We start from the raw sequence: 110,775 nt of genomic DNA, 5'->3' as shown, positions 1-110,775 counted from the left end.
ACACACACACAGAGAGAGAGAGAGAGAGAGAGAGAATAATTATTTTACTTAGGAAAAATCTGGAATTACAGCCCTGTGATAGAATATTTGCTTAGGAGCTGGGCGTGGTAGTGCACGCCTTTAATCCCAGCACTTGGGAGGCAGAGGCAGGCAGATTTCTGAGTTCGAGGCCAGCCTGGTCTACAAAGTGAGTTCCAGGACAGTCCCAGGACTATACAGAGAAACCCTGTCTTGAAAAAACAAACAAACAAACAAAAAAAAAGAATACTTGCTTAGTACTGAGTCCCAGCCCCAGTACTACAATGAGAGAAGAAAATTTCAAAAGGAAGGAGAGGGGAAGGAGGGAGAGAAAGACAGAAGGAGGAAGAGAGGAAGAACATCAATCTACTTGGTGCTACTAGTGGTCTGGGCTTGGTATTTTCAAGTTCTTGGTCTCTTATTCCAAGAGTTGGAAATAAGGACTCACACAGATTTGCAAAAGAAGCAAGGTCACTTTCTATTCCCAGCAAGTGGTACTACAGATTGGAGAGAGAGAGATACACTGTCAAGACTGACAGTGGGCCACATGAGCAATAATAGTATTCAAGGGTCCAAATTACTGCTCTGGACTGCCTTTTATGAAATGTTAGGGAAGGACTTTGGTTACCAAGAAGTGCAACAAGGACAGTTCTCTATTTTGGTTGATAGAGTATGCAATATACTTATTATTCCCACAATACAACTGATTTCCCCTTTCTCATTTTGGTATTGGGAATGGAAGCTAGGGCTGTATGCATGCCATACAAATGGTCTACCAGTAAGTTTCACCCTGAGATGCAGTTTATTATTATTATTATTATTTATTATTATTATTTGTTTTTTCAAAACAGGGATTCTTTTTGTAGCTAAAGACCAATTTTTTGAGACAGAGATTCTCGAGATTCTCTGTGTAGCCCTGGCTGTTCTGAAACTCACTCTGTAAACCAGACTGGCCTTCAACTCAGAGATCTGCTTATTTCTGCCTCCTGAGTGATGGGATTAAAGGCACGCAACACCAATGCTAGGCTAAGATGCAGAATTTTAAAAGTTTTTAAATGAGAAAAGTGAGGTGAGGGTCTTATTATTGTTGCCCAGGCTTGTTTTGAACTTGTAAACTCCCGTCACACCTGACATAAAATTATATATATATATATATATTTAAATCTAAAAAAGCGATTCTTTTTCAACCTGCTAGCAAGTGGACTTTGCATGCATTGTATACTTCTTGCTTCCCATGAAAGGACATGCTTCTTTTTCTTTTCTTTTCTTTCCTTTTTATTTACTTGTTTGTTTGCTTATTTATTTATTTATTTATTTATTTATTTATTTATTTTGAGGCAAGGTCTCTTCAGGTAACCCTAGCTGTCTTGAATCTCACTATGTGGATTAAGCTAGCCTTGAACTTACAGAGTTCCACTGGCCACTGTCTCCCAAGTGTTCCAATTAAAGGCATGGGATACCATAAACATTTCTTTCTTTCTTTCTTTCTTTCTTTCTCTCTCTCTCTTTCGCCCTTTCTTTTATTTTTGGCTTTTTTTTTTTTTTTTTTTTTTTTTTTTTTTTTTTTTTTTTTTGGTTTTTGGTCTTTGGTTTTGGTTTTGGTTTTGGTTTTTTCGAGACAGGGTTTCTCTCTATAGCCCTGGCTGTCCTGGAGCTCACTTTGTAGACCAGGCTGGCCTCGAACTCAGAAATCCGCCTGCCTCTGCCTCCCAAGTGCTGGGATTAAAGGCGTGCGCCACCACGCCCGGCTTCTTTTGTCCTTTCTTTTCATTTCTCATTTCTTTTCTTTTTTTACATTTTTATTAGTTAATTTATTTTTTTACACTCCATATTTTATTCCCCCTTGCCCCATCCCCCCTCCGACTGTTCCACATTCCATACCTCCTCCCCACCCACCCGTCTCCACAAGGATATCCCCAACCCCCACCCCACCTGACCTCTAAACTCCCTGGGGCCTCCAGTGTCTTGAGGGTTAGGTGCATCAGCTCTGAATGAATCCAGATCCGGCAGTCCTCTGCTGTATGTGTGTTGGGGGCCTCAGATCAGCTGGTGTGTGCTACCTGGATGGTGGTCTGGTGTCTGAGAGATCTTGGGGGTCCAAGTTAAGTGGGACTGCTGGTCCTCCTACAGGATCACCCTTCTCCTCAGCTTCTTTCAGCCTTACCTAATTCAACAACAGGGGGCAGCTGCTTCTGCTCATTGGTTGGGAGCAAATAACTGCATCTGACTCTTTCTGCTGCTTGTTGGCTCTTTCAGAGGGCAGTCATGCTAGGTCCCTTTTTGTGAGCTCGCCATAGCCTCAATAATAGTGTCAGGCCTTGGGACCTCCCCTTGAGCTGGATTCCACTTTGGGCCTGTTGCTGGACCTTCTTTTCCTCAGGCTTCTCTCCATTTCCATCCCTGTAATTCTTTCAGGCACGAACAATTATGGGTCAGAGTTGAGACTGTAGGATGACAACCCCATCCCTCACTTGATGTCCTAGGCAGGCTCTATAAGTTCCCTCTCCCTACTGTCTGGCATTTCATCTAAGGTCCCTCCCTTTGAGTCCTAAGAGTCTCTCAACTCCAAGTTTTCTGGTGCATTCTGGAGGGTCCCCCAAACCTCCTACTTCCTTGTTGCCTGTTTCCATTCTTTCTGCAGGGCTTTAGTCTTTTTCCCTCACCCAATACCAGATCAGGTTCCCCTCTCACCCCAACTCCCTCCTCCACTCCCCAACTCCTCCCCCCCATCCACTTTCCCTCCCTCCTGACTTGTGATTGCTTTCTTCTCTCTCCCAAGTGGGACTGAGGCATCCTCACTTGAGCACTTCAGCTTGTTGACCAAAGTAGGATCCAGCTCAAGGGGAGGTCCCAAGGCCTGACACTATTATTGAGGTTATGGAGAGCTCACAAAAAGCGACCTAGCATGACTGCCCTCTGAAAGAGCCAATAAGCAGCTGAAAAAGTCAGATGCAGATATTTGCACACAACCAATGGACAGAAGCAGCTGCCCCCTGTTGTTGAATTAGGGAAGGCTGAAAGAAGCTGAGGAGAAGGGTGATCCTGTAGAAAGACCAGCAGTTTCAATTAACCTGGACCCCCGATATCTCAAACACTGGAACACCATCCAGGTAGCATACACCAACTGATATGAAGCCCCCCCCAACACACATACATCAGAGGACTGCCGGGTTTGGATTCATTCAGAGCTGATGCACCTAACCCTCAAGAGACTGGAGGTCCCGGGGAGTTTAGAAGTCTGCTTGGTTGGGGGTTTGGGGGGTGGAGACATCCTTGTGGAGACAGGTGGGTGGGGAGGAGGTATGGTATATGGAACAGTTGGAGGATGGACAGGGGCGGGGATAAAATATGCCATGTAAAACTTAATTAATCTAACAATAAGAAAAAAAGAAAAAAGAAAAAAAGAAAAGGAAGCCAGGCCTGGTGGTGCACACTTTTAATCCCAGCACTTCCCAGAAGCAGGAAGATCTCTGTGAGTTTAAGACCAGCGTGATCTACCTAGCGATTTCTAGGCCATCCAGGGCTGAATGGTGAGACCCTGACTCACCAAAAATAATAAAATAAAATAAGTAGAAGTAAAAACCATGAAACCTCTCCCACACGAACACAGCCCCACTCAGGTATCTTAGAGAAAGTCCATTGCCTGAAGGGTTAAGATGCCCCCTTTCCCTAGGCCCACACTAAAGCTCCTAGCATGGGAATAGAAAGCAAGATGGAATTGAAGTCTTACTGGCTTCAGCACCTACTAGCCCTCTAGCCAGAAGTTCTTAATTAGTGTGCAAATTCCAGAACTATCTACAGTTTTGATCAAAGGCAGGTGTCCCTTGCAGCAGCAGGGTATCAGCAGACTAGGGGAAAGGTAAACCTGGAAGGGTAAAGGTGAAGAAATCTTTTGCACTGGGAAGCAAGAAGGCTGAAATATGTATTAAGTCTTGTCTAATGCCCACCAAATATATGAACTCCAACTCATTCCAACCCTAAACAACTACTAAGGAGAGAGGTTGGGCACATTACTCTGGAAATCAGAGGATGAGGTCCCTCTCCTCACAGAGAGAAGCCAAGCCAGGACCCTTGACTCCCAAGAAGGATGACAGCTAATGAGCTGCCCTCCCAAGGGATTACAGGAACCGCTGTGACTCTGTGTGAATTGTGAAACATGAAGATCTCAAGAGTGGGCCTAGCACTTAGTGGACCCTCAGCAGACCTCCACTCTAACCATAGTTCTTCCATGTGTTCACTGAAGGATCTTAGATGGGTCACTTGCCCTTTGTGAGATTGTTCGTGTATCCAAAGTAACATTTTCTATAAATAGGGATGGATGAGTCCCTCTTGGGTCAAGCATTTGCCTAGTGTGGGCAAACAAACAAACATTATCCATCAATCCATCATCTGCCTGTCTGCCTGTCTATCTGCCTGCCTGCCTGCCTGTCTGCCTGCTTACCTGCCTGCCTGCCTGCCTGCCTGCCTGCCTGCCTGCCTGCCTGCCTACTTACCTGCCTGCCTGCCTTCTTACCTGCCTGCCTGCCTGCCTGCCTGCCTACTTACCTGCCTGCCTGCCTGCCTGCCTGCCTGCCTACTTACCTGCCTGCCTGCCTGCCTGCCTGCCTACTTACCTGCCTGCCTGCCTGCCTGTGGTGACTCGTGCCTGTAATCCTAGCCCTTGGGATGCCAAAGCAGGACATTTGCCATACATTTGAGTCTGTGTTAGCTACCTAATGAGTTATAGGTTAGTGTGGACCACAGAGTGAGACCCTGCAAAGAGCAGGAGGTGGTTTCCTTCATAGCCTTGGGTGTGAAGGAACCCCTGAGAAAGCTAGTCAGCAAATTGCTTGTCTTGCAAGCATGAGAACCTGAATTGGATTTCTAGAATTAATTTTTGTTAAAGCTAAATGTGGTGGCATGTGCTTTAATCTCAATACTGGGAAGGCAAACCAGGCAGATCTCTGAGGCTCCTTGGCCAGCCAATCCAGCCTACTTGATAAACTCAAGGCTTATATATATATACACACACACACAAAGAATGCTTATTTATATATATATATATACAAAGAAACCCACACAAAATATAAACAATAATAAAAAACAAGGATATGGGCACTAGAAATATGGTTCAGAGGTTAAGGGCACTGGTTCTCCTTCCAGAGAACCCTGGTTTGATTCCCAGCACCCACATGGTGGCTCACAATCATTTGTAACTCTAGGGGATATGACACAATCTTCTGGCCTCCAAAGGCACCAGGCACACACATGGGACTCAGACATACAGACAGACAGAACATTCAGACACATAAAACAAAATAAACAAATGTTTAAATAAAACCCAGGCATAGTAGCACTCAGGCTGAGAGGAGAATCATAGTTTAAGGCTGGCCTGGCCTACATTGTGGGCTCCAGGCTAGCCTAAGCTGCAAATTGAAGCCCTATCTCATATAAAAGGAACATGACAGTACATTAGGACTATGGGGGTTTTGGGGGGTTGATTTTTTTGGGTTTTTGTTGTTGTTTTTGTTTTTGTTTGGTTTTTCGAGACAGGGTTTCTCTGTATAACCCTGGCTGTCCTGGAACTCACTTTGTAGACCAGGCTGGCCTCGAACTCAGAAATCCGTCTGCCTCTGCCTCCCAAGTGCTGGGATTAAAGGCATGTGCCACCACTGCCTGGCAGGACTATGTTTTTATGGCTAGCTTCTGGGGATAGCACAGCAGTCTTGTAATTCCAGAATTCAAGATGTGGAGACAGGAGAATGGAAAGTCATCATAGGTCGGGGAACACTGTCTCAAAAAGTTTGGTTGAGTGGTACTTAGATCAGTTTTCTTCAGAAGTTTAGAGGAGATGGTTCCTCCAATTTTCTGATCCCTCTACTTTTCTTTGTTCTTTCCTGATTTTCTAGGGATTTTCTCTAAGTCTTCTTTTTCTCCTTCTTGGCCTTCCTGTGTTGCCTCCTTTGTAGTTTTTGATAATTTGGATTTCTGATTTCCTGGTTTTCTCTCTACTTTTCTTTGCTTCAGTCATTGGTCTTTGAGTGTATCTACCTGTCTTAGCCAGTGTTCTGTTGCCATGAAGAAATACTATGAGTTCTCATCCATTATCATTGTAATGGGAAGCATGGCAGGAAGCATGGCTACACTCAGGTAGTTATGATGCTGAAGAAGTAGCTGAGGGTTCTACATCTGGATCCAATGCCAGCAGGAAGGGAGAGACTATGGGCTTGGAACTGACTTTTTGAAACCTTAAAAGCCAAGCCAAATGACAGCTTCCTCCAACAAAGCAAAACCTCCTAAGTCCTTTCAAGTGGTGCTTCTCCCTAATGACCATGTATTCAAAACTATGAGCCTATCGGGGACATTCTCATTTAAACCACCACACTACCTCTCTATCTCAAACTCTCTAGTGTTGTATCCTTTCACACAGACATGTAGTGGATACTGAGACCTCACACCTCTAGACCTAAAAGAAGGCCAACTTGGCCCTCAAGCTGGGCTAAGAGGTAACACTACAGTCTTTGTTGTTAGTGAATAGTCCTTGTATAACATGATGGCTTTCATTATGACAGTTTCATAAACATGTAGGTGAACTTTAAGCTTACCTACCCTCCTCTTTACTTTCTTCAGCCTTTGCTGCTGTTTCCACTATCTCCCTTCCTCTTCCCAAGTGCTTCTCTTTCTGCTTTAAAGTATTATTTATTATTATTTTTTTGAGACAGAGTCTCACTCTGTAGCCCAGGCTACTCTTAAACTTATAGCAATCTTCATGCCTCTTCTTCTCAAATGGTGGGATTACGTCTTATTTTTTTTTGTTACATTGTGGGAGGAGAAAGAGAAGGTGGAAAAGCAGGGAGACAGGGGAGGAATGAGGAGGAGCATGTATAAGTCATGGCAAGTGAGTGGAATTCAGAGGGTAGCTTGTGGGATTGGTTCTCTCCTTCTACCAGGTTCGTTCCTGGGAATAGAACTCAGATCATCAGGCTTGGCAACAGGCACATTTAAACACTGAGCTGTGTCACTGGCTCCAGACATGCTCTTTTCCCTTGCTCCACAAGCTATTAATGGTCATCTGAGAGCTTGGTTTGCCTCTCTAGGAAATGAAACTGTTCTAAGAAACCACATCATTTAAGCACTTGGTTTGCCTTGAACCAAGTATCTGATAAGAAAATGAAAACAGAAAAGGCTTTTAAAACCAATCTACCCCACATACAAATGTACTTCTAATGAATAATCAATATACTACTGGATTGTTTTCCCTATGACTCCTTGGAGAAGCTTAAAAAGACTTTCAATCAGTGGAATGGGTAGACTAAGAAGTTCTTTCAGAAATAAATCAAACTGATTTAGAGATGAAAGAAAGTAAATAAAAATTCTAAGTAGCACTTGATCTTCACAAATATTCAGTGATGTCTCTCTGGTGTCTGCTATTAAAAAAAACACTAATGGAATAAGACCAATATACAATGGGGAGCAGGCCTAATGCCTACAGATTCATCATGGCTAGGAAGCAACTCTGAAGGTAGAACAGTGCCAAGGGACTAACTAGTGTGTTCAGCCTTGAAAGACAGGACAGAACCTGGGGAGTGTGACAACATTTCCTGTTAGTTTTTGCTTCTCCAGACTTATTTCTGCCCTACCCATACCCTGGTTGCTTTTGGGAAAATTTTTCTGGCCATACTGTAGCAGCCTTTGTCAGCTCCCCCCCCCCACCCTTTTTACTATAAGGCTGGGGCTTTTGGTTCTCAGGGCTGACTCACCCCTTATGTACCTAAGAACTAAGTCTTAATTGGTTCAAGCCAGTTAGGTCTCTGTGTGTATTCTAGAAATCCCAAACACTATGGATACATAAGATCAATGTCTCTTTAGCCTGTTATTTGTCTTCTTCACTCTTTCATCCTTTAAGAAATATATATATACGTGGGCGCAAGGGATGGATCAACAGTTAAGAGCACTACATGTTCTTCAAAGGAACGGAATTTGATTCTCAGCACCCACATGGCAGCTCATAACCCTCTGTAACTTCATCTCCAGGAGATCTGACACTTTCTTCTGGTCTCTGTGAGTATACACATGGTACACATAAACACAGGCAGGCAAACATTTATATACATAATATAATGAAATAAATTTTAAAAATTTAAATATATAGAAATGGACTGCAGAGATGTCTTGGTAGTTAAACTGGTTGCTTTATAAACAAGAAGACTGAAATTTTAGCTCTCCAGAAACCCACATAAATATGTGCGGGCTTGGTGCCCCACCTGTGATGCCAACCTTGGAAGATGGAGACAGGGAACTCCCAAAGCAAGCTTGCCAGAGACTAGACATTTTAGTGAGCTCTGAGTTTGACTGGGAGACTCAGTAAATGGTTAAGGTGGGAAGATGTTGAAGGATGAGTCTTGACATTGACCTTGGGCCTCTACATGCACTCTCACATGTGCAACATACATACATACATACACACACACACACACACACACACATTTTATCTGATTTTTCCCAAGACTTTTCTCTCCTTTGTTCAAATTAAGTTTTTAGTTGGTGTGATGGTTTGTATATGTTTGGCTCAGGGAGTGGCACTATTAGGAGATGTGGCCTTGGAGTAGGTGTGCCACTGTGGGAATGGGCTTAAAACCCTTACTCTAGCTGCCTGGAAGTCAGTCTTCCACTAGTAGCCTTCAGATGAAGATGTAAAACTCTCAGCTCTGCCTAGATGCTACCATGCTCCCACCTTGATAATGGACTGAACCTCTGACCCTGTAAGCCAGCCCCAATTAAACATTGTCCTTATAAGAGTTGCTTTGGTCATGGTGTCTGTTCACAGCAGTAAAACCCTAACTAAGACAGTTGGCATACAATAATGGGCTTCATTATGGCGTCCTCACACATATATCTCAGCACATGTTGCTCATACCCACTCCCATTACCTTCCCCTATCCTCCCTCCCTGCCTCTCACTGCTCTCCAAAAAGTCCTGCTACTGCCTTTGTGTCATATACATGAACACGTGTATATACACTTAAATCTAGATCCTTCATCTGTAAGGAAATGGGATGCTTTTCTTTCTTCCCTCCATTACGCTCTTACCCTTCCCTTTAGAGCCCTTTTACCCTCTCATTATTCCTTTTCTATTTTCACATCATGTATATATACACGTATGTACATATGAATCCAGACTCTGCATAGGAGAGAAATAAGTGATATTTGTCTTTCTGGGCCTGTCTTATTTAGCTTACACAATGACTTCCAATACCACCCATTTCTCGCTAATATCGTAATCTCATTCTTCTCTGTGGATAGCTAAAACTTACATCTAGATAAATAGAGAGAGCACTCATTTTTTTATTAGATATTTTCTTTATATACATTTCAAATGCTATCCCGAAAGTTCCCTATACCCCTCCCCCTGCCCTGCTCCCCTACCCACCCACTCCTGCTTCTTGGCCCTGGCATTCCCCTGTACTGAGGCATATAAAGTTTGCAATACCAAGGGGCCTCTCTTCCCAGTGACAGCCGACTAGAGCACTCATTTTTTAAATTGTTGTTTTCCTCGTGAGCTTGTGTATGCACTCAAACACGTGCCCACAGCACAGATGTATAGGTCAGAGGACACCTTGGGGGAGTTCGTCCTCTTTTTGTACCCTGTGGCTCCAGGTGCACTATCTCAGGTCATTAATCTTGATGGCAGGGCTTCTACCTGCTGGGGCAGCTCCTGGCCCTCATTTCCTTTATCTGTTTGAGAGGCATCTGTTTCCGTACATTGGCTGTTGAGAAAGCATGGGAGTGTGAGTATCTCCATGGCCTGCTGACGCAGATTTTTCCTGGGTATAATCAGTAATTGTGTAGCTGCGTCATAAGATAGCTCTATTTGCAACTTTTTGATGAGTTCCCAAACTGAGATCCATGGTGGCTGTATCAGTTTACATTTCTACCAACAATCCATACATGTTTCTCTTGCTCCATAACCTTGCCAGCATTCATTGTTTTCTTGATGGTGGCTATCCTGACTAGAGTAAAGTGGAATCTCAATGTAGTCTTAACTTGCATTTCTTTGACAGCTAATGATGTTGAACTTTTTTTTCTTTTTTGAGAAGTTAAAAGAAAAAAAAAACACTTCTGTATCTCAAAACATGCCTTTCCCCCTTTCTGTTCTTTCCTTCTCCCTTTTTTTTAATTTTAATTTTATTGGTTATTTTATTTATTTACATTTCAAATGTTATCACCCTTTCTGGTTCCCCCTCTCGAAACCTCCTATCCCATTCCCCTCCCCTGCTTCTATGAGGGTGTTCCCCCACCCACTCCTGCCTCCCTGCCCTCAAATTCCCCTACACTGGGGCATCGAGCCTTCACAGGACCAAAGGGCCTCTCCTCCCATTGATGACTGACAAGGCCATCCTCTGCTACATATGCAGCTGGAGCCATAAGTCCTTCCATGTGTATTCTTTGGTTAGTGGTTTAGTCCCTGGGAGCTCTGGGGGTACTGGTTGGTTCATATTGTTGTTCCTCCTATGGGGCTGCAACCCATTCAGATCCTTCAGTCCTTTCTCCAACTCCTCCATTGGGGCCTCTGTGCTCAGTCCATTGGATGGCTGAGAGCATCCACTTCTGTATTTGTCAGGCTCTGGCACAGCCTCTCAGGGGACAGCTATTTTATTTGTATGAATCTTTGCCTGCACATGCCCACTATGTCCACTCCTGGGCCTACAGAGATCAAAAGATGACTTCCAATCCTCTAGATGATTGTGAGCCATACTCTGGTGCTGCACACTGAACCCAAGTCCTCTGAAAAACAAAACAAACAACTAAAAAAATGCTCTTAAGTGCAGCCATCTCTCCAGCCTCACTTTCCTTTCCTTTTTTTGTTTGTTTGGGTGGTTGGTTTTGGGGTTTTTGAGGCAAGGTTTCTTTGTGTAACCCTAGCTGTCTGTCTTGGAACTCACTCTGTTGACACGAGGCTGGCCTTGAATTTACAGAGATCTGCCTGCTTCTCCCTCCAGAATGCTAGGATTAAAATCCTGTGTCACCACCCCTTTTTTTGTATGGGTGGTGGTGGTGGATGGCTGAGTTTTGTTTGTTTGTTTTTCTCTAAATGTATCCCACAAATTAAAAGTGTAAAACACCATACCGGTATGGATTTCTGTTTTCTTTTTCTTTCATTTATCTATCTATCTTCTATCTATCTATCTATCTATCTACCTAGAATCTTGTCTTTTAGCCCATTCCTCAGCCTCCCAAGTAATAGGTGTGAGACAAGATACTACCTGTTTTCTCTCTGGTGTGCTAAGAGGAACCAGTTTATGATCTGAAGGTATCCTTGAATCAGGAGCAAAGAATACAAAAACAGGGCCAGGCATGGTGGCCAACACCTTTAATCCCAACACTCTGAAAGCAGAGATAGCAGATCTCTGTGAAATTGAGACCAACCTGGTCTACACATATCTAGCACCAGGTCAGGCAAGGTTACATAGTGAGATCCTGTCTCAAAAACCAAACAAGCCAACAAAGAGAATACAAGCCCAGAGGAGAGACGTTTAAGTCAACCACTCTGCCCCCACCTTTCTCTTACTTCCTCTGCAGGACCTCACACATGGCTGCTACAAGCACTTGCTAGCACTTCAATGACCACCTAGCCAGAGTGGGTTTCTGCTGTTTGGAAGTAAGAACATTGACAGATGCAGGGGCAGAGTCAGGAATATTCAGATTACTAAGACGTGTTCTCCACTATCAGCAGCCTGGGCTCTGTGGTTAGTCTTTCTGAAAAAAAAAAGAAAGAAAGAAAAGAGGAGGAGGGAGAAGAGAGAAAAAGAGAGAGGGAGAAAAATCCCATGGTTTATTTTATCATCAAAAATCACTTAAATGTTCCATCAATCTTGGCTGTTTCTCTAATCAACCACATAGCCACTCTAAATTAATTGAACAGCACTTCTTGGTTTGCTGGCATATTTGAGTTTACAGTTTGCTTATCACCTAGCTCTGAGGTAGATCATCTCTGTGCATTATTATTTTGTTTAAATTTGAGACAATCAGCATGCATCTCAGTCTGACTTTCAATTTGCAATCCTGCCCCAGCCCCGGGAGTACTAGGATTATAAGTGTGTACCACCATGATTTCAAAGTCAGGTTTCCAGGCTGAGACTAATAGATCGTAGCTGTGAGAACACTTTTCACTCCAGAGCTGGAGATGGAACCCAAAGCTTTGCTCATACTAGATAAACACTCCATTAACTAAGCTACAGGATCAGCCCCGGAATCTGAAACTCTTGAGTCAGCAAAGCAGATCACCCATTCAGACAATGAGCAAATATTTATTATCTAACTGCTTTAGGATAAGGCCGCAGTAGTAAACAGAGCAGAGGATCTCTGTCTTTGTACAGCTGACATTCTAAGAGATAGGAGCAGTAATCGATTCCACAAGTATTTAACTGGGACAAACAATGGAAAGAAAAAGTGCAAGGTAAGCTTGAGAATGGACAATTGGTTCCAAACTGCTCTTTAGTGTCAGGAAGGTTGGCCCTGTGAAAGGTACATTGAACATTAGACAAACGGTGGGAAGAACATTCCAGGCAGAAAAAAACACTATCTTATCAAGCTCCAGGGGTGATATGCTAGGAAAACAGAAAAAGAGAGAGAGAAGAGCAAATGAGGTCCCATATGGCAGGCACCATTAGCAGCTCTGTAGACCAGCCCTGCTTTTAAACACATTTTTCATTGTGACAAGATACACATAACATAAAATTTGCCTGGTTTGTGGCACTGGGGATTAAACCCAGGACCTTAAGTCTGCTGACCTAAGGCTTTACTGCTGAGCTCACCTCCTGCACTTTAAAGAATCCAGAGGAGCCAAGCGTAGTGGATCACGCCTGACATCCCCGGCATTCAGGAGACTGAGGCAGATGAACTGCCAGAGTTAGAGCTCACACATAGTGAGCCCCATACCAATGTGAAACCTTGTTTAAAGGCTCTCAAGCAATCATTTCTAGATTACTAATACAATATAAATGCTGTATTGCTAAGCTGTTTTTACTTTCTACCTTAAAAAATAAGTATGTTTTTATTATAGAAAATTTGAAAATTACGAGCATATAAGAGAGGAAAAGGAGTGTGATGCACTACTACAAAACAACCCAGGTTCAAGTTTGGTGTCTAGCGTTCCAGTCTGCCTTCTACACATATGGACACATTTTCATATAATTTTATGTATTCTATTTTTAAATAAAAAGTTTGCTTTAGATGATTTTTGCAAACTTTTCCATGCAATTCACAACTTACAAGTTTTAAATGTTGTCTTAGTAGCCCATTTTACATACAAAATAATTAATTTTATTTTTAAAAATTGTATGTGTCAATTATTCATCTTATTTCCTACTTAAAAACGTTTCATACAGTGCATTTTGGTCCAATTCCCCATGCCCCTCCGCCCCGCCCCTCCCCCCCCCCCCCCCCCCCCGTCAACTTCTCACAGATCTCTCCGTACCCAACCACTTCATATTCATTCTCTCTTTTTCACTCTCTTTTTTATTTTTTCTCTTTAAAATGTAAAATCGGGTTGGAAAGATGGCTCAGCAGTTAAAAGCACTGTCTGTTTTCCCAGAGGTCTGGAGATCAATTCCCAATAACTACGCGGTGACTCACAACCATCTATACTGGGATCTGATGCCCTCTTCTGGCGTGTAAGTGTACATGCAGATAGAGCACTCATCTACCAAAATTAAGTCTAAAAAAAATAAATAAATAAAACCAAAGAAAATAAAAAGTAAAAGCACACACACACCAAAATAAAACAAACAAAACCGTCGGGCGTGGTGGCGCATGCCTTTAATCCCAGCACTTGGAAAGCAAAGGCAGGCGAATTTCTGAGTTCGAGGCCAGCCTGGTCTACAGAGTGAGTTCCAGGACAGCCAGGGCTATACAGAGAAACCCTGTCTCAGAAAAACCAACCAACCAACCAAACAAACAAACAAAACCAACAAAAATAACACACAAGTAAAACGCCATGGAGTGTGGTTTGTGTTGACTATTCCTTGCATGTAACCTGCTTTGGAGTGTGGTTGAAGTATCCCGTGTCAACTCTCAAAAAAAGAAAAAAGAAAGAAAGAAAGAAAAGAAAAGAAAAAAGAAAAAAAAGAAAAACTGATTTTATTTTCTCCTTTACATCAGCTATCAATTGCAAATGGCTTCTTAGCAAGGATGAGGCTTTGTATCCATTTCTACTTCTCTATGCTAGGATTTTTTTTTCAAGTTTGAACTTGTCAGGTCAACATATTTATACATACTGCCACAATTTCTGTAAGTTCATAGGTGCATATGTGTTTTGATAAAGACATCCCATTTAGGACTGGGTGATAAAACGGTCTCACTCTCTATGTTATACAGTTGTGGGTCTTTGTGTTAATTGCTATCTACTGCAAGAAGTATTTTCCTTGATGGGAGCTGAGTGATGTACTAATCTATAGTTATAGCAATATGTCATTAGAAGTATTCCTATGTTCATTCAGAAGAACAAAGTAAGTTTTTCCCCAAAGCCAATGGCCTATCTAGTCTCAGGTTCTTGTTCTCATTGACAGTGTCAAGTATGGTTCCATTTTATGAAGTGATCCATCTCTTAAAAATATTTTATAAGGGGCTGGAGAGATGGCTCAGCAGTTAAGAGCACTGACTGCTCTTCCAGAGATCCTGAGTTCAATTCCCAGCAACCACATGGTGGCTCACAACCATCTGTAATGAGATCTGATGCCCTCTTCTGGTGTGTCTGAAGACAGCTACAGTGTACTCACATACATAAAATAAATAAAATTTTAAAAAAATATTTTATAAACACTTTATATATTATATAATTATATAGGACAAAACTACAGCTTACTGACTGGGAAAAGATCTTCACTAACCCTTGATCCAACAGAGGGCTAATATCCAAAATATATAAAGAACCCAAGAAGTTAGACTTCAAAAAACCAAATAATCCAATCAAAAATGGGGTACAGAACTAAACAGAGAATTCTCAACAGAGGAATCTCTAATAGCCGAGAAACACTTAAAGAAACATTCAACATACTTTGTCACCAGGGAAATGCAAATCAAAACGACCCTGAGATTCCACCTTACACCAATCAGAATGGCTAAGATCAAAAACTCAGGTGACAGCATGTGTTGTTGAGGATGTGGAGAAAGGGAAACTCTCCTCCCTTGCTGGTGGGATTGCAAGCTGGTACAACCACTCTGGAAATCAATTTGGGGTTTTCTTAGAAAATTGGAAATAGTTCTATCTGAAGACCCAGCTATACCACTCCTGGGCATACACCCAGAAGATGCTCCACCATACCACAAGGACATGTTCATAGCAGCCTTATTTATAATAGCCAGAAACTGGTATCCCTCAACCAAAGAATGGAAACAGAAAATATGGTATATTTACACAATGGAATACTATTCATCTATTAAACACAAGGACATCATAAATTTCTCAGGGAAATGGATGAACTAGAAAATATCATTCTGAGGTAACCTAGGCCCAAAAGGATATGCATGGTATGTACTTACTGATATATGGATATTAGCCAGAATATTCAGAATAACCATGATACAACTCACAGACACAAAGAAGTTAAACAGAAGGAAGGCCCAAGTGAAAATGTTTGAATCCCCCTTAGAAGGGAGAACAAAATAATCATGAGAGATAGAGGGAGGGAAGGAGCTGGGTGGGAGAGGGGAGGGCAAGGGGAATAGAGGGAGCAGAATCAGGCATGGGGAGGGGCCCAGAGTGCCAAGAAAATGAATGAAAATTTTCAGCTGCCGGGGAGGGGGTGGGGAATGGGGTGAGGGTATTCTCTAGGAAGTTCCAGAGCCTGGGGTGAAGTAGGCTCCCAGGAGTCAATGGAGATGATTTTAGCTGAAATGCCCAACAGTAGAAATATGGAACCAATAGCCACACAGGACCCCTAGTGGAGGGATAAGGAAAACCACCCACTCACAAAACTTTCAACCCCAAATTGGTTCTGTCTAAAAGAAGTGCAGGGACAAAGATGGAGCAGAGACGGAAGGAATGGCGGACCAGTGACTGGCCCAACTTGGGGTCCATTCTATAGGTGGACACCAATCCCTTGACACTATTACTGATGCCATGTTGTGCTTGCAGACAGGACTCTAGCATGGCTGTCCTCTGAGAGGCTCTACCAGCAGCTGACTGAGACAGATGCAGATACTTATAGCCAAACATTGGACTGAGCTAGGGGATTCCTATGGAAGAGTTAGGGGAAGGATTGAAGGGGCTGAAGAGGATTGCAACCCCATAGGAAGACCAACAGTGTCAACTAACCTGCACCCATGGGAGCTCCCAGAGGTTAGGCCAGCAAGCAAAGAGCATACAGGGGCTAATCAGAGGCCGTGGCACATATGTAGCAGAGGGCTGCCTTGTCTGGCCTCAGTGGGAGAGGATGCATCTAACCCTTGATGCACCAAGACTGGGGGATACCAGAGGTGGGGGCTACCCACTCAGAGGCAAAGGGGAGGGGAGGGGCAGCATTTGTGATATAAATAAATAAATAATTTTAATAAATATTTCACATATTATGTAATTGAATATTACATACATAAAATCTACTTTATATTTTATATGTGATTATATACATAATTGTGCATAATTGTATATAATTATGTGATTACATATAATTTATATATGTAATTGTATATAATATAACATATCATATAGAAAATATATCTATATTAAGATAAAGCACACTTATTACATCAGAGTTGGACAAAACAAACTAACAGAGGGAAAAGAGAAAAAGAGAAGACACAAGAATCAAGATATCCACTAATTTACACACTCAGGAATCCCATAAAAATACTAAACTGGGGGCTCCCAGAAACTGAGCTACGACCAAAAGAGCATACATGGGCTACTCTAGGCTGAAAAGCTTAATATATACTCAGAGGTGTCTTGTGTGTGTTGCTTCAGTCTCTGTGAGCTTTGTTCATATTCACTTTCTCCCGCTGATTCAGATGGCCTTGTCTTCCTTGCATCCTCCATTCCCTCTGGCTCTTATACTCTTTCCACGTTCTTTTCCACAGGTTTCCCTGAGCCCTGAGGAAGGGATTTGATGGAGACATCCATTTAGGACTGAATGTTCCAAGGTCTTTATTTCTGTGTAATGTCTGGCTGTGGGTCTCTGTATTTGTTCTCATTTGTGCAGGAGGAAGCTTCTCTAATGATGGCTGAATAAGGCACTGATCTAAGAATATTGCAGAATGTCACTAAAAGTCATTTTATTACTACTTTTTTGTTGCGCGCGCTCAACTGGCCAGGAAGAACGATGCTGCAACAGGATCCTTCTGCACACGTTTATTCAGTCCTGTTTCTTCTTGTTTATATCTCTCTTGTTTATATCTCTCTTGTTTTTATATCTCCCCTGAACCCTGGGCCTCTCACTCTTTTATACTCTCAGTTCCCATCCACGCACAGCAGGCCACGCCACCTCACCAGGCACGCAGCTTCAGCTAATCAGGGCAGCAGGGGCATATCTCCATCAAAATGGATTCACCAGTATCCTGGTACACCTGCGCAGCACTCAAGATGTTTGTGTCTTATATGAGGAAGTCAGGTGCAAGTCATATGACTTAGCTACAGTCTCTGGCGCCTTTAGGACTGCCGCCACACCTGCTCCTAACACTTTTTTTTCCAGAAAAATGTTATTTGGTTTTATGCTAGGTCCCTGGGATATCTAGTCTTTGGATCTTGGTCACTCGAGCAGTGATATTGGTTGGTTACTCTCACAAACTTTGTGCCACCATTGGTCTAGCATATCTTGCATGCATACCACTATTGCAGATGATGAAAGGGGCTATGGCTGGCTTGGTGTTTACTCTTTTGGTTGCATGCTGAGTACCTTCCTATACAAAAATTCTAGAATGTAGAGATGATGGCTCTACATAGGCACCAGTGAATCATCTCCATGCTCAATGGGGTGTGTAGGTGTTGTGTTGCCTTCAGCAATAGGGCCTTGCTGTCAGTTTGTGTTTTTGTCAGAAGTATGGGTTGTTTAGGGATTCTCATGGAACCCTTTTGGCCAACAAAACAGATATAACTCAATCCTGGTACTGGAAGCTTCATTTGGTGATAAGAGACGGCCAGCTGAAGCTCTGTCTTCCCCCCATTTTTGGTGATTTAATTTAGATCAGCCTCATATATGTATATATTTTAGGTGGTTTCTACTGTATTATGTTTCTGTACTACTCCTCAAATGATGCATAATTTTAGCTGTCTCTCCCTATATTCCCTCACTTGTCCCCTTCTTCCTTTCCCACCTCTCCCCACATGATCCTCCCCATTGCTGCTCCCCTACCCATCCATAACTACCTATTCTATTTTCCCCTTTTGTAACAGGATCTATCTGTACTCCCAATCCCTTATTCTATACTTTCTCCTTGTGGTTCTATGGATTGCACAGTTATCATTTATGTAAAAGCTAATATCCACACATAAGTAAATATATACTATATCTGTCTTTCTTGGTCTCAGATACCTCACTCAGTATGATTTTATTTTCTAGTTACATCCACATACCTATGAATTTCATGATGCCATTTTTTTTTTTTTTTTTTTTTTGGTTTTTCGAGACAGAGTTTCTCTGTATAGCCTTGGCTGTCCTGGAATTCACTTTGTAGACCAGGCTGGCCTCGAACTCAGAAATCCACCTGCCTCTGCCTCCTGAGTGCTGGGATTAAAGGCGTGTGCCACCACTCCTGACTGCCATTTTTTTTTTTTAAAAAAAAGCTGAGTAACACTTCATTGTGTAAATGTACCACATTTTCTTTATCTATTCTCCTGTTGAAGGACATTTAGGCTGTCTTCAATTCTTGGTTATTATGAAGAGAACACCAATGAACATGATTGAGCAAGTGTCCTTGAGATAAGATGAAGTGATCTTTGGGCATAGTCCAAGAATTCAATAGCTGGGACTTGAAGTAGATCAATTCCTATCTTCCCGAGGAACCACCACAATGACTTCCCAGTGACTGTACAAGTTTGCGCTCACATCAGCAGTGGAGAAGTGTTCTTTCTCTGCATCCTCACCAGCATGAGCGGTCACTTTTGATTTTGACTTTAGCCATTCTGTTTGGTGTAAGATGGAATCACAGAGTCGATTTGATTTACACTTCTGTTTTAGTGTTTTACTGCTATAACCAGGCACCACAACCAAGGCAACTCTTTTTTTTTTTTTAAAGATTTATTTATTTATTATATGCAAGTACACTGTAGCTGTCTTCAGACACACCAGAAGAGGGAGTCAGATCTTGTTACGGATGGTTGTGAGCCACCATGTGGTTGCTGGGATTTGAACTCTGGACCTTTGGAAGAGCAGTCGGGCGCTCCTACCCACTGAGCCATCGCACCAGCCCCCCAAGGCAACTCTTATAAGGACAACATTTAATTGGGGCTGTCTTAAATGTTCAGAGGTTTAGTCCATTATCATCAAGGAGGAAACATGGCAGCATCCAGGCAAGCACAGTGCAGATAGAGCTGAAAGTTCTACATCTTCATCTGAAGGCTGTTAGCAGAATACTGGCTTCCAGCAGCTAGGAGTAGGATTTTAAAGCCCACACCCACAATTACACACCTACTCTAACAAGACCACACCTACTCCAACAGGGCCACACCTTCTAATAGTGCCATTCCCAAGGCCTAGCATATACAAACCATAACATTACACTCCCTGGACCCCAAAGGCTTGTCCAAGCATATGAGTCTATGGGGGCCATACCTAAACATAACATAATACAAAATACATTCACTCCAACTTCAAAGGCCCCCATAGTTTATAGTAGTCTCAACAATGTTAAAAGTCCAAACTTCAAAGTCTCTTCTGACATTCATCCAATCACTTAACTGTAATCCCCAAAGCAAGTCATGAAACCAGCTGGGAAAACTCCAAACTCTGCATCTCCATGGCTGATGTCAAGGAGGTCTTCAGATCTCCAATTCCCTTTTCATCTTTGTTGACTGCAACAAACTTCTTTCTCCTGGGTTTTTTCACTTCCTGTTAGCAGCTTTCCTCAGCAGATAGCCCACAGCTCTGGCATCTTTAATATCTTGGGGCCTTCAATGCAACTTCAATATTACAGCTTTTTGTTCCAATGTCTGGGATCCACACGTGATCATCTGGGCTTCTCCAAAGGGCTGGGGTCACTTCTCCTGCTCTACCCTCTGTAGCACTCTAAGCTCAGATATATCCACTTCACTGCTGCTGCTGTCTTTGGTGAGCATACCATGGTACTGGCATCTCCAACACTCTGGAGTCTTCCACTGCAACGAGGCTTCATCAAGAGCCTCTCAGGCTCTCTTCATGCTGACAAGCCTCAACTCCTTTGCATGACCCCTTCAGTCCTGGGCCATCAACTGCAACTGAGGCTGCACCTTCACCACCGGCCTTCCATAGCCTTTCACAGTGCCAAGCCTCAGTTGTTCTTCATGACCCCTTCATGCCTTCAAAACCAGTACCACCTGGGTGACTCTTACACACTACCAAGTACAGCTGCAGCACAAGGTACAACTTTAGCTATCTCTGGAACATATCTTCTTTGTGCTCTCAGAAAACACTTCACAGGAGCTTTTACTTCAGTGATTCTGGTCTCTTTTTAATCACCACTAATTTTTTAGCTCCAGCTAACCAGCATCAATTGTCCCAGTAGTCCCTTCTATTTTTTACTCTAAAGCCAGAAACACATGGCCAAAGCTGCCCTGTTCTGCTACTTTTGTGGGGTTGGAACATGCCTCCCTTATTCTATTACCAGCTTTCTGTTTTCCAACTCCCTCTCTCCCTAAGCTTGGCTATTTTGTGTCTGCATGGCTCTATCTCCTGGATTCTGATTAAAGGTGTGTACCACCATCCCTAGATCTAAATGTAGCTGGGTAAGATCTTGCCCCAAAGTCCCACCCCCTTAATCTGTTGTCTCCTAGAACACAGGATTCGGTTCCATTTCATTTCCTAGTGCCCCTCTAATATTGAAACCATATATTTTATATTTCTCCTTTCAAAGCTTGCTACACTTGTACAAAATAAGAGACTTAACCAGAGAACAAAGTCTCTGCTGGGCCTTTTTGAGACTTTGTCAATGCAATTAATCTGAGTCTCTTCACCTTAGCCTCAGGCATACTCTTCAGACATGGGCAAAAAATAGCCACATTCTCCACCAAAATACCACAAAAACAGTCTCTAGGCCACATATTGAAATTCTTCTCCTCTGAAAACTGTAGGGCCAGGTCTGCACAGTTCAAATCACTCTCAGTAACAAAGTCTTCCGTATTCCTACTAGGATGACCCATTAAGCCCTACTTAAAGCATCCCATGGCTTTTCAAGTCCAAAGTCCCAAAATCTACATTCTTCCAAACAAAAGTATAGTCAGGCCTATCACAACAATACCTCAGTCCCTGGTACCAACTTCTGTCTTAGTTAGGTTTTTGTTTGTTTGTTTTGTTTTATTTTGTTTTTGAGACAGGGTTTCTCTGTATAGCCCTGGCTGTCCTGGAACTCACTCTGTAGACCAGGCTGGCCTTGAACTCAGAAATCCACCTGCCTATGCCTCCCAAGTGCTGGGATTAAAGGCATGGGCCACCACTGCCTGGCTTAGTTAGGGTTTTCTGCTGTGAACAGACACAATGACCAAAGCAACTCTTATAAGGACAACATTTAATTGGGGCTGGCTTACAGGTTCAGAGGTTTAGTCCATTATCATCAAGGTGGGAGCATGGCATCATCCAGGCAAGCATAGTGCAGATAGAGCTGAAGGCTCTACATCTTCATCTGAAGGCCGTTAGCAGGTTACTAGCTTCCAGCAGCTAGGAGTAGGGTTTTAAAGCCTGAACCCATAGTGGCACACCTACTCCAATGAGGCCACACTTATTACAACAGGGCCACAACTTCTAATAGTGCCACTCCTTGGGCCAAGCATATACAAACCATAACAATTTCCCTGATGGCTAAGAAAATTGAATGTTTCTTTAAGTATTTCTTTTTTGTTTAAGTGGAAAGATCCACTTTGGCTTTTTGATACAGGGTTTTTCTGTGTAGCCCTGACTGTCCTGGAACTCACTCTGTAGACTAGGCTGGCCTTGAAATCAGAAATCCGCCTGTCTCTGCCTCCCAAGTGCTGGAATTAAAGACATGTGCTACCACTGCCCCGCTCTTTAAGTATTTCTTAAACCATTTGAGTTTCCTCTATTAAGAATTTTCTGTTTAGGTCTTATTTCATTTTTTAATTGGTTTATTTGTTTTGGTGATATCTAGTTTCTTGAGTTCTTTATTTATTTTGAACTTTAGTCTTGTGGAGAGACTTTCTGAGTGCCACTTGACAAGAATCTGACATTGGCCAAGGACAAGGAAATGGACCAATTGACAGGAATCTGACTTTGGCCAATGATGAGGAAATAGACTGCTTCACAGGAATCTGACATTGGCCAAGGACAAGGAAATGGACCACTTGTCAAGAATCTGACATTAGGCCAGACAAAGAAGTAAATCCTGGCAGGAATCTGACATTAGCATGACAAAGAAGTAAATCGAGGAGCGACCTTGACTTTAACCAAGGACAAGGAAGTGAGAATCTGATTTTAGAGTAGAACAAAAGAAGTAGGCTTCAGGCAAGATTTTGGGCTAGGTCATGGAAGTGGGCTCAGGTATTTTGGTTATTCTGACAACCTCTTGGAAACATCTGTCACAGGACTTTGCTTACTGCCTTGCTAGTTCCTTATTGTACTGCTAACCCTTAATATTTGCATGTAATTAAAATGGTATAAAACATTAAAACTGCCTTCAGTTTCAGAATTGACTGGGGTCATGCTACAATGTTGTCTAATTGTCATTTTCTTTTTAATCCTCACTCCTGCGAGGGAGAACCTGTCGCCTGACTGAACAGCCTTGGTCATAGCCCTCTATTGGGTGTGTAGTTCGTAAAATTCTTCTCCCATTCTGTAGGCTGCTGTTTTGTCCAAATATCTGCGATTTTTTTTTTTTTTTTTTTTGGTTTCATGAGGTTCCCTTTACTGATGGTTGATGTTAGTGCCTATGCCAATGGTGTTCTGCACAGAGTCTCCTGTGCCAATGAGTTCAAGGTCATTCACCACTTTCTCTTCTATTAGGTTCAGTGTATCTGCTTTGCAGGGCAGTAAGCATGGGTCTATTTGCATTCTTCTACATGCAGACATCCAGTTTGACCAGCACCATTTACTGAAGAAGCTGCCTGTTTTCCAATGTGTGTTTCTGCTCCTTTATCAGGAATCATGTGTCCATAGATGTGTGGATTTATGTCTGAATCTTTAGTTTGATCATATTGTTTTATGACAATACCATGCTGTTTTTATTTCTATAGCTTTGTAGCAAAACTTAAATTGGGGATAGTGGAACCTCCAGCAGTTCTTTTATTATTCAGGATTGTTTTTGATATCCTGTTTTTTGTTTATTTGTTTTTGCTTTGTATTGGTGTGTGTGTGTGTGTGTGTGTGTGTGTGTGTGCGCGCGCGCGCGCGCGCGCGCGCTTAAGAGTGTGTGTGCATGTTTCCATGTGAAGCTTGAGATTATCATTTCAAGATCTGTGAAGAACTGAATTGGAATTTTGATGGGAATTACATTTAATCTGTAGATTGCTTTGGTAGGATGGCCATTTTACTTTATTAATCCTGCCACTCTATGAGCATAGGAGATCTTTCCATTTCCTGATATATTTTTCAATTTCTTTCTTAATTGTCTTAACATTTTTAGTTTTTTGTTTTGTTTTGTTTTGTTTTCAAGACAGGGTTTCTCTGTGTAGCCCTGGCTGTCCTGGAATTCACTTTGTAAACCAGGCTGGCTTTGAACTCAGAAATCCACCTGCCTCTGCCTCCCAAGTGCTGAGATTAAAGGTGTGTGCCACCACCACCCTGCTTAGTCAGGGTTTCTATTCTTGCACAAACATCATGACCAAGAAACAAATTGGGGAGGAAAGGGTTTATTCAGCTTACATTTTCCTCACGGCTGTTCTTCACCAAAGGAAGTCAGGACTGGAGCTCAAGCAGATCAGGAAGCAGGAGCTGATGCAGAGGCCATGGAGGGATGTATTACTGGCTTGCTTCCTGGGGCTTGCTCAGCTTGCTTTCTTATAGAACCCAAGACTACCAGCCAAGAATGGCACACTGTTTTTGTCTTTCTGCTCCTTGTTCAGTACATTGTCATCTTGGACTATCTTGATGACTCAAGACAGATTTACATCTTTTTATGTCTAAACCTAGCCACTGTAATACAGACAATATTTATAAATATTGTCCAAGATTGTGTAAATTTGACATTTGTTTTTACTGTTTCCTTTGCTGTTTTGATTTTTGTTCTTTTTCTTTTTTTTTTGAGACAGGGTTTCTCTGTATAGCCCTGGCTGTCCTGGAACTCACTCTGTAGACTAGGGTGGCCTCGAACTCAGAAATTTGCCTGTCTCTGCCTCCCAAGTGCTGGAATTAAAGGCATGAACCACCACTGCCTGGCTGTTTTGATCTTTTTATTTGATGGAGTCCCACTTATTTTTTTCTATTATTGCTGACAACTGTTTTAATTAAATGTTATTAAGACCCAAAAAAGTATGTCCTTATGATTCTATGGATTTTTTTGTCTCCCCCTTTTTTGTTTCTGATTTTGTTAATTTGGATATTCTCTCTGCCTTTTGTTCATGTGGTTAAAGATTGCCAATCTTACTGATTCTCTTAAAGAACCAACTCTTTATTATATTAAATCTTTGTATTTTGTTTGTTTTTTGTTCATATTTTATTGATTTTTAGTCCTGAGTTTGAGTATTTCTTGCCATCTACTCCTTATGAGTGTAATTTTTTTCTTTTTGTTCTAGAGCTTTCAGGTGTCCTGTTAAGTTACTAGTATGAGATTTCTCGAATTATTTTATGTAGGTACTTAGTACTATGAACTTGCCCCTTAGACCTGCCTTCATTGTGTCTCCCTATAAGATTGTGTATATTGTCTATTCATTTTCATTCAATTCTAGAAAGTCCTTAATTTTTTTTCTTAATTTCTGTCTTGACCCATTTTTTTTAATCCAGTGGAGAGTTGTTCAGGTTCCATGACTTTGTAAGCCCTCTGTTGTTGATATTCAGCTTTAATGCATGGTAGTCAGATAGGATACAGCGAGTTACCTCAATTTCTTTTACCTGTTCATGCTTGCTTTGTGTATAAGCATATGGTCAATTTTTGAGAAAGTTCTGTGAGGTTCTGAGAAGAAAGTATATTCTTTTGCATTTGGGTGAAATGTTCTATACATATCTTTTAGGTTCCTTGGTTTATAATTTTAGTTAATGCCAGGCTGCATCCTGCCTGCTGCTGGGGTGCCTGGAATGATGCTAGAATACCATTCAGGGGAGGCAAAATTCAGTCCATAATGGTGGTCTTCAGTCCCTGTTTCCTGAAGTGGGAAAAAGCAGAATTTGGAGTATGGGACGATTGCTGTGGTTCCCAGCACTGCAGGCAAACTGCTGGAAGTTGTGAACCAAGCAGGATCCCTGGTCCATGCTTACCCTAAGGGCATCCACACACCTGGCAAGAAGGGGAAGACAGAGCCCAGGATGGAAGTGGAACTTGGTTTCCTTCCTAGTGAGTGCTGAGAGTTCAGAGGGGCTGCAAGAGAGAAGGCCCTCTCCTGGAGATTTAGACGTGGCTCTTAACCTTTGATGAAGAGATAGATGGCCCTTACTTGTTCAAACTGCTGTATTTGAAGGTGGATGTGAATATACACCTCATTCAGGATGAACCAAGGATTAAATACCTTTTTTGAGAAGGAATGCCTAGGAAGGGAAGCTCATTGGCTGAATACTCCGGGCTTCAGTCTTGTTACCCCCCACCCAATACCTGATCATGTTACCCTCTTCACATACCCCATCCCCTTTTCCTTCCGGGTTCCTCCCTCCCTTCCCCCAACCCCTGCTTCTCCCTCCCAAGTGGGACTGAGGCATCCTCACTTGGGCACTTCAGCTTGTTGAACTATGTTGAGTTCTGTGGACTGTATCTTGGGTATTCTGTACCTTTTTTTTTTTTTTTTTGACTAATATCCATGTATTAGTGAGTACATATCATACATGTCCTTTTGGGTCTAAGTTACCTTACTCAGGATGATATTTTCTAGTTCCTCCTATTTGCCTGCAAAACTCAGGATATCCTCGTTCTTAATAGCTAAGTAGTATCCCATTGTGTAAAAAACAAAAAAACAAAACAAAACAAAACAAAAAACCAAAACATTTTCTGTATCCATTCTTCTGTTTCAGAACATCTGGGTTGTTTTCAGCTTCTGGCTATCACAGATAAGGCCACTATGAACACAGTAGAACTTGTGCTCCTGTGGCATGGTGGGGCATCTTTTGTGTATATTTCCAAGAGTGCTATAGCTGGGTCTTCAGGTAGATCTATTTCCAATTTTCTGAGGAATCTACAGATTGATTTCCAGAGTGGTTGTACCAGTTTGCAATCCCACAAGAATTGAGGAGTGCTCCTCTTTCTCCACATCCTCTCCAACATGTGTTGTCACCTGTGGTTTTGATCTTAGCCATTCTGATTGGTGTAAGGTGGAATCTCAGGGTCGTTTTGATTTGCTTTTCTCTGATTACTAAGGACTTTGAACATTTCTTTAGGTGCTTCTCAGCCACTAGAGATTCCTCTGTTGGGAAATCTTGGTTTAGTTCTATACCCCATTTTTTGATTGAGTTGTTTGGGTTTTTGGTGGTTAGCTTCTTGAGTTCTTTATATATTTTGGATATCAGACCTCTCTATCAGATGTGGTAACCCCACATCTGATTTTTTTTCTGAATCTGTAGGTTGCTGATTTGTCTTATTAACTATATTCTTTGCGTTACAGAAGCGTTCCACTTTCATGTGGTCCCATTTATCAATTTTTGATCTTAGAGTGTGAGTCACTGTAGCTCTATTTAGTAATTTCTCCCTGTGCCAATGAGTTCAAGGCTCTTTCCCACTTTCTCTTCTATTAGATTCAGTGTATCTGGTTTTATGTTGACGTCCTTGATCCATTTGGACTTGAGCTTTGTGCAAGGTGACAAATATGGTTCTATTTTCATTTTTCTACATATAGACAGCCAGTTAGACCAGCACCATTTATTGAAGATGCTTTCTTTTTTTCCACTGTATATTTTTGGCTTTTTTTGTCAAATATCAATGTGTGTAAGTGTGTGGTTTTATTTCTGTGTCTTCAATTCTATTCCACTGATCAACGTGTCTGTCCCTGTCCCAATACCATGCAGTTTTTATCACTATTACTCTGTAGTATAGTTTGAGGTCAGGGATGGTGATCCCCCCCCCCCGCCTTTCTTTTATTGTTAAGAATTGTTTTCGCTATTCTGGGTTTTTTCCCTTTCCAGATGAATTTGAGAAGTGCTCTTTCCATGTCTTTGAAGAATTGTGCTGGAATTTTGATTGGGATTGCATTGAATCTATAAATTGCCTTTAGTAGGATGGCCATTTTTACTATGTTAATTCTTCCAATCCATGAGCATGGGAGATCTCTCCATTTTCTGAGATCTTCTTCAATTTTTTTCTTGAGAGACTTGAAGTTATTGTCATACAGAACTTTCACTTGTTTGGCTAGAGTTACTCAAGATATTTTATACTATTTGTGGCTATTGTGAAGGGAGTTGTTTCTCTAATATCTTTCTCAGCCTGTTTATCCTTTGTATAAAGGAAGGCTACTGTTTTATTTGAGTTAATTTTATTTATTTATTTTTGGGGGGAGGGGTCGAGACAGGATTTCTCTGTGTAGCCCTGGCTGTCCTGGAACTCACTCTTTAGACTAGGCTGGCCTTAAACTCAGAAACCCACCTGCCTCTGCCTCCCAAGTGCTGGGATTGAGTTAATTTTATATCCAATCACTTTGCTGAAGTTGTTTATCAGCTGGAGAAGTTCTCTGGTAGAATTTTTGGGGTTGCTAATGTATACTATCATATCATCTGCAAATAGTGATACCTTTCTTTTTTTGCCAATTTGTATCCCCTTGACTCTTTTCATTGTCTTATTGTTCTAGCTAGCACTTCGAGTACTATATTGAATAGAAGAAGCTCAGATCAAAGGCCCAGAAAATGTTTTCAACAAAATCATAGGAGAAAAGTTCTCCAACCTAAAGAAGAAAATGCCTATCAACATATAAGAAGCATATAGAACACCAAATAGACTGGACCAAAAAAGAAAGTCCCCTTGGTACATAATAATCAAAATACCAAAAATACAGAACAAAGAAATAATATTGAAAGTTGCAAGGGAAATAGACTAAGTAGCATATAAAGGCAGGCCTATTAGAATTATACCCAACTTCTCAATAAAGACTCAATAAAGCCAAAGGGTCTGGACAGATGTGCTGTAGACTCTAAAAGACTAAGATGCCAGGCTAGACATAGTACTATACCCAGCAAAACTCCAAATTAATATAGGTGGAAAAAACAGATATTCCATGATAAAACCAAATTTAAGCAATATCTATCTATAAATTCAGCCCTAGAGCAGAAGATGCTAGAGGGAAAACTTGAACCTAAAGAGTGAATAATCCAGGCTCAGTCCTTTCTGCTGGGACAGACTGCTAGCTAGTCTGCTCTCCTGAAGACACCATATCCTGAGGCATCCCAGAAGGTGGTACATGTCTTTAATCCTAGCATTAGGGAGGCCAGCCTGGTCTACAGAGTGAGTTCCAGGACAGCCAGGGCTATACAGAGAAACCCTGTCTCAAAAAACCAAAATAAATAAATTAATTAATTAAGAGGAAAATAGCGGTCACTTTTGGAGGGACTTCCCTTTGCAGAAAGATTTAAGGAATACTGGATCTGATAAGGAATTGTTAGGAATGGCGATGGTGGCATTACAGGAAGTGAGGGGTTTAGGAAAATGGTATTACAGAAAAGTAGAAAATGGTATTGGATGGAGGAGAGGATCACTGAAAAAGAGCAAAAGCTGGGAGACAGCCCTGGCCACTGTTGGTGGCAGCTCAGGGAAGCCCCCAGTGGAAAAGGACTGTTACTGCAGTAAAGAAGGGCTACTTTTGGATTTGTTCAATTATGGAGGCTTACATCTTTGAATATTGAAGTCCCTATCACATTAATTTCACACACATTTGTTTTAATTGGTGGTGGCTCGTGCCTATAATCTCAGCAGGAAGATTGCCACCAGTTCCAGGCCAATCTGGGCTTCATGCAGGCAAAACATCTGTCCATACACATAAAATGAAACTGCAAATTTAAAAAGCAAGCAAAATCAAAGCATTTATTGACCGTCTACCACGCATTATGTTCTGGGACGGCAGGCAGAAGTAAGATGAACTGAGTCCCTGTCCTCTCTGTTTATTCTGGTTAGGAAAAGACAACTAACAATAGCATGGATATGTGGTTATATGAACAAACTTCAACTTTAGAAGTTGAAGTATTCATGATTTTGTATTTCTCCAATTAAATGAAAACCACTGTAGGTTTGGACTTTTATTCACCAACAAGTTGTCCATTACCGTGCTCTTGGATGTTTGCTTCCTCTAGCTTATCCAGGAATTGATACACACAGCAAAGGAGGCTGCTCAGATACAAAGGGGTGGGGACTGAAGGATGTTCTACTGCCATGACTGTCAGTGTATGTCATTGCCACAACGTGTCGCTATTGACCACTAGTCAGCTTCCATCTGCCGCTGCGGGCCTATCTGGCCACTTTTCCTACTATATACTTAAATACTCCTCAAAGACAGTACTTGCTCTGTGGCCCTGGGTTCAGACTGAGGCGGGGTTTGTCTGTCATAAACTCCCATTCTCCCCTTTCCCCACGATTTCCCCAGGCATTCTCTTTCAAATTCTGAAATTCCTCTTCTTGCGGAAAAGAATTTGGTTCCCCCTAAGGACATTTCTATAGCAGATTTCTGTTATTGCTGGTGTTTTTGATTCTTCATTCAAAAAAAAAAAAATCTTCCAAACCTAATTTCCCCAAAGAAGATCCAGGCTCTAGTGGACATTTATGTTGTACTTGGTCTCTCAGGATTCATTAACTATTCTTTTGATAACAGAAATCATGTTGTGGGCAGTTTAGTTTAGGGTTTTGTTTTTGTTTTGTTTTCTTTTTGTTTTGTTTTTTTTTAAAGACAGGATTCTACTGTCTCCCACAGGCTGACCCAGAACCAGAGGTCCTCCTACCCCTACCCCCTTGAATTCTGGAATTGTGTGTGCAAACCCCTATCTCTGTTGGAAGATGGTTTTACTCCCTGGTCCTGAGGATGGACCCCAGGGCTTTGTGCACGATAGGCAGGTGCTCTACCATTGATTTACACCCAGACCTTATAGGGTTATACAAATGACAATATCTTCCCATTGGATATGATTTGGGGCTGTCAACTGTGGTATCCTGCCCTCTAGTAAAATTAAATTAAATTAAATTAAATTAAATTAAATTAAATTAAAAAATGTACACAGGCCCCAAGTCAGCTCAATTTAGATTAAGGTAGTGCATTTCCCAAATTCTAATGCCCATACAAATCACATTGGGGTCTTATTATAACCTAGTTCCAAGTCAGTAGGGCTTGAGAGCCTTTGGGCCTACAAAGCTCCCAGGTGATACTGGTCTGTAGATTATCCTTTGAATAAAACAGAAGTGAACAATAGCTAGTATACCTTCATCCAACTACAGCAACCTGGAAACCACATTCTTCAGTATTCCCTTTCATTCTCCATTCTGGAAGAAAAGGGAAGGGGTGATTTCCGTTCAAAACATACACACAGAGACACACACACACACAAATGCCATGCTGGGCATTGCTCCTCCCATTTCTCCTACACTCTTTCTCTTATGGCATAGCTTCATGACAAAGTACTTGCCTATTGTAACTGAGGTTCTGGGTTCAATGCCCAGCATGGTGTGTGTGTATGTGTGTTTGTGGTTGTGTGCCTATGTGTACATGTGTGTGTGTTTAGTGCACACATTTGGCTGTCTATCTGTCCCCAAACAGCAAATAGCCATGTTTAGTGGCTTACACTTGTGATCCAACTTCATGAGAGATGGTGGCAGGATTTCTGGGAGTTCAAGGCCTACCTGGTCTAATAATCAGCTTCAGACCAACCTGGGCTACAGAGTGAGACCCTGTCTTGGGAGGTGGAAACCATGTCTTGAAAAACAAACAAAACAAAATAACAACAACAACAACAAAAACCCCACTTGATAACTTGATAGCACATGTCTCCCAATAATTGACAAGGAGAGGCAGGAAGATTAGGAACTCAAGGTTATCTTTGGCTACATAGCAAATGGGCTACATAAGACCCTGCCTTAAAAATGAACAGAGTGCACAAGAGATTATTCCTACATAGCAGATTTGAGGCCAGACTGGAATGTGTGAGTTTGTTTAATAAAATGGGTTTTCAAACATAATACTGTCATATATTGAAGATAACAGAAAAAATGGACAAACAACAGTATTCCCATTTACTGTTTAAGTTATTGAAAGTATGTGTTCAAAACATTTAACATTAAAAATACAATAGTTTACTGAAGGCTTGAAAGAGATATATTTAAAAGGTGATTAGAGTTTTTGTCTCAACTTCTTACCAGAAAGTAGATCTTCTAACTTCAAAATATCAGGCTGTAGCAGATTGTTACCATTGATATGATTCTTTCAGAAAGTTCTTATTTCAATAAATAGAAATGAAACACACTTTTCTCTATAAATATTAATCTTTGATTAAAACCCTCATCTGAAATTCATAGTTCATGGATACCATTATAGGTAAGACCCAACAGTTAGAAATTCCAGGAACTTTTAAGCTTTGGCTTCTCCTAGGCAAGAGCTATTGTTCTTTTGGGGTTTCCATCTAGGTCAGTTTCTAGAGGGGAGGAAGCAACACCTCTCCATTGTTCATAGAGTGGCAAACATTTTATTTACATGGCTTTTTCTCGAAGGCTTCATATATTTCTTGATATCAAATATAATGAAAAAAATATGTTCCCTCAAATGTTAGTTTACAATAGGCTTATTATTCCATATCCTGTCACAATTTAATAGGGCCCACCTATACATTTAAAAAGGGGGGTTGAGCCGGGCGTGGTGGCACACGCCTTTAATCCCAGCACTTGGGATGCAGAGGCAGGCGAATTTCTGAGTTTGAGGCCAGCCTGGTCTACAGAGTGAGTTCCAGGACAGCCAGGACTACACAGAGAAACCCTGTATCAAAAAAAAATTAAAAATTAAAAAATAAAAAGGGGTTGAATTGCTAATACATCATTCATTGGAATTTTAAATATTAATCTGAGAAAGTGTCCCCTCAAAATCACTCTGTGAAAATTGACAGAAGTTTAGCCCAGCCTCAATACCATACTTATAACTTTTTATTTTAATTAGAATTTCTTGGTTAATCCTCACAGCAGCCCTGTAATATTTGTGTGAATGTGCCCTGATTATCCATTGAAAAAGCTGGGGCTCATAGAAAGGGAGATATTGGTCCCTAGAAATTATTTATCTGGGAGTCGGCAGAGATTTACCTCATAGTGTTCATTTATACAATGTATGCTGTCATGGATGTTGTGTCTGGCCGTATGGTTTATGCATAACATAAGGGTGTCCAAACCAGAGGATGTGTGTGCTCTAGGCAGAACCTAGGTTAAACAGAAGAAAAGTGCCCTGCTTTTTGAGATAGTGTCTCACTAAATAGCACAGTCTGCTCTCAAGGTAAAGTGTGATGGGATCCCTAGGCTCATGAATTTTTATAGGGAAAAGAACTCTGGGGCTGGAAAGATGGCTCAGTGGTTAAGAGCACTGACTGCTCTACCAAAGGTCCTGAGTTCAATTCCCAGCAACCACATGATGACTCAGAACCATCTGTAATAGGATCTGATGCCCTCTTCTTGTGTGTCTTAATATAGCGACTGTGTACTCTCCTACATAAACTAAAAATAAAAATCAAACAAAAAACAGAACTCTGATGGGGCGGGGGGGGGGGGGCACCTAGCCTTTCCCTGGCAGTTCACTTGGGCTTGTGTGCACTTTCTTCTAAGTTCAGTTTGGGTCTCGGTCTGTGGAGCTGGAGCTGTAGCTCAGGATCTGTGTGAGGGCTCCAGTTGAGAGTTTACAGGACTCTTCTGGATGTTTAAGCCTTAGGTATAGATGTCTCATACACCATCCTGCACTCTTAGACTCACCTTCCTCATATGTAAACTTACCTTCTGGCTAACTCAGCCTCTCACTGCTGCGGTGAGTTCTGACCTCTCATTCTCAGTAAAATGGACCAAGTCTTCAAATTTCAAGTCCAAGTATACCACTCTAATCATTTCCTACTCTTCTAGTTGACTTACCTGTCCTATGGGAAAAAATGTTCTTGTTTAAGTCACATTTCCTCCTGGAGAGGGTGATATTAAGGTCAGCTTACAGGTCAGACAGTGGGGGGTGCACAGGTTTAATCCCAGCACTCGGGGGGGGGGGGGCAGAGGCAGGTGAATCTCTGAGCTCAAGGCCAGCCTGGTCTACAGAGCGAGTTCCAGGATACCCAGAGTGACACAGAGAGACCCTGTCTTGGAAAAAGAAAAGAAAAGAGAGAAAAGAAAGACAGCTCCAAGGATTTGAGGGTGTTGTCTCTACAACCACAAAGCACCAACCCCTATTAACAATTATGTGAGCTTGACAGAAGACCCACAAGCCACATAAGATTGTATCCTGGGCCATATATAAAATTGTGATAAGATCCTGCACAGAGGACCTAGCTAACATGTGTTTGAACTTTGTCATGGTGCTGCTCAGGTGGAATCTCATTGCATAGACCAAACTGGCCTATAACTCAGGATTCTCCTAAGCACTTGAGTTGATTAACTTCATCACTTATTTATTGGTGCTAGATATTCGTGATCATTAACAGAGTTATCAACTCCATGTAGAATCTCCTAGGAGAACACCCTCTTGGCTTGTCTGAATGAGTTTCTGGCTTTGGGTTACTTGAAGTGGGAAGACCCTATTCCATGGACTGGGGTCCCAGCTTTCATCTGTGTTCTTCCTGAGTGTGGATGCAATGTGACCAGACACCTCCCACTCTTGCCGCCATGACTTCCCTGCCAAGATAGATTGTACCTTCAAAATGTGAGCACAACCCCCCCCCCAAAAAACTTTCCTTCTTGAAGTTGCTTTTATCAAGTATTTTGTCATAGTGATTGTACTGGCTAGTTTTGTGTCAACTTGACACAGCTGGAGTTATTACAGAGGCATTTTCTCAACTGAAGCTCCTTTCTCTGTGATAACTCCAGCTGTGTCAACTTGACACAAAACTAGCCAGTACAATACTATTCTGGTCTTGGAAAGTTCGGTTTGAAAAGTGCAACTGAATGGCAAGAGTAATTTTGTAATTTCCTGTTGTCTTAGTTATGGAATAGAAACCCTGACTAAGACAAATTGGTACCAGCAGAGTGGGGTATTCCTGTGACAACCTGACCATGTTTTGGGGAGGACTGTGGAAGGACTTTGGAACTTTGGGCTTGAAGATCCATCCGTTGTTAAGAGCTCTGTCGGATGTTGTGTAGGAGCTTGGAAGATAATGTTGAGAACACTGCAGAAGATGGAGGTCTGGTTTGTGAAACTTCAGAGGGAAAATTAAAGACTCTTTTCAGGGCCATTGCTGTTTTGATTGTGAAGATTCTGTAGTTCTGGTTAGCTGAGGCTGAAGAATCAGCTGTGATTAACAAGATACCAGAACTACCAAAGCAACAACTTTGCATTACTGGGACTATTGATGCTGGTTAGCTGGAGCTAAGAAATTAGCAGTGATTAAGAAGAGACCAGCATCATTGAGGTGACATCTTCTGGGAAGTGTTTTCTGAAAGCACAAAGAGGCTGTGTTCCAGAGATGGCCAAGGTTGTACTCCTGCTGCAGCAGGACTTGGTAATATGTAAGGGTCACCCAGGTGGTACTGGTTTTGAAGGCATGAAGGGGTCACGCAAAGCAGCTGAGGCTTGGCACTGTGAGAGGCCATGGAAGGCCATTGGTGAAGGTGCAGCCTCAGTTGCAATTGAAGGCCCAGGACTGAAGGGGTCATGCAGTGTTTTGGAGATGCCAGTACCATGAGATGACCACCAAGAGCAGCAGCAGCAGTGGAGTACAGGCATCTGGAGCCTAGAGGATGACACGTGTCCTACAAAGGGCATGGCTAGAGAAGTGACCCAAGCCCTTGGAGAAGCCCAGAAGATCGTGAGTTGGATCCCAGACATTGGATGGTTGGAGGTTGATTTTTGCTTTTGATTGTGACTGTGCCCTGATAGTTTCCCTCTTGAAGGAAGAAACTGTTTTAGTGGAGCCCACAGTTAAGAGACTTTTAATTGTAAAAAGACTTTGGATTTTAAAAGAGATGGATATTTTAAAGAGATTGAAATTTTAAGACTATGTAAAGACTGTGGGACTTTTAAAGTTATTTAGATCTTGGGAATAATAAGATTGTAAGGGTTGAGGCTTGCTAGTGATGTTTTTGTGTGTCAAGTTGACAAGGGGTCAATTGTACTGGCTAGTTTTGTGTCAACTTGACACAGCTGGAGTTATCACAGAGAAAGGAGTTTCAGTTGAGGAAATGCCTCCATGAGGTCCAACTGTAAGGCATCTTCTCAATTAGTGATCAAGGGGGAAAGGCCCCTTGTGGGTGGGACCATCTCTGGGCTGGTAGTCTTGGGTTCTATAAGAGAGCAGGCTGAGCAAGCCAGGTGAGGCAAGCCAGTAAAGAGCATCCCTCCGTGGCCTCTGCAACAGCTCCTGCTTCCTGACCTGCTTGAGTTCCAGTCCTGACTTCTTTGGTGATGAACAGCAGTATGGAAGTGTAAGCCAAATAAACCCTTTCCTCCCCAACTTGCTTCTTGGTCATGATGTTTGTGCAGGAATAGAAACCCTGACTAAGACAGTGATTAAAAAAAAAAAAAGTAACTAATATAGAAAACTGGTACCAAGATGGGAAGGGCATTGCTGTGAGAAACCTGACTGGACTTATGAAGTTGTTGTCAACTTAAAACAAACTCAAGTCAGCTGGGTAGAGAGGTCCTCAGTTGAGAAAATTCCTCCATCAGGTTGTCCTGTAGGCAATTTAAAAAATAAATATTCCTTCAGCCACCAAATTCAGGCACTATTGCATATGCCAGCAAGATTTTGCTGAAAGGACCCTGATATAGCTGTCTCTTGTGAGGCTATGCAGTGGCTGGCAAATACAGAAGTGGATGCTCACAGTCATCTATTGGATGGAACACAGGGACCCCCAATGGAGGAGCTAGAGAAAGTACCCAAGGAGCTGAAGGGGTCTGCAACTCTATAGGTGGAACAACAATATGAACTAACCAGTATCCCCAGAGCTCGTGTCTCTAGCTGCATATGTAACAGAAGATGGCCTATTTGGCCATCATTGGGAGGAGAGGCCCCTTGGTATTGCAAACTTTATATGTCCCAGTACAGAGGAACGCCAGGGCCAAGAAGTGGGAGTGGATGGGTAGGGGATCAGGGCGGGGGGAGGGTGTAGGGGAATTTCAGGATAGCATTTGAAATGTAAATGAAGAAAATATCTAATAAAAACTGAAAAAAATATTCTTGACTAATCATTGATTTGGGAGGATCCATCCAGCCCACTGTGGGCAATGCCACACCTTTGCTAATGGTCCTGGATGCTATAAGAAATGAGCCTGAGCAACCACATAAAGGAATTGAGTACAGCGCTGGTCCTCTATGGCAGCAGTTCTCAACCTGTGAGTTTGTGACCCCTTTGTGGATCAAAGGACTCCTTGACAGGGATCATGCCTAAGACCACTTGCATATCAGATATTTATATTATGATTCATAACTAGAAAAATAACAGTTATGAAGCAGCAACAAAAATAATTTTATGGTTGGAATTCATCACAACATGAGAAACTGTATTAAGGGGTCACAGCATTAGGAAGGTTAAGGGCCATTGTTCTATGGCTTCTGCTTCGGGTTATGCCTTCAGGTTCTTGCCTTGAGTTCCTGTCCTGTCTTCAAGATGGTCTGTGACATGGAACTGTAAACCAAATAAATCCTTTCTTTCCTAAGTTGCTTTTGGTCGTGGCCTTCATCACAACAATAGAAAAACAAATGTGGACTCGGTGACTTTATAGTTTTGAGATCTTTGGAACTGGTTTGTGAATGAACTATGAAAGACTTGGGGTTGGGGTCTAGAAAAGCCAGAAAGCACTATAAAAGCAGGGTCAATGGGACATTCTTGGGGACGTTTGAAAACAGGAGTGCTAAGAAAAAGACAGTACAGGCCCAGCTCACGATGTTTCAAAAGGAAATAAAAACCCTACCACGGACCAAGGTAGAGAGCATTTGAGTTGTATTTGAGCAAAGAATCTGGTTTCCTACTCCATGCATCCCAAGAAGTGGAGTTAAGTTGAGTTCAAAAGTAATAGAGTAATTTGTCTAGTGGAAGAGACCTAGATAGGAGTGTTTGAGCTGTGACATTGTCACTGCTTAGCCAACACTTCAGTCAGAGCGACGGGTGGAGCAAAAAGATAGGAAAATGTGATGCTTGGTGAAAAGAGAACATTTAAAGCTGCAGACAAGATGGGTCCTGAGAAAGTACCTTGTAACTGCTAAAGAGGTTAGCAAATGGTCAGCCCTGAAAATATACAAGTAACATTATATGGACTGAATAGGTTTTTTAAATGTATATTACATACACACACACAAAAATCTATGTATGCAATAATAATTAGTGAAAAAAGAGGCCATGAATTTGAAGAGTAGGGAGGGTCATATGGGAGAATTTGGCAGGAGGAAAGAGAAAGAATAAACGTTGTAACTATACTAAAATCTCAAAAAAAAAATTTAAATTTAAAACAAAAAAACTGAAGAAAAAGAATGAGAATTTGAGAGAGAGAGAGAGAGAGAGAGAGAGAGAGGAGAGAGGGGAGAGAGGGGGGACTGGGTTAATGAGTCATCAGTGATTAAAAGTGAATATTGCTCACGGAGGGCTGTGGAACAGCCCTAGGTCTGAACCAACCAAAGAGTACAAATGGAGGGTCCCATGGCTCCCGCCGTATATGTAACAGAGGATGGCCTAGTCAGACATCAATGGGAGGAGAGGCCCTTGGTCCTGTGAAGGTTTGATACCCCTGTGTATGGGAATGACTGGGCAAGGAGGTGGAAGTGGGTGGGTTGGGAAGCAGGGGGAGGAGGAGGGGATAGGGGTGTTGTGGAGGGGAAACCGGGAAAGGGGATAACATTTGAGATGTAAATAAATAAAATATCCAATAAAAAATTGGGAAAAAGGCAACAAAAACAGTAAAAATACATATAAATATATAAAACAGTAAATAAAACATATATTAACCTTCATGGAAAAAAAAGTGACTATTGCTCTTGTGAAGTGTGAGAGTTCAGCTCTCAGCACTCATGTCAGGTGGCTCACAACCCTTTGTAACTCCAGCTGCAAAGGATCTGATGCACCTTCTCCTGTACCCCACAGGCACCTGCACTCATGTGCCTGCACACACACACACACACACACACACACACACACACACAAATACACAGAGAGAGAGACTCACACACAGGGGTGGGAAAGGCAGAGGGCAAGAGTAGCAGAGAGAGAGAGAGAGAGAGAGAGAGAGAGAGCTGCTCTGGCCAAGGATAATAAGAAAGATGCCCAATGCAATGACAATGCACGCCTTTGATCCCAGCACTTGGGAAGCTGAGGCCAGCCTAGTCTACAGTGTAAGTTCCAGAGTTCCAGTAGAGCCAGTGCTACAAAGAGAAACCCTGTCTTGTAAACCCCGAAAGAAAAAGAGGGGGGAGGGGAGAGAGGAGAGAGGGAGAAGGGAGGAGAGGGAGAGGAGAGAGGGAGAGGGGAGAAGGAGGGAGAGGGAGAGGAGGAGAAAGATGCTCTGAAGCTCCATTTTATGAAACTCTTGTGAAATTTGAATAGCAAATACTGTCAAAGGAGTTCCCTGCTAAAAACAATTACATAGGCCAGTATTGCTCGTCATCAGCCTAGAGGCTGGTGTAACTGTGATTAGATTTCCCTCAAGGAGGCCCTTAGCGGCCATTGTGTAAAATTGTGAAGGTAAAGCCTAGGTTTCCATGGAGACCACTGAATATTGGGGTTGCTAGGACAGTGGAACATCTGCTGTGAAAACCTGCAGGTGCACAGTGGAGCTGGCTCAGGGGAGAGGCTGCAGGCAGAAGGGCTGAATTGTGCAACACTCCCAAAGCCCTTACGGAAACCAGATACATCCAGCACAAGATGCCTAACACGGAGCCACAGGACGTGGTGTCTTCTCTGCTGGGTTTTGTCTTACTGTGGTTTTATATTTCCTTAATATACCCTAATTTCTTCTTTTTGGAAGGATAACATTTACTCTGTGTCATCATATGTTGAAAATATGTGACTTGGTGTGTGTGCACCTGCGAATGCACATGTGCGCACGTGGGTGTGCATGCGCTTGTGCTCAGAGGTCAGCCTTGGGTGTCCTTCCTTAGAAGATACCTGCCTTTCTTGAAACAAGGATTTATGCTGGTTTGAAACTCTCCAGATAAAGTTGGCTAGCTAATCAGAGAGCCCCAAGGGTCTGCCTCCCCAGATCCAGGAGTACAAGCATAAACCACTACACTTGGGTTTGGGTTTTGGGTGGTTGTTTTTTTATGTGGGCACTTGAGACCAAACTCAGGTCTTCTTCCTTGCATGACAAGGGTTCCACTAAATGATCCACCCCTCTAGCCCATGGAAATTTTTAATGTTGTAGGGGCTCATGAGTTAAGAGGCTGCCCTAATCTTAAAAGAAACCCCACACTTGGACTTGTAAATAATCCTAAAACTGGTAATGAATGCAGACTTCTGAGGTTAGATTGAATGCATTTTGCACAAGATATGGCCATGTGTGTATAGGAAACAAAAGGGTGGGAAGTTGTAGGCCAAAACCAATATGTTTGGGCATCAAATTGCCAAGTTGTGACCTTGTGGTAATTAATACTGTCAGCTTAGCAGTGTATAGAATCACTTGAGAGACAGACCTTTTGGTGGTTCTATGAGGAACTCTCTAGATCAGGTTAACTGAGGTAGAAAAATATACCTTAAATGTGGAGAACATCATTCCATGGGCTTGGGTTCCAGACTGAATTAAAAAAGAGAGAGAGAAAGAGAAACATTGAAATACTCAGGCATGGTCTGCCAGAATCCCCTCTGGGGAAGGCTGAAAAAATAGCTATCATGAGAGTAACAGCTGCCGCAGCTGGACAAATGACCATTCCCAGGGAGGCAGCAGCATTAGCACAAGGAAGACACTGGGGCAGAAGGACTGCTTCCCTTGGCACTGAGTGTCTGGAATTAAGCAATTGACAGAGAGAAACAAGATGCCCAAGACCTTTTGTGAACCACACTCTTGGGAAATTCACAGCACAGTCATGGGGCTGTGGAAAAGAAGTCAGATCCACGTAGCATTCGGTGAGCTGAAAACTTGGTGGGAACTAAAGTCGACAACAGAAGTGTTGCACAGAGTCCAATCAATTCATGGGACGTTGGGCAGAACTGTATGGGGGTAGTGCCAGCGTTTGCCACCAGGATCATGATGGAACTTGCAGAGGTGTCACCATCCTGAGAAATTTTGCCTGCAGAGCACTGCCCATAGCTGGGACAGCACTGATAATCCAATCATCCAAACCAAGATTCAGAGAGGAAAATAGGACTGCCCATTGCAGATGAGCTCGAAATAATAAGACAGGATTCTAGGAACAGGGAAAGGAACCCAAGAGAACACAGACAGAATCTAGTAATCAGTCCAGTCTGGTTTTACTGTTTTGTTTTGATTGGTTGGTTAGTTGGTTTGGTTTCATTTAGTTTTTTGAGACAGGGTTTCTGTTTCTCTGTGTAGCCCTGGTGTGAGGAGCAGGTGTGGCAGCAGTCCCAAGAAGGCGCCAGGGACTGCAGCTAAGTCTTATGACTTGCACCTGACTTCCTCATACACCTGAAAATAAGCCACAACCATCGTGAGAGCTGCGCAGGTGCACCAGGACACTGGTGAATCCATTTTGGTGGAGACATGCCCCTGCTGCCCTGATTAGCTGAAGCTGCGTGCCTGGTGAGGTGACATGGCCTGCCGTGAGTGGATGAGGGCTGAGAGTATATAAGAGTGAGAGGCCTGGGTCAGAGAAGGAAGAAAGAAAAAGATGAGAAAGTTGAAGCGAGAGAGATGAAGACTGAAGTTTGCTGAATAAACTGCTGTTAGAAGGACTGGTGGTCGTGTTGTTCTTGCTGGTCGAGAGCGGACACGACACTCTGGCTGTCCTAGAACTCACTATGTGAACCAGGCTGGTCTTGGACTTAGAGATTCACCTGCCTCTGCTTCCTTAATGCTGGGATTAAGGCATACATCACCACTGCCCAGCAGACCAGTCAGTTTTTATGCCCTATATATCCATGTAGCTCTCCCTAATCTTTGCTCATATTCCTACCATGTTTAAATCAGTGTCAAATCAACATTCCAGCAAAGTCCTGCTATGTTCCTGCCGAGTGTTTCTTCTTTTCCCTCTTATTTTTTTCTTTTTTTTATTTATTTATTTTATGTATGTGAGTATACATACATATATACATACATACATACATACATATGAGACAGCAGCTGTCTCAGACACACCAGAATAGGGCATCAGATCCCATTACAGATGGTTGTGAGCCACCATGTGGTTGCTGGGAATTGAACTCAGGACCTGTGGAAGAACAGTCAGTGAGCCATCTTTCCAGCCTATTTTCCCTCTTCTTAATACTTCCTTCTCCTCTTTCCTCTCCCAAAGAACAAAGATTGGCATGGTTTGCAGGATCTTCGTGGTTCATTCTCCTGAGAAATGGGACAGTACTACATTGTCTGATAACACATCTTTAACTGTCTCTTTTCAGTCTACCTTATCCCCCTTTCTCCTATAATTCTCCCTTCAACATTCCTTTCTACTTTTATCAACTCAGTACTAATCACTTGTCATATTGTCTTCTTTTTATATTTTCTTTTTGAATCTTAACCACAATAACCACTAGGTTAGTACATAGTACACACAGTGCCACCAGTGTCTCTTAGTCCCTAAAATGTTAAAACAGTTAAAGGGTGTCTGTTTCATAGCTGACTATTCCTCTTTTGTAGTGGGTCTATCCCTGGATAGTAATTGTTGTCAGAGACAGTATTCTACTCGTGGGGGTGGGGGTGGGGTGGGGTAAGAGCCTGGTGTGCTAAGAGAGGAATATTATACCTTAACCCTACTAAAACCCAGTCCTTCCTGATTAGCAAAAACACTTCCACTGAACAATGAAATGTGACTTAAATAAGAAAAAAAAAATCCAGCAATTTAGCTTCAAATATGCAAGTCTCAACACAAGGACAAAGGCTAAAGAAAAAGCAGTCTCCTCCAATAGTTACAAACCCATAGTCATGGCCCCCAACAAGAGGGAATTAGACAAAGGTGTACACAAAGATTTTTTTAGAAAAATATTTATTATTTATTTATTTTTATGTATATGAGAGATCCATCTTCATTCACACCACAAGAGGGAATCAGATCCCATTACAGATGGTTGTGAGCCACCATGTGGTTGCTGGGAATTGAACTCTGGCAGAGCAGCTAGTACTCTTAACTGCTGAACCATCTCTCCAGTCCCCACAAAGAATTTTTAAAAAGGATTTATAAATATGTTCAATTAGATCAAAGAAAACACAAGTCCTGGATGAATTCTAAGAGAACACAAACATCTGAATAAAATAAGGAAATACATATGGGATATGAAAATGGAATTCAACAACGAGGTAGAAATACTGATGTGTGCAGCTACAGAGATGGCTTAATGGTCAAGAGCCCTTGGTGCTCTTGCAGTGGACCCAGGTTCAATTCCTGGTACCCACAAGGTGGCTCAGACTGTCATAACTCCAGTTCTAAGGAATTGGACAATTTCCTATGCCCTCTGTGGGCAGTATACATATACAGACATGCAGGGCAACACTCATCCACATAAAGTAAAAGTACATCTTTTTAAAAAAAGAAATACTGATGAAAAAGCAAACATAAAATGTCTTCAATACAATCTTAACAGAAAATTCTCAAATATGGGGAAAGAAGTTGGGTATGGTGGGTCATATCGGAAACTTCAGCATTTGGGGGTTCTAAGGCCAGGAGAATCACTGTGAGTTCAAAGATAGGTTAAGCTACAGAGTGACTTCCAGGTCATTCTGGACTAAAGTGAGACCCTGCCTTAAACAAACAAACAAATCTAAGTAGAGAGATGTCTGTCCAGAATTAGTATTCTATAGACAAACAGGACTAGAAAAGAAACTTCCTCATCATATTATAATTTAAACACTAGCTATACAAAACAAACATAGTATATTGGTTGAAAACTGCAAGAGAGAGAGAGAGATACTGAGTTATACAGAGACAGACTCATCAGAACAACAGCTGATTTCTCAAAAAAAAAATGTAAAAGCCAGTAGGACTTGGGATGGTGTGCATCAAGTTCTGAAAGATCACAGCTGTCAATCCCTGAGATTATTCTCAGCAAAACCGACATAATTTTTTAAAATATTTATTTATTTATTATATGTAAGTACACTGTAGCTGTCTTCAGACACTCCAGAAGAGAGCATCAGATTTCGTTACGGATAGTTGTGAGCCACCATGTGGTTGCTGGGATTTGAACTCAGGACCTTTGGAAGAGCAGTCGGTGCTCTTAACCGCTGAACCATCTCACCAGCCCAAAACCGACATAATTAAAGGGGGGCTTTCCATGATTAAAAAAAGAAAAACAGGTTTAAGAGTTTATGTCCACTAAGCCAGCTCTCCAGAAGATACTGGAAACAATTCTTTAGACTGAGAAGAAAGATGAATGCAATAGTCTATAAGGGGGAAAGGGGACCTGGTGAAGTGGCTCAACAAGTGAAGGCACTTGCTAAGCCTGATGACATGAGTTTTGATCCTGAGAACCCAGAGTCAAAGGAGATAAGATAATTCTCAGACCACCACACACACATCCACAACATACATACAGAAATAAATACATGGGGCTGGAGAGATGGCTCAGCAGTTAAGAGCACTGACTGCTCTTTTGGAGGTCCTGAGTTCAATTCCCAGAAACCACATGGTGGTTCACAACCATCTGTAATGGGATCCGAAGTCCTCTTCTGGTGTGTCTAAAGACAGTGACAGTGTACTCACATACATAAAAGTAAATAAATCTGCCGGGCGGTGGTGGCACACACCTTTAATCCCAGCACTTGGGAGGCAGAGGCAGGCAGATTTCTGAGTTCAAGGCCAGCCTGGTCTACAAAGTGAGTTCCAGGACAGCCAGGGCTACACAGAGAAACCCTGTCTCAAAAAACAAGAAAACAAAATAAATAAATAAATAAATAAATAAATCCTTTTTAAAAATTAAAATAAGGGGGGAGGGTATGAGGGACTTTCAGGATAGCATTTAAAATGTAAATGAAGAAAATACCCAAAAAAACAAAAATAAAACAGAAAATCACACTGGGAAAAAATTAAAATAAATAAATAAATAAGTTTAATTTTTTGAAATTAAAAATAAAAGAGGAACCATAGAGATGACTCAGTGGTTAAGAGCACTTGCTGCTCTTCCAGAGGACCAGAGTTCCCAGAATTCCTGCTAAGTGGTTCATAATCACCAGAGAGCAGAGAGAGTGTGGGGTGGGGATAAGGAAGAGAGAGAGAGAGAGAGAGAGAGAGAGAGAGAGAGGAGCGAGAGAATGATTAAAAAATAAATATTTAAAAATAAATAAAAGAAGCTGGGTAGTGTGTCAAGTGAGAAGCTTTCCATAGACCGAGACTGACTACAGTAATAGGGAAGGAACAGTGAGAAGCAGGGAAGCCATAGAGCACCTGCATCACTTACACTACAGACAGAATCCATCCCCTCCATCCAGCTGTTACCTCGCACGAATGGTGCCTGGTTTCAGATCTTCCAATAATCAAGGGTTTCAGGTGGACTCCCCTAACTTTAAGAGAGCAGCCATGCCAGACAGTAGTGGTACAAACTCTTTGATCCCAGCACTGGGGAGGCAGAGGCAGGCAGATCTCTTCAGTTTGAGGCCACCCTGATCTACAGAGTAAGTTCTAGAACAGCCAGGGCTACACAGAGAAACCCTGTCTCAGAAAAACAAAATACTACTACTACTACTACTACTACTACTACTACTACATTAATAAATAAAATAGACATATTTAGCTTGGTATTGGGAACCTCAGCCAAGGCAGGAGAATCATGATTTCCTACTAGTCTGAGCAACTTAGTCTTGTCTCAGAAGATACAAACAAGAACAAATAGACACATTCAAATGGGTATTTCCTTATCTCTTCACTCAATCTACAATACTCCTTATTTATTTATTTATTTATTTATTTATTTAATGTAAGTACACTGTACCTGTCTTCAGACACTCCAGAAGAGGGCATCAGATCTCATTATGAATGGTTGTGAGCCATCATGTGGTTGCTGGGACTTGAACTCAGGACCTTCGGAAGAGCAGTCAGTGCTCTTAACCGATGAGCCATCTCTGCAGTCCTACAATACTCCTTTCACCTAAATTCCTTTTCCTCTGACTTCTCCCATGAAGAACTGTGCCACCTCATGTCAAAGACTATACCCTCCAGACTTCTGCATCCTTAAACTTCTGGCCCTCTTGATTCTGTCTCTTAGGTGCAAGGATCACAAGAGTGTGCTGCTATGCCAGCTTCCATGTCTGTTTCATAATCATTGAAGGACATAGCTCTCTCAGTACTCTCTGATGCCCTCTGTACCACCAGTTTCTCTTTTTGGAGCCACCAGCACATGCTCCAGTATCTTCCACAACTAAGACTCCAGCTGGACACATTGGTTCAGAGCTGTAATCCCAGTGCTTGGGAGGTAGAGACAAGAGGATCAGGAGTTCAAAGCCATCCTCCACTATTTATCAAGGTTGAGACCAGCCTAGGCAACATGAGACCCTGTTTCAAGAAAAAAATAAAAATAGAAATAAAGAACCTGCTCTGAATTGTGCCAAACTCTTCCAACTATGTCTTGGTGCTTCGTCACCCTCCATTTCCTCTTCAATCGACTCCAGTCTCATTTTGCATCATTCTACAGAACCTGCACTTGTCAAAGTCACAAATGACCTATCACCAAATATGGCAGATGCTTTACTCTGCTCACCCGCTCAGCGGCAGTGGGAGACTATAAGTTAGCATCAGCTGTGTAGCCTGACTTGTCTGCTCAGAGCTGAAATTTGTGGGGTTTTTAGTGGTTTGTTTTTATTTTATGCACGTGAGTGTTTTGTCCGTGTGTATGTATGTGCACTGAGTACATGCCTGGTGCCTGTGGAGGCCAGAAGACTACACTGGATCCTCTGGAACTGAAATTACAGACACTTGTGACCTGTCATGTGGGAGCTGGAATGTGTACTTGGGTCCTTTGCAAAAGGAGCACATGCTGAGCCATCTCTCCAATCCTTTTGTTTGTTTTGAGACAAGGTTCATGTAACCCTTGTCCTGGAATTCACTATGCAGACCAGGCTGCCCTCAAACTTACAGAGATCCACCTGCCTCTACTTTCCAGGTGCTGAAGCAAACACCACCACACCAGCTCCATCTTCTTTATTTTAAAAATGTATATTTTATTTTTATTAATCTTGCACTATTAGCTTTCTTTTTCTTTCTTTCTCTTTTTCTTCCTTCCTTTCTTTGTGACAGTCTCATGTAGATCGGGTTGGCCTCAAACTCATTACACAGATATGTAGCTGAGAGTGGCCTTCATCCTCTTGCCTCTGCCTCTGCGGCCTGAGTGCTGAGATGCCATGAATGTATCTCATGCCTCAGTTTGACACTTTAAGAACATTTGTGGTTAGTTGTATGTGTATCTGTACATGGGCACACAGAGACATTGCATAGGGCATGTGTAGAGGGGAGGGGACAATTGGTTCTAGTCGTTTTCTCTCTCCATTCTATGGAACCCCAGGATCAAACTCAGATAGTCAGGCTTGGTGGCAAAGTGACTTTACTCACTGGGCTATCTGGTCAGGAACGTACATGTAGTCTCCCCTCCCATAGGTCCACCCAGATAATCCTTCTCTCCCACCTGCCCAACTCTATGTCCTTTCTTTTTCTTTTTGAGACAGGGTTTCTCTGTATAGCCCTGGCTGTCCAGGAACTCACCTTTCCACCATGCCCGGCAAAATGTACAAGTGAAAATCTTTTTATTGAGAAAGAATGAAAAACAGATTGATGACTGCTTGGAGATGCAGGGGATTGAACCTGGGACCTCACACATACGAGGCACACACTCTATCTCTGAGCTACATCCCCTAGCCCTCTATGTCCTTTCTTTCTCTCCATCTAGAAGACAAACAGGCAAACAAAACAGAATTAGAAAATAAAAACAGCTGGGCAGTGGTGACACACGCCTTTAATTCCAGCACTCAGTAGGCAGAGGCAGGAGGATTTCTGAGTTCAGGCCAGCCTGGTCTACAGAGTGAGTTTCAGGACAGCCAGGGCTACACAGAGAAACTCTGTCTCGAAAAAAAAAAAAAAAAAAAAAAAAAACAAAGAAAAAGCTTGGGAAATACATAGACACACAGACACACAAAACAAAACCCACAAACCACAAAATCAGAAACTGTAGTATACAAGCAAAAGGCCAGTAGACAAAAAAAAAAAAAAAAAGCTCAAACAAAGCAACACCAGATGAAGTCTACAAAAATACCATTGAGTCCAGTTTTTGTTGGCTATCTACTGCTGCGTGTAGAGCCTGCCTGTAAGAGTGGTTTGTATCCCCAGTGAGAAAACTAGTTTTTCCCCTTTTCAATCAGTTAACTGGAGGTACCTTCCGGATTAAGGATGGGGGCTTGCATCTACCTCCCTTCTAAGCACGGGAGCCACATCTGGTTTACGCTGCTGCAGGCCCTGTGCATGCTGCCACAGTCTCTGTGAGTTCCTGTGTGCATCAGTCCTCTTGCATTTAGAAGGCCTTATTTCCTTCATGTCGTCCATCTTTTCTGGCCCTTACAATCTTTTCCACCTTCTCCTCTGTGGGATTCTGAAGAGGGCTTTCATGAATACATTCCATTTAAGACCAGAGCTTCTCACTCTCAATACATTGTGGGTCTCTATGTTGGTTCCCGGCTTCTGCAAGAGGAAGCTTCTCTGATGGTGGCTGAAAGAGGCACTGATCTACCGGTATAGGAGACTGTCATTAGGTGTCATTTTATTGCTGTGTGTTCCTTTAGCAGAACAAATGCTTCCTTTGCTAACTGTTCCTTTTTCTAAATGCTTACAGAGCTTAATGTGTTCTCTAAACGCTTGTAGTTAAATCTCATTAACTTTGCTTATCATATATCATAATGATCCTAACAATCAGATAACACTGGATGATCATATCACAATGCTGGCTTATCCTGAACCTCTTTCCTGCAGTGTAATCAAAGGCCTGGCTTTACCTGAAGGAGGACAGAACTCCTCAGACTGCTGAGGGCAGTGGTGGGCTGTATCTCCCCCATGGGCTCTTTCTAAATATTTACAGCTCAAACATTTTTGTTGCAAGCTAAAAATGTGTCCCCTAAGTACTTCAGCTACAACACTCAAGGTTCATTTCATAGTGTTTTCCAATTTCCCTTTGTTTTTGTCCTTTGACCTATTTCCATAAAATAGAGTCCATAAGGTTACACAAATTTATGGATTTCACATGTTTCTTTCTCTTACTAATTTCTAATTTTGCTTTGCAGTCTTTCTTTTTTTTTTTTTTTTCTTTTGTGGTCTTGGGATGAAACTCCAGGACCCCAGTATGCTGGCAAGGTAGATAGAAACATTATCAGCCCTTAGTCCTTAAAACATACTAAACGCTGTTGTGTGGAATACTACATGGTGTGTCTTGGAGAATGTTCTTGTGAACTTCAGAAAAATCTATATTCTGTGCTAAGTGTGGTGGTGTGTGATTAGTCCTAGAATTTAGGAGAGTGTGGTAAGAGTCCAATACCAGACATGGCTACACAGTGGAAACTGAAGTTCCTAGAGAAAAGAACAGGTACATCTGTATGGACCGTTCTATAGGACCAAATGACGGAGCTTTGTGGTTGGGGTGAGTAAAAATGTTACAGAGGAGAGACAAATGACCTTGAGCTACTTTTAATCCCATTGAAAACAATTCCTTGTCTTCCCTTGAATCTGAACGAGAAATCTCGTGGTTATCACAACTTTTCAAATACATACTTAACAGCGAGCATCTATGAATCCAAAAGCTAAGAATGTCATCAGACAGTATCTGAAACCTAAGCAGAAATTTCCTCATCCCACTACCTGTAGTCTCTATCAATAGATTTAGTAAATGCTTTGACTTAGGACTTTCTTTGTTCTGTAACTACTAAAATGTCATTTGACCACTTCCACAAAAGAAAATATCTTTCTGGACAACCTGAATCCTGGACATGGTCACTCATATTTGACTCAAGAATGAATTGTTGGAGCTGGAGAGATGGATCAGCGGTTAAGAGCACTGACTGCTCTTCCTAGAGGTCCTGAGCTGAGTTCAAGTCCCAGAAACCACATGGTGGCTCAAAACCATCTGCAATTGGATCCGATGCCCTCTTCTGAGGTGTCTCTGAAGACAGTGACAGTGTACTCACATATATAAAATAATTATTTTTAAAAAATTAAAATTACATTTATTTATTGTGTGTGGGAGTGCCTGCGCCTGTGAATGCCGTGTAACACATGTGGAGGTGAGAGGAAATTGCAGAAATCGGTTCTCTAGTTCCATCCTGTAGGGCTCAGGGACTGAACTCAGTTCTTCAGGCTTGGAGGCAATTGCCTTTATCTGCTGAGCCTCGCAAATGTAGGTTTTCTCGCCCTCGCTATTCTTTTCTCCTTTCCTCTTTATTTCAGCTATGCTTCCTAAGTACTCTGCTCCAGGTTCTCCTTTAATTATTAGGATTTACTGTGGTAAGTGGTAGCATCTACCACTGATGGCGTTTCCCACTGTTCTGGTCTTGCTGCCAGCCAGATTGGCAGAAAACTAAACCACGTTCTGAGAATCGGCTTTTGGCTCCTTTTGCCTGGTGAGGTCGCCCTAGCGATTGGGCTGCCTGGGAGCCACGTGATCTAAACGGATGATGGCGGGCGCCGCTGAAGATGTGCGTGTGCTCTTCGGAGCTGCAGTCCGAGCTGCGCTGGAGGCTTGGCCTGCTTTACAGGTAAGTGAGGTCCTGGCGGGGGGTCACGATTAAGGCTGTGACAAAATAGAAGTTGACCAGGCGAGGCGCCAGAGCCATGGCTGGGCGGTGTAAGCGGCAGACTCCCAGGCCCCGGCAGGCCACGCCGTTCTGGTTTCCATGCTGTCATGGTTGGCTTGGGCCTGTGTTCACAGATCGCTGTGGAGAATGGCTTCGGGGGCGTGCACAGCCAGGAGAAGGCCGAGTGGCTAGGGGGTGCAGTGGAGGATTACTTCATCGCCAATGGTGAGTGAATGTGAGGTGTTGCTGTCTGTCGCAGTGTGGCGTGGCAGAGCCTCGACGTAGAGAGCCCGCGTTTGATGAATGAATCGTGACTTTGAGATCAGAATTGTGTCTTTAGAGTGCCTTAGAGGCAATGACACTCAAATGCTATTATGCTGGAGAACGCATTTTGCCTTCCAGAGAGTCATTTTCCTACTTTCTAAAATGGTTATGGAAAGATCCGACGAAAAGAACTATTCGAGTCATATCTTGTAACTTAAAATTGCTGGATGAGGGGTGGGGGACAGCTCCGTGGACAAAGGCCAACAAGCATAACAGTCCGAATTTCATAGCTGGGACAACATGGAAGGAGAGAACTGGTACACGCTTAAGGTGTCCTCTGATTCTCCCTACACAAGTAAATATAATTTTAAAATTGTTGGGTGAGGAGTGTAGCCCAGTGGTAGAGCACTTTCCTAGTCTGCTCGTGTCCCTGGGCTCCAACCCTGGTGCCACCAAAACTAAAAGCAGTACCTCTGATAAATAAAAGGCAGCCAGGCCCTGTGGTGCAGGCATGTACTCTCATATTCCTGATGCAAAAGGACCTCAAGTTCAGATTCACCACAACCTTGTCTCATAATAAAAATAATATAAAGACTTGGAGATATAGCTCAATGGAAGTGCTTGCTTACTACACACATGTGAGGCTCTACACTACTCATACTACCACAAATGAATAAATGAATGAAAGAAGCAAATATTATAGTGTTATTAAATTCATATCCAAGGTCTAGCATATGGGCCATGTTTGTGATTCTAGCACCAGGGAGACGGAGACAGGGGAATTGCTCTAAGTTTCAAGCTCCATATCCCCAAGTTGTCCTTATGATAAAAGAAGGGGCTGGAGAAATGTTCAGCTGTTAAAAGTGCGTCCTGCTCTTCCTAACCTGAGTTGGGTTCTCAGCTCACAACCACCTGTAACTCCAGCGCCAGAGGATCCAAAATGTTCCTCATCTGTACACATGTGCATGCACATACATGTAATTAACAAATAAGTAACACAGGGCTGAAAGGATGGCTCAGCAGTTAAGAGCATTTGTTCTTGCATTGGACCTCGGTTCCGTTCCCAGCACCTACATGGTATCTCATAGTTATCTATGACTCCAGTTCCAGGGGTTCTGATATCATCTTTCTGTCCTTATCTGGGCACCAGGTACACACAGTGCACACACAGGCAATCAAAACAACATGCACATGAAATAAATACAACAAAAATCCTCTTCCAAAATATTTTAGTATGTCATAAGAATTAAGCATTTTTCACTTTTAGTATTAAATTTCACAATCTGGAGTTTATTTATTTATTTAGGTTTTTCAAGACAGAGTTTCTCTGTGTAGCCCTGGCTGCCCTGGAACTCACTCTGTAGACCAGGCTGGCCTTGAACTCAGAAATCCACCTGCCTCTGCCTCCAGAGTGCTGGGATTAAAGGCGTGCGCCACCACGCCCGGCACAATCTGGAATTTTAAAAGTCTTAGTACGTCTCATTTGTGACCAGCCACATTCTAAGTGCTTGTGCTCGATAAGCACATGCTGCTGCTTCTACACAAAAGTTCTACACTTCCATTTTGTCTTGGTGGGGTATAAAAGAACAAGAGGACTTAGAGTATTGCATGCTGTTTTTTTTTAACTCTTCATTAACATCCTAGGTTTTTTTAAAGATTATTTTATTTATATGAGTACACTGTAGCTGTCTTCAGACACACCAGAAGAGGACATCAGATCCCTTTACAGATGGTTGTGAGCCGCCATGGGGTTGCTGGGATTTGAACTCAGGACCTTTGGAAGAGCAGTTGGTGCTCTTAACCACTGAGCCATCTCTCCAGCCCCCAATATCCTAGTTTTGAGGATGGTATTAGGCAGATTCACAGCTCAACATTTACAATCTAGTGAGTGATTTCAGGTAAGTAAATGAATAGTTAAAATACTGGGTGGTGTGTGTTATGCTAAAGAGGAGCTCAGAATTCTTCAGTTAACTGAGCCTGAGGAGAAGCCTTTTTGATTTGATTTTTGTTTTTTGGGTTTTTTTTTTTTTTTTTTTTTTTTGAGACAGGGTTTCGCTATGTAGCACTGACTATTCTAGAACTCTTCTGTTGACCAGGCTGGCCTCAGACTCCGAGATCTACCTGTCTCTTGTCTCCCAAGTGCTGGGATTAAAGGTGTGCGCGCCACCACTGGTCAGTAAGAGGCCTTCTTAAGAGTAGCGATTAGAGTGAGGCCTAAGGAATGAAAAGGGGGAAACTAGGTAGAGATGATAAAGCATGTACTCAAAGGAGTTAAGTGCATTATATTAAGGGGATGGAAGAGTGGTAGAGAATGGTGTGTGTGTGTGTGTGTGTGTGTGTGTGTGTGTGTGTACAGAGACACTGACTAAAGGGTAAGAGATAAAAGGCCTTCTGTGACTTTGCTTATAGAGATAGAAAGCCAGTGTCTGTAAAATTCAAGCTATAAAAGACTTGTCTCGTTAGATATTCAATGAAGAAAATGTTTCTCCAGTCAAATTATAGAAGCTTTTTTCTTCCAGCTGCTATTTTATTCCTAGTAGTAGTAGTAGTAATTGGAGACAGTATCTCCTTCTATAGCTCAGGCTGCCATGGAATTTATGTTCCTCATGCCTCATTTTCCTGAGTGCAGGGTTATATAGGTGTGTGCCATCAGTCCTGACTCTGTTTTCCATTAGCTTTTTATGGAGATCTTCCCGTAAAACTCAGCAAAATTGAGCTGGGAATGTAACACAATTGGTAGAGTATTTATCTAACATAAGAGGTCCAGGGTTCAATCCCTAGAGCCACATTAACCAGGCATAGTGATTCATGCCTGTAATCTTAGCACTGGGAGGTGAAGGAAGGAGGATAATCAATTACCAGGAGGAATTCCAGGCTAACCCTGTATTATATAGTGAGTTTGATGCTAGCCTGGGCTACATACCTGTTATAAAAACAAAACCCTGAAACTCAGCAAAATATTTCCTAAAGGCAAGCTTCACAATAGGTGATAAAATTCATGAGCAGGTTCTAAGGTAAGTAAGTAGTGTTTGCTAGCTAGAAAATTCAGAAAGTAGTTAGTATAGAAAATAATGTCTAGGGGGCTGGTGAGATGGCTCAGTGGGTAAGAGCACCCGACTGCTTTTCTGAAGGTCCGAAGTTCAAATCCCAGCAACCACATGGTGGCTCACAACCACCCGTAATGAGATCTGATGGCCTCTTCTGGTGCATCTGAAGACAGCTACAGTGTACTTACATATAATAAATAAATCTTAAAAAGAAAAAAGAAAATAATGTCTAACGTAGGACAATGGCAATGGTCAGAGAAAAAGAGAGTATCAATAGAGGGGGTTTGGAAAAGAGATTTATGATGAGTGGCAGGGTAGATAGAAGCCTTTCATTGGATAGAGGAACCTTGGAGGATGAGATGCTGGTTTGGAAGGCAGGATAATAAACCTGGCTTTGGATATAGGGACCTGTTTAACATTTGGACACATAATTAGCCTGAGTGGAAGACAAAATTTTTTTTTAAGATTTATTTATTTATTATATGTAAGTACATTGTAGCTGTCTTCAGACACTCCAGAAGAGGGAGTCAGATCTCGTTACAGATGATTGTGAGCCACCATGTGGTTGCTGGGATTTGAACTCTGGACCTTCAGAAGAGCAGTCGGGTGCTCTAACCCACTGAGCCATCTCACCAGCCCCGGAAGACAAATTTTAAGGCTGTAAGATTTGAATGGTAGGTAAAAGTAGAAGTGTGGAAGAGCTATGTCTGGGAGAAGGCATATAGGGAAAAGAAAGCTAGTCTTTCATTTAGGAAAGATAGACCATTGGCCCAGAAGATAACTGAGCTCCAAAGTCTGAAGGCAGTATTGAGGTTATGATTTCAGTCTTGAAAGTAGTGCATGCAGCGGAGGCTGTAGCTCAGTAGTTGTTTGCCCAGCATGTGCTTCACCCTGGGGTTGATCCCCAGCACCAAAAATCAATGAAGTCCCGTGTCCATTTCTTCTTACCCATTGCCCTTGAATCTCTGGACTCCTGTATTAGTGGAGCCACAGTTGTGAAGGGTCTCCACATTTCAGTACTTCAGCTGTGAAGTGATGCATATTAATATTAGGGATTTTATCTCCCTTGTGACAAGCACTGTGTAAATGAGTCCTCTCAACAAACCCTCCTGAAGGCTCTGAGAGGAGCAGCTTGCTCAAGGTCGCTCTAGCTGAGGTTGGTTAGAATAGACAAGTAAAAGAGGGTGTTTCAGTGAACAAGGGGTCACTGGACCTTTACCTGCTAACCAGATATAGCAGGCAAGTATTGAAGAATGGTGAGGGCTGATGAAGTTGGCCTTTGGTTAAAGGGTTCTGTCCTTTCCTATTTAGCTGACTTGGAGCTGGAAGAGATAGAAGATTTTCTTGGGGAGCTGATGACCACTGAGTTTGATACAGTTGTGGAAGATGGGAGTCTGCCCCAGGTGAGCTTATGGAGACAGCTGCCAGCCCCCTGCCTGCTCTTTCTCCCTACTGTGTTAGGGACAAGGTTCTTGTGATCATTCTTTTCTTGAGGCGCAGACATTCCCTATTGCATTTTCAAACATTCCTTTATTTCTCTATTTAGATCATTCTCAACCAGTATTTTCCCCACACCCCACAAGCTGGGTTGGAGCAAATTCCATCCCTATTCTGATTAACACTGCTTACCCTGGTGAGATCATCTTTCATTTTGCATCTTCAGTCCCTTTCTCTTTTTTGGGGGACAGTGTTTTACTCTCTAACATGGGTTGCCTGAAATGTACTGTGTAGCCCAGCCTACCTCAAATTCATAGCAGTCAGTGTGCCTCAGCTTCCTAAGTACTGGGATTATAGCTTGTGTACCACTTAGTCAATTCTAGTACCTTCCTTCTCTTCTAGGAGGCCCTCATTCAAGGCTTCACGCCCTCACCCCAGCCCTTGAATTGTGGTTGCTTCGATGAACTTTGTTGTTGCTTTATTTATTTTTGAGACACAGTCTTACTATATATCCTTGGCTGTCCTAGAATTTGCCATGTAGACCAGGCTAGCCTTGATCTCAGAGATCTACTTGCTTCTGCCTACTGAGTGCTGGGATTAAAGATGTGTCAGCACTTCCAGCTGTTGTTTTATTGACAGTGTGTTACTATGAGGCCAGGCTGACCTCAAACACAAAATTCTCTTGCCTCTGAGGTCTCTCATTTATATGCATCCACCACTGTGCCCATCTGCTTGGATGAACTTCTTAGGGAGAAAAAGAGCCCTGAAAATTCCAAACCCCCTTCTCTGCTGTAAACAGGCTGGTTTTACGGTAGATTGTCTGAAAAAAAATCTAAGGCGGTTGGCTATTTCCTTGGTAGGTGAGCCAACAGCTACAGACCATGTTCCACCACTTCCAGAAGGGTGATGGGGCTGCTCTTCAGGAGATGACCTCTCAGATCAACCAAAAAAAGTGCAAAGTCACGGCTACCCCACTTATGACAGCCAAAGAAACTGATGTGGCTGAAGATGATGTGGACAGCGTGGAAGAAATGGAGGTGAAAGAGGTGCCTGTACTGAGGGGCGGTATTCCTAAATGTTTTTAATTTTCTAGCTAGATTCACAGGGAAGTGATGGCGGTTGTAGGTGGTAGTGGTATTTTCAAGGATAGCTCACATAGTCATGGAAAACTTAGTAGCAGAGCCTGGGTAATGTACTTAAGAGACTTCTCTTGTATCTTCCTTCCAGGTGACAGCTACTAATGATGGGGCCACAACTGACGAGGTCTGCCCACAGCCTCAACCCTCTGATCCAGACACCCAGACTATTAAGGAAGAGGATATAGTTGAAGACGGTTGGACCATTGTCCGGAGAAAGAAATGAGCAGGGCAGTACATGTTTTGGGCCCTCGTTTGTTAAATGTTATGAGACTTATAGGAGCTGTTTGGGGGCTATACACCTCTGTTCTGGAAACCATAACCCTTCTTTGTTCCCCTGTCCTTCCCTTCAGGAGAAGGAAAGCCCTAGTTGTGGGGTTGATGGGACCTATTCCAGCCCCTTGAATCTTAAGGTACCATATGAGAGCTAAGAGCAGGTTTCCCAGCATAGTACCTCCTAGGTGCAGTGACTATGAAGACGGCTGACAAGTGTGGGTGTGGTTGTAGACCAGACTTGTGGAAAACTGGCAGGTACATTTGTGGAAAGGACCAGAATTCCACAGTGGTAGGCTGGCTGGATTGGTAATCCAGCCAGGATAAGCATACAGTTGGAAGAGAGAAAAGATGTAGACATCTCTACATTCCCCAATGTCCCCACCCTAGCCTCCCTCAGAACAACCCTCATCCTGCCCAGAATTTGCATCCTCCTGGGAATGCTCCCTGTTTGAATACCCTTGAGAGTTTGAAGGACTTGACTAAAAGTGGTGAACTTGAGAAAGTTGGGCTGTTTTAAGTCCAGGGATGAGGCTTAAGACCTTAATAACATATAACATTTTCTTGTTTAATCCATGATTTAACCTTGGAATCAGCTTTCTGCAAGCTGAGCTTCAAAATTTGGCAAGAGAGTAGTTTCTGTACCCTCCCATCTCCCTTAGTAGCCTGGGACTTTGGACAAACGGACGGACCATAGCAGTGCTCTGAAAGTTACTGTATGCCTGAAATAAACTGTATTTTTCTTTAAAAAACAGTATCCATTGTCCTCCCCCCCCCTCCCCCATTCCCGTCCTGCCCAGTGGCCCTGCCATGGATCTGGACGATAAAATACTGGATTGCTTTGGGGCTAGGTAGAAGCTATAAGCCATGGGAAAGGCAAGAAGGGTCTAGTCACCACCCCATGTAAGGTCATACATGTGAAGACACTGGCTGAGGAGGAAAGGGTGGGTTGGGGTCCCAGGGTCAGTAGCAGAGCTGGCACTTGAATCCAGGTCTCCTGCCTCTGGTACTTTTGTGGGGAGCTGGGTGGAAGTGGGGTACTGGGAGGAAACTAATTCAAGTGAGTCTAGCAATTAGCTCCCGCCCTCCCTGGGGACAGGGATTTAAAAAATTAACATCAATGTAGGAATAGTTTTTTTTTTTTTTTTAAAAAGCCCACCTTTTGTGAAAAGATGAATTAAAAAACCCATGACCCAGCATTCGGGATTGAAAGTGCCCTTGATGGGAATTCAAGTATTGACTGCATTGGGAGTGGGCTGGAGCCCCCAATTGAACATGGGCAGCTGGAGTGTGGGGCAGAAACTCCCAGTTCCCCCCAAACCCTCTAGGTCTTGTCTCGGGTCTGGGAGGCTTCAGGAGGTTCAGCAGTGGCTCCTGAGGCTGCCACTGGTGTCTCCTCCATCTCCTTGTCCTCAGACAGTGTGGGCCCTGGGCAGAATGTGTCCCCACGGCCCGCCCTGCCGAGAACAGCCATCCAGCGCCGCTGGAGTTCTTCTGTCTCTGGGCTGAAGTACCAGCTTAGGTGGCTTTGTGTGATCTTGAAGACATGCCTCCTGTCTGGCCGCTCTCCTGCCTCAGGAGGCCCCACCTCAAAGCCAATGAGGGGCAGGCTGCGCTGGGCTTTCACATCCTGGAGAGAAGGAACAGAGAACTAGTGTCATCTAGGGGCTAGGCAGTATCCTCTGCCCAGTCAAACTGCTCTGTTCTGCTGTTTCCCTCTGCTGAAGAACACTGATTTCACTGTAATGAACAGGAAGATATCTGAACTGGGACTAGAAGGCAGGCTGGTTTACATGGCTATCTCCTCCCATGCCCAAATCAACTATTATAGATTCAGTCCTTTGGCTAGTTCCTCTATCTGCCTATTCTGTTCTACTTAAGTGTCAGACCTAGAGGTGCCTGTCTATTCTACTGTTTTCTCCAGAAAGCCAGACTTCCCACCTCACCCTCATTGTCCCCATACCTTGGCCTCCAAACTCTTCTACCTACCTATTCTGTCACATAAGGATAGGGGTTTTAATTTTCCCCTTTGCTAGGCTCACCCTGCCCCCAAAGGACAAGGAGAGGAGCAGCCCAGCTTTGTCAGATGGCTGGAAAAACCTGAAGGAGTGGGATGCACACCTGAGGGGCTCCATAGATGTACAGCACCAAGGGTTCATTCTCAGGAACCACAAACCATGCCTTGTGCCATCCTTTCCCACCCTTCTCCATGTAGTGCAGGAAGCTGCAGATGACGCTGTTCTCAGCAGCGACCGAGGCCTGTTTCTGTGATCAGAGACACAGGACAGGGAACATCAATGTTGATGGAAGGCTTTGCTCTTGGCTTTAACAGCCCCATAGTGTATGGACTATGTCTCAGACAACGGTAGCCAAGCTGTGCAAATCATAGCTGAAATGATTTAGCCTTCATCATGGAGATAAAACAAAGCAAGGCTTGGCTGCTGCTGACTCTTAACAACAAGTATAAGGGGTGTGCAGATCTCAGTGGGGACAGTGAAATGCTGGCCACTCTTAAGGCTAAGGGACTTTCACAGCTAACCCTTTTCATCTTTCATAATATACTCATTGCCTGCTCTGAGAAAGTCCTTCTAACATTATGATTAATGGGATGAGTAGGTGGCTAACACCATCTGTCTCGATCCTAACAATAGATGAAAATGCAGGACTTGTGAGAAGAGCACAGAGGGTGTTTATGAGATTGAAATTAGCATAAGCAAGGCATTTAAAATAGTTCTGGTACAGAGTAAGCTCCCTTACATTTGGGATACCTTGGTTTTGTTGAAAAAACAATCACCCCAAATATGTGTATATTCATGGTCCTAAAAAGATAGGATCAGTATTAACAGTGGCAACTTCTGGGTAAAGGAATATGTCTTATGTTTCCTTATCCTATTTCATAATTTTAAAAATGCACTTGGTTCATTAAAAAGAAAAACCTATAGGCTAGCTTAGGCTATGCAGTGAGACTTTGTCTCAGATAAAATGATCCCTAGAAGTGTTTTTCTGGTTGTATAACTTAGTCAAATATCCTCTCTGGGTTTTAGTTTCTTCCTATGTAAACTAAGGGTAAGAGTTGAGCAGTTACTGTAAGAGTTAAGTGTGTAAAGTTCTGTAATAAAAAGTATCCTTTTAACCCGTACACTCATTTTCCTTGTTTCAAGTCTGGATTACCTGATTAATGAGTGCTTACCCTGGGTCAGTAACTATGGCATACTTTGAGGCTTGTGGTTAGGAACCCAGCCAGTTCTTACCTCTAGGATGGACCTCCTGCGCTGGGGTGTATGCTGGCTACAGGCTGGACTGCTCCCAGGTGCTCCATGCAAGGCCACATAGCAATCAGTGCACACACGGTTGGAACGATTGTTGTCATAGATGAGTCGGGCTCGGAACTCAGAGCATTTCCCACAAACCACCTGGGGCAGCAAGTGGGCACGAACAGCTTAATTGCCTTTGGCTTCTCTTCAGTGTATCAACTACCACAGCCAACTTGCAGCCTCCTCCTTCTTGGAGGGTACCCCATCAGAAGTGGGCCTTTAGGCTGTCAGCCTGTCCCCACCTTAGCTCTGCCCCTGCCTCCCAACACTCACATGCCCACAGGCCTTGCAGTGGTGCCTGCGTTTGGTGATGGAATTGAAGGGCTCCTGGCAGCGCATGCACATGGTGACTTCCTTTTCCCGGATAGGCGTAGGTGCCCTCTTCCCAAGATCCACGTTCTAGGGGGAGGGTTAGGGCCCAGGTTAGAGATAGCTCCTCAGTCCAGTCCAGCCAGCCCACCTTGCCTCTGCTTTGCCACTTAAATCATCATGGGGTTGGGGAGAGCATACTATTATTGGAGGTAAGTCACTTCACTTTCTGGGGTGCAATCTGTAGCCCTACTAGCAGAAGCTGGCTTCTGGGGGCTTGTCTGCACTGCCTCTCAGGTCCCTATTCTTGGAAAAGGAAAAGATCATCTCAAGAAAAAGGTGGGAACATGGAGCTTCAAGGAGATCCCAGTACTGAGGAAAGTAGGACTCTTACTGGAGAGTTAGGGGGAGTATCTTCATCATCCCTGTTTGTTGAGTTCAACAGTTTGAAAGTCTCCAGGGTCTGTTCATGCTTCAGGAGGGTGGAATTGATGGCCTGGCGAAGAGGTGTGAGAAATGAGAGGTCAGATCACTCCACGACAACCTATCTCTGCCCTCACCACACCTTCCTATGCCTTAGCCTGGAGTTCTAGACCCAGGTCTGTCCCTGCTACACATGACTGGGAAAATCCCTCCCTAAATCCAGGTCTATGACTGGTGTAACTATCAAATGTGGGAAAGGGGAGTGGTGGATGGAAAATCTCAGAAGGCCCTCCTGCTGCTGGCTGCGTGCAAGCTTTTACAAAGCTTGGTTCAGAGGAACTGACTTCCTAAAAGAATGTTTCTATCTAATCTCAGGACTTCAGCTTGCTTATCTGTAAGAGGGTGATAATAGCATCTGTACAAAGCTGATGTCCCGAGCCTGTTCTGCTTATTTTATCTATTATCAGCCCCTAAGAAACCTGTTAAGACCCTTCCAGACCCCTACCACAAAGCCTTGGGTGTTACCTGGACCCAGTCTTTCTTCTCCTCCTCAGTCCTTGCAGGGGAGAAAAGAAAGGTGTTGAGTTAGGCAGGCCAATAAAACACAATCTGAATGGTATTTTAAGAGTTACAGGGCCTAGGCGTCACTACACTTTTTCACTTTATGTAGCCTTGAACAAGTCACATAACCTGAGCTTATTCAATGTCTTCCAGATCAAGGAGCTCATGATGCACTATAGGAGACTGACAGGGACAGTATGAGAGAATCAGTGCTGGCTCTAGAGGGAATGAAGACTGAGGAGTCCAGAGAAGGGGGCCTGCCTCAGCCTATGTTTGAGTGGGACTTTTAAGAAAGGTTTCCAGAGGGAGGTGCTAGGCCTAAGAAGGATAAAGGTGAAGTGTGTCTAAGAGTATGGAACATACATGAAACTATATCCAACTGCTAACCTGTCAACTTTGCAAAAGGAGGCAGTATTTTTTTTTATTTCATGAAGATGGGCTTACCTGTGTTCTAAGCAACACTGATGATTATGTAATGTGCCCAGCATGTTGTCTGCTATAACTCCTGCTCTAACTTCCTTTTGTTCTTCTTTGCTTCTTCTAGAGAACCCTTCTAGAACCCTTTTAGTAAAACATTTATTATATACAAGTACACTGTAGCTATTTTCAGAGAGCATCAGATCTCATTGCAAATGGTTGTGAGCTACCATGTGGTTGCTGGGATTTGAACTCAGGACCTTTGGATGAGCAGTCAGTGCTCTTAACCTCTGAGCCATCTCTCCAGCCCCTCTAGAAACCTTGTGTTCTCCAAGCCCTCTGCCCTGGTGCAAACTTGTCAACCACCCCTAGAAATAGGACCCCTAACTTTGCTATCTCCCATCTAGACTCTCATTTTCCTTCTACATCTACATTCTAAGATTCAAATGTATTTTTCTAATATGAATTCTGACTGCATCATTAGGACCACTATGTGAAAAGTAAGAATGTGAAACAAGTTATGATGTTGAGCCACTATTTAGGGATGTGGGGATGCAAGTTAGTGACTGAATGCTTACCTAGCATACAAAGTCCTTCTCCAGTACTTGCAGCAACATGCACATGCACTAATTAATGCATGTTCATTGTAATCAAATGTTTGTCAAACCTCACCTGTGGTATACCTAAGACCTATGCATTTCACTATGCCGACTGTGCCAAGAGAAGGGTTTGGCAGTGACTGAAACAAGTACTAAACTCTAGGTAATGATTTTCTACTAATGCCAGACTCTAAGGGAGGGTTATGTATGGTAAGGCTTTACTTATTTTGCAATGTATTTAGAAGTCACTGAAAAGCCTCAGTGGTAAAGGACATGTAACCTTGCAGAGTTCACTTCCTAATACCCACACTGTGTACCTCAAACCTCCAATTCCAATGCGATCCAATGCCTCTGATTTCTGCAGGAAACTGCACTTGCAGTGTGCAAACCCATACACAGATACACACTCATATACATAAAGTCATTGGATATTCAGTTTTCTTGGCACCATCTGCTAAAGAAGCTGTCTGTTCTACAATGTATGATTTTAACATCTTTGTCAAAAATCAAGTGGCTAAGTAAAGCATGGTGACATATCTGTAAACCTGGCAGTTAGGAAGTAGAGACAGGATCAGGAGTTCAAGGCTGTCCAGGGCTACATAAGACTCCATCTCAAAACCCTCAAAACTAAACAAATTAGTTGGCTATGGCTGTGTGTGTATGTGTGTGTGTGTGTTTATGTGTGTGTTTATTTCTAGGCCCTATATATCCCATCAATCTACATGTCTGTTTCTGTGCCAGCACCATGTTACTTAATTATTATGGCTCTGTAATATATGCTGAAATCAAGCATGAAGATAATTCAAATATTGACCCAGCTCCTAGGTGTGTGTGTGTGTGTGTGTGTGTGTGTGTGTGTGTGTATGAAAGATTAGTCAGCATACCACAGAAATTACATGCCCATCTATCTTTAATGCAACACTAGTCACAATAGCCATTATGTAATCAGCCCTGGGTTCTCAACTGGCAATTAGATAAAATGTGTCTGAGTATGAATGTGAATGTATGTGTGAATTATGGAGTTTTTCACGAACCCATAAAGAATAAAATGTCATTTGCCAGAAAATGGATGCAACTACAGATGATTATATTAAGTGAAATAAGCCAGATGAAGAAAAACATGTATTATGTGTTTGATATCATTTCTGGAGTCTAGATTACACACACACACACACACACACACACACACACACACACACACACACATATATATATATACAAAATCATTTTTATATATGTCACCAAAGTAGAAGCAAGACTGTTAGGGGGAAGAAGCAAAGGGAGTTATAGATAGAAAGTATGGTCAAAGTACAGGATATACATACTTGTATGAAAAATGTCTTGCCAGGTGTGGTGGCACACACCTTTAATCCCAGGACTCAAGAGTCAGAGGCAGGGGGATCACTGAGTTCAAGGCCAGCATAGTCTCTACAAAGTGAGTTCCAGGCCAGCCAGAGCTACACAGAGAAATCCTGTCTTGAAAAACAAAAACAAATGAACAACCTATCATTATGAACAATGGACATATACCAATAAAAAGGGTAAAGCCACTGGATTGGTGGGTGGCTAAAAGCATAGACATGTGATAAGCTAAACACAGCAGCACGTTAACCCTTGTATATTCTAGATGGTGGTTCATTAGTGCTCACTGTAATTCTTTCTAGTTTTCTGTACTTTGGAAAAGGTTCATAAAAAATGTGGCAGCAGGTACTAGGAAATGGCACAGTGATTAAAACACTTGCTATGTAAGCATGAAGACCTGAGCTCAGACCCTAAGACCCACACGGAAGCTAGAAATTGTGGCAAATATCTATAAGCCCAGCAACGAGATGAGGTTTGTTCTGAATATAGTCATAAAAAATTATTTATATTTTTCAACTTTTCATTTCTTGGCTGTGAACAAGTGTTACTCTGGACTTTTAAGAATTATGGTGGAATTTGTGGCCATTCAAAAGGTATATAAGGATGAAATTCATATTTGTTAGTCCCACTTACTCATGAGAGTAAGTCAGGAGGACCATTTGAACTCAGGAGTTCCAAGGATGGCTTGGGGGAAAATGTCACAAACCAAACCAAAAAATGTCAATAGGTGTCTTGTGTGTGGAAAAAGAGAAGTTCTGGAGATGGGACCCAAGTCTTCTGGATGGTAGGCGAGTTCTCTGCTTCTATCTGTAGTATTGGCTCTTAATCACTGGCTCAAAGTCCTGGTGTATATCCAATCACCTGAGGAGCTTGGTTGGCAATACTTGCAGGCCAATTAAATCGGAATCTTTGGGGATGAAGCCCAGGCATCGGGATTTTTTTAAAGTTCTCAGCTGATTCCATAAATTGCCAAGATAAGAACCAGCTAAGCTATATTTAAGATTATGGATGCTTATACTGTTTGGGTTTGGTTTTGTTTTGTTTCTTGTATATTTAAAATTAACCTTGTTCAGACAAGGTCTCATGTTCTATCTCAGGCTTGCCTTGAATTTTCTGGCAATCTCCCTGCCTGGGCCTCTCAAATGGTGGGATTACAGGCAGAAACCCAACACACCAGAAATTTTTCATTAAAAGATTTTTAAGAGGCTAGAGCTCACTCAGCAGTTAAGAACACTTGCTATTCTTCTAGAAGATCCTGATTCAATTCTTTGCACCCACTTCACAACCATATCCAACTCTAGTTCCAGAGTACCTGATACCATCTTCTGGAATCCTTGTATGTACATATTGCCAGACATGCATGCAAGCAAGACACCCATAAACATTCAAAATTTTTTAATAAATAACCAATTAATTTAAAAAATAACTAGTGGAGTCAGGTGTGGTAGTACGTGCCTTTAATCCCAGCACTCTGGAGGCAAAAGGCAAGTGGTTCTCTGTGAGTTTGAGGCTAGCCTGTTCTGCATAAGCAAGTTATAGGCCTGCCAGGGCTTCATAGTAAGACCCTGCCTCAAGAAAAAAAATGTAATTGGCTGGAGATGGCTCATGTAGAGGACTCAAGGTCAGTTCTCACAACCCATGTCCTGCAGTTGTAATTCTAGCTCCAATGGGCCTGTTGCTTCTTACAGACTCCAAAGTCACCTGTCATATGCATATACCCCTGCACAGATACATGCATACACATAATTTTAAAATATTCAAAATAAACATTTAAATAAAAAGTTAACACTAGGGAGACTTAAGCCAAGAGGATTATTTTGAGTTCAAGTCCAACCTGAGCTAATTACAGACAATAAATCTGATTACAAAGTCATCTCTCCATGCCATCCTATTGAGACTAGGAAGAAATCAAACACTGCCTGGAGGGCCCTCTGTACCCAGCACTCTTCTGATAACCCCCATCTCTAAGCAGATGCCATGTCTTTATGGCTTGTGTCTTTCCTAGATGGTCCTGTTTTCTGTCTTGCTGGGCCTATTGTTCCTTCCTGCTGCTTGTATCAGTGCAGGCCTCAGGGAGGTTCTCTTGGTCTCCCAGAACTTCAAAGCCCAACCACTAGGCTTGGTGTTATTGTTTTGCTTTGTTTTTTGAGGCAGGGTTTCTCTGTGTAGCTTTATTTATCTTGGAACTCACTCTGTAGACCAGGCTGGCTTCAAACTCAGAGAGATCTTCCTGCTCCTGCCTCCCAAGGGATTAAAGGCATGTGCCATAACTGCCCGGCCCAACTACTAGGTTGCTTATCTCTTCTCCCTTCTGCCTCCATGAAATCATCAGTCACCTCTCACTTCCAAGTAGCCTATCAGAAAAGGATATGTACTGATGTGCACTCAGTACTTTGAGGCCCTGATCAGGACCTTGTTAGACACCTTTACTTGGAGTCTCAGAAAGTAGTATGGACAGTGGTCAGGAACCCATGTGCCAAGCTGACGAAGCCTAAGCTCCAATTTCAGCTCTAATCCTGCTGGCTGGATCTAGGAAAGGTGCCTCAATTTCTTCAGCTTTAAAATGGACTGATGGTAGCCATGTGTGGTGGTAGGCATTGGTGATGTTATTCATGATAGTGGTAAGTAACCCACTCTTCCCTGCATTCTGGAGTTTGTTCATTCTCCAAAATGCTTTTGTGACTGACATACCACCTTTTCCCATACCATGTATATACATGTGTCATCATCAGAATCACCCACACACACACATAGCTGAGGAGCAAGGCCATATCTTTTGGGGAAAGGTGTTCACTCTTTCTCTGGCCTGGAATGCCTCAGCATATCTGAAGTAAAGAATGAGTTGGGCTGGGCGGTGGTGGTGCACACCTTTAATCCCAGCGCTTGGGAGGCAGAGGCAGGTGAATTTCTGAGTTTGAGGCTAGTCTGGTCTACAGAGTGAGTTCCAGGATAGCCAGAGCTATACAGAGAAACCCTGTCTCAAAAAACAAACAAACAAACAAACAAACAAAAAGAGTGAATTGGAGGGAACGCATAGGCAAGGACAGGTACCTGGCCTGCAGTTCGAGAGAGCGCTGCTTTCCTGACACCAGGAAGGTCCGAGGCATGTTGAGGTTGGAGCTCTCCTTTAGCTAAAAGGAGAAGGGAAGGATCATGGTGAGGCCTATACACTCTATAGGGTCCTACACATATGTATACATAGACTGGGGACAGAGTAGGCAATTTCCTCCCAATACCAATGCCCCACTCCACATCTCCAATTCTCAGGGTGCTTACCTCCATGCCATCTACATCAATGCGTGCCCGCACGCTAAACTTCTGACCAAGGAGCCGCAGCCTGGGCACGCAGTAAAGGAGGCGGTCGTTGAACTAGGAAGAAGATTTGAGATGCGTGTACAGAGGCTTAGTGTAGATGGTGAGTCTCCTCACCCTCATACTACTGCTAAGGATGCAAGGCAATAAATGGATGAAAGATACATCAAATTGTCAGCAGTGGTAGCACAAGGCTTTAATGCCAGCACTCGGGTGGCAGAGGCAGGCACATCTCTGAGTTTGAGGCCAGTCTGGTCTACAGAGTGAGTTCCAGGACAGCCAAGGCTACGCAAAAAATCTCTCTCTCTCTCTCTCTCTCTCTCTCTCAAACACATACACACACACACACACAAAGCTATTTCAAACTGGATTCAGCAATGAGGAAAGAGCAAGGACATGATAAGGAAATGTCATGGGAGTCACTTCCTAGTTAGTAACCTTAGCCAACTCATATCTCATACATAATTGTAGTTACATAATGTACAAAAGCAAAAATTATTTCTAGCTAACATAGTGCAAATACAATGAATGCTGGAGGAAAGGACAGCTGGCTAGAGGTCTACTCTCGAATGACTGCCAGGTTATCTATGTCCCGAGGGCATGCCCACCCATAAGCACACCTGGCACTTACTAATATGAGGTATCGATCTTGAGTGGTCCCATTCTTTGCTGACAGCTTAAGGATATGGCCTTCCTTTATGAGCTCTTTGGTGGGACTGACAATGTCCTCCTCACCCCCTAGCAGCTCATACACCTTCAGCAGCTTGTGCATTCGTTCCTGGCAGGGAGTGAAAGGTAAAGATTGGGGTGGACAATACCTCCCCTTAAATGTCCTCAAGTCACAAGTCCCCACCACCACCACCACACACACACACAGAGGGATGGCCAAGGAAGGACAGGACTAGAAGGGCCACTTACCATTTTCCGGATGGCAGCATTAGAGTGTTCTGCTGCTGTGGCTATCAGCTCCAAAGACTCTATGGCACAGAGAAGTAAGATCAGATGGGAGTCAAACAGAAAGGAAGCTCTGCAGGACATCTCTACTCCATGAGTATCCTTTTGGCCTAACTACACTCTCCACCTCCCAGCAGATGCCAGCCTCAAAAGATGTTCATGACCACATCATTTCAAATCAGAAACTGCCTGGATTAACAACACAGTAGCAGAAATATGGGATAGCCAATAAAATGTAAGCTTGGTAAAATGATTATGATAATTAACTGGCAGGAAACATGGTCATGTTTAGACAGTTGTTTCTGGCTAGTGGGACTATGGATAGGTTTATTTTGTTGTTGTTTTTGTTGTTGTTTTGTTTTAGAGACAGAATCTTTCTATATTCCCCTGGGTGATCTCAAAATTCTGGGCTCAAATCTAATGAACAGCAGCAGCAACAAAAGATTAAAAGTAAAGAGGGGCTAGTGAGATGGCTCAGCGGGTAAGAGCACCGACTGCTCTTCTGAAGGTCATGAGTTCAAATCCCAGCAACCACATGGTGGCTCACAACCATCCGTAATGAGATCTGATGCCCTTTTCTGGAGTGTCTGAAGACAGCTATAGTGCACTTACATATAATAAATAAATATTAAAAAAAGTAAAGAGGACTGGGGATGCTCAGCTGGTGAAATGTCCGTCTAACATGTGTAAGGCCCTGGGGTCCATCCCTAGCACCACAGAAACTGGGTGTGGTGATGCATGCCTATAACCCCAGCTCTCAAGAGGTAGAGATGGTAGGATCAGAAATTCAAGGTCATTCTTAGGTACACAGCCAGTTCGAGGTCAGCCTATGATATGTAAGACCCTATCGCAAATGCACACACATAAGAAAATGAAGACGATGATGATAAAGATAAGGCAGTGGTAGCTGCAGTAGCAAAACAAAGAGGAATTGTGGAAATGTGGCTTGGTGGTAGAGCACTTGTGTTTTATGTTAGAGGCCTTGCATTCAATTCTAGTACACCAGGAAGGGAAGAAGGAAAAAACACTATTGTTTGTCTTCCTAGTTCTGACTATACACACTTGTTCTATGCACAAATACACTTTCCTTGCAGTGTTTTTTTATAGCACTGTCAAACCTAAAACAAATGTTCAACCATAGGAGCTCAGTTACAGAATTTACAGCACACACATATAATAAAAATATCAATCTTTAACAATGATACTTATTTAGGGTTTTTGATAATATGGGAAATGTTCAGAGTGTCTTAGGAAAAGGATACAAATTTGAATATATACAATGATCTAATTCTTGCTAACACACACATCTAAAAAACGTATGCTTAAACATTTATCATGGGGCTCAGGTCACAGGTGGGGTTTCTTACTCCCACTTCTGTCTTCTTTTCTGTCATTCCCACACTTCCTACAGTGACCAGGTGTCATAATGGAAAAAAAATGAAGTAAGTCTCCATAAAAGTTCACATGTTAAACCATCCCTGCTTCTGCCTCCAGTCCAGCTGCAGCTTCATGGTTCCCACTTGACACAGTAGATTCCCTCCTCAGAACTTATGCCTGTACTGGAGAATCACATGTCCACATGGATGGCAAAGGAGGCCCTGTTTCCTAAGACGAGCACATTCTGGGACTAAAGAGGATCCGTGGCTACTGCTCCAGCTCAGGTCTCCATATGCCTTTCAGGTGCTGGGCCTTTCTCCAACTCCCCTTCAGCCCTGGCAGCCAGAAGGAGCTTTCTTGCACACAGCTTACTGTTTCCCCTCTGTTTAAATCTGTCAATGTTTCACTCTGCCAGCACATCAAAGACCCAGCTCTTTTGTCTAGCATTCAAAGCCCTTGGTGACGGGCTCCAATTGACCGCTGTGGCTTCCTCCATATGCACCTCCCTAAACATGTCCTGTCTTGCTTCATTTGGCCAACTGCCATCCAGTCTTCTGGATTCAGCTTAACATGTCTAGAAGCCTTCCCTAAGCTCCAAGGATGAGTTAGGACACTGTCCTTGCTCCTTCTGCCTCACTAGTCATACTGCATGCTCTTCACTCACTGTATCTGAATCCCTCAGTACACATGGAGTCTCCGAGGAAGGGGCTCAGTTCCCACTACCTTCCTCAGGGATCCCAAACAGATGCTTAGTATAAATTAGCCTCTCTAATTCAGAACCTCAGAAGACAAGTTTATCAGAGTTAAAAGCTAAGACTTGCCAAGTGGTGGTGTCACGTCTTTAATCCCAGCACTCAGGAAGCAGAGACAGGCAGTGCTCTGACTTCGAGACCAGCCTGCTCTACAGAGCTAGTTTAAGACAGCTAGGAATACAGAGAGAAACCCTGTCCTGTAAAACCAAAAAACAACAACAACAACAACAACAAAACAAAACCAAGCCAAAGACTCAGGTGGTTATCTACCTAGAAGGTGGCATTGCTTTTTCTCCTATGGATGCTGCATCTTTCACACCCCAGTAGAGTCCAAAGGGGCAAGAAAACTGGTGAGTTGGGGGTACATAACTTAGGCCTGCATACATGGCTGGGCTCAGACTGGAAGCTGTGTTTGCTGTCAGGACCTGTCTAGTGATGTACCATGCAGGAAACAGATGGACATTTCTGGGAATCCCAGGCTATGTTGAGAGTTTGTTGTGGGGATGATAGCCTTAAGTTAGAAGCTTTAGTGGGGCCTAAGCTGGCCTTGGCAGCCTGGAGTCTCAGTCTAGACTTCAGCCTTGGGCTAAGTGTAGATAGGTAGCTGCAGGCAGCAGTCCCAAGAAGGCAGTTTGTGGACTGAGTCCAGGCTTTGGAGCTTAGTCTGTAGGTGAGTCAGTCAGCAGAACCAGAAAGATGATTCAGTGGGGCTCGGCTTAAGGATTTTACTTTGAGTCATAAAATATAGGGATCTCCGCATCGGATCTTGAGCTGGGTAGCTCAATGGGCAGATCTTAGCCGGCTCTCATTCGAGGTCCTCAGTCAAAGACTGAGGTAGGAAACCATCCTACGAAGTTTATTTGTGTGGGTGGGAGTAGTCCCCTTTAGAGTCAATAAATGGAATGCTGAGATCTGTTCTAGAGACTTGGATATGGTTGAGGCTAGTACAAAACAGGAAACTGAAGTTAATAAACTCAACCTGCTGGCTAACTCAGTATGGATGACATTACCCAGAACATTTAGTCATCAAAAATAGCTAATGTTTATTGAGTCAAATGCCAGGTACTCTGCTAAAAGTTTTAACTAGATTATCTCATTTAGCCTCAAAACAATTCTATGAAGTAGACATTATCATTCCTAGTAAGCTTATAAGAAAACCGAGCCTGAAGTTGGGCAGCTTTCTGGAAAACACACATGGTTTTATGCTGTATTGCTTGTTTTGGTTTTGGGTTTTTTTTTTCTTTCTTTCTTTCTTCCTTCCTTCCTTTCTTTCTTTTTTTTTTTTTTTTTTTTTTTTTTTTTTTTTTTTTTCGAGACAGGGTTTCTCTGTATAGCCCTGGCTGTCCTAGAACTCACTTTGTAGATCAGGCTGGCCTTGAACTCAGAAATCCACCTGCCTCTGCCTCCCAAGTGCTGAGATTAAAGGCATGCGTCACCACTGCCTGGCGTTTTTTATCTTTCTTATTTTGTGTTTTCTTTTTTTTTTAAGATTTATTTATTTATTATATATGAGTTACGCTGTAGCTGTCTTCAGACACTCCAGGAGATGGAGTCAGATATTGTTACAGATGGTTGTGAGCCACCATGTGGTTGCTGGGAATTGAACTCAGGACCTTTGGAAGAGCAGTCGGTGCTCTTAACCGCTGAGCCATTACTCCAGCCCCTATTTTGTGTTTTCTAACACAGGGCTTCTCTATATAGCCCTAGCTATCCTAGAACTTGCTATGTGGATCAGGCTAGCCCCAACACAACAATCTCCACCTGCCTCTGCCTCCCAAATGCTGGGATCAAAGATGTGTGTCACCACGCCCAGCTGGGTTTAGGATTGTTTTACTTAAAGTACTAGAGATTTAACCTGGGGCCTCACACATACTAAGCAAGTACTCTCCCACTAACATGCCTACCCCTGCTTTTTTCCTTATTAATTTGCCCAGGATGGCCTTGGATTTGACTTGTAGCCCAGGTAGCCGATCTTCCTGCCTTGGCCTCCAGATTAATTAAAATTACAGACACAGTACGTGGCACTTTCTTCAGATTTAAGTTTTATGCTTTAGTCTGGCCCCTCAGTGGGGCTCTCATTTGGGAGAGGAACATGGTATTTAATATGTACCTGTTTCTAGGCAGAACTTAAGTCACCAAATTTCCTGGAATGTTTAGCTCTTTTCAAAGTCCAGGCTGGGGAGCAAAGTGCCCTTAGGTACAGCACAGTATACAAGTGTTTGCTCCCCACTCCTGTGTCTTGTACACTTTCTCTGTTCCTCCCCCTTTTGGGCTGCTGCTTCATCTCCTTTGCTGACCTCACTGTCTTAAGCTTTCACTGCGTCCTTCTGGTTTCCTTTCCGTTTAGATTCACTCCCTTTGCTAAATGCCACTTGCTCCACGGCTTTAAATACTAAACTGTGCACCAGTGGTACTTAAATTCCTCCCTGGAATTCTAGCCTCATCTAAGTAGCTAAAGTGGCAGCTCTGTTGTGCCCAAGGATCCCAGAAGACAGCATCTGGTCCCTCTGGAGTACAACAGGGAGATGTGAGCTGTCTGGATGTGAGTGCTAGCAACAGAACTTGGGGTTCTCTGGAAGAACAGTATGTGCTCTTTTTTTTTTTTTTTCTGAGACAGGGTCTCTCTGTGTAGCCCTGGATGTCCTGGAACTCACTTTGTAGACCAGGCTGGCCTCAAACTCAGAAATCCGCCTGCCTCTGCCTCCCAAGTGCTGGGACTAAAGGCATGTGCCACCACAGCCTAGCCAGTATGTGCTCCTAACCACAGAGCTATCTCTCTAGCCCCAAGAACCATCATTCTTGACTCTCCCAATCTCAGCATCCGTGGTATCCTAGTGCTACTTTCAAACAGAATCTATCCGGAATGGAACCATTTTCTCATCTCCTCTGCTCCTACCATCTTTATCCAAGCCACCTTTTTGACACTTTACTGCATTTACCAAAACGACCCCACCTTCCCCCAGATTTTCTGACTCCTTCTCATATCTTCAGCCAATCCTAACCACGACCTTCCCGTGACTATCCACTACACTCAAAATAAACCTCATCTTGGCCTCCAAAGCTTTGCTCCTCCAACCCTCTTTTCTATCATTCTGCCCTCCCTTAACTCAGGTCATACTGGCCTTCTTGCTGTCACAGACATACATCTACCTCTATCAGCTTGCCCATCTCCCCCTGCTTTGGGGACTCTACATTTACAACTGTAGCTGCCTAGAGCCTTCCCCTCCCATTTGCCTGTGGCAACTTTCTTGTTATTCAGGTTTTGGTTTAGCCATCTTCCCTGCATAGAAGTCACTGGCTGAAAGTAGACTATCCAGTCACCCTTACATCACTCCCCTACGTCTCCAAGTCACACTTTTAGCATCCTGCAAATATGTTCCTGTGGATTTATCACACTTGTTTATAGGCTCTCTCCAACTAGAACACACACTCCCTGAGTCAAGGACCTCATCTATTTTGCTCAGTTCCCTATTCCCGGTGCCTAGAACAATGCACAAGCACTTGCCTGTTATGTTAGCGATGAATAAATGACAATATGAGTTCAAGGAAGAGCAAGTGGGCTAGACTCAAGAGCTGCACCCGAGGCCTGGCCTGATACAGATGAGGTAAATATGGAAGGAATCTAAACCAACTACTTTTCTAGTGATTCAGTAAATGAAGAATCAGTCCGAGGAGGAGGTATCTCAGCCTATAGATCCAAACCTGAGAGGCATAAAATACGGGAACAAGTCTGATCACACTTGAAATTCTTTAGAGAGGCTCATTCTTGGGAGTAGCCAATAGACCTGGAGTAGAGCTCTAATTCTAGAGGGTGGGAAAGTAGAAGTCTGACTATATGGGGCTTTGACTTAGGAGCTCACCCATGGAGAATTAATAAAATGGGCGTGGCCTGAAGGATTCAAGCTAGGCTCTGGAGGGTTAGGCGTTCTTTCATTCCCAACTTCACTGAGAGATGAATCTTGGGTTCAGCCTAATAAAAGCATGGTTTCCTAAAGACAATCAGACTAAGCATACCTCTTAGACTGTACAGTTCCAGTCCAAAGTTCCTAACTGGGTTCTTTCTGGGTCATGAATGCAGAGTAATGAACTTGGAGGTTCATCCTAAAATCTCAACACAGAGCCTCAATATAGGCCCTTCAGTTTAGAGATCCTATTTGGAGATTTTAATCATTCAACATTAGCAGACCAACCCTGTGAGTGAAATCTAGAACCCTGACTCAGAAGTCTGGCTAGAGGTACCAGTGCGGGGAAGTTGGGAGGGCCTAGGGGCACACACTCACTCTGGGCATCCTTGCTGTCCGGGGAGCCATGAGGCAGCTTTAACAGATAGTCCTTGAGAAGAAGTTCATAGCGGGGGATACGCTGCACGGGCTCCAGCATGTGGTGCTGCAAGGTCAGGTTGCCACAGGCTTCCTCCTTCTGTGACAGAAGCAGAAAAGCTCAGGTCTACCTAAAGGCCTCCCCCAGGTCCTTGTAGACTTTTCCTCCTCCTGTAGCATGGTTCATCCAGTTTCACTTCTTACCTGTACTTCATGGATGATGACTTTAAACTGGGTAGACCGCTCTGTCCATGTGTTGACCAGCTCTACCGCCCGGTCGAAGTTTTTCACATACTCGCCATACATCTTGAGGAAGGGTGCCAACTTCTGAAGAATGTCACCAATGCGTGGGTAGCGGTCCCTAGAGTAGAAGCAGGGGCTGACATGGTCTCCAGCCTCAGGAAGAAAGCCATTTTTCAACTGGTTTCCTTTTTAGGAAATGCTTCTTATGCTATAGGCCAATTAGGCTGAGGGACTCAGTTTGAGGCTGTGAAACCCTAGCCTAACTCTGTCCTGCTTAAGTACCAGAAACATTACCATCCTGGAACAGCCGCTCTTGCCATACCGTAAAGGCTATTCACACACTGATCATTGATTCTTGCCTAGCCTTTGTTGGGTAGTGCCAGAGATACAGTACTGAGCCATACTCAGTCAATTCCTGTGAGCTTTACCATCTTGGAGGGTAGGAAAAGTAACCAAGTCTTGCTGAACGCTCACTGTCTACAGTGTGATGTGAGAGACAAAGCAGACTTCAGGTCACAGGATGGTAAAGGAGATGTAGGAACTGGGCTTTATGCTAGCCCTCTGCAGTCATAGTTTTGTAAAAGAGGCATACTTTATCCTGTGAATGTAGGGAACATTGGGACAATTTTAAGCAGGTAATGCCATGGCCTGGTAGTTATTTGGGTAGACTATTTAAACAGGTGGTGTAGACGACGCTCTAGGCTCTATTAGAAGAAGAGAACCTGAAGGCCAGAGTCAGCCCCTATAAACCCTGCCCTCCTACCTCAGGCATTTGCTTCTCCTCAAATCATTCTTCTTTACTCCTAGGCTAGACTTGGTCCATTTGTCTGCATCTCCAGTCTCCCATTCTTAGCACTACCACATTTATAGTGCACGTCTTTAATCCTAGTACTTGGGAGACAGCGGTAAGTGGTACTTTGTAAGATCTAGGCCAGCCTGGTCTACAGAGTGAGACTCTGTCTCAAAACAAAACAGCAGTTCATAAGCTTCAAATTCTTTTTTTTTTTTTTTTTTTTTTTTTAAGATTTATTTATTATATGTAAGTACACTGTAGCTGTCTTCAGACACACCAGAAGAGGGAGTCAGATCTTGTTACGGATGGTTGTGAGCCACCATGTGGTTGCTGGAATTTGAACTCTGGACCTTCGGAAGAGTAGTCGGGTGCTCTTACCCACTGAGCCATCTCACCAGCCCAAGCTTCAAATTCTTATATGCTAGAAACTGTTTTAAGCTCTGAACATGTATTAACACATTTAATTATTAGAATAACTTTACAAGGTAGGCCCTTATTATTGTCTTCATTTTAAAGACAAGGAAGGTTTGAGTATAGCTCAGTGGTATAGCATTTGTCTAGGATTAGGCCTTAGGCTTAATCCTTAACATGACAAAAAAACAAACAAAAATACACACATGAACCAAGATGTAAATAAAGCCAAGGAACAGCATGGTAAGAAATTTCCTTAAATTTAGCCAAGTAGCAGAAGCAGAATTTGAACCTAATCATTTTAGCTTTTTCTTTTGTTTGTTTGAGGCAGAGTTTCTCTGTGTAGCCCTGGCTGTGTTAGAATTCACTCTATAGACCAGGCTAGCCTTGAACTCAGAGATCTATCTGCCTCTGCCTCTGCCTCCCAAGTGCTGGGACTAAAGGTGTGTGCCATCACACCTGGCTCATTTTAGCTTTTAAACTTATTCTTTTTATTTATTTGGGGGGGGGGGATCTGATTTTTAACACAGGGTCTCTCTGTGTATCCTGGCTGTCCTGGAACTCACTCTGTAGACCAGGCTAGCCTCAAACTTAGAGATCCTCTTGCTTCTGCCTCCCAAGTAGTGGGATTAAAGGCCTGAGCCACCACCACCTAGCTTTTTTAAAAAATAAGACAAGAGTCTCACTATGTCAGTCTAGGCTGGCCTCAAATTCATTGATCTGCCACAGAGTCCCTAATGATGGAATTATAGGCATCCAACTGGAACAGCTAAATCTCAATACTTTCTTTTGTCTTAAGTTTGGTGGTGGTGGTGGTGGTGGTGTCGTAGGGCAAGAGAAAGAACAACTTTATAGAGCCATTTCTTTTCTTCCATTTTTATATGGGTTCCAGGGCTTGAATTCAGGTTGCCAGCAAGCACCTCTACCAACTGAGCTATCTCATGAGCTTTCGCATACTCTCAAGGGTTCTGCTATTCTGCTGTAGCATTCTAGGCCTTCATTTGTGTTCCATATTAGATTGGGAGGGCCAAGAAGGCAGAGGTTGGGCGGTTTTGGTTTTTTGGGTTTGTTTGGTTGGTTGGTTTTGTTTATTCAGAAGAGAAGAAGGTAGGTAAGATTGAACTTATTTTTATGAAGCCGGGGATGGAATCCAGGGCCTTGCATATTCTTGGCAAGAATTCTGTCACTGAGCTACATCTCAACATCTTCAGCCCAGGAATGAATCTCTCTGAATACATCTGGGCTTAGCATGTAAATTGATGCCAGAAGAGGCAGACTGGCTCTGAGGCCCCTCACCATTCCTCCATGCGCTTCTCTAGCTCAGGCAGCAGGAACTGCTGGTGGAAGCAATAGATGGAGCAGATGTTAGAGAAGATGCCGTGGACAACATCTGCGGGGAAGGAACTGCGGTTCCGAGCTTCTTCCAGCAGCCGGGCACAGAATACCTGGTGGAGCAAGGCACGAGTGCTCAGCCCAATTGAAATGAGAGCTTAGCTGGGGAAAGGGCAGCTTGCAGGTAAAGGCATTTATTTGTGGGCAGCTCTGTGAACCTCTGAGATTAGTACTGGTCTTGAGACCAAGGAGAGTGGGAATTTAGAGAATTGCACGTCACCAAGATTAGGACCTGGAGTTAGGAACTGGGATGATGGCAAGTTAGGATTGGAGCAAGGTCAGAAAGAGATTCAGGTTTAGAGAGAAGGCTGGAATTAGATCCCTTTATTGTAACAAATGTTTATGAGTGTGTCTAGTGTATAAAGCACTGTCCTGGAGGCTAGGATGGAACAATGAAAGACAAATAAAGAACCCTACCCTCAGGGATTCTAATGGATGCAGAGTGAAGAAAAAAGTCAAGGTTAGAATGAGGTCCATGAAGATGGATACATTAAAGATGAGGGGAAGAGTCAGAAGTGTCAGAGTCACAGGGTTGATTCATGTCTGTTAAGAGTTAGGAATGACGATTGACCTTGTGAACATTATCACAACTGGCTTCAAGGTCAGCCAGAGACCTTACCACTTCTGGATTCTGGTCCTAACGGTGGAGTTAGGCTTAGGGCCTCATTTCCTCTATGGAACCTACCTACCACATCCTAGGGTCCTGGGACCCCAGAGGGGCCATTCACCTGATCCAGGAGATGGAGCCTGGAAACATAGGCCTTCTCAGTTTGCAGGAGCTCATTGGCAATATGGAACACCTTCTGCTGCACAGTCAGCTGTAAAGAAGAAGTGACCGTTGATACATCATCTCTACCTTAACCCCAGCTCCTTCTGTACATTTTTCTCTCTCCTTCCCTTCCCCACCCTCTCATTTATCGGGTATTGCTATGTTTCTCAGAGTGCCCTCAAACACTTGGACTGAAGTCATTGATACTCCTACATCAGTTTCCCAGTGGCTGGACTCCAGGCAATGTCACCATGCCTGACTCCTCTAAGTGCACACGATGCTCTAACCTTAGTTCCTCCCTGAGATAACTCTGATCTGATTCATAAAGCACAAGTATCACTCATGAAGGATTCCTGTAGTTGCATCCTTCATAAAGTTTGTCCCTCAATGCTGAATATACAAACTTCCTCATACGGGCAGTCATACACCCATTGGTCTACTTTCTCTACTCATTGAGCATGGTTTGGTGGCTAAACATGGGAAGTAGGAAGTCCAACTTCTGGATTCAAATCCTAGTATACCTACCATTCACTAGCATGTGTAAGTTGCCGAATTATTTCTGTATTTAAGAGTCCCCATTATAAAGACAAATAATTCATATAATTTTGTTTTTTAATTTTTGCAATGTTGGGGATTAAACTTGGGGGTTCATGTATGCTAGGCAAATGCTCTACATTTTCCTACACTCCCATCCCTAAAAGATTTCCTATAAATAAAAACAGAACAGACTGCGGATTACAGTGTCTAAATACCAGCTACTCAGTCACTCATTCAGCTCGCTGTCAGCAAAGGCTTGCTGAGTACGTGGGCTGTGAGAAAGGCACAGAAGTACAAAACTGTCTAAGATTATGCCTGCTGGCTCACTTTCTTGTTTGCAGGCTACACACTTGCTGAGTATCATTTCATCTCGGTACTCCTGGCCCCAGTCCCCACAGCTGTGCTTAGTTCTGGGAAAGCAGGTCTCCTGGCTGAGACCTTACGTGAGTGCAAGGATTCCTTCTGAAGAAACATCAGCTAGACAACACATGGAAAGAGTTCCCAACCTAAAGCTTCAGTCAGGCTCCTTTGGGGCTCTGGCTCTGAGCCCCTCCTCTAGTTGCTGAGAAGTATCTCTGGCATGTAAGAGTTTCTGGCATACAAACAAGGAAACTGAGGCTTGTAGTGAGAAGTGGAAAGGGAAGAGACATCCTCAGTGTCACACAGCTACTGGGTCGTGAAAAGACTGAGGTTCATTAGTGGTTCTCTGAAGAAAGTGGAGCCACCTTCCTAACCGGCATTTAGAATGAGGAATGGCCATTTTGGTGTTCACAGTCATTTGGGAGAGGAGCAGAGTTTTGCTACTTGGGCTCCATACTAGGTGCTAAATCGACTAAGTGGAAGCAATGGCCTGTTTTGAGAAATACCAAGCTGGGAAAAGCCAAGCTCCTCCTTTCTCTGCATGGTCCTGCCTCTTGGGTAACGCATAAGTCAGTACCTCCACAGACTCCTGTCTCTCCATCGGGGGCACTGGAATTTCTCTTTCCTTTTCCTCCTCTTCTTCTTCCTCTTCCTCTTCCAGGTCACTGTCAACCTCCTGGGAGCCAGGCCGGTGGGGGTCGGCCAAAGCTACTGGCATACTAGCCAGGGCGGGGGGCCCAGGACAGAGGCTGTGGATGGGGGGCCCATCATCACTGACGAAGCAGGTCTCTTCACTGTTGGATGGCGAGCTGATGCTGTCAATGCCGCTGTCCCGGTTAGGCACCTTCTCACCATCCCGGGGCCCAGGAGCCAGCAGGAACAGGCAGCGAGAAGCTTCACCCTCAGGGAGCTGGGACCCTGTTGGCTGCGGGGGTGGCTGTGGCAACATGGCTGGCTCTGGGGGAACTGGGCAGGGGCCAGGGGCTGGCCTATCCGAGGCAACAATCACAGGCTCTCTGAGGTGGGTGATGGACAGACATGGAGGCAGGGTGTGAGCATGACCAAGAGGCCTCTTCTACAAGAACCCTTCCTGTCCCAGATCCACCCTTCCCTCACAGGGTCCTATGGGGACAAGACTCACCTTTCAAACTTCTCAATCAATGATGATACTGCTGCAGAACTAGTGCTGGCCTCAGCTCTGGGGACGAGTCCCTTGGCCACTCTAGGGTCTGCAGGCAGAGGGCGTGATGGTGGTGGAGGAATGGGCTCAGGAGGAGGAAGCACCCGGGGCATCTGCAGGTAGCTGGGCTTTGGGGGAACTGGAGTGATGGATGGAGAAGAGAGGAGAGATATCACTGAACTGGATTTCGAGGTGACTATGACCAGGCTATACCTAATTTCACAATACCATAGCTAGCCCTGACTGACCTTAAAGTCACAGCAACCACCCTGTCTCAACCTCCTGAGTGTTGGCAGCACAGAGCAGGACTGACTGATGTGAAATCTTAGTAGACTATATTAGCCACAGACAACACCTTTCTGCCCATTAGATAGGTATCACTCAGTGCCCTTTGAGATAAGGGCACTTCCCTATTCTTCTGCCATGCATTAATTTCTCCTTTCCTTTTGTACACTTCTCTGGTCCATTTCTCTGCTCTTAATGGAAGCACTTACCCTGTGGCTTTGGGCCCGGTGCCCGCTTCAGTGGTGAAGGACGTGGGCCAGGGATTTCAGTGGGAGGGCCTGGATCTGAGCGAAGCCGTTGGGGACCTTCTGGATGAGGCTCAAGGCTCTGGCCAGGGTCAAGGGACAAACTTTTAACCAGGATCCGGTTTCCCTGGTGCAGTCCTGTAGAAAGGGAGACTAGACATGAAGTGACTGACTGATTTTACCCCAAGGGAGAATAGGAAGTAGCATATCTTAGCTGGTATCTAGGGCTAGGCTCCTTTGAGTCCTGTGCTAGCCACATGGTTTTGCCAGGAAGCCTCTCTTCCAGGCTTTAGACAGAAACCAGGCCCAAGGTGGAGACTGGCTATTTTCATCACGAAGTTATAATTCTCTGTGATTAGTATATTGATCCCATGCCTGTCAGTAAGTAATTAAGGACTTAAAGCAAACTCTGGATTTCAACTAGGTTGAGGATAGACGTGAATATCCTAAAGCTCATGCACATACCTGAATCAAGATCTCACTGTGTAGCATAGGCTAGACTCACATTCATGACAATCTTGTTTCAGCCTTCACAGTGCCAGGATTATAGGCATAAACTACCATTTCTGTCATCTTTATCCCATTTCTTAAAGCCCTAAGAACATCTGAACTTTCTTATCTACAATTTTGTACAGCTAAGTGTCTTTAGAAGAAATGATGAAACTAGGAACTAGGGAGTTAGCTGGTGATGGAGCACTTGTTTAGCATTTGCAAGGCCTAGGTTCCAGTCCCACTATGTGCACACATTGCACACTGGTGGAACTATATTTTATAAGCAAACATTTTTCTCTTTAAAATCCCAGTGTCAGATACAAGTTGCCAAACGCATGAAATTCAAGAAGAACGAAGACCAAAGTGTGGACACTTTACCCTTTCTTAGAAATGGGAACAAAACACCCATAGAAGGAGTTACAGAGACAAAATTTGGAGCTGTGACGAAAGGATGGACCATCTAGTGACTGCCATATGCAGGGATCCATCCCATAATCAGCTTCCAAATGCTGACACCATTGCATACACTAGCAAGATTCTGCTGAAAGGACCCAGATATAGCTCTCTCTTGTGAGACTATGCTGGGGCCTAGCAAACACAGAAGTGGATGATCACAGTCAGCTATTGGATGGGTCACACGGCCCCTTATGGAGGAGCTAGAGAAATTACCCAAGGAGCTAAAGGGAACTGCAACCCTATAGGTGGAACAATATGAACTAACCAGTACCCGGGAGCTCTTGTCTTTAGCTGCATATGTATCAAAAGATGGCCTAGTTGGCCATCACTGGAAAGAGAGGCCCATTGGACTTGCAAACTTTATATGCCCCAGTACAGGGGAACACCAGGGCCAAAAAGGGGCAGTGGGTGGGTAGGGGATTGGGGGGGTGGGTATGGGGGACCTTTGGGATAGCATTGAAAATGTAAACGAGGAAAATACCTAATAAAAAATATTTTATTAAATAAAAAAAAATCCCAGTGTCTTACTAATTTGTTTACCTTCCTCTATTTCAACATCCACCTCACACCTCCCCACCCTCCCCACCAGTATTCAGAATACAAGCTGCTCAACTTTTCTGTGGTGAAAGAGGCCATGAAAAGCACTGTGTAGGGAGAGGTGCTTGTAATAAGGTGAGGACGATGGAGCGAGCACTAGTCAAGAACTCCCAGAGCACCAACCAGGCACAGTATGGGCCTATGAGCCTAGCACCTGGGAAGCTGAAGCAGAAGGATAATGAGTTCAAGGCCAGCCTGGGCTATATACTAAAAACCCAACTGAACACAAATAAACAAATAACAAGTCCCACAGCTACAAGGAGAGCATGATGTGCCACAGCCACGTGGCATCTCATCTCAAGGCTTTTACTTTATGTCACAGTCTCTTAAGTGGACAGTCACAAATGGGTCCCCAAAGACACAAGAGCACATGGAATTTATAGCGCTTCACACAACTGCCAGGTCACACAAATTCAAACATCCAAGCACATGTCTTCACTCTCCTGAAAGCCTGGGCACATACAAGTTCACAGACCAGCAGATACAATTCCACATATGATTACACAGCATTGAAATCATCTATAATAAGGTCAAGTGTGTGGGGGGGTCAATGGTGGTGCACACTTTTAATTGGGAGACAGGGGCAGGTAGATCTCTATGAGTATGAGGCCAGCCTGGTCTACAGAGTGAGTTCCAAGACAGCCAGGGTTGTTACAAAGAGAAACCCTGTCTCAAAAAAAAAAAAAAAAAAAAGAAAGAAAGAAAAAAGAAAAAGATGAAACAGAATCATAAAGACATAAAAAACATAAATGGTAGTTCTTACACAAAATCACTTAACCACAATATAACACATACCACAATATAACTTTATATACCGCCATATATTGTTCAAGCACACAAAGTTACAAAGGGTATTTTTCCATTTATATTACAGGATCATGTACTTTCATATATATCATTAACAATACCTTTAAATGCCTACAAGCATAGTTACAAATAAAGATCACAGCCACACAGGATCCATTATACCAGGTTATGGAAAAAAAACCCACATACAACAGCAAAACAGTGTAAAGTCATAAGCCACTACATACCTAGAAACATGGACCCAAATCAGACACATTTCATGATTGATTATATCACGATCTTGCAACAAACATAACCATGGTATCTGAGGGTCTTAGCTCAAGGATATAGACAAACACAGATACAAAACAACAGGACACATGTCTCTTCCTGCTCTAAACAATGCTGTCATATGCTGTCTTTACATATAGAGACATCCATACCCTTGCTCACCAGATGACACCAGCAGAAAGAGTTGCAGGGGATTTGGGTTCTCCTAGTTGTAGAGGGAACCCAGTTCTATAGCAGCTTCCATGAACTCCTGGCCTTATCCTGGATACAGAGCCTTCCCAGCCTGAGGGAACATGTGCTCTAGATCCTGGCCCCAGTGGGTTTCTTCTACCTTGTACCTGGCTTTGGGTGACGTTTCCTCCTGTGCCTTCCTACCTGAGCAGGCAGAGCCCAGCCTGCATAGCAAGAGTATTCTTCTTCTCACCTCTGGCCCAGTAGAGCTGTTTATCCTGCCCAGCTCAGCACATCTTGGCTGGCCCTGCCCTGTCCTCTCTGGGCATAGGATTGAGGAGGATGAATCACCTGGAGGGTGGTACAGGTGTAGACATAGTTGCAAGGACACACAGCCAGAGAAAGTTGTGGCCAAAGAGTTGCTGAACAAGGCCAAACACACTGCCATGCACCCTTCGTAGACATACACAGGTATCATGGTCCCAGGGGCTCTCTATCTGCTTTCCAGCCCTTAACACCTCAAAGCAGGTAAGCTGCCCTAAGTAAATCCTCCCCACCAGGCCAACAGCTAGGCAGCAGGGCTCTTGTGAGGGGGTTGGGTTTCTGTCCTTCTATTCCCCTGCTTCTCAGACTGGTGTGGCCTACCATTCTCTAAGGCTCTGCCCTGGCCCATTCTGGATTCTCCTTATCCACCTGACCCTCCTATAGGAGATGCACAGGCTACCTCTCTAGTCTCTGCCTCCTTATAAGCAGTCCTGTAGAACAGACTGAGTGAAGTTGAGATTCAGGGATACCCTGGAGTCCCAGATGAGGTGGGCAGGGATTCTCTGTCCAGTTTCTTGTGAAGAGATGAAGACAAAGAAAGACTTGGTGACTAGCCCACAATCACACAACAAGGAAATAGCTGACTCTCAGGTAGACTAAACCTAACCCTGCTTTCCAAAGGAAAGCCACAAGAGACAGGAGAGGACACTAGTGTCATAAAAAAGAAATTGTGACTAGTAAAAAGGATACCGACAACCCTGCCCACAGGACAGCAGGGTTTCAGTTCAGGAGTCTGGAGATGGCCATGATAAGGTCCCACTGAAGGGAAGATCCAAGAGCCCTGCCTTCTACTTCTGTAGATCCCTTCTTCCCAGTGTCTCCTGTTATCTTCAGTGACTCCCTTTGCCCCAGGGCTTACTCTTTCTTGGTGGAATCTTCTTATAGACAGATCACACAACCTACCAGAGGAACTTTCCATAACTCCCTTCTACCCATGGGAAAATATAAACATCTTCACTAGATCTCAGTGGCCCTTTATAGCCCTGCTCAACTCTTGGGTTTCCCTCAGTTGAGTTTAGTAAGTGAACTATATTTTGCAGCTGCTAGACCCTGTGCAGAGACAGAAAATCTCGTTCCTGCCCTCAAGGGAGCTACTAGAGTAGGGCCCACTTCCTCCTTTCTAAAAACCACAGTACTTCCTATTTCCCCATCCATCCCACCCACCTAGATCCTAAATTGGTTTGCTCCAGACTATTTTTCTTATGGTTGATAATTAATTTAAAACATTTGCTGACACAAATATACCCACCCACACCCCCATGAAGGCTCTCTACCAGCACTGCTCCTTCTATCTCTAGGTCTACCAGAGTCCCTGCTGGTTCTCTCACACACAGTCATCATAAATCTTCTAACACCCCGTACCACATGCCAACTGTGCACAGCCCTCAAAGACCCAGAGAGAACCACAGAGCCACCATGATGTATCCTATCAGTATGCAGTGTGCTCAGCACAACATGCATAACCCAACCACTACAGTACTCCCACAGCTCACAGCAACGACAGGAAGCACACCCAGAGCATCCTAGAGTTCCCAGGTACTCCTAAGCTCAGATGTAAAAGTGAGATATATACTCTCTTACTTTACCTCAACAACCTCTAAGCCCTCAGCTGGCTGTAAGGGCAATGGATTTTTGGTTGGTTGGTTTAGGGGGAGGGGGGAGGGAGAGAAGGAGAGGGAAAGGGAGGGGGAGGGAGAGGGAGATTGTATGTGTGCTATAATGCTGTAACTAGCACATACTAGGCAAGAACTTTACTACTGAGCTTCAGTTCAAGAAACAGCAATATACTACAGAAGTATAGTAATGAAAACAGCACAGTACTAGTATAAAAACAGACACACTAATCAATGGACTAGAATTGAGAAGCTACATATAAACCTACACTCCTATAGGTACCTGACTTTTTTATAGAGGCCAGCAACCCTGGAGAAAAGAGAATAGTCAAAATGGATAGATACACATAGAAAAATGAAACTGCATCCTTATCTGCTGGCACAGATGTGGGGAAAGGAGAACACTTATTCACTGATGGTGGGAGAACACATTGGTGAGGCCACTATGGAAATCAGTATGAAGGTTCCTCAAAAATGTAGAAACAGATCAACCACATGATCCAGCTTTATCACTCTCAGCCCTATACCCAAAGGATTCTATATCTTACTATAGAGGTACCTGTTGCTCCGTGCTCATTGACACTCTATTCACAATAGCCAGAAAATGGAAGCAGCCTAGATGCCCATCACTGATGAATGGATAAACATGTAGTACTTTTACACAATGGAATATTATTCGGCTGTTAAGAAAAATAAAATTGGTGCTTGTGCGGTGGTGGCACATGCTTTTCATCCCAGGACTTGGGAGGCAGAGGCAGGTGAATCTCTGTGTGTTTGAGGCCAGTGGTTTACATAGTGAGTTCTAGGACAGCCAAGGCTACACAAAGAAACCCTGTCTTAAGAAATGAGAAAAGAAAAAAAGGAATTATGAAATTCCTAGGTAACTGAGTGGAACTAGAAACAATCATTCTGAGTAAGATACCCCAGAACCAGAAAGATAAATGTTAAATGCTTTCTCTCATTTCTGAGTGTTAGCTCTAAATCTTTAGATATGTGAGTTCCATTTGGAATATCCATAGTGGTTGGTAAATTAGTAAGAAGCCATGGCAGGGAGCTTTCAATGGAAGTGACAAAGGGCTAAAGGGGAATAATGGAAGCTGGAGGGTTAAATTAGGATTGAGCATGGGACATCAAGGCATAGGACAGAATAACTTGACTTGGTATTAAACTGACTCCTGATGCATTGTGAATGTGCCCACGGATTAACCCACCTATTGACACCCATCAAAGAAGCTTCTAAGTTTTAGTAGATGGTGATTAACACAGAGACCCACAACTGGTCAAGGTGCAGAGACTAAGAGAGTGTGGGATGCTCAGGAAGGGAGGGATGAATGGGTATGATACACATACATCACAGACCTTCCTCCCAGGGCTCAGGGATCATTGTAACAGAAAGGGCAGAAATATTTTTAGAGCCAGAGATAGTGAATAGTGATAAGAAAACATTGTTAGTCTCGAGACAGAAGGAAAGTTATACATATGAAGTCATAGTAGTTGTGACAGCACACAAAAGACCTGAACAAGTCAGACAAATCCCTAGATGAGTAGCTATTGGCAATTTGGTAGCTGCTGGGAGAGGAAGAGTCAGTTTTGTTTTAGAGTATAGTCACTGGTAGATCAACCATGCTCCGGTGAAAGGCCACATATCTAAGAATATATTGGCAGCACAAACTGCACTTAATGGGGCTTAAAAAAAAAAGGACATAAAGTTGGGTTGGTAGGGAAGTGGGATGGATCTGGGAGAAGTCAGGGGAAGTGGGAAAATATGATCAAAATACACTGTAGGAAATTTGAAAAAAACAGAAAAAATAGTAAAATTATTCAAGATATTGTTTCTGATTTTGGCATGTGCCTGTTTGGCAGATGCCTGGAGGACATGTTTCTGGGTTTATATGGCAGAGCAGGTTCAGCGTCTAGCTGAATTTGAAGACAAAAACTCCTCCTCTGGCCCATTCTCACTGGAACCTGACCCTGCTTCTCCTGCATCTCTTTCTGGAAAGTTCAGCTGCCAGCTCTCCCTCCTTCCCTGGCCAGCAGCATCCTGTCTCCCTTCTCCCAGCTGTAGCCTTGGCTTAATCTCAAGACAACTATGAGAGCTGCAGACCAGCCTTGGCTGTTAACTCTCTGATAACCTGGGACCAAAAACTCCACAGCTCTGGGCTCATTTTCCCATTTGCAAATTTGGGGCACTATATGTGTGTGTGTTGTTCATTGTGAGAAACTAGTGAGAGGTGGGGGGAGCCACCCATAACCCCAGCAGTCAGGCCTCCTCCAGGATGATGCAGCCTTCCCTTAAGAGGGGGACTGCCTGGGACAGCTGGAATTTCTGAGGTTGCAGTTGGGTGGCAACAGAGAACAGAGGGAGTGGAGAAGAAAGAACAACAGCAAAAAGGAAAGAACTTTTGGGAAACTAGGTCGGCGGGTAAAGAGGATGGTCTCTCGGACTGGGGGAGAAAGCAAGGGCTGAAGGTACAGCTGCCCTCACTCTTCCCACCTGTCTCCTGAGCACGAGTGAGCTGCAGCTTCACCATCTCAGCCCACCTTCAGGGTAAGACTACATCCAGACCTGGCTCGGACTAGTAGACGTTCCTTCGGAATCCAAGCACAAAGCTCTGTGAAATGTGTTCTTTGCTCGAACCCAAGGGGAGCCCAACCATTCTCTGAAGTCTACTCATCTTCTGACTATAAAGGTTTGGCAAAAAATGGGGTAATTTCATCAGTGCAAAGACACCTTCAGAAAGTGGGAGGCATCTGGAGAGCAAGGAGCTTCCGTGTCCTCCTGCAGAACAGGTTTCTATAAAAGGTCTCTTTGATTTTTAGTTTTGCTTTGCATTTATGAGACAGAGGCTCATCATATAGGCCAAGCTTGTTTATAACTCACTCTGTAGCCAAGGCTAACTTCAAACTCATGGTAATTCCCCTGCCTCAGCCTTCTAAGCAGTGGGTTTAGAGGTGTGTACTGCAGTCCTCCTTTAACTTTCTGCTTGTTTTGTTTTGTTTTTAAAACAGGGTCTCAGTAGCCCAAACTGGCCTCAAACTTATCCAAGAACAAACTTGAACTCCCAATCTTCCTGTTTCCACCTCTTTGGGTTTGTTTACTTGTTTGGGTTTTTGTTTGTTTGTTTGTTTGTTTTAGGTTTTAAGGTTCCTCTGTAAAAAAAGAATTTCTATAAAATGGAAGTGATTTCTTTCTTCAAAGTGAAGGGATATTCTGTAAGTGAGGAGAGTTCTACAGAAACCCACTGTAAAGCAGATGGCCTGCCAGTAAGTGAAGGAGAAAACTTGTCCATTAAACAGAGGAATTTTTCCTTATAAAGGGATGGACCTTTCTGTAAACTGTGCACCCCTGTGTCAAGTGAGAAGCTTTCCGTAGACCGAGACTGACTACAGTAATAGGGAAGGAACAGTGAGAAGCAGGGAAGCCATAGAGCACCTGCATCACTTACACTACAGACAGAATCCATCCCCTCCATCCAGCTGTTACCTCGCACGAATGGTGCCTAGTTTCAGATCTTCCAATAATCAAGGGTTTCAGGTGGACTCCCCTAACTTTAAGAGAGCAGCCATACCAGACAATAGTGGCACAAACCCTTTGATCCCAGCACTGGGGAGGCAGAGGCAGAAAGGTCTCTTCAGTTTGAGGCCACCCTGATCTACAGAGTAAGTTCTAGAACAGCCAGGGCTACACAGAGAAACCCTGTCTCAAAAATAAAATAAAATAAAATAAGACTGAGCAGATCAATTGAATCAAAATAAAACTCGAGAGACCAACTTTGTGGGTTCTCATATTAACTACTTATGTAGGCCTCTTATATTTTTGCTGTTGACCTTTTTTAAAAGTCTGTTCATTAATTACTATTATTATTATTTAGAGAGACAGAACCCGAGAGCTGGGGTGGGGAGGAGCTCAGAAGAGAACTTGGTGAAGTCAGTTCTCTCCTTCCACCTTGACATGTGTTCTGGGGACTAAAGTCAGGTTCACAGGCTTTACCTCCTAAAACAACTTGTCAGGCCTGCTCTTTATCCTATATTGATAATGTTCTGGCCCTTAGCCTTGGAAGCCCCTAGTCTCATCCCTTGAAGGGGCCCTGTCTCTTTCATGTCAAGGGAGTTATTTCATATAATATTTGTCAGGCAGTCCCTGAATTAAAATCTGCCTTTAAAGACTGAAAAATATGTAGAATTCTCTAGAACTTAAGCTGTCATTTTTTCCCCTTAAAGACAGGGGTCTCTAGCCTAGACTGACCTCAACTCCCTATATAGTCTAGGATGACCTTGAACTTATGATCTCTGTGTCTTCATATATAGAGTACATGCCTGGCTCAGCAGCAGCAGCCTTCTCTTCCTCTTCCTCCTCTTGTTCTTCTGGTAAGGCTGCACTTTGTAGCCTAGGCTAGCCTGGAACCCACTGAGTAGTTCTCGTCTTGGAATCATAGTGATTCTCTTGCCTCTACCTGCAGAGTGCTGGAATTATGGATATGCACCAGTTTGTGTGGGTTATACAGTGCTGGGAAAATTCAACCCAGGGCTTTGTGCATGCTACTCAAGCATACCAAGCAAACACACTACCAATGAAGCCACACACCCCGCACATACTAAGCTGTTACGTTCTAAAAGATGACAGGAGGTATGGAAATTCAACTGCATATTAAACATCTCTTCTAGGTCAGGCATTGTGTTGGCACTTTCCTGTGGCATGCTATGTGAGTTATTGGTGCCATTTGTACACAAAGAAATAGGTACATGTGTGGTGGCACAGGGCTTTGATCCCAGCACTCAGAGAGGCAGAGGCAGAGGCAGGTGGCTCTCTGTAAGTTGGAGGCCAGCCTGGTCTCCAACTATAACTAGTTCCAAGCCAGCCAGGATTACACAGTGAGACTGTGTCTCAATTTAAAAAAAAAAAGAAAAGGAAGAACAAGGGAAGGAGGAAAGAAAGGAAAGAAAAGTGAGGCATAAAGAGGGAAATACCTGACTAGAGGCTATATGGCTAGAGTAAGTGAGCTGTGGCTGGATCCAAGGTGTGTTCATGTGTAGTCACAGAGCACGTTTCTTGTGAATTTGCTGAACTGGGAAAGAAATCATATTTGGAAGGAGGGATGAGGCAACTTTCTGAAGGATGTGATTTTAAGTTGAGCTGTCCAGAGTAGAGTGTGTTTTTATTTCAAACATAGGTGGTCAGGATGGTCCTACAGATGAGGGAAGAAAGGTGGACAAAATTATGGATACCTGAGAAGGTGTGTAGATGAAGCATGTGACTAAAGAACAGTGTGCTGGCTTTGTAAGAAAGTTCCAGAATAGGAAGATCTGGCAGGAAATATCAAAAGGCACCCCAGCCACCACTATTAGAACACTGACTTATGGGGGACATAATGACAGACACAGAAACAGATAAACATAGAGAAGCAGCTAGAAACTTCCAGGACTAAGACTGAGCCAAATGACATAAATCTACAACACACAACATAAAGTGATGCAAAGACCCACGTGGATATATACAGACCCACATGGATATATGCAGACACACAGGCAAATTAACATACACGCACTAGAAAGACTAGTAAAACACAAAACAACCCATGGGGATAATAAGGACTGCCAAGAGGACAAGCGCTCTCTCTCTCTCTCTCTCTCTCTCTCTCTCTCTCTCACACACACACACACACACACACACACACACACACACACTGCTAAGAGCACAAGCAACCCATCCTGCTTCCATCTGCTTGATTGCTATGAAGGCCTGGCCACTTAAGCTGGTCTTCTCTGGACCAGAGTCCAGAAAAGGACAGGGGGTGGTAGCTCCACCCCTGGGAGGAGCTAGGGACTTCAGAGGACAGGAAGGGAAGGGAGTGGAGCTGCAGCTGGGAGCACTGGGGACAGTAATTACCCAGTGCTAGGGCTGCCACGCTGGCTAGCATTACCCTCCCAAGAAAGACAAAGCCACTAGAGGAATGATCCCTCTGACTCCTGTCTTGACCCCAGGGTTGTCCCCTAAACCCATGCATCTAGCCCCCTCCCACTAGAAGCCTGGTCAAATCTGAAAACTGCATACACAGAAGAATTAGGAAAGGAAAAGACCTTTTATAGAAAGCTAGACATAGTGGTACATGGCAGTAATCATAGCACTTGGGAAACAGAAGCAGAAGGACCCAGGGTTCAAGGCCAGCTTCAACTACATAGTGAGTTTAAGGCCAGCCCAGACTACATAAAACCCTGTCTAAAAGAAGAAACAAACAATGCTTAATAAAGAAAGATTCTGGGACAAAGACAAGGAATCAAAAAGCAGGAAACCTTCAGAAATCCAGATAGGTATGAAAGACCAAACAGAAAGTGTGACAAGTCTGAATGGAGACAGTAGTTGGCATAAGGCATGGAGGTCACAGAGGGATGCAGGCCACAAGGCAAAATGGCAGGCCAGGGCCACCTGTTGAGCATGGCTACAATAGGCCTCTGGGCTTTGCCTGTGACATTTAATCCTTTCAATGGTACTAAGAGGTGGGAATTACAAGCCATTTTATAGATAAGAAAACTGAGGCACGAGTAACAAGACCGACCACATGAAACTTTTCAAGGTGGCAATCGGAGGTCTGGGGGGAGGCCTCTCCCCATCATTGTCAGAGATATGGCTGAAAGATCCCTGAAGAATCTTACAGAGAACAACAGTCCCGGAGATTAGGAAACTCACCCTAAAAGACACACAGCAACAGAGACTTCCACCTTCCCTAACACCCCCCCCCCCCCCCCCCCCCCCCCCCGCTGCCCTGCAGTGTGAGAGGGGCTGCACCTACACCTGGAATGTATTAGGTAGGGAGGCCCAGACTCAGGCAGCCAGGAAGAAGGTGGAAGGGGAGCAGCGAAGGTGAAGGCAAAGCAAAGGAGGCAGCGTGGGCGGCTGCTGCGGCTCTGGCCTTACTGGCTAGCGGAAGGGCTTCTATGCCAGCTGCAGCTCCCAGGGGCCAGCCCTGCCAGTCCTGCCTTTCCCACTTTCCAGAGAAGAGTTTTGCTCAGTGACTTAACCCTTTCCCTTTCAGGGCCACTGTGAAGCATAACACAGGAAGTGGAGCAGACAACAGAGAAGGAAAGGGCAACAGGAGAGCCTGCTGTGGCTGGGCAGCTCTGGCCACACACCTGTGACCTCACCATCCTGTTCTTACTCAGGGGCCCAGGAAAACACAGCTGGTGCCTGTTGTGCACTATTCTAGATGTCTTATGTTGGGGCGCCTCAGACTTAGTGTATCCTAAAAATAACAAGCATCCCTACTCTAGCCAGCCTTTAGCTGACTCCTCCTCTTGCTTTCCCCACCCCAGGAACAGCAAAGACCTCCAATCATCCAAGCTGTCCAAGTCAGACTGGCCTTTCTCCACCAGTCCTCTTAACCTTAACTCACACAATCAACTAACTCCAAGTCCTGCAGACAGGGCCCTTTCTTAGCTCTAGAATCCATACAATCCACTTCCAGTCTCTACTGCTTCCCTCTATCCTCAGGGCCCTTTCCAAAGCCCAGCCAGGCTTACCCTAGCCTTGGGGTGAACTCCAAATAGGAACAAGAAAGCCCTAAGCTCATGAACACTGCCCCACACCCATCCTTGAGCCACAATGGCCTCTTGTCTATTCCTCGAAAGTGCTTTCTTCCGCCTGAGGCTTTGGCACATGTCGTTCCTGCAACATGAACTGCTTTTCCACATCTCCTCACCTCTGGACATCTATTTATGCTTCAGGTCTGAACATTAATGTCTGACCTGCCTCCCCTCCATGTGCCCCTGCAACGGCTGTGCTGGCAAGTGACTTGCAGTTTATCTTTCCTGCTAAACGGGAGCTCTATGAAAACAGGGCCATATCTCAGGATATATTGCAGAGCTGAGCACACTGTAAGCACTCAATAGACACGTTAAGAAAACAGCCTCCTTTCCCTACCTTACAGGTTCACAAAGTGTTTATGCTTGTCAGGCAAATGAGAAGCAATAATTAGAAATGGGGAAATAAAGTCCTGAGATGGGAATAAGGCCTAGGGAAAAAAATGAATCAATGGCAGATTCCGGAATGCTGAGGTCCTTCACTGGATATCCTATAACCTTGTCTCCAAGTGTTCTGGAGATACAATGCCTTCTAGCATCCAGCTACTGGACACCAGAGCCCTGAAGGGCTGGATTTTCAACTCCAAGGATGTTTGTTCTCTTTGCATTAAGGAACTTAACTCCAAGTAGCTAGCCAATGACAGGCTATGCTTTCTGCCCTCATTCCAGACAGGTCCCAGCCCCACCCAGCCAGCGTCTGGCCAGCACCACATCTGCCTAAGGCATTTAGCTAACTGGCTGCAGAAAGCCACTGAGTAGGGTACTGTTAACTGTCAGTCACTGTTGAGGGAGGAGGGCCCTAGGGCCCTCCTTGGACAGGACATCTGAAAGGACTGAGTGGAGGTGCCAAGCATCTATATTTGAAACTTTCAATTCCTTTAATCTGGAGAAGTTCCTTTGCTCACCTAGCCACCTCACCACCTAGCTCCCACCTATCCAGCCTTGACATTGTATTGGTCTGAATGGCTCCAGATGACTAGAAACTAAATCTGAGATAGTCCCCAAACCTACCAGGCTCACCTGAAATCCTGCAAACCTCACCACCTAGCTCACCACTATTCCTATCCCAGAGACCCTTAAAAAGAAAAACCCCTTTAGGGCCTCTCAAATACTCTCAGCATGAAAAACAAGGAAGGAGCCACACAAATATTTGGGAATGTTTGATTTGCCTTTTAGGATTTCGTTATGAAAGCCAGCTATCCTCAATGTGTGTGGAATAGACCTCAGCTCCCTGCAAATGCTTAAAGCGGATGCACACAAAGGGACTTACCAGAATGTGGCTCTGCTGACCTCAGCATCTGTCTTCAAGGATGCAACTGTTCCTCAGAAGCACACATACTTCGAATAAGAGCCACCTTGTGGTCTATGGTACATGGTGGTGGTGAACATTTCCATGCATCTCTCACACAGAAATCTTGTTGGAGATTTATAATCCTAAACCCAAATGCCTGGTGACCATTACTATCTTGATATCCTCCTGGACCTTTCAAGCTCAGCAAGTCTCAAACACAACTCATCACCGTCCCCTAAAGAAACAGGTCTACTTCTCTTGAATACATGGCTCCACTACCATCCACTAGGTCACTATAGTTAGTTGGTTTCAGAAAAACTACCCAGAAACATCCTGAATTTTTCCTCCTTCCTTGGCCTCTACAGCCCTTACTAAGGCTTGCCCATGTTGGTAATTAAATGTACTCCCAATCCACCTGCTGCAACTTTAACCTGGGCTACCATCACCTCTCAAAATATATGTGACAGCCAGGCTTGTCCCCTCCACTCACTTGCACTATTTAACACCTTCCACCCATTCTCCATAAGCACCTAAGAGAGCTCTGAAACTCTAGCACTTAAGTACATCATTCCCCTGTGAATGAGCCCTTGATGGTTCCTGTTTGCCTTCAGGACAAAGTCTATTTGCTAGCCTTATTTTTCCACCCTTCCCAATACTAGGCCCCTAAGCAGTGTTTGCGAGTCTTTGCTGACACCAGACCTTCTAGCTGGACTGACCTCCATGTTCTCTAGGTCTTAAGTCTTAGTTGACATACTTCTAAATCCAGTCACTTGGGATGGGATGGGGGCCTTGCATTGAGAAATGCTGATACCAGATTTCCCATGCCTGGAGTTCCATTATTCCAACTGCCTTCCAACTTAAAATAGTCAAATAACAGCCATTCACAAAAGCAAGGGAGAAAGGTAAACTGAGGCATCCAGTTAGAGGTGGGGGCAAGGGGTTAACTTGCTTTCTTATATCCCATGCTTCTCTTCTGAACTAAAAGTTGAGTTGAGGGAGATTCATATATGATTCTGGGAAGAAGACTTTGGAGGGGGAGACCAGTGTTCACTCACTATAGAAATTTGGCTGAATCATTGTCTCTGGGTCTCCATTGACTCAACTGGAAAAAACAGGCCTGGCTTCTCCCCTAGGCCATGCATCAACATCATCTGGGAATCCCTGATGTTGGGAAAGGCTCTCACTATATAGCCCTGGCTGGCCTGGAACTCAAGATACCCTCTTGCCTCTGCCTGGCATTAAAGGTGTGTCACACCTGTCCCTTGTCTGGGACTTGTTCTTTGAAACCAGATTCTCGGGTTGTAACTCCGAGGCTCTGGATCTCGAGTTGGAGTTTGAGACTGACATTTATTCTTCAAGGTCAACAAAGGATTCTGATGCTCACTAAGGCTAGAAAACCCAGAAGCAGCCGGTGTCTAAGGACTCTTTAGCTTAAGCTTAAATCTTTGAGTCTCTTAAGATGTAACCAAGTAAGAAAGAAGCAACCCTTCCACTACTTACATTGGCTGTTTCTCTCATCTCCCCAACAAAATGGCCCTGACATCAAGTCCAACTCCTTTGGCTGAGCTAGGGTTAGGCCAAGCTTTCACCAACTCCACAACATGTGAGAAAGCATTCTAGGCCTCAGTCTTGAGGACTACAGTAGGATTCTCCCAAAACCCTACCCATAAACCTACACTTGGAAGCCCTCTGCTAACCCTGTCCAAGTGTTAGGGACAGGAGTATCTCACCGGGTTATCCCAGTGGTCCAAGGAAGCCTTGGTTGGCCTTTATCAGCCTAGAAGACGAACATAACACTCTCCACCAGGTACTAGACAGAATAACAAAAAGAAAGGGCCAGGGGAGGTAATTCAGAGCTCTTCACATGGATAAGATATAATTATTATTTTCACACCACCACCCCCTGCTGCTCTGGGATGCACCACTGGGACGTAAGGCTGGTGATTCAATAAAAGTCTGAAGGAGAAAGTCAGCAGACACACGAATATCTTAGCAGGTGGACTAAAATGTTTCTAACCCTTTAACTGAAGCTCGACTTTCTGTCTGTCTCTCCCTCTTTCTTGCTCTCCCTCCATCCACCACCTCTGCCCATTCTGAGCCAATTATAGGCAAGTCCTATGGAGAGAAGCAAGTTGCTTGTGCCTACCTCTGAGCTGGCTGTGCAGAGGGGGAGGCGGGCCTCTCACAGCCCATGCTACTGTGAATCACATGGCCCAGTGCCCGCCTTGTCAGGACTTGAGAAATTCCTCCGCCTCTTCTTCAGAAGGGTTTTCTCGAAGGGTTTTCTCTCCTCGTATTTTATTTTTTAAGTCCCTGATTGCTGAAAGCATTGCAAAAAAGAATCTGATGGATTCCTAGATATCACTCTCTAGACGAGGGGAACTGAGGCACAGAGAACTGAAGTCATTCATCCAGGGACACACAGTAAGTGAGAAATGGCCAGACGGGAGACCAAGTCTTTCCCTTTCTACCCCCAATCTTTACTTTTGATTAAAAGACTCTAGCTGGAGCAGTGGTGGAGCACGCCTTTAATTCCAGCACTCGGGAGGAAGAGGCAGGTGGATTTCTGAGTTACAGAACCACCAAGGCTACACAAAGAAACCCTATTTTGAAAAACAAAAGGGGGGAGGGGTGTAAACTAAAAGATACCACTCAAGCCATTACAGAGGCAAGGACTTAGCTGGGGGCAGGGGTGGGGGGGGGGGAGACAGGATCCTGAAAACAACACTATTGGTTGAGGAGAAGAGGGGGATGGTCTGGGAAGGGAACTCTGCTTTGGAATTTGGAAGAACTGGTGGAGTAGAAAAGCTTGCTCATTATCAACCCTATGTTGACTAGAGAGGGCAGAGACCAAGGGTCAAGACCTTCCTAGCTTTGTCTCCCAGACCAAGAGTATTTGCTGGGTGGGAGCTCGGAGTCCTCTTAGGCAATAGTTACAGAGGGCCTACTATGCGTTCCCTTACCATCCATCGAGACACTGAGTACCTGCCACGTGTTAGGCACTACATCAGTCCCTTAGGTATACAAGGTAAAACAAAACAGACTCAGCCCCCTCGCCCTCGAGGAGCTCACTTTCTGGTGGCAAATGAGCCGCAATAAACAAGTAGACACATACAAGAGGGCACTTTCAGACTGTATTAAATGTAAGGATAGACACACACTGGCAGCTGTGATGGAGATTCACAAGAGGCCCTACTTAAAGTGGTCAGGGAAGGTCTCTCAGAGGGGACATTTGAGCTGAGACCAGAAAGATGAGGAGCAAGCCAGGTGGAGGGCTGAGGGAAGAGCTAACAGGCAGAAGGCAAAGCAAATGCAGACTGCAGTGGGAGAGCTCTGGCTGTTTAGGGATTTGAAGGGAGGAGCTAAGATCAAGTATGTATGTATGTATGTATGTATGTATGTATGTATGAGTAGCATGTGTCCAGGGGAGTTTGGGAAGCCAGCAGAAGCAACAAGCAGGGCAGAGCATTAAAGAGTGTCAGCTGCCTATCTCCAGTTCACAAGGGGGTGAGGGGGGGCAGCGCCTGAAATCTCCCAGAGGTTCCATAACTATCCAAAGAAGAGACAGCAGAGAGAGGCGTATTCTGCCCATGTTTTATGCTTCACCAACTGTTCCTACTACCTGGTCCTGAGCCACAGTCCTAGTGATCTGTGGAAGGTGAGCTATGAGCCCTGGAAGCTGCTAAAAGCTCACCACCTCCTTCAGTCCCAGTGAAGATAGGGCAGATCCATACACTGTTCTTCCTTCAAGGCTCCCAGACTCAGGCCCACGTGAGAATATCCTAGAGGCTCTGCTAGGCTGCTCAGATACTCAGGACTATGAAAAGGCCCATCGGGGTCTGTGGCCCCAGCCTGACCTAGAGTTGTTCCACCACACTGCAAACCCAAGCAACCATCCTGATGATTTTTCCAAACAATCTCCTGGCCCAGCAGCTCTCCCTTCTGACCTCTCTGTCCTATTCCTTCGTACCAGCAGCGCCTTCAGCCCCTTCCTCCAGGCTCAGCTCCACCTTTCTCTCTCATCAATACCCCCTACCTCTTCCTCCCCTTGTCCTGTGGCCACACACACCTAGCAGAAGCACAATCTAGGATCAGTCCACCATCTCCCTCTCTCTTTTGCTCATACTTTCGGGCTACTGAGTCGTATAAGGGGAAATCACATAAGGAGAAAGCTTGCATTACTCTCCAGCTTCAGTTTGGGGAAGCGGGAAGACCACAGATTTTGGACTCTGATCTGTTTTTAAATCCAGGCACCATAATGACAGTGTGACCTTGGACAAGTTACTTCTCAAAGCCTCAGTCTGCACCCCTAAAAATGTAATTGATGATATCCACTTCACAGATGGCTCCTGAAGCTGAAACAAAAACCCTTGTAAAAGTACCCAGTTCAGTGCCATGCACAAATGTAGTCACTTAGCTAATGGGAGACTTCTTTTCTCCTATTCCAACCACATCCCCATTGCTGCCCTGAAATCCTGCCCCCTTTTCTTGGAGTGCTTCCTCTCCTGTTAGCCTCAACAGTTAGAAGAGAAAGGAGTCTTAAGGCTTGAGGGCGCAAGGGACAGATAAGAGCAAGGGGCAAAGGCTGAAAGGACTGGACCGAATACTGCAGGAGGTGGGGGTAGGGGTTGAGGGGACCCAAGGGGCTAGGGTGAGCATGTCGGCTCCAAGTCCTAGAACAAGAACCCGTTCCCGGTACCAGGCCCGTGGCCCAGGTTCCCATGCTGTCTGGATCACTCACCAGGCCGAGGCTGCGAGCCCTCCAGGTGGTAGGAGAAGCGCAGGGCCCGGTGGTGCTGAGGACTAGGGCCGCAGGGTAAGACCCGGGAGCTTGGAGGCGCTCCCAGGCTGGCATCCGAGGGTCCAACAAACTGAGGATCCAAAGGGCCTCCAAGAGCCGTGCCTGAGCCCCTGCTCACCGGCAGCCCGGGTTCCAAGGCTCCAGGGTCCGAGTCGGCACAGGCCAGCGGAGCGGCACCGGGGGTATTTGCCGCTGAGCGTTCGGGATCCGAAGGCCCAGGGCCCCCCGGGACTCGGTGGCCATGCATGGTCCGGGCCTGGGCGCGGGGCCCGGGCTCCCCGCTTGGCTCCAGTTCCTGGGGCGGAGGCGCGGGCGGAGAAGGCCCGGCGCCCGGCGGAGCAGCGGCCTCAGGCTCGGGGGGCGGGGCTGCGGGCTCAGCCCCACTGCGGAGACTCGAGCCCCCGACCCGGGCTCCGGCCAGCAGCCGTGGCGGCAGCAGCAGCAGCAGCCGCGGCCACCGCCGTTGCCGCGCCAGGCATCGCCAGCCCTGGCCCCAAGCGGGGAGTGGGCTCGGCGGGGCCGGGGGCCCGCTGGGGAGCGCTGTCTATGCGGCTGCGGCTAGGCGAGGGTCGGGGGCTGCGCTAGGCACGAGCTCTCCTAATAGATGACCAGTCACTTCCGTAGCCGGGGGCGAGCGGCCAGCCGGATCCCACCGAGGGGGGTCTCTTTCTCCCGGAATGAGAATCGACCTGGGTTCTCTGGGCTAGTCGGGAAGGGTTCTTCCTCCCGCCGCAGCGGAGGCTGGGGGCGGAGGAGAGGGGAGGGGGAGAGGAGAGGAAGGAGGGAAGAGAGGACGGCCGCGGCCGGGAGGCGCGCGTGTGCGCCGCGCTCTCCGGCTGCGAGGCTTGCCTTCGGGCAGTCCTCCGGAACGATGCTCCAGCCGTGCGGGCGGAGGACCGGGCTGGACCGGGCTTCTCCGCCTTCGTCCTGGGTCTGCACCGCGGCAGGCGGGAAGAGCCCTGGGAACTGGGGGATGGGGAGGCGCGAGCCGTTGCTGAGACAGCCGCAGCCACCGCGGCGCTGAGACCCAGTTATTGGAGCCCCGCCCCCTCGTCGGGATTTGAGCTTGGCCACGCCCCCTCGCTAGGGCCAGTTTCACCTCTAACTGCTAGGAGCTTAAGGCCCTCCTTCTGCTGGCCCTTCAGCTTTCCTTCCCATCCTTCCTTGGTCCCACAGAGGCGAGTCTCTGGGCCCAATTTCCGAAATCGACCCTTCCGTCGCATCTCATGCCTTCTTCCGCTCTCCCATCACACTCTTTCCCAGAAGCCTTTCCACATGTCCCAGAGTTAAGCTAGGCTTGGCACGTAGCGATCCTTTAGTACTTATTTTCTCAGACCAGATCTCATGGCCCTTTACTTTTCCACTCTTTTTGTCGCGGTCCCTTGTTTTGTCCGTTACCCGGCTGGCAGCAACCCAAAACTGAACCAGTCCAACTGTTTGCCTTTTTTTCCATGCTTGTGCCCAGGCAGCTGAACACTACTGGGTAACACTACAATTTTCCACATTTGTGTCATGATAAACCCTCATTTCCCAGCTTCTACAAGTCCCTCAGAACTGACCCGACACCCTACTAGTAGTCAACTTTCTTTTCTGTTTCACCCCCATTGCCTAGATAACTCTCATCCATGGTGGCCATATCAAATCTAGTCTCCCCAAGATCTTGATTTGTGCCCCCAACTCCGTCCCACGGTACTTAGCTGATAAGCCCATGTCCTACTTACATGGAGTGAACAGAAGACGCCAGAAGAAAGGTCTGGAATTCTTAGCAACAGACCTCTGAGTTCGTTCCGAGTCCCTTCGCTCTGGGCTTTAAACAGTCAGGTATCTTCTCCCATCTAAAAAAACAAGCACCAAAAGTTATCTCTCTTCTCTTTTTACAGATGACTCAAGACTTGCTCATAGTCAAGTGTCCCATTTCCTACCTCCCACTTATCTTTAACCCTGCTACAACTCACCTCTACTACTTCTTCCAAGCTATTTTTCTTATCAAGGTCTTCCATAGCTTACGTTACTAAACCGAAAAGAATCTCTTTAGAGGTCATCCTACTTGGACTTGCTAGCATTCAGGTAGCACCAGTGACCTCTCCCTTCTCCTGAAATTGCTTCCCTATGACATATCATGCTTATTTTTCTCCTTTTTCCTTTTCAGTTTCCTCCTCGTCTTAGTAGTGTTCTTGGGAGCTTTGGCCTGAGCTCTGTCTTCCCACGCACTCTCTCTGGTCTTTCCCTCAATATCTCATTTGCTTCTATGGCTTCAATTATTACTTCTTTGATAGTTACTCTAAAATACTTCAAATCAAAACATTTTTCCTGGCCCAGACATTCAGCTGGTTAGAAAACAACATTGTTTGAAAATCCTAGAGAAACCTAGAATCTCTGTTCTTTCCCAACTCAAGAAATCCTCTCTCAATGAGCTGTACCTTACCTAAGTGAAGGATCTTGGTCAAAGTAGAGATCTAAGCTATACCCTGGCTCTTTTCTCTCTCTCTCTCTTCTACACCTCCCCCCCCCATGCAATTGCCAAGTCTTCCTATCATCTACAGGACCATCTCCATCATCTACTTATACAGTCTCATTTCCATTGCCACTCGCTGGTGTAGGCTAGTACAGCTTCTAATCTGCAATACCTTCACAGCTCTCCTGTTTCAGTCTTGTTCTCTGGAATCTATTCTTAACTATTTTTCATTATCATGTATCAAACCCAAAGCCTCAGGCAAGACAGGCAAGTGTTCACTGAGTCCTGGAATCTATTCTCTATATTGTAGGCAGTCTGTATTATTACTATTTTTTGAGACAAGCTCTCACTGTGTAGCCTAGGCAGGCCTTGAATTTATAATCCCTCTGTGGTTGCCTCCTGAGTGATGAGACTAAGGGCATATACTACCACATCTGGCAAGTCTATGTCTTTCAAAATCAAATATCATTCACAAGTTTAGAATCTTCCAAGTCCCCAAAGGTTCAAAAGAAAATTTACCTTCCTTAACATTAGAGGTTTGGCAGGGCTCTTTATGATCTGGTGAGATCTCAATCAGCCTTTCTAAACCTAATGCTTGAGTCAAAGTTGAAAAATTGTAAGACTGTTCCTTGGTCTATCCAGCCTCTGAAGGCTTTTTTAACCTTAATTTTTAAAATTCTTTGACAATTCCATCCATATGACCTCTGGAGGTTTTGGGTTGTTGTTCTCTTTTGCTTCTTTGGGTTTTTTTTTAGCGGCAGGGCCTCATTTGGAGTCTAGGCTGACCTTGGACTGCAGTGAGTCCTCTTGCTTCAGGCTCCGGTGTGCTGGGATGAAGGCTGAGGTTTTGCACGTTTGCTGCCGTCGCATATGGAACTCTCTTCACTTCTCCCTCATTCCTCTTCACTTGCCTAAGTTTCAGCTGACGCTGTGAATGTCTCCGGAGCATGGAGTCTAGGCTTCAGGTGAGGCACCAGTTATGCTGTAAGAAGGATCACAAACAGGAAAGTGTTGAGCACACACCACTCTCAAAATGACCGGACCAGTACCGGAGATGACGTGACATAAATGCACACCAGATTACAACACATAAACATGCACATTTATAAACTGCATTAAGGCTATGAATGAACAGAACAGAGAGAGTGACAGGAATGAAAGAATTTAGGGGTTGGTAGTGTCTAGCTTTAGGGGTCAAGCAAAGCTTGAAAGAATGGGAATCAGCAAATGAAGAATGCAGATGAAAGTATTCGGGGGGGGGGCTGGAGCTACAGCTCAGTAGTTATGAGCACTGACTGCTCTTCCGAAGGTCCTGAGTTCAAATCCCAGCAACCACATGGTGGCTCACAACCATCTGTAATAAGATCTGACGCCCTCTTCTGGTACATCTGAAGACAGCAACAGTGTACTTAGATATAATAATAAATAAATCTGAAAGAAAGAAAGAAAGAAAGAAAGAAAGAAAGAAAGAAAGAAAGAAAGAAAGAAAGAAGGTATTCCAGGGAGGGTTGGAGAAGAGATGGCTCGGCGGTTAAGAGCACTGACTGCTCTTCCAGAGGTCCTGAGTTCAATTCCCAGCAATCACATGGTGGCTCACAACCATCTGTAATAGGATCCGATGCACTCTTCTAGTGTGTCTGAAGACAGTGACAGTGTACTCGTATATAAAATAAGTACATTTGTTTAAAAAAAAAGAAAGAAAGAAAGGATGTATTCCAGGGAAAGGCCTCAGTAAGTAGGAAGACCCTGTGGAGAACTGGCATCCATGGATTCAACCAATCTCAAGTCAAAAGACTTGGGAAAAGGCTGGGTGTGGTGGCACATGGCTTTAATCCTCACACTCTGGAGTCAGAAACAAGCATATCTCTGAGTTCAAGGCCAGCCTGGTCTACAGAGTGACTTTTAGGATAGCTAGAGCTATACAAAGAAACCCAGTCTCTCAAAAACAAAGCCAAAAAGCACTGTAATGAATATGCATATTTGTTAAATCCTCTATATAAAATGGCATAGCCTGTGTAATATACCAAGACTCCATCACCAAAAGGCAAAAACACTATAATGTTTGTAACTAAACTAAACACATCATCCTGTATGCCTTTTCCGTCTCTAGAGGACTTACAATAGCCAATACAATGTAGCGCTCTGCAAATAGTCGTTATTCATTGAGCAGGTGTTCTGTAACCAATTTCTGAAGCTCTTCAATGGACAACTTTAATTATGAGCTATGAAAAGGCTACAGCAGGGGGCTGGAGAGATGGCTCAGTGGTTAAGAGCACTGACTGCTCTTCTAGAGGTCCTGAGTTCAATTCCCAACAACCACATGGTGGCTCACAACCATCTGTAATGAGATCCAATGCCCTCTTCTGGTGTGTCTAAATACAGCTACAGTATACTCACATACATAAAATAAATAAATAAATCCTTTTTAAAAAGAAGATAGAAAAGGCTACACAGGGCTGGTGAGATGGCTCAGTGGGTAAGAGCACCCAACTGTTCTTACGAAGGTCCAGAGTTCAAATCCCAGCAACCACATGGTGGCTCACAGCCATCTGTAACAAGATCTGACACCCTCTTCTGGAGTGTCTGAAGACAGCTACAGTGTACTTACATATAATAAATAAATAAATCTAAAAAAAAAAAAAAGAAAAGGCTACACAGCAAATGGAGAGTATTGAAGTCAAAGTAGGCAAAAGTGAATTACATAGGGCTTTTTAGACCATGCTAAGGATAATGGACTCTATTCTAAAAAAATGGAAATCTATTAAGGTAGTAATTTTATTTTATTTTATTATTTTATTTTATTTTTTATTTTTTTGTTTTTTTTTTTGAGACAGGGTTTCTCTGTATAGCTCTGGCTGTCCTGGAACTCACTCTGTAGACCAGGCTGGCCTCGAACTCAGAAATCCACCTGTCTCTGCCTCCCAAGTGCTGGGATTAAAGATGTGCGCCACCACTGCCCGGCCAGTAATTTTATTTTTAATTAATTTTTAACAGTAGTCATATTATTAGTGCTGTGTGTGGTGATGAGGCATGCTTCAGCACATATATGGCGGTGAGAGGACAGCTTGTGATAGTTGGTCTGCTTCTACCTTTATGTTAGTTCTAGGGGTCAACCTGAATTCATCATCAGGCTTGTGGAGCATGTACTTTTACCAACTGAACCATGGCCCATGAAGTAGTCATTTTAGATGTGGCTCAAACATGGGAAAATACTAAAATCAATCTGGAAAACAAGTAGAAAAGGTCATAGTGGAGCTAGGCATGATGTCATAGGAACCTGAGGAAGAAGGGTCACAAGTTCAAAACCTGCCTGGGTTATGTTCAGTTCAAGGCCAGCTTGTACCACTTAGTAAAGTCTTGTCTAAAAAAAAAGTAAAATTGGGAGGTAGTACCTGTCTAGAATGTCCAAGGCCCTGAGTTCTGTCCTCAGTACAAAGAAACAAAAGCCCAGAGAAAATGAAGTAGTGTGTCATAATTTTATTGAGAAATTGATTTTTTTTTTTACTATTTCCTTTCACTTATTACTGTTTTGTTAAGACAGATCTCATTATGTAGCCCTGGCAGGCCTAGAACTCACTATGTAGACCAGGCTGGAGTTGAACTCAAATAGATCCACTTTGCTTCTGCCTCCCTCATGCTAGAATTAAACTCATATGCTGCGACACCTAGCATGTTATTGTTGTTGTTATTATTATTATTATTCAATCTTTGAAATGAAATAGAAAGAAAAACAGGTTTTAAAGGGGAAATCAATGGTTCAGTTGTAGAAAAACCAGGTGTGGTTGCTCATGGCTGTAATTCCAACATTTGGGAGACCAAGGCAGGAGGATTGCCTAGAGCTTGAGGCTAGCCTGGAGCACAGAGGAAGACTCTGTCACTGAAAATGTTCAATTTTATATGTTACGCCTTTTAGCATCCAAGTGGAGAAGTCACACAGGTGTAGCCTCCCCCAGCCTTGAGTAGGCTGGCTTTGACCTTGCTGCCACTGAGAATCAGACCACCTGGGATGGAGCCTTCCCACTTAGATGGCTCTATTGTTCTGTCACGTGCTGCTGTTCTCCAAGACACTGCTACCTGCTGAGAGGCCCTGGAGATATTCCGGAGACAGCAACCCGCAGATCACCTACTGGCAGGCAACAGGCATCAACAATGGATTGGCGGGGGGATGGGCCTCCCCCCTTTATAAGCACAGACTCTTAGTAAACTTGGGGGCCTTGAACATAAATGTGTCTTGGCCTCCATTATTTCTCTCGTCGTTGTCTCCCATACAGCTCCTGCCTCCCACTCAGGAACCCAGTTAGTGTGGCCGCAGGTCGCTTACACACAGGTGGTGGTATATGCATCCAAGGGGAGAGGTATAGGTTTCAGATATAAATGGAAGTCATCAGCACAGAGGTGACAATAAAAGTCCTGAGAATTAAAGGTATATACTCCCGCATACAGCACCTGGGTGCCAGAAATAGGCAAATCTCAAACTATTGGAGTTTGAAATCAGACAAAGCTACAGGGTGAAATAGAAAAAGATTGGCCTGAGATAAAAGAAAGAAAGAGAGCAAGATGGTGGTGGCACATGCCTTTTATCCCAACACTCTAGAGGCAGAGGCAGATGGATCTTTGAATTCGAGGCCAGCTTGGTCTATAGAGCAAGTTCCAGAACAGCCAGGAGCTGCTACACAGAGAAACTCTGCCTTAAAAACAAGGGAAAGCCAGGCAGTGGTGGCGCACACCTTTAATCCCAGCACTTGGGAGGCAGAGGCAGGCAGATTTCTGAGTTCGAGGCCAGCCTGGTCTACAGAGTGAGTTCTAGGACAGCCATAGCTACACAGAGAAACCGTGTCTCAAAAAAATCTAAATAAATAAATAAATAAATAAATAAAAGGGAAAGAAAATGGAATAGTGTTCATGATTGAGCTCCAATAAAAGATCAAGGGCAAGAGACTGAAACAGAGGTACACACCTAGAGTTCTGATATGGCATATGTCTGGGACATCTCAACAGCACTGAGAAGTAGAATAAGAAGAGGAATGAGAAGGGTCCATTGGCACCAACAGCATAGATAGCATTGGTGACCTTATTTGGAGTGGAGAAGGTGGATAGCCAAATGGCTCAAGGGTGAATGGATACACTATGAATGAGGGTATAAATTGATACAACCTCTAGAAGCCTATTTGGCATTCTCTAGTAAAGCTGAATGATGCTGGTACTCTGACCCAATACTCTAGGGACGTATCCTTCTCACTACAGTATTTCTCATAGGGTCGTCTAGTAAGCCCATGGACCCAAGGAACTCTGCAGTAAGAATACTAAGAAACTATTCACTTTTAAAACTTTCATTCTCTAAAGAATTTGGATAGAGGGGGCTGGTGAGATGGCTCAGTGGGTAAGAGCACCCGACTGCTCTTCCAAAGGTCCAGAGTTCAAATCCCAGCAACCACATGGTGGCTCACAACCATCCGTAACAAGATCTGACTCCCTCTTCTGGTGTGTCTGAAGACAGCTACAGTGTACTTACATATAATAATAAATAAAAAACCTTTAAAAAAAAAAGAATTTGGGTAGAACTTTTAGAGGTTACATGACATATGATATTCTAAGAGATTGAGTGCAGAGGCAGATATGATAATCTAACTACCTTGTATTATGTCATACACTAAATAAAGAGATTTACAAAAGAAATCTAAAATAATGCTACTTTATTAACTAAATCATGTTTATTTTGCAAAATGTAGTTATTTGCTGGACACAGTGGCTCATACCTGCAATCCCAGAACTGAGAAGGTTAAAACTTCTAATTCAAGGCCAGGTGTGCTACACAGTGAGTTCAAAGCCAGACTGGATTATGGAGTGAGTTCTCACTGTCTCAAAAGCCCCCAAAACAAATGTTTATAAAAGAATGCTATGTTAAATGTAATATATTTATTATTTAGTTTTAAATCAATATATATTTAAATCTTTTGTTTTAATTTCTAATATAGCAAATATCAATTGCTCTATCTCACACAAACCAAAGTTCTTTAGGGTCCTCAGTGCTTTTTTAAAGAACATAAACCAGGAGGCTGGAGGGAAGACTCAGCAATTATGAGTGCTTACTGCTCCTCCAGGGGACCTGAGTTGGGTTGCCAGCTCTCAACTCAGTTCTCCTGGACAGCTCATAACTGCTAGTAACTCCAGTTCCAGAAGATCTGGTACCTGTAGCATCCATGAGCATCTTCATTCATCTGGCATGAACACACACAAACATACATACAAAGAAAGAAAAGAAACAGAAATACAAATATTTTAAAATGTGCACAGGCATGGTGCTACACGACAGTGTCCCAGCTCCTCAGAGATAGGCAGATCACTTGATCCCAGGAGTTCCAGGCGGAAGGTGAGCCCAAGGGACCAAAGAATTGAGAATGGTCTTCTAGAGTATTCTATGCATATATGTACTGAGAGTGCATAATAAGGCTCACAAAGGCCTGTTTATAACAGCAAGAAGCTGGAAATGCAAGCATACAGGGAATAAATGAATATAGGGAGACACTTTTATTTTTTCTTTTTTTTCTTTTTAAATATTTTTATTAGGTATTTTCCTCATTTACATTTCCAATGCTATCCCAAAAGTCCCCCCACTCCCCTCCCCACCCACTCCCACTTTTTGGCCCTGGCATTCCCCTGTACTGGGGCATATAAAGTTTGTGTGTCCAATGGGCCTCTCTTTCCAGTGATGGCCGACTAGGCCATCTTTTGATACATATGCATCTAGAGACAAGAGCTCCGGGGTACTGGTTAGTTCATAATGTTGTTCCACCTATAGGTTGCAGATCCCTTTAGCTCCTTGGGTACTTTCTCTAGCTCCTCCATTGGGGGCCCTGTGATCCATCCAATAACTGACTGTGAGCATCCACTTCTGTGTTTGCTAGGCCCCGGCATAGGGGAGACACTTTTATATGTTAGAACACAGAAAGGGAATAAAAAATAATGAAGTGTAGCTACATGTACCAATATTGGCAAGACATGGAAATTGAATGCTGATTCAAAAACAGTTACCAAAAACATATTTAAAGAAATGCATGCAAATTAAACCATAAATGGATGCTGCAATATGTTCTCAAAGCACACAAAAGAGGAAGGAAAAAGGGAAATTCCAACACAAGTGGTTACTTTTCAGGTAGGAGAAAGAGATGCAATTGGAGAAGGTTCCAAAGGTGATTTTGTCAGTAGTCAAGAATCTGTTTTTGAAACTGGGTGGTTAGGGTACTCAGGTAATTGTTTTATTGTGTATTCAAATTGTATGTATAATAGTATTCTAAAGTTTATAACACATATCATGAAAAAATATAGGATGTATTTTTTTTTCAGGTAGGAGGTTTTCACTGTGTAGCCTTGGCTGGCCTGGAACTTACTACGTTGATCAGGCTGGCCTTGTATTTATAGAGATCTGTCTACCTTTGCCTCCCAAGTGCTGGGATTAAAGGCATATGCTTCCACACTCTGTTGAACATGCATTATATTTTAACAAACAGGACCAATGGACTAGAGTACTTGTTGGCACATGATTGCCACAGGACTCTCACTAAGGTCAAAGAATCAGTGAAGTGGGGCTAGCTATGTAGACAAACCCCCTGAAAAACTTGGCTGTGAAAGAATACACAGTCAAGCAACAGAGTTATATTTTGGGGAGGGTAGATAATGATTTTTTTGTGTGTCTGACAAGAGTGTCTGTAGATCAGGCTAGTTTTAACTTCATAATCCCCCAACCTCAGCTTCCTGAGTGTTCTAACATGATCTATCTATCTATCTATCTATCTATCTATCTATCTATCTATCTATCTACCTACCTACCTATGTCTTTCTTCCTCCTTCTCCTCTTCTTTGTGTAGCCCTGACCTTCCAGGAAATTGCTCTGTAAACCAGACTGGCCTTGACCTCAGAGATTCTAATGCCTCTGCCTCCGCAGTGCTGGGATTAAAAGTATATGCCACCACTGTCCTGTTTATTTATTTTTGAGATAAGGTCTCACTATGTAACCTGAACTGGCCTGAAACTCAATGGAGACTTGATTCTGCCTGCCTATTTTTGCCTTCCAAGTACTAGGATTAAAGGCATGAACCATCATGCACAGTAAGAATGATTTTTTTTTTAAAGACAGGAGATATAGACTGTTTTGTGCTGGGAATGATCCAGTAGAAAGAAAGAGGAATGAGGCTGGGGGTGTAGCTCACTTGGGAGAGTGTTTGTCTAGCTTGCACAATGCTCTGGGTTTGATCTCCAGCACTGCAGAAACTGGGTGCTGTGTCACATGCCTGTAAAATGCACGAAGGAGGTAGAGACAGGAAGTTCAGCGTTGTACTCAACCATATAGCGAGCTTGAGATCAGCCTAGAGGACATGACACCATGTTGAGGGAAAAAGAATGGAGGCTGGGATTTGGGGCACTGGGCCCAAGAAAGGAGAACCACCCTCTGTCTGTCTTGCCCTACTTGCCATAATCCCAGAAAAGGATAAGCATGCAAAGTGATGGAATTAGCAGGTGCTGGTAGACTCACTGCCAGGCTTGCAGGCTTTCTGAGTTGTAAATCTGTTATCTCCCTTCAGACAGCCACAAAGGTCCTAACTCTCCTTGTCAGGACACTGCATTCTCACTCTGGAGATACCCTCACCCATCCAGTAACTCTCAGACTCCTAGAGCCTGACTGCTTCCCGGATTTCCAGCTTCAAAAGCATAACTGTCGCTCTCCCCCACTCTCCCCCTTCTTCCTCCTCCTGGGCAGCTGTAGAGCTCTTCTGCTCCAGGAAGAAAACCAAGTTCTTTTAGTCTTTCCACAGACCATTCAGTGTTCAAGGGAGCAGCTTGCAAACAGAGACCAGACCCTCACCCACCAACCAACCTGTCTGATTTTTTCCTGGCTTCTCTAGCCACCCGGAACTGGATGCTAAAGCCCATGGAACATATATCTGCCACATACCTATACAGATTTCAGCCCTATCTCAAAGGAGCTGGTGAGTGGCTTATGGAGGGAGGTGCAGCTGTCCTTCAGCAGGGAAGTCAAGGCCATACAAAAGAATACAAGACACATCGGGAGCCAGCATGTGGTTAAAGGTGCATGTTTGAGTCAACTTCCTCACCCCCAAATTCCCAGAGCACTTTTTCCCTAGGGCCACCTTTTCTTCCTCTCAGATAGGATTGTTGTTTCCTCTCCTCCAGGGCAACTCTATCTGATTGTTCTTTTTGGTCCCACGGAGCCTAGTTTAGGGTTGAGACACTGCCACAAGGAAATACTTGTTACTGGAATCCAGAGAGGACCCCTGGAAAATCAGTTTCAGATGTGAAGAGGAGGAGATGAGTATTCTTATGAAGATTATCACTTTGAACAAAGAGATTTATAGCAAGCAATAAATGTGAGGAAGACATAAGTTTTGTTTTTGTTTTTTGTTTTGTTTTGTTTTGTTTTGTTTTGTTTTGTTTTGTTTTTTGAGACAGGGTTTCTCTGTATAGCCCTGGCTATCCTGGAACTCACTTTGTAGACCAGGCTGTCCTCGAACTCAGAAATCCACCTGCCTCTGCTTCCCAGTGCTGGGATTAAAGGCATGTGCCACCACTGCCCGGCTTAATGTTTTTGG

At 44.0% G+C, this 110,775-nt stretch overlaps 2 protein-coding genes and 1 long non-coding RNA gene across 6 annotated transcripts; 2 read left to right on the top strand and 1 right to left on the bottom strand.

Moving 5' to 3' along the window:
• Nucleotides 1-50,093: 50,093 nt before the first annotated feature.
• Tsr2 (TSR2 20S rRNA accumulation) lies at nucleotides 50,094-59,543 on the top strand. Of its 3 annotated transcripts, none has more exons than NM_175146.4 (5): nucleotides 50,094-50,208; nucleotides 50,382-50,472; nucleotides 54,870-54,961; nucleotides 55,856-56,032; nucleotides 56,223-59,543. In NM_175146.4, exons 1-5 carry the CDS (start codon nucleotides 50,125-50,127, stop codon nucleotides 56,355-56,357), a joined length of 579 nt encoding a protein of 192 aa, NP_780355.2. In that variant the 5' UTR covers nucleotides 50,094-50,124; the 3' UTR covers nucleotides 56,358-59,543. The 3 variants fall into 3 exon arrangements, 2 of the variants coding, with proteins under 2 accessions (NP_780355.2, NP_001158050.1); NM_001164578.1 differs by having other exon boundaries at nucleotides 55,856-56,041; NR_028392.1 differs by lacking the exon at nucleotides 50,382-50,472.
• Fgd1 (FYVE, RhoGEF and PH domain containing 1) lies at nucleotides 56,951-100,496 on the bottom strand. 2 transcript variants are annotated; one of them, NM_008001.4, is made up of 18 exons: nucleotides 98,656-99,467; nucleotides 80,283-80,456; nucleotides 79,750-79,927; nucleotides 79,186-79,624; nucleotides 77,671-77,760; nucleotides 76,847-76,995; nucleotides 74,308-74,464; nucleotides 74,065-74,203; nucleotides 67,620-67,678; nucleotides 67,333-67,479; nucleotides 66,666-66,758; nucleotides 66,441-66,520; nucleotides 60,976-61,006; nucleotides 60,422-60,523; nucleotides 59,992-60,117; nucleotides 59,656-59,817; nucleotides 58,526-58,669; nucleotides 56,951-58,034 (listed from the first exon to the last, which is right to left on the bottom strand). In NM_008001.4, the coding sequence occupies exons 1-18, from the start codon at nucleotides 98,960-98,962 to the stop codon at nucleotides 57,729-57,731; spliced, it is 2,883 nt and encodes a 960-aa protein (NP_032027.2). In that variant the 5' UTR covers nucleotides 98,963-99,467; the 3' UTR covers nucleotides 56,951-57,728. The 2 variants fall into 2 exon arrangements, with proteins under 2 accessions (NP_032027.2, XP_006528762.1); XM_006528699.4 differs by lacking the exon at nucleotides 98,656-99,467 and adding an exon at nucleotides 100,437-100,496 and having other exon boundaries at nucleotides 56,952-58,034.
• Nucleotides 100,497-100,544: 48 nt separating this feature from the next.
• Gm46690 lies at nucleotides 100,545-105,395 on the top strand. Its single transcript, XR_001782846.2, has 2 exons — nucleotides 100,545-102,135; nucleotides 105,084-105,395. It is a non-coding gene; the product is annotated as a predicted gene, 46690 (long non-coding RNA).
• Nucleotides 105,396-110,775: the final 5,380 nt, after the last annotated feature.

This window comes from Mus musculus, chromosome X, assembly GCF_000001635.26.
Source record: "Mus musculus strain C57BL/6J chromosome X, GRCm38.p6 C57BL/6J".
NCBI classification, from domain to species: Eukaryota; Metazoa; Chordata; class Mammalia; order Rodentia; family Muridae; genus Mus; species Mus musculus.
The sequence above is the reverse complement of the archived record's forward strand: the minus strand, read 5'-3'. Positions and strand labels throughout refer to the sequence as shown.

What these genes read in the sequence shown, in the direction of transcription:
- Tsr2 (NM_001164578.1), top strand. Translation starts at nt 50,125, where the DNA reads ATGATGGCGGGCGCCGCTGAAGATGTGCGTGTGCTCTTCGGAGCTGCA. An exon ending in GGATTACTTCATCGCCAATG is followed by an intron (nt 50,473 to 54,869) that starts GTGAGTGAATGT and finishes TTTCCTATTTAG; the next exon opens with CTGACTTGGAGCTGGAAGAG. An exon ending in AAGAAATGGAGGTGAAAGAG is followed by an intron (nt 56,042 to 56,222) that starts GTGCCTGTACTG and finishes TCTTCCTTCCAG; the next exon opens with GTGACAGCTACTAATGATGG.
- Fgd1 (NM_008001.4), bottom strand. Translation starts at nt 98,962, where the DNA reads ATGCATGGCCACCGAGTCCCGGGGGGCCCTGGGCCTTCGGATCCCGAA. An exon ending in ACCGGGCCCAAAGCCACAGG is followed by an intron (nt 79,928 to 80,282) that starts GTAAGTGCTTCC and finishes CCATCACTCCAG; the next exon opens with TTCCCCCAAAGCCCAGCTAC. An exon ending in ACTGCAAGGCCTGTGGGCAT is followed by an intron (nt 59,818 to 59,991) that starts GTGAGTGTTGGG and finishes TTGCTGCCCCAG; the next exon opens with GTGGTTTGTGGGAAATGCTC.